Source organism: Patiria miniata, unplaced genomic scaffold (genome assembly GCF_015706575.1).
Source record: "Patiria miniata isolate m_02_andy unplaced genomic scaffold, ASM1570657v1 HiC_scaffold_29, whole genome shotgun sequence".
Lineage (NCBI taxonomy): Eukaryota > Metazoa > Echinodermata > Asteroidea > Valvatida > Asterinidae > Patiria > Patiria miniata.
Genome location: NW_024037068.1, coordinates 16,578,932 through 16,723,110, shown reverse-complemented (window position 1 = coordinate 16,723,110; position 144,179 = coordinate 16,578,932). Strand labels below are relative to the sequence as shown.

General features: G+C 41.0%; 6 protein-coding genes and 1 long non-coding RNA gene across 9 annotated transcripts; 2 read left to right on the top strand and 5 right to left on the bottom strand.

Moving 5' to 3' along the window:
* The first annotated feature begins 19,959 nt into the window (after positions 1-19,959).
* Positions 19,960-21,360, top strand: LOC119735127. Of its 2 annotated transcripts, none has more exons than XM_038208827.1 (2): positions 19,960-20,242; positions 20,722-21,360. In XM_038208827.1, exons 1-2 carry the CDS (start codon positions 20,173-20,175, stop codon positions 21,015-21,017), a joined length of 366 nt encoding a protein of 121 aa, XP_038064755.1. In that variant the 5' UTR covers positions 19,960-20,172; the 3' UTR covers positions 21,018-21,360. The 2 variants fall into 2 exon arrangements, with proteins under 2 accessions (XP_038064755.1, XP_038064754.1); XM_038208826.1 differs by having other exon boundaries at positions 19,960-20,500.
* A 15,712-nt stretch (positions 21,361-37,072) lies between these two features.
* Positions 37,073-44,302, bottom strand: LOC119735218. Its single transcript, XM_038208925.1, has 4 exons — positions 44,299-44,302; positions 42,565-42,612; positions 37,616-37,762; positions 37,073-37,314 (listed from the first exon to the last, which is right to left on the bottom strand). Exons 1-4 carry the CDS (start codon positions 44,300-44,302, stop codon positions 37,073-37,075), a joined length of 441 nt encoding a protein of 146 aa, XP_038064853.1.
* A 3,242-nt stretch (positions 44,303-47,544) lies between these two features.
* LOC119735463 lies at positions 47,545-52,878 on the bottom strand. The gene is made up of 2 exons (XR_005272177.1): positions 52,734-52,878; positions 47,545-49,517 (listed from the first exon to the last, which is right to left on the bottom strand). It is a non-coding gene; the product is annotated as an uncharacterized LOC119735463 (long non-coding RNA).
* A 9,200-nt stretch (positions 52,879-62,078) lies between these two features.
* LOC119736271 lies at positions 62,079-82,340 on the bottom strand. 2 transcript variants are annotated; one of them, XM_038210315.1, is made up of 4 exons: positions 82,188-82,340; positions 73,566-73,613; positions 65,926-66,072; positions 62,079-64,233 (listed from the first exon to the last, which is right to left on the bottom strand). In XM_038210315.1, exons 1-4 carry the CDS (start codon positions 82,189-82,191, stop codon positions 63,944-63,946), a joined length of 489 nt encoding a protein of 162 aa, XP_038066243.1. In that variant the 5' UTR covers positions 82,192-82,340; the 3' UTR covers positions 62,079-63,943. The 2 variants fall into 2 exon arrangements, with proteins under 2 accessions (XP_038066243.1, XP_038066244.1); XM_038210316.1 differs by lacking the exon at positions 82,188-82,340 and adding an exon at positions 78,495-78,591.
* A 6,921-nt stretch (positions 82,341-89,261) lies between these two features.
* On the top strand, positions 89,262-119,979 carry LOC119735700 (GPN-loop GTPase 1-like). Its single transcript, XM_038209556.1, has 13 exons — positions 89,262-89,470; positions 91,293-91,386; positions 93,755-93,899; positions 95,798-95,876; positions 96,533-96,627; positions 97,796-97,841; positions 99,744-99,890; positions 100,809-100,891; positions 101,715-101,754; positions 102,459-102,567; positions 103,895-103,981; positions 105,085-105,200; positions 119,331-119,979. Exons 1-12 carry the CDS (start codon positions 89,309-89,311, stop codon positions 105,186-105,188), a joined length of 1,191 nt encoding a protein of 396 aa, XP_038065484.1. The 5' UTR covers positions 89,262-89,308; the 3' UTR covers positions 105,189-105,200; positions 119,331-119,979.
* Positions 109,272-119,545, bottom strand: LOC119735699. The gene is made up of 11 exons (XM_038209555.1): positions 119,435-119,545; positions 118,440-118,500; positions 117,496-117,599; positions 116,295-116,421; positions 115,562-115,666; positions 114,160-114,246; positions 113,186-113,346; positions 112,146-112,350; positions 111,749-111,880; positions 110,202-110,812; positions 109,272-109,778 (listed from the first exon to the last, which is right to left on the bottom strand). The coding sequence occupies exons 1-11, from the start codon at positions 119,518-119,520 to the stop codon at positions 109,736-109,738; spliced, it is 1,722 nt and encodes a 573-aa protein (XP_038065483.1). The 5' UTR covers positions 119,521-119,545; the 3' UTR covers positions 109,272-109,735.
* Positions 119,980-121,705: 1,726 nt separating the features above from the next.
* Positions 121,706-129,455, bottom strand: LOC119735701 (adhesion G protein-coupled receptor E3-like). Its single transcript, XM_038209557.1, has 10 exons — positions 129,337-129,455; positions 128,457-128,669; positions 127,855-127,923; positions 127,330-127,465; positions 126,278-126,397; positions 124,723-124,795; positions 123,777-123,888; positions 123,625-123,680; positions 122,751-122,862; positions 121,706-122,042 (listed from the first exon to the last, which is right to left on the bottom strand). Exons 1-10 carry the CDS (start codon positions 129,406-129,408, stop codon positions 121,941-121,943), a joined length of 1,065 nt encoding a protein of 354 aa, XP_038065485.1. The 5' UTR covers positions 129,409-129,455; the 3' UTR covers positions 121,706-121,940.
* Between the last annotated feature and the right edge of the window lie 14,724 nt (positions 129,456-144,179).

The window sequence follows — 144,179 nt, the reverse complement described above, 5'->3', positions numbered from 1 at the left end:
ATAAGGAATTAAAAACTTACCATAGTTCATGTGCTATGTATACTGTAAAGATGTTTTAAAACTGAAAGTTTTGGATTTATATATTGGATTGAATCACACTTTGCCTGTTAAACTGGTACATAATGGAATATATAGAGACTGAAAGTAAGTGGTCACACGGAATGAATTTGTTTCACGTTAATTTTCCTAGGGGTTCTGGGAGCGCGCCACCGGGGGTGAACTTTTAGGTACTATTGTTCTTAGGGCAAGAAAACAACTAGGCCCCTATCCCTAAGACTATTGTCACTAAATTGGACGCATGGGGACATTTAGTTAGTTTAAATTTAAGGCCATTGATTGGATCACCTCGGCGCGTGCCCAGCATCATTTCTTTTATTTAAATAAAACAAAACATTCTCGCATATCTGTTATAGTATATGGAAAATCGCTATGCACACACATAGGACCGGAGAGAGAGGACTTGTTACAACTGATAATGTAGTCAGCCATGTGGTTGCGAATGACGAATTCTAAAGGTTACGTAACACTATATTCTGAATGAAACTACATGTACACAGACATGTTCACTTTAGCTGGCGAAATTAATTTCTCCCGTTTGGAAGGTTGTATCTTCATGCAACTTTCAGGGTTTATTTCCTTAATTACGATCCAACTATGTGCTAAAAATCGTTGTGATATGTTCATTACATTTCGTTGAAATTGGAATGATAGGCCTGCCTAGGTGCATTTTTGAAAGTTGTAACACATGGGGTTTGCAATTTCTGTCAATCTTTTCAAGCCTCGCGAGGTTAAACGGGTTCCTATCCATTATGATGTACAGTAAACATTTAGAGATATTCCTCCTTCACGAGTTATTAATTGATAAATATCCCCCCTTTTGCCGGCTTCCATTGGTCGATACCTAGACCAACGCCAAGTCACGCCGACTGACGCTAATGAATGTGCTAATATGCCCTTTGTCATTGTGTTGCCGGGACGACGTCGGTAAATCGTAGCGCCTACGGCACTTTGCTGAACAATGCACGTGGGTTGGTTTGGCAAAAAATCCTCATCGAAATTTTCCTTGGAGATAATTCAAAGTGTAACACTAGCGTTCGCAACAACAGATTAACCTTACATTCGGTATATACTTAGAGGATAGGTGTTCAACTTCTCTTGAAATAACAACTAGGAAAATTCCTAGAAATTGATATAAATACATAGATTTGGGGAAGTTTTCGAACGTTTGCTTCCAGACTTAAAGGTGCAGCTTTACCAGTAACCAGTTTTGGCATCGATGGTGGCGATTGTTTAACTGACATAAAGTTTAGCATTTCTTCTTCCTTTATAATTTAACAATTCAATCATACTGAGCATATTTCAAAGAAACGCAACGTTTAAAAAGCAATGTTTGTTGGGGTTCATGAATTTCACTGCTATGTTACAGCTTCGAAGTACGTAATCGGATTAGCTTTGCTTATCAACCGTCACGCTTTCGTGTATGAAACCAAATGGCTGTAGTAACCAACGGATAACGTATCACCAACCGATAATGTCACATAAATTGACAGATAATTTAATTGCTAACAGATAATGTAACACCAATTGACCGATAGTGTAATAAAATGTACTTCACTATCTCTCAATTGTTGCTACATTATCGGTCCTAGCTGATAATGTAACAAAAATTGACTGATAGTGTAGTAACGTTTAGTCGGTTATTGGTTAGTGACACAATATTGGTCAGTTTGGTGTGACAGTATCGGTTGCTGATACTTTATCCGTTGGTTACTACATCATCGGTTGTAAGTAGGGCTCCGTTTGACAATGAGTTAGTCAGACTAGCTGTGTGCATGTATATATGAATGACATTTGAACACATGGCTGTAAAAAAAGGAAACGGACTCTTGCAAGAATGAGTAGGACAAATCGCCAGAGTCTCCAAGTAAGTAACTTTCAACTGCATTATGTTTCAAATACTGAAAAGCAGTTCTCCTCTCTTTAACCCTATTGATAGTTGCCTGCAGAGACATTTTCAAATTAAGCATGAATCGATCCTCATCACCACACCAACTGCCCGTTTGTGTTAAAAATCCCCTCCCGTATGGCTTGGTCCTCAATTGCATCGGAAAAATTGCCTCTCGCTAGGCGGTCTTTCCCCTCGTCTGCAATCTCCGGATAGGCTAGTGTAGCCAGCTCCCTTATCGCCTGACCAAGTTCCCTTAAGGTCTCTCTCGGGCCTTGTCGCCTACAACGAAGTTCCATCAGATGATTTTCGGACAACTGCCCCGGACCAAATCTCCTTTCTAGTCTGTCTTTCATGTCTTCATACGTCATTTCTTCACCAGCCGGTCCGTTACTCAGCACCTTTACGGCTGTCCCCTGCAGACTGGCAGCTAAGAAAACTTTCGCCTGTTTGTCATCCCATTGGTTAGCAAGTTTGCAAGCCTCAAAGTGGTGCAAAAAATCTCTCCATGAGGTTTTCCCGTTGTATCTATCCGGCACAATATTTGGGCGGCGAATTGTCGTAGTCGTATGGCTCTCATCTTTCCCCTGATTTCCCTCGTGTCTCCCTTCACGCTTCAAATCTTTTCTAACTGAAGGCTTCTCTAATTGGTCGGTCGTTCTTTCTGTTAGCTGCAAGGAAGAACTCCTCTCCATCGCCGAACCAATGTTCATGATGTCTTCACCGCCTACTCCGTCGACATCAATTACTGCGCCCATCGCTGTAGATGATGAAACTGGTGAATTAACTGGCGCCATCATCACCAATGAAGGTACACGACGACCTGTTCTCGGCTTAGGTGTCGGCCTGCTCCTTGGCACTGGTGTAGGTGATGAACTGCTCCCCGTGTCTCCATAGTTCGCCAGCGTCGAGGCCCTTCCGGTATAATCATCATTATACCTCCCTCTCGAAGGTGGTGATTCAAACTCCATCGTCCCTTCCGGTACTCGTGGCCTCTTGACATCTATTTCACCTAACTGCACCCGTAGTTGGTCTAACTCTGAGTGGAGCTGCGTATACAACTTCTCCAACTGCCGTCTCTCTTCAAGGGACCGTTGGCTAATCTCCAACCCCTCAGCCCGTCGCCACTCATCCAGCGATGCCGTCTGTGGTCCTTCCGCCCTCTGCTGCTGCTGCTGTTGTTCCATAACTCGCTAGTGTCTAATGTAGGTCCTATACAGGTGATTTAAATCGTGTGTCCTATGCAGGTGAAATGATTGTGTCATATGCAGGTGTAGTAACATGTGTCCTATGCAGGTGAAGTAAACCCAACGTCTATCCCACTTCTGACACCAATTTGTAGCGGACTTTACCAGGCGGCGTCTGCCGCTGACTAAATAATGGGCTTCGGCCTCCACGACGAGCGGTAACCGCAGAGGCCTGAGGGGCGGACTCGTTTGGGGGAAGTCTACCTCCAGGCGCCTAGGTCTGCACACCACGCACACACGCTCACCACACAAGGGTAGACACGTCAACGATTATGCACCACACCAGGCTTATATACTTGAACTGGTTGATTTATTCAAAGTAATACACAGGTTCCTATATAGGCGCTAATTACAGGGTTGATTCGTACACCAATGACGATTATCTCTTGGGGACTTTACAATTAAGAATCACAAACAATCACCAATCGGGTAACTACAATAGACATCGGGACCGATAAGCCTAAGACGCAGCTACTCACCCCGCAACTAGGGTTCACGGGGTACAGCCTAATCCCACCAATCCAACAGCCAGCGAGCAACGGCAGAGCGTACTTGCTTTCGTCCGCACGGAGCAAGAGCAAGCACGGAAAGACGCCCGCGACGCACGTGCAGCGCGCTTATATACACTGCACGCAGAGCACCAGCGACGCGCACTGCCGCACGGAACGCAGCCCGCGCACCAGCGCTCAGCAGCTACGGAAGCCCAGTGCGCGAAGCAATATTTCGTTACACAGCCGCACCTCAAGGCTGGTCAGTCCCCTTGACCATTCAGCTTAGCAAAACTTTAAAAGAAATATTGCGCCTTAAGTAAGGTGTCCTAAAGTCTCTTAGGTGTTTGTTTAAACAAGAACAATACTGACCTAATTTCAAAAAGTCTTTAAACTTAAGAAAACTACGTAAGGCTTTCTTATACAAAAATAAAAGGCTACAATTCTCTTTCATAAAACTTTAGGTAAAACAACAATAAGACCCTATCCTCAAGAGCCTATACAGGTTAAATTTTAAACCTAAGGTTTTTTACAAAAACTCTTTCATAAAACTTTAGTTAAACAACAATAAGACCTTATCCTTATAAGAGCCTTTACAGGTTTGACTTTAAACCTGAGATCTTTTCTTAGAAACATTGACGCCTAACGCCAAAACGCCTAGAAGGTCGAACTCGGCAACACTAAAAAAGTCCTTCAAGGTGTTAACATCAAACTTAAAAGTTTAAACGTCCCTGTACAGCTATGGTTTTCTGTTCACTGCAACTCCCGCCTGGAAACTGCAGTCGAAGACCCGCTTTGTCTTGTCCTTCGTTACTCTCTCTCCATCCACGTAGACTTCCCGTATGTCAGCCCCTGCCACCCGCTGAACATTGCCGATCATGGCGTCAACTAGGTCGTTGTCCTTGTATGGTGCTCCTGCTTGGTCACCCTCCGTCCTCACCAGCCTGCACAGGTGTCTACTCTGACCAGGTGGTGCGGTGCCCGGCTCTTTCCCCTTGGTCTCCACTTGCTCAGCATAGGGCCGTAAGTAAACAACATCGAATTCTCGAGACGTTTTACCTTTGATTACCTTGTCGTTGCCCTTGTATAGGTAGGTCTCCTTTACCTCCCTCCAGCGGACCATTTGTCCAGGCAGCAGCTTGTTGATCTGGAAGGGTGTGGATGGCATGCGCAGGCCCTCCGTCTCTGTGGCGCCTTCCTCGGGATTTTCTCCCAGACCACGAATCAACCTCATCATGCTTAACGGTTTTCCTCCTGGCCTGACAGGTCGCCATTCTCGCTGTGGGCTCCCGGACCCCTCATTCTCCCACATACTCGGTGATGCAGACACCATTATCTCCGGTACACTCTCATCCTCACCATCCGCTGCAGTTGTAGGTATCTCGACCTCTGTGGCCGCTTGTGGCACGTCTGTGCCCAACAAATCACCTTCTGAGGTGTTTCCTGCTGCTACAGATACCACCACCTGTGTAGGTGACTCAGCTTTCTCCTTTGCTTTCTCAGAGCTGGAGAGCTCCATCGCCTCGTCGTCGGGGCCAAGAGAGATCGTGGAAGGAGCCTTCACCCTGCGCGCCCTTGTGGCCGGTCGCTCCTCCTCAACCTGGCGTTCATTTGGTGCTCTTGACACTGTTGCTGGGGCACTTTCACCTCGAAGGCGCTTCTTTGATGGCTTGTCTCCGGCATCAGTCGCTCGGCTACGCTTTCTCCCGTTATTACCGGCTTCCGGGTGGTCACTGCCCCGTCCAGAAGAGCCTGACTTTGTCTCTGCCTTGCGTCTGGCTTCATTATCCCTCTCGGCTGTGGTAGGGTGGTTCTCGTGAGAGCAGTGGCCTGACTCTTCGATGTTAGAGCGCCTAGCACGCTCTCTGGATTCGTACGTCTCAGCTCTAATCTGGCTTACTTCTCTCTGTGCCGATGGGTGACAGTCGCAATAGTGGGCCCGTAGGTTATCCCGTCTGTTGTTTCTGTGCTCACATTGTCCACACCAATAATATTCTTGCGGGCCATGCTCAACCTTGATGTGTCGCTCCAAACTGCGCTTGTGCAGAAACACATCATGGCAGGTGGGGCACTCCACTGTCGCTGCTTCATCAAGGTCCCTTGGTGTCTTCTTCGGCGGTGAGTTTCTCATGATGATGACTCTGTCGACAAATTACAGAATGAAATTACGGTTAGTCCTCACTGCTATCTTAAACCTTTAGGGTGTCTACTTTTCACAACTCATTCACTCTCTCCTCACACATCCACGCCTCAGAGGAGGTGATTCCCTGGGTTAACCCTACGTAGGTCCCGCCTTCTATGTGTGATGTTACAAGTAACGTTGTGGTTTACGGCGATGCCTAGGTGGATTTCTTCTCCCGGCTACAGGTTCTAGAGTCTCTCTTTGGCTTTCTTCTTGTACTTCTAGGGTTTCTGGTATTTCTTGCCCTGGTTCACTAAGCTCCCTAGCTTCTTCCGCTTCTACTTCCTCATATACAGTCTCTTCTACCGCCTCAGCGTTTTCCACTCCTACTATCTCTGATTCTCCTTCTTGTCTCTGTGGTTGACGAGGTGTTCCATGTGGTTCTGTCCCATCCCAAGGCACGAGTGGGCGACCTTCATAGGGCTTTAGTCGGTCGAAATGAACAACTTTCTTCTTGCCCCGTCGGTTCCTCTGAATTCTGAAAGTGACCTCCGATAGCTTCTTCAGAATAAGGTAAGGTCCCTCCCACCTCCGTTGCAACTTAGGTGACAGGCCTTTTTTCTTACTCGGGTTGTGTAACCAAACAAACTGCCCGGTCCTTAGCGTCGTTGAACTTGTCTTGTGGTCGTAGTATTTCTTCTGCCGCCTTGCACTGTTTTTTAGGTGCTCCCTAGCCTTTTCGTGCGCAAATCGCATTCCTTCCCGTAAGTCGTAAGCATAATCGCTTCTGACATCTCCCTCATCCTTGTCTGAGGAAACCCTAGTGGTCAAGTCTAGAGGCAAGAGCACCTCCCGGCCTAACATTAGCATGTTAGGTGTTTCCCCCGTGGATTCGTGTGGTGTTGCCCGGTAGGCGAACGTTGCAAGTGCCACCTTCTCATCCCAATCGCGTTGACGTCGATGGGGTTCTATCATCACAGCAACCATACTGAGCAAGGTCCGGTTGAAGCGCTCTATCATCCCATCCGATTTTGGGTTGTATGGTGTCGAACGCGTCTTTTTAATCCCCAGAACCTTGCACATCTCTCCAAACACCTGGGATTCAAAGTTCCTTCCCTGGTCTGAATGTAGCTCGACGGGGACTCCGAACCTACACACAAATTCCATAACTAACTTCTGAGCCACAGTCACTGCTCTCTCGTCAGGCACTGGATACGCTTCTATCCATTTGCTAAAGTAGTCGCCAACGACTAACACATATTTGTTGCCACGTTCAGTTTCTGGAAGAGGTCCAAGGATGTCCAGTGCCACACGCTGCATTGGGGCACCAACTACGTACTGTTGCAGTGGGGCTCTTCGACGTTTAGTAGGCGACTTCTTTGAGGCGCAGGTGTCGCACTGCCTGACAAAGGACCTAACATCGGCATTCATCCCAGACCAAAAAAATCTTTGGCGCACCTTTGCCAGTGTTTTCTTCTGACCAAGGTGTCCTCCTGTCAGTCCCCCATGAAGTTCGTCCACTACCTCCTGTCGATGTGGTTTTGGCACAATAACCTGGTATCTTATCTGCCCGCCATCATCCGACTCCCACCTCTTACACAAGAGTCCTTTTCTAATTTCTATCTGGTCCCACCGCAGCCAATACGACTTCACTGAAGGCGAACTTGATGTAATCTCTGACCACTCTGGTCTAGGTGTGGCAGCAGCCTTCGCCCTTAGGATCCAACCAAGTGTTTGATCGTCCTCCTGTTCCCGTCTCCATGATTCGTGTGCTACTGTTGGTTCTATTGTCACAATTCGTACTGTAGGTTCTTCCACGGGTTTCGTCTCGTCTCCTCTTTGGTTCACGTCGCCTGGATAGGTCTTTGCTGTTATATCTCTGTCATCCATACCACACTGTGGACACGGCCGGCGCGAGAGACCATCCGCGTTTCCATGGGAACGTCCTGCCCTGTGAACTATGGTGATATCGTACTCGCTGAGTACCTGTAGCCAACGTTGAGTATCCACCGGAGTGCCCCGTGGTCAGTTCTTATGGTGATTTTCTGTCCGTAAATGTAAGGCCTATACTGCTTCAAAAAGACCACAACTGCCAAAAGCTCTTTGCGTGTAACGCAATAGTTCTTCTCTGGTTTGCTCAGGGCCCTGCTTCCATAGGCAATGACTCTTTCCTGTCCATCCACCAACTGAGAAAGAACAGCACCTATACGTTGCTGGCGTCTGTATCAAGGATGTAATCTTCTTCAGGGTTAGGGTTAGCCAATATAGGTGCCTCTTGGAGCAGTCCCTTGAGCCGTTGAAACGATGTTTCACAATCGTCGTCCCACTTAAACTGCCTTCCTTTCTCCGTCAAGCGATGCAGGGGTCGGGCTTTGTCGGCGAATCCCTTCACGAAACGCCTATAATATGACGCCAATCCTATGAAACTTTGCACCTCGGTTACAGTTGTTGGAGTCGGCCAGTCGCGTACTACCCGTATCTTCTCTGGATTCGTAGCAACGCCCTCGTTTGATACGACATGCCCTAGGTACAACACCTGCTGCTTGAACAACTCACACTTTTTTGGCTTAAGTTTCAGACCCGCGCCTCGAAGGCGTTGAAAGACCACCTCAAGGCGTCTTAGCTCTTCTTCTACAGTCTTGGCAAAGATGATTACGTCATCCAGATACACTAGGAGCATGTCCCATTGGAGGCCCGCCAAAACCCGCTCCATTAACCTCTCAAATGTGGAGGGGGCATTGCAGAGGCCGAATGGCATGACCCGCCAGCAGTACAGACCACCGCGGACCACGAATGCTGATTTCTTCTTGGCCTCGTCGTCTAGCTCTACCTGCCAATACCCTGCAGCGAGATCCAACGTGGAAAACCACTTGGCCCCTGCCAAGGTGTCTAGTGTATCATCGATACGCGGTATTGGGTATGCGTCCTTTATTGTCAATGAGTTCAGGCGGCGATAGTCAATACAGAATCTCTTTGTCCCGTCTTTCTTGTTTACAAGCACGACGTTGGATGCCCATGGACTGTCTGATTGTTCTATCTGTCCACCAGCAAGCAACTTCTGCACTTGACGTGTTATCTCCTCTTGTTCTTTTGGCGAATATCTTCTCGGTTTTTGCTTCACAGGCGCTGCATCGCCCGTTTCAATGTGATGCTTGACACAGTCTGTCCTACCAATGTCCTCATCGCCTCTGGAGAACACATCTTGATTATTCTGCAATAACTTAGCAATGTCGTTGTGGTATTTTTGGTCCACTCCCTGCTTGCATCTGCTAAATAAATCTGCAAGGTGATCAGGAACGTCTTGTGATCCAGCCGCTTGAGAATGTGCGCCTTGTGTCTCCTCTATCTCGTCCACCTCTACAGGCGTAAGGTAGCCAGCCATAGTCCCTCTACGGACTACGCATTCACGCCTACCCGGGTTAAACACACGGATCGGCAGAACACCCTGCTCTGCAGTCACCACTGTCCGTGCCACAAGCATTCCCCTGTCGGAAATATCATTCCGGTCAGCCGGCTCAATTACTCCAATGCCGTTAACCTGCACCTTGCCAGTTACGTGCCCTTGTAAAATTGCTTCGTGTCCAGCAGGCACCCTTGTAGTCCATCCAATGACGATTCTTGCACAAAAAGCTGACCCCATTCCATCACTACACTGCACCCGCTCGCCATTGACGGATAGTTCTAGTGTTCTGAAGTTAAGTGTTCCGCACGTCGGTAGCAAAAAATCCATGCCCAAAATGCCATCCATGGTCGGACAGGCTCCAAATGTTGCATATACAGCGTGTGTAGTCTTTCCTACCTGCACCTCCATCCAGGCGCTGCCCAGTGTCGCTATAACTGAACCATCAGCATTCTTAATGTGCGTTCCATCTGCTTGAAGATGGGGTCTTCGTTCGGGTGAGATTTTATAATACAATGCGGATGATAGGAATGTGTCCGTGGCTCCGGTGTCTATTAGAAGTTTCGCATGCTGCCCCCGTATCACTGCAGGAACATACATGCCTCCCTTTGTGCTCGCCTTTGGCAATATTGTGTTTTTGTCTGCGCGCTCGCCTGTTACTGGTCGTGCGTCTTGTGGTTTTGGCCCTCGTCTCCAGGCAGCTTTCCCTCGGGCCTCTGGGTCGGCTGCAGCCCGTTTCCCGACTTCTTCCCCTCTTCCGCAGTGGCTCTGCAATTTCGTGCGAAGTGCCCGTTTCTACCACACCTGTAGCACACTATGTCCGCCATAAATCGCCGTCTATGATAAGTGTTACTGTCTTCGTCTTGTTTCTCCTTCCGTAGTCCGTCCGTAGATGTTGCCTTGGCAAGCTGGTGTGTCACCCAAGCTCTTGTTGCGACTTGCGCCTCTTGTATGGCCTGAGTTGTTCTCCGGTAAATGTCATCGGCAATCCCCTCCAGCCCATGCTGCAGCGTGTCTGTCTCCCCACCGAGAACTCGAGCGTGTTTCTGTCTATGACCACTCCGTTGTTCCTCTATTTTCAAGAAACTCTCCGTCGCCATGGCCGCTCTGATTGCCTCATCGAGCGTATTTGGCCTCGCCCGAAAAATCCCCTCCCGTATGGCTTGGTCCTCAATTGCATCGGAAAAATGGCCTCTCGCTAGGCGGTCTTTCCCCTCGTCTGCAATCTCCGGATAGGCTAGTGTAGCCAGCTCCCTTATCGCCTGACCAAGTTCCCTTAAGGTCTCTCTCGGGCCTTGTCGCCTACAACGAAGTTCCATCAGATGATTTTCGGACAACTGCCCCGGACCAAATCTCCTTTCTAGTCTGTCTTTCATGTCTTCATACGTCATTTCTTCACCAGCCGGTCCGTTACTCAGCACCTTTACGGCTGTCCTCTGCAGACTGGCAGCTAAGAAAACTTTCGCCTGTTTGTCATCCCATTGGTTAGCAAGTTTGCAAGCCTCAAAGTGGTGCAAAAAATCTCTCCATGAGGTTTTCCCGTTGTATCTATCCGGCACAATATTTGGGCGGCGAATTGTCGTAGTCGTATGGCTCTCATCTTTCCCCTGATTTCCCTCGTGTCTCCCTTCACGCTTCAAATCTTTTCTAACTGAAGGCTTCTCTAATTGGTCGGTCGTTCTTTCTGTTAGCTGCAAGGAAGAACTCCTCTCCATCGACGAACCAATGTTCATGATGTCTTCACCGCCTACTCCGTCGACATCAATTACTGCGCCCATCGCTGTAGATGATGAAACTGGTGAATTAACTGGCGCCATCATCACCAATGAAGGTACACGACGACCTGTTCTCGGCTTAGGTGTCGGCCTGCTCCTTGGCACTGGTGTAGGTGATGAACTGCTCCCCGTGTCTCCATAGTTCGCCAGCGTCGAGGCCCTTCCGGTATAATCATCATTATACCTCCCTCTCGAAGGTGGTGATTCAAACTCCATCGTCCCTTCCGGTACTCGTGGCCTCTTGACATCTATTTCACCTAACTGCACCCGTAGTTGGTCTAACTCTGAGTGGAGCTGCGTATACAACTTCTCCAACTGCCGTCTCTCTTCAAGGGACCGTTGGCTAATCTCCAACCCCTCAGCCCGTCGCCACTCATCCAGCGATGCCGTCTGTGGTCCTTCCGCCCTCTGCTGCTGCTGCTGTTGTTCCATAACTCGCTAGTGTCTAATGTAGGTCCTATACAGGTGATTTAAATCGTGTGTCCTATGCAGGTGAAATGATTGTGTCCTATGCAGGTGTAGTAACATGTGTCCTATGCAGGTGAAGTAAACCCAACGCCTATCCCACTTCTGACACCAATTTGTAGCGGACTTTACCAGGCGGCGTCTGCCGCTGACTAAATAACGGGCTTCGGCCTCCACGACGAGCGGTAACCGCAGAGGCCTGAGGGGCGGACTCGTTTGGGGGAAGTCTACCTCCAGGCGCCTAGGTCTGCACACCACGCACACACGCTCACCACACAAGGGTAGACACGTCAACGATTATGCACCACACCAGGCTTATATACTTGAACTGGTTGATGTATTCAAAGTAATACACAGGTTCCTATATAGGCGCTAATTACAGGGTTGATTCGTACACCAATGACGATTATCTCTTGGGGACTTTATAATTAAGAATCACAAACAATCACCAATCGGGTAACTACAATAGACATCGGGACCGATAAGCCTAAGACGCAGCTACTCACCCCGCAACTAGGGTTCACGGGGTACAGCCTAATCCCACCAATCCAACAGCCAGCGAGCAACGGCAGAGCGTACTTGCTTTCGTCCGCACGGAGCAAGAGCAAGCACGGAAAGACGCCCGCGACGCACGTGCAGCGCGCTTATATACACTGCACGCAGAGCACCAGCGACGCGCACTGCCGCACGGAACGCAGCCCGCGCACCAGCGCTCAGCAGCTACGGAAGCCCAGTGCGCGAAGCAATATTTCGTTACAATATATTGCCAATTAAAATGTCTGGAAATACATGAAAACTTATCTGAAAGAAATCCAATTGATCTCCAAATTACAGGGACAGATAACGCTTTTAAGCACCAACAACTGCACATTGCTAACTTGAGTTCATAACTCACATCTAACAACTGCGCAGTTGTAAAAACCTATCTTGTCGTAAAATATATTTTTCAAAAAAGAGCAGCGACGTGACATGACTTATTATGCAGCATATAGGGAGGTTGTTGGTTACCAACTAAAAAGGCGGCGACGATCATCGTGTTCAAAGGCCGCTGGCATTCACGCTTTGAATGGTCGAGGCTTGCGGTCACAGTGATGTAGCTATAGACATTCCCGAGGGATTGGTATGTTAATGGTCAAAATGTAAGTCGCCCAAGAGTTCTGACTCCTTGGGTCCTTGCTCTATGCTAAAATGAACATGATAGTATCAACATATCCCATAAGCAGCAATATAAATAGAAGGAAAAACCACAATTGTTTGCAATACAAAATCTTTATTGATGGCAATATCTCTCGAAACGTGAATTTGTCAAAGAGACTTGGCTATTACTACCAATGCTAAAGCAAAAGCGGAAAACTCTTTACAAATACCAGCTTAGGGTAAAAGTGACGTCATTTTTTAAAAATGAGATTTCAATTCACAGTTGTTACTGGTCAATCGATGAAAGCTGGCACAGGCTGAGTCGCTAGCACTTGTGCAATATGACTGCCAGAATATGAAAGCGCTATTAAATTTTGGTTCGGGACATACGAAGGAGTCTACCCAAAATAAATACGCCCTCTTGATCGCCATGCCAAAACAAATTGCTGAGCGTCTGAACTTGACTTATGAAGTCCCGAAGGGTATGGGTGACCAAAATCGAAACTGACGCGACACCAATAAACACAAGCCTTGGTGTCCGCTTTATGTTCGTTGTATATAACTCGTTCCATGTCTCAAGAGGGCGCTATGACATCAGTCTACACCAGCGTCCTTGGCTCACTGGGAGCCGGTAAATTACCAGTGGAAAAATATCTGTCACTTTTACTCTGAGCGGAATATTTCTTGCATAGGGTCTTTTCTTAAAACGAAACTGCCAATGTTTATATGGTTGAGCTCTTGGAATTGTCGTCCCCAAGTACATGAATCCAGATTTAACACTGAGTATAGCTATCGACAAATCAGGTCCCCATAAAGAAAGATGTCAGTTTTAAGAACACCGCATATTTGAAATCATTTGATTACTTGTTTCTTTGACATAACTGCATTTCACTCAGACGCATTTATATTATATATTCTTTGATCATTGGTTGAAGAAGACACCTCAGTATCAATACACAAGACAGTTATGCTTGGATAATTAAACTTTTACTTTTTGCTTTTGTATACATTGTACTTGCATAGTTCATGTCACCAATTTTCACACTATATGCTTCTTATACCATGATTCAGTGACTGACTTAATCTAAATACAAAATAAGTCTCGTTTTATTTGACTACCACTAGTAAGATTTCAAAAGCCCTGATTTTTATATTTGGTAATTTTAGAAAAAAATATAAACATGATATGTATTTATTTAACTGATCACAGCAATCAATCATATAAAAATACCTACGAAGCAGTGAATATAATTATGTAGTGTTGGTTTAGCCATGTTGATTTACAGTATATAACAAGTATATGGGATAAAAGTACAAATGCGCGTGTGCATAATACACCGAGCCCCACCCCATGGTTTTCTCACCAATCAGATCCGTGATTTTTGGCGACATGCCTACGCAAAAGTTCGACATGAGTGCACACACGTATGACGCGCGCGGCTAGAACGCGCAGTGTGGCATTGCGGGGAGCACATGTTAACTGACCACGTGTGCAGTGGGCAGGGCTTATAGGCGCCAAGAGTGAGTAGCCAATAAGCCGTTTGCGAGTTAAATTTGAATACAATCTGGATCAATGACTTATTACAATGCTTCGCACGTTTTAACCTTGCATTCTCCCCGACCAAATAGACTGTTACTATATCACGTGATTCGGGGTAAGCCCTATGCTAGCAACCCCCAGCTCCGGCATGGTCTGGTGTCTTTGTGCCATTCTCACCTATTGTGCTGAGCGTCTCTTCCTAACTATGCAAGAGCTTGCCCCAAATCATGTTATTAGCTACAGTGCCATTGGTCTAGAGAAATCAAAGTTAAAATGTGCCAAGCATTTTGAGCAAGTCAGTGTACAAGATGTTTTTCAAATGTAAATCCCAAAGGGTATAGGTTAATAGCAAATGGCTTATTAGCCCATCGCGGTAGAATGGCGTCAACGCAGTTTGTGAAATACATGATATACAAATGTACGTACACAAATTCCATAGAGCTGTCTAAGGGACGTTGCTAACTCACGAACGCCAATAGGTCAATTACACAAGAGAGCGAAAGAGTAAATAGTTTCTGTTATGGTAATTAGCAAGCCAGAGTTACTTTGTAAATCGTGCGCAGTTGATTATTGGTAATTTCTGATGATGAGATATTCAAACAATATTGTATTACCCTACCACCAGCTTCCTTGAAATACTATACACCATTTTGAACACCTTGTTATAACACCTCACCCACATATTCTGTATCTTGATTGGTCGAGAGCTAGTCACATGGCATTCGCTATCTTTGCTGTCTTGCTGTGCACAGCCAAAAGTACATCCATAGCAACCAAATCACTACATCCGAAGCAACCAAAAGTACAAAATCAGCACATTTGGGTGTCCGATAAAAAAAAAAAAAGTCTACCTTTCAGCACTGACACCCAACCTCCGAAAAAAGCAAATCGTAGGGGGGGGGGGGCAGTTTCATGGTCAATGTCAAAATTAGCTAGCACTGTTCGCTTTCAACGGACGTTCAAATAAACAGTCACTCGCGAAAACAGGTTTTTGGTAAAAAACACAAACATCTTGGAAAACGGGCACTTAATGTTCAAGCCGCTAATCATGGTAACTCATAGGTATGGGCTTTTCTCCAGTTGCCGCATTTCTAGGGGGGAGGGGGAGGCGATTCGGGGGTGCGGATTTTTTTTTTATTGGGCCCCCCTCCCACGCCCCTTAGCCACGCCGCTGAATGTATTTAGATTAAATTATTCCGTAATCAAGCAGAATCCGCGGGAGAGGTGTTTATCTCATGGCGTAGTAAAACCAGCCTCCATCGGTGATCAATAGAGAAAAGAATGCACAATGGATCACCTGGAGGGGAGGGGGCGAGTTTTACAACACCACTCCAAAGAGTCAATAATTTTATACTTAGCAGATATCATGTGGGTTTATAGCTATATTTTGTTCCATAATTAAATGGGAATGGTAAAAGTTCACGCGCGGGTAAATGCATAACTGGTGCCAAGATAACACGCGAAACAAGTGCAGTATAATACATACTAAATTGAGTGAAAAGTCTGTAAAAGTAAAGCAGCAGAATAAAGCAGTTTAACTATTCAACAGTAACCTGCTACTCATTCTAAACTAAGCGAGTTTAAGCTAAACATGTCATTTGGCCGTGCGTAGTTCCACATATAGGTGGTCGTACACGTACCAGCCGTCATTTACATCAGCAGCATGTGCATCAAGCCCACGGTGAGGATCAACCAGAGGAACGGCTTGAGAGAGTCTACGCCGTTGCAGCCGTCGCCTGCGCAGAAGCAGAAGTCGCCCGTGACATCTAAATTATAATCATCAGGCAACATGTGGGTGAGCATGCCTTCCCAGTAAGTAGTAGCCTTGGAGCCAGAGAAGCACTGCAGGGGCGGAGCGTCGAAGTTTGCCCGTAGGAAGTTGCAGCCGCGAAGGACGCCACTGTAACTGTAAGTAATTCTGTCTCCTGTAAAGAAAAACAAACCACATTTTACCATTATCTCCTGAAGGAGAATTGAGGGTGTTCAATAGTACTGTGGTCAAAATATGTCACACCAGGTTGTGAGAAATTTTTTTTTTTTACAGCTTATGGGCAATCCTTCTTGTAATTTTCTCACCTATTTTTGTGGTACTGCAATAAAGTTTCTTAACTGCTATGAACGTGGTGCATGTTTCTACAGCCTGTATCCCGGATAAAGCGGAATAAAGCACCCCTATTTGCTAAAACAATAATGGGTTATTATAGTGTTTCTTATTACGATGGAGAAAATTCCCAAGTAGCAAGCCCATATGGGTGGCATATGTGTCCCATCTGGGCCAAGATATGGGTCTCATAAGGGCGGACCCATATGGGCCCCAAAAATATTGCACCCAAGATCCATGTGGGACCCACATGGACCAGCCCAGATAACACATATGGGTTAGGTCTAGGGCCCACCTGTGCAAACATCTGGGTAAAATAATATGGGCAAAAACATCTGGGGTAAAATATGGAAAGCTAATACGGGTTGACCTAATATGGGCTCCATATGTGGTAGACCCATTATGCTCATCGAATGGGATTGATCTGGGGCCCAGGTGGGCCAGCAGTATATGGGCACTATGTGTGTGTGGTCTGTCTTACTAATCCTTATCCTAATTTTGATCCTGAATGTTAATTTATCATATCCCTTCCATGTCTTTCTCAATTCACATCCCCATTATACCCCATCCATCTCCCAAATCACATCACCTTTATTTGCCCCGCTAATACACCCCCTTAATGCTCCATATCACAATCATTCCAAAACTCCTTAATCCCCACCCGTAGTGCAGCCCTTAATCCGCCCAAATCACATCCTCACCCAAAATACCCCATCAGCACCTTCCCCGTAACCACCCCTCCCTATCTTCGCTTGCCCCTTCTACATACACACTTCCTACATATACGCACCATAATTTCCAGTTCCAAAATCACTGTTAGCAATTCTTATGCTCTACCCAAAGCTTTGTTTCACAAGTGGGCATGCTCAGTTACGTTATAAATATTCATGACCTATTTGCACGCCACTCTACAATGCTCGACAAGCTATTTTTCTAAACAACTTTTTTAGCTTATAACTCTTGACCAAAACCCCCATTCCATATGCAATTAATTGAACAACAACTTGGCAGTGTACACGACCTCGTTTGACCTTAACTTCCGGCTCTACCGGATGTGCAAAATTTGATCAATTATATATCTTAAAACTCTTCAACAATATTACCAATTATATTCATACTTTGCAATTCGATGCAACATTCGTAGATCAACATTTGCGTACTGTATATGACCTCCTTTGACATTTACTTCCGGATCGACCGGAAGTTCAAACTTTGATTTAATAGAGGCCATTCCCTCTGCAACAAACCCATCACTGGTGTCCATCATTTCTAATTGGATACACCATTCATATTGGCAAGTGTACCTGACCGATCATTTCACATTAACAACTAGTTCTGCCGGTAGCTCACAGCTAGGTGAATTGAAAGCCATTTCTCTTCAACAGAGACAAACTTATTTCTCTTCTAACTTCACACAAAATCACCAATCGTGTTCGTAATTTGCAATTAGACAGACCATGTATTCTTCAGTATTTTGGTAGAGTAACATACCTACGTTGAAATTAACTTCTCTACCGGAAGCTCAGTTTAAATGTCAATTACAAGTGACCAAAGCATTCCTCTAATAAGTCTTCAACAAAATCATACATGGACCATTCTGCCGACATGGCTTTGCCCAAGTTTTCCCTACAATGTCATGACACCGAAATTGGTCATGCCGTATTCTGCCCACGTGGGTTTTCTTAGGTTTTTCCCATGCCCGCCCGTATTCTACTCACATCAGATTGCCCTGATTTCCCCCATATGACACACATAATTATGGGCCAGGCGGTGTAGGTTCTGCCCACATGGGTTTGCCCACGGTTTTCCCCTTTGATACCCACATTGGCCTGACAGTATTCCGCCAACATGGGTTTGCAAAGCGTTTTCCCTTATGACACCCATATGGGCTTGCCCGGATTCTGCCCACATGGACAGAACCACGTTTTCCCATATGAGAATCATTATGGGCCAGCCAGTATTCCGCCCACATGGGTTTTGTCCGACTTTTCCCCTAATGACACCCATATGGCCCAGCCCGTATTCTGCCCACATAGGTTTGCCCAGTTTTTACCCATAAGGCCCAGGTTTTTCCTTAATGACACCCATATGGGCCAGCTATAGTATTCTGCCCACATGGGCAGGCCCACGTTTTCCCATAATTATGAGAACCATTATGGGCCAGCCAGTATTCCTCCCACATGGGTTTTACCCAGTTTCCTCTCCCCTCCATACGACACCCATATGGGCCAGCCCGTATTCTGCCCAAATTTTTTACCCATGGGCCGGCCGTATTCTGCTGCCCACATGGGTCTGCCCAGTTTTTACCCATTATGAGGGCCATATGGGTTACCCCATTTTTGGCCCATATCGGCTTGCCCAGGTTATTCCCATATGGAAAAGCCCAGGTAGACCCGCACATTGGATAACCCATATGGGTCCCATATGGAATAAATAAAGGTTAGCCCATGCCTTTAATAGATCCAGAAACCTTCCCGTCCAGTTTGAAGCACTGGTCGGCCACGCGTCTAGGGATATCCGGGCAAATCCGAAGTTCGCCAATCTCGCCGTCCTTGCAGACTATATGCGCACACACATGGCACTTGAGAGCAACAGCTGATGATTCAATAAGTGAAAAGAAATGCATTGGGTCAATAGACCATCTGCAAAGAGCGCCCTCACCAGGACAGGTCTTTGCTCCTCGGTGATTCCCATAAGTAGACACTCTGTTCTTACGTTGTTATCTTTGCAAACAAAAAATCGAAACCTGTACTCATTGAGGGCGCTCTGTGCAAGGAGTCGATTCGGCAAGCCGATTAAACATGTATGTTTGAACTCTTGCCTACGCAGCCTTACCGTTAGGAAGGAGAATTTGTAAGGCTTACGTAATACATAATTTTGAATGAAACAAACTCAAATCACCGTTACATACACAGTCATTTTGATGATCGCGAGCAAAATCTTTGGACATCGAATTATCCCGTTTTAAAGAGCGTATTTTCATGCCACTTTGGGAGTGTGTTTCCCTTATAATGATCCAACTATGTGCTAAAAATCGTTCTGATTTGTTTAGTATTTTTCGATCAAAATTTGACAAATAAGCTTGTGTACGTCCATTTTTCAAAGCTGTGTTATGGCTGTGTGGCAGCGCGGTACGACATGGTCGCCACACCCCGTAGGGATCGACACAGCGAGCGGATAGACAGTTGTAGACAGGTTTGCTGAACAAAATAAAACCAACTATCTTTAATTAAAGCAACTCAAGCAATTTGACGACGGATTCGGATACAGCTTCGTGGGCCCGACGGCACGTTGAGGGACACAGACACCGCATGCCAACTCGCATTATGCGAAGCTCATGGCAAATTAACAAAGGACACAAATCTGAATTAACAAAGGACACTAATCTGTCTTTTCAACAGTGTTGTAGGTCTCGAGACCGGTCTCGGTCTCGAGACCGGTCTCGAGACCACTTTTTGCTGGTCTCGGTCTCGGTCTCGGTCTCGGTACCCTGTGGTCTCGGTCTCGGTCTCGGTCTCGGACCACGGCGGTCTCGATATTTTGCTGGTCTCGACATCGAGACCCGCAAATATTTCCCATTGTGTACAATATATTCATTGCACAAATTTATTCGATTAACCGTATTCGTTCGAGATCATTTATCACGATAAACAGATAGCAAATAGTTTTAGAAAACTTGCAGTACGTGGAGACAACCTCGCTTTTGGTTGTGTGAGCTTGCACGCAGCGATCATGTGTGTGCTTGTGCCATCGGCTTCATGCGCGCATCATGAGTTCAATAAAAATTGGGAGCGAGTTCCTAGCTACGACCAAAACACGAACTACTCGTTGTGAATGGTAAACAGGTGCATGGCGCATGGTGCAAACAGGAGCATTCACTACAGTACGAGTTCGCTAGAGTAGCACGATAAAATAAAGTTTTCGCTGTTTTTTTTTTTACAATTTACGCAAGATGTCCAGTAATTCTGCTGTGATAAGATTTGGTTTTAAGGACCATAAAGAGATCATGGACGCCAAAGCAGGTAACAACAAACATTCTGCAGTTTGCATTTTCTGCTCAACCACAAATCGAGTTCAGCATTCACTAGGCATTTAAGTCGTGCCCATAAAGCCAAGTAAGTAACACAAATTAACATTATTTAAATTTTCATTATTATGATTAAGAACACCCCCAATAACAATGCATGACCATGACCAGTGGGTAGACATTGATGTCGTCATTGACACAGATGCATATTCCCTCAGACACACCAGGGAGGAGTTGAAAGAAATGTTGCAAGGTAATTTAAAGTTAAACTAATTTTAACTTGTATGGATTTTGTATTGGCTGTTGAAAATTTAAGTTTGCAATTTCGAGGTTGCTGCACAAAAGAGGTAGTTGCCTGTCTTGTGGCTTTAAAATGCTTCTACAAATGCGTCAGTCTGTCTGCACCATGGGAAACCAAAACTAATATAACTATTACCCTGAATGAATCTTTTAAATTTTAATGTTTTGTATTAGATTTGGTCATCACTGAGGCTGATGCTAACTCTCTTTCTGAAGATGTCACCCCCCATACCCATGGTATTTCAACATCAAGTGAAGAGGAAGAGGAAGTTCCTGCGAAAGTTCCACGCCTCCTCGCCAAATATAGCCGACACAGACACAGAAGTGGGGGGCCTTCACAAGAGGACACAACTAGGCGGCAACTTGTGAAGTATCTTCAGGTGGTCAGCGAATCTCAATCTATCCTGAGTGCTACAGTTTTGGCAGGACATGGCCAAAAAGCTTCCAACCCTGTACAAGCTGGCATGTAAAGTTCTCTCAGTGCCAGCATCATCTGCCCCTGTGGAGAGAATCTTCAGCAGGGGAGGGATCATCATGCGCCCACATCGTGCACGTTTGTCAGCAGAGATGCTGTCCATGTTGATGTTTCTGAAGTGCAATGAAGATATTCTGTGAAAGGGACCTGTACCTATACAAAAAAAAAACTTTTCTGGCACATTCCAGAATCCGACAGAACAAATGGTTGTTAATAACTATTGTATTATCAAGTACAGTATTATTGTGAAACAAGTACACAAAGGATTTAACAGTAATTATCTAACAGCACAAGACATACTCAGTTTGTTTTACATCAATAAAAGACTTTCATTTCAATTACTATGAGTCTAATTTTATTACATGTATGTAATTTACACATGTGGTCTCGATGTCTCGGTCTCGGTCTCGGACCTTCAGGTCTCGGTCTCGGTCTCGGACCTCCAGGTCTCGGTCTCGGTCTCGGTCTCGGTCTCGGACCTCAAGGTCTCGGTCTCGGTCTCGGTCTCGGACTTCCAGGTCTCGACTACAACACTGCTTTTCAACGTTATGTGCGGGGCTGCATACCCGCGGGTAATAGTAGTTCATGTTACTTTTGCGGTCCCTGACCCACATAACTGTCATTTGTCTTGTCATGTATTCGGATTTTCGTCCCAGGTCCCCGCTACCGTCTTACTGTACTTGTTGGTTGTTGTTTTATGCACGTTTTACTCAATTTTGTTTTGTTTTGTTTTTGTGATGGTCGAATAAATAATAATAATAACAACAAATGTGGGCCGGCATGTTGCGCCATAACAGCTGTAACAAAATGGCGTTTGCAACATCTGTCAATCTTTTTTCAAGACTCAAAAATAGTAATAAGGACACTATCCATATTATTACGAGTTATTAATAAATAAACGTCAAACTCTTTGGCAGGCTTCCATTGGTCGATACCGAGCCCAACGCGAAGTCACTCCGAGTCACACTAATAAATATGCTAATATCGCGCACGTCACCGTTACGGCAAACATATCGGCTGTGGTGTGTTAAACGTGCCGTAGACCACATGTAATTTTTTGCTCGGCAAAAAAATCCGAGTCGAAATTTACCTCGGTGACAGTACAAGGTCTACTAGCACAAGCGTTTGGAACACCAGATTAAGGTGAAATTCGGAATATACGTAGATAATATTAGTGTTCAACTACTCATGAAATAACAATTTTTAAGGATTCATAGAAATTGAGATAACAGATACGTATATAGATTTGGGGACCTTTTCGATAAATGTCCGCATAAATGTTCGTCATCTAATTGGTTGTGTGACCGTGCAATGGAACTTCTCTTTATCGTGACAGAGAATTTCTATTTGCATTTTTGTGAGCGTTGGGGGCGACAGATAATACATCACTAGCAATTCCGGCGTCTCCACAGCTTGGTGGTCTGATTGCTAGATCGGCACAAAAACAGCCGGAAAATACCCCCCAAAGTGTGGAAATTCATCAAGTAGCGGAGGGAGGACGTTTTAGAAGTTGGCCTATGACAGTGTTCATTGCCCTTAGAGATCGGGTGACGCAATGTAAAAGCTTTAGTCCCTTTTATTACGGGAGCTTCGTCATCTGGCGATGAGGGTCACACTCGAACCCTAAACATTACATTCTCCACAGAGACCTCGCTTTTTCCTCTGCCTGTGTGGTCGAGTAGGGATCTCGCGGCTGACTTAGGTCGTACGAAGACCTGTGCAGTGTCAAGTATTTTTGCAAGGACTTGCTTTTAATCACATCATCAGCAAGACAGTACGGGAAGGAGATTCTTCCTCATTATCATTCCGAATTTAGACAGCGAGGAGATAGACCCGGTCAGGGCTGTGGACAAGATGGTGGATTTTGCTCGCATAATAATCCAAGTTTATTATGTCTTTATTGTATTTTAGTGAACCAGTTCAACACAACAGTTCATCAGTTCAGTTGTGCGACAAGTTGATATAATGAATAACACAGTTAATGAATATTGAAGATTCCGACGTAGGTTTCTAGGTCTAAGGTGCCAAGGTATTAGAATGTGGAGAATACAGAGAAACTAGGAGGGTAGTCAAAACTTAGCACACTCAAACAAGACAAGCAAATGAAGCAAACAACAAACATAAACAATAACGAAAGAGTACCCGACGATTAGAGGTGGGGTGAGATACGGGAGGAGTCAGGGTGATTTTTTTTTTTGGGGGGGGGGCGGGTAGCCCAGTGCCCATCAGGTGTTTTGAGGGAAGAATCGTTTCCACCCAAATCTCATGAATGTAGAAGACGGAGCCCGAGAAGAACACGTTGATGCGAGTAGTTTACTATCTGGCGGGACGGGGCCTGGCCCTGGGATGGGAAGAATAATCAGGCAGATAAAATTTGATTAAAAGAATCTAGGAAGTCTGTGTTAATCTAGGGGGTTAAAATTGAGGAGAGAATTACTGTTTGAAGCAATTTACACGATTTTTAGGAAATACTTCACTATTCTGAGAATATTATATTATTTTTCATTTGAAAACAATATGGGGTTAACAACTAAAGATGCATATTTCTTTCAAGTTTAAATTCTCATTAGAAAACGTGGGTTTACTAACTAACATGCGCTTTCTTTTTTTTTAAATGACCTCAAATTCATTTATTCGCTCGATATTCGAGATACATCCTTTCAACATGAAAACAGCACCCATTGCGATTGGTGAAAATCCGTGGTTAAAGTGAACTGTTCCCAAATCCCTTGAAAAATAAAAACATTGAATATTATTTGACACCGCCTTCTGCAAGTCCATCATTCATCAGTTCATTTCACTGTGAAAATAAGGAAATACATGAAGCAACAAAACTAAACAAACGAATAAAAAGAACTAAACATACCATTGGAAGCTGCGTAAAGAACCAGCAGAAAAGTCAACAGTTTCCCATCTGCAAGAACAGGAACCACAAAACTGTAAACCACACTAACGATATATTTTTTTTCGGTGAGGAAATGTTAAAACAATTTACATTTTCCTTAAATTCATACACTGATGTCCATCAGAAATCACGTTTTTTTCAGCGTATTGGGACATTGAAGACAAATATTATTTACTTTCTTGATTACCTAATTGTTGTTTGCCTTTGCATTTTACGATACCGGTAAACCCCCCCCCCCCCCAAAGAAAAATATTTTCTGCATCTTCCACGTTTTCCATTTTCTTGAAGTGTTTAAGTTTCAACATTCTGAACATTATTTTTATTTTAAATGCTGTGCTAGACAATTCCTTGTCATCTTGAACAATGTCAACATTTTTGAGAGAGGAAATGTTTTGCCCTGTTTTATGAAATGTTGCAATTCCTTTTCAAAATAATTTAAAAACGAACTGCATAATCGCTAAAAGACTTCAACTGACGATAGCTGAAACACATGGCCAAGCACACTTACATTGTGAAGATAAATAAATAGAATTGAAAGAGTAATAACGCAATTAAGATGGAATATACAACTTAAAACAAAATCGGCTTTTACTTAATGTTTATGAAAAAGAAAAACACCAGAACTTTATTTATTCTCGCCAATTTTCTCTAAGAAAATGGGCTCTTTTCCCAAGCAGCACTCGGATATTAAAAAAAAATCCTATAATACGGAGTGCTGAGTAAAATAAGTAAATGATCAAATTATCAAAAAGCAACAAATTAAATGAAGAAAAACAAACCTGAAAACACACAAAAATTCCATTGAAAAATAGGGCCTACTTTAGTCAAACTGTAGTGAAACAAACCAAGGGCGGATACGGGGGGGGGGCCAAAGGGGGCCATGCCCCCCCCCCCAAAAGAAACCAATTGGTTTTTTTTTGTGACGTCGCAATTAAGGCAGACAATGAGTACACCACCATCTTTTCCTTAAAAAAACATTGGTTTTAGTGGTCAGCAATTACCTCAGATCGCACCACAGAGCATCGAGAATCCAAAAAAAATGTCGGGGCCCTTAAGTGGGCCCGGGCCCCGAACCCCACGCCGTAATTTGTTGACCCACTTTTTGGAGACACAATTTTTTTTTGGGCCCCCCAAAAAAATTGTGTTCTGGATCCGCCCTTGAAACAAACTAGCATGTTTTATCTAAAAAGTCGCACGCTTGCTTCACAATCGTGCAGGGTGAATTCTCGATTAATTTTAAATAATCAAAATAACTCATAAAACTCGTTGGGTCCGGAAGGAGGAAGAACAATGCAATAGATCATGAAAGTGAAAGTTCACGCGGTAAGCTTTCGGAACCCGGAACCATGTGGGCATTTACACTGGGTTGTCCTTTTCCCTTGGTATAGTTTTGACAGAACGTTTTTTCACTGTAGTCACATTGGGCATTTTCGTTCCTAGATTTCATTGTTGGTTCACATTAAATATGTTCACATGGTGTACTTGCGTGAGAACAGAAATGTATAACGGCGCAAATGTTAACCTACCAAGAGCCGATGGGTTGTGGATTAGTCGTGCTGGCTTAAATACAGTTTTCCTATCAAAGGCCGTTTTAGATTTTGTTTGTAAATGCTAATATTCAAAAAAGTTTACATCCTACAAGACATATTAGTCTCCTATTTAACTTTCAATTTCACCCGATAACCGCCACAAATTATTTGTATACATTTTCATCTTCGTACGAATACACCGATTTTCACTAATCCAAATGCTTTTGAGATTTTCGGAAGTGAGAGGTCAGTTTTGAGCACGATATTTCTCCTTCACGTCAGGCGATTTTTCAGTTTCCATAAATTGAGACACTACTTACAATTCAATTTTACAAAGGCCTCTTTCGAGGGTAATTTAGTTAAGAAATCAATGTACCAAAAATTATTGCAATTATTTGAAATTGTGCAGGTACATTTTCCTATTCAAGGGTTCCGGAAGCGCGCCACCAAAGGGGTAAACTTTCAGGTTCTATGGCTGACCAGGTTTCGAAAAACACATATAAATCGGATATTTGGGGAAAGCTGTTGATACAAAGGTGATCCATGTCCACCGCCATAATTTTGTCGAAGCAGTAGGGCAATAACGCCCTTCTCGGTTAAAGGGAATATACAACATTTGCAAACATCGAAAAATAAAACTACCAAGTTTTTGCGAAATACCTAAACAGGATGTTGGTAAATGACAGTCTAAAGCATCCTGTAAAATTATGGCACCTGGTATACTGTCATTTTCAAGAAAAGTGGTATTTTTGTATCAATTTCCAACGCTGATCGGCCGATCAGCGTTGGAAACAACTGGCTTTTTTTTCAAATACTGGCCCCAATTGACCATTGCACTTGTTTGCAATCGATTACAAACCTATGAACGGGTACGAGCCAGCTAGACTGGTTCCCTGACCTTACAATTCCCCAATGTATGTAAACTGCTCTGTTTCTTCTTATATGGAGTCAGGGAACCAGACTACAGGAAAATGATCGTTTTTCTTGGTTTTTATAGCATTTTCGAACCCAAAACCTCCAAAAAGTCAGTGTAACTATATTTGCTTTATAATTCCAACCCCCCAATTCCATCCATTTCTAAAAATTACAGCAAAAGCAAATGATGTATATTCCCTTTAACGTAATGCCTTCTATGGACATATTGTGATGTTGGTAAACAAATATAAAAAAGTTCTTACCCATAATGACGAATGTATGCCAATAAAAGCTCCTGTAAGTATAAACGAATGATCGATTTTCAGAACAGTTTTCTGAAGTCCTCGTCCTTTGCAAAGCCAGCCTGAACACAACTGTGGTACCTTTTGACGGGCGCGCGAAAGCGGTGCTGAGGCGGCTTGTACCAAACACAGGGTTGAAAACCGACGACAGGCAACAACTGCCACTCATGCAAACAGGCAACGCCTCCGCGCATTGCCTGGCCAATCAGAAACCGAGAGTGACAGTCACGCGGACAGGTACGGTCAACTACATATTTGCATTTGAAAAACAAAAGGAATTCGCAATTCATGTAAGTTTACTCGGAAACCATACAAGCCACGCTTGTAAGTCACGTGACGACTAATAACCGGGAAATGTTTTGTTTCTCTGTCAGCTTATACCGCCTCTGAGTATAAAAATAAGCATACCCTTGCATTAAAATGGCATGTGAGCATGATCATATTTTGGTTGGATTGCTTCAGATATATGTATCAGCGTTCAAAAGGTGCAAACCCTCCATAATCGACACCGATATTTGTCCTTAATGGGTCAACAGTAGACCTACCTGATAATGCTATCCGCTTTAAAGAGAACAAAGAAAGCTAAAGTAGGAGAATATAATTATGTTTAAACACGAACATTTTACTTGTGTCCACTTATATACAAATATTGACTGCTTCGAGTGGTGTAGCAAAACTAGCCTCCCTCGGTGATCCACGAAGCATTCTATTTTTCCCGAGGCGAAGCCGAGGGTAAACAGAATGCTCCATTGTTTTAAAACACCTCTCCCACATATTCTGTTTGATTTTCAGCGATAACTGATTAATTAAATCTCAATACATTTGAATGTACTTCAAATTTGAATACGAGAATAGGTGAAAGTTTACTCACACTTTTCCAAAATAATACCCCTTCATGAAATGTTTGAACTCAGCTCTGTAGAGATAGAGCTTGGGAACAATACGCGCAACGCGCCCACCCGACATGCATTCGCACACAATTATCGGTTCTCTCATCACATAGTACTTTGGTTGCTACGGGTATAGTACTTTGGTTGCTACGGGTATAATACTTTTTGCCCTGCACAACAAGATAGCAAAAATAGAGAATGCCATGTGACTTGCTCTTGGCTAATCAAGGTTGCTACGGGTATAATACTTTTTTGCCCTGCACAACAAGATACCAAAAATAGAGAATGCCATGTGACTTGCTCTTGGCCAATCAAGATACAGAATATGTGGGTGAGTTGTTATAAAACAGAAATAAGCCAAGTTTGTTATATGTATATATTGTTGTATAAATGAAAGAAAAACCTAGAAATCGGAAAAGAAGCCAAGTTTGATGTTACATAAAGAATTTAAAAATTCATCGTAGTTCATGTGCTATGTATAGAAGTAAATACATTTTTAAACCGAAAGTTTGAATCACACTTTGCCTGTTAAACTGGTACATAATGGCACATAGAGACTGAAAGTAAGAGGTCACACGGCATGAATATTTTCTCACGTTAATTTTCCTATTCAGGGGTTCTGAGAGCGCGCCACCAGGGTGAACTCAGGTACTACTGTTCTTAGGGCAAGGAAATAACTAGATCCCTATCCCCTAAGGCTATTGCTACGAAATTGGACTCATGACGGTGCTGAGCACTGAAGCAACAGAAGACTGGTCCCCAACCCCATGGGGACCGTTCTTCTAGTCCATTGAATGGATCACCTCTGCGCATGCCCAGCATAATTTCTGTATTTTTTTAACGATGCTCTCATCTCTGTGCCAGGCGCGTCAATCGCTTCTCAAAAGAGTGTGGGGGGGGGGGGGGGCATACCTTGATCAGAACTGATGCGAACGCGAAGCGCAAAGCCCTTAAAGCGTGGGGTTCGGGCCCACTAAAGGGCCCCGAAAAAAATGGATTCTAGATGCTCTGTGGCGTGATCTGAGGCAATTACCACTTTCTTTCATGCTTTAACTACTATTTCTTAGCTTAAAGGGAATATACATCATTTGCTTTTGCTGTAATTTTCAGAAATGGATGGAATTGGGGGGTTGGAAATATATAGCAAATATAGTTACACTGACTTTTTTGAGGTTTTGGGTTCGAAAATGCTATAAAAATCAAGAAAAACAATCATTTTCCTGAAGTCTGGTTCCCTGACTCCATATAAGAAGAAACAGAGCATTTTACATACATTGGGGAATTGTAAGGTCAGGGAACCAGTCTAGCTGGCTCGTACCCGTTCATAGGTTTGTAATCGATTGCAAACAAGTGCGATGGTCAATTGGGGCCAGTATTTGAAAAAAAGCCAGTTTTTTCCAACGCTGATCGGCCGATCAGCGTTGGAAATCGATACAAAAATACCACTTTTCTTGAAAATGACAGTATACCAGGTGCCATGATTTAACAGGATGCTTTACACTGCCATTCACTAACAGTCCAGCAAGGTATTTCAAAATGATTTGGTAGTTTTATTTTTTGATGTTTGCAAATGTTGTATTTTCCCTTTAAAGCTATAGTCCATCATTTGCAGCCATCCGAAAAGTAACTGGCGTAATTACTGTTGAAAAACATACTTGGTTGAAAGATAGTAAGGGAACTAAACTCCCTGTGAAATTATTCTTTCTGGGAAGCTGTCATTTTGAAGTAATCAACGAAAGAAGGCATTTCCAACGGTGATTCTTAAGAAGCACCGTTGGAAAATATAAATTAGTAGTTCGTTTTGTTATTCAGCGCAGCGCGCACAAGTATTGGAACGACGCACACGCGCGCGCGGTTGTTATAATTCGTCGGATCAGTGCGCGACGCCGCGTACAGCTGCAATTCAAAACAATTGAAAAAATGATTCAGTAATTTTTGATTTGAAATTGAGATCTTAGAACGCTGCTTTTCTCGGAATGTACAGCTGAAGCTTAGCTGAAACTTCATCGGGTTAGTTGCTCAGTATCCTTCATTAGATTTTGAACACTTTTGTTGCTTCAAACGAACAAAATGCACTAATTACAAATGATGGACTATAGCTTTAAGGGCCCCGAAAAAAATGATTTGATATCGTCACCGTTTTCACGAAGAGCCACATATCTCCAAAATTACAATTTTTTTCGATTTTGATTTTTTTCGATATTTCGCATTAAAACAATGTACTTAACCATTTTGACATGTTTCTGTAAGCAAAACATCATTAATTTCTAAGTTACATTAATGTTGCAAGGGGCAGAAATCTCGATAACTGCATTTTGCGTTTTCACGAAGAGCCACATACATTTTGGCCCTTTGAACGCGTACAAAACCCATTGCACGGAAATACGTAAAAGTAGGTCAAATGAGATTTGCGTTTTCACGAAGAGCCACATATCTTTGTTACATTTTCAGGCGCGCGCGCGTACTCACGCGCGCCTATGGAAATACACGTTGAACAGAAAGGGCCAATATGTCGGAAACGTGAATTTGCGTTTTCACAAAGAGCCACATATCTTTACTAATTAATTTCCACTAATTAACTGCTTTATTAAGTCTTATTACCGGGTTTATGTAAAACTTCAGCTCACGTAGAATCGTGTGATGGTTTTCTTGCTGCACAAAGTTGTTGCAAAGTAGTATTTCTTGCAGTTTTAAAATATGAGAAACTTCTTTTGTGATTATCTCGAAAACACTTTACTTCAAAATCAACATAATATATATAGTATGTGGCTGTTCGTGAAAACGGTGACGATATGCTCTTAGCAAAAGATAGTAATTTAAACGTAATTTTCGAGGTTTTCTCGGCTAAAGGCATAGGGGGCCCCGAAAATGTTTGGATTCTATACTCTGTGGTGTGATCTGAGGCGATTTCTGACCACTTTAACCAATATTTTCTTAGCAAAAGTTATTAATTTAAACATAATTTTAGAGGTTTTCTCAGCTAAAGGCATAGGGTTCGGGGCCCGCTTTATGAGGGCCCCGAAAAATTTTGGATTCTAAATGCTCTGTGGTGCGATCTGAGGCAATTTCTGACCACTTTAACCAATACTTTCTAAGCAAAAGATACATTGTAGTACATAATAGGGCCGTAAATGAGACACGAGTTCAAAAATCGGTGGGGACATTTGATATTGTGTCCCCCATCCTTCAAAAAGTGGGGGGACATGTCCCCCTGTCCCCCCGGGATTGACGCCCATGCTCTGTGCTAGTCTATGGAATATTCCCTTGCACATAATACAGGACCACAGAGAGAGGGTTCCTTTGGACGATGGGTGATAGTCAGACTAGGTGTTTCCATGTTTATGGATGACACTTGAATACATGGCTATACAAAAACACGGACTCTTGCCAGAACGAGTTGGAAAATCGCAAGAGTCTCCAAGTAGGCAACTTTTAACTGCAATATGTTTCAAATACTGAAAAGCAGTGCCTTCTCTCTTTATTGATAGTTGCCTGCAGAGACATTTTCAAATTCAGCATAAATCGATACTCATCACCGGCACCCAACAAACTGCCGAACCTTGTTGTCATTTTGCAATAGGCCGGCTCTGCGCTCACGGTATTGTTGTTATTTTGTATTCAGGGGGCGGGAATCAGACGTAGGTATGAAGCCCGGGAAGGGACAGGGTGGCATTTTTTTTTTTTTTTTTGGAATTTCCTAATTCGTTCGCACGAATTACTAATTCGTTCGCACGAATTCCCATTTCGTTCGCACGAATTCCCATTTCGTTCGCACGAATTCCAATTTCGTTCGCACGAATTCCCATTTCGTTCGCACGAATTCCTATTTCGTTCGCACGAATTCCTATTTCGTTCGCACTAATTCCTATTTCGTTCGCACGAATTCCTAACTCGTTCGCACGAATTACCAATTCTTGGGAACTAATTACTAATTCGTTCGAACGAATTCCAATTTCGTTCGCACGAATTCCTATTTCGTTCGCACGAATTCCTATTTCGTTCGCACGAATTCCTATTTCGTTCGCACTAATTCCTATTTCGTTCGCACGAATTCCTAACTCGTTCGCACGAATTACTAATTCTTGGGAACTAATTACTAATTCGTTCGAACGAATTGCTAGGCCTAATTCGTTCGAACGAATTAGTACTTCGTGCGAACTAATTAGTAATTCGTGCGAACGAATTAGTAATTCGTGCGAACGATTTAGTAATTCTTGCGAACGAATTAGCAAACTCCAAAAAAAAAATTCACCCTGTCCCTTCCCGGGCTTCATACGTAGGCTAGTCTTGCATATAATGTGTACGCTTTATAAATGCATTTGTTGTGTCAGTGGTGCAAATTAATGAGAACGCATTTTGACTACAGCTAATTAAGTCCCAAAAATTAAATTTATTGCTATGTTTTGTTTGCTGTTGTCTTTTTGAGAGCACTGGTTCATAGCTCAAACACTCCGAGATATAAGCCTAGACCACCTCAGACTCTTCTTTATTTTACTTTAGCTTCAGCTTCCCCGTATATACACTGGCTACACCCGGGGAAGCCACCATATAAAGCTAATCGAACGCTGCGGTGAATGGATTGTTTTTGGGGCGGGACTTTCAAATGTAAACACACCCTAGTATATTGCCACCAAAGAACCTCGCACGAGCTGGGGTAGTTTTGGTTGACACCGGAGCAGACACGATGATCACGTGATGGCTAATCGAACGTTCTCGTCGAACGCACCCATTGGTGGCTGCGGCGGGACTAATATTGTGTATTTGTTGTGGTGTTCACGTTGACGTTAACGTTTAATTTACGTCGGGTGATGTTAATTCAATATTAGGTTTCCCCTTTACCGACGTATAAACACTGTATACTCAATGTGTTACCTCCCGAGTGAAAGGTGGAGAACACAATCACTCGGGATGGACTCTTTTTCTATTTTGCCGACAAAACTGACTAATGGGAGTAGTCCCCCCTGTAGCGACGCCCGTGTTAATAATTCGACTCGACTCCACAGCCGCCCTGGCAGAACAATGCCTGGAGGATTCGTTCTGCAGACAGACAACGGCACCAAGGTGGCCAAATGAGTTTTCCCGAAAGAAGCAGTGGCGTTCGGACGTATTACGCTAGCGTTTGTTAAGCTTCAGCCTTGAACCGAACACCAACCGGCCGTACCACTGATTGTTCCAGTAACGGTTGAAGAACAACCGATCGCTCCGAGAATTGTTGCGCCAGTGTAATGCGCAACGGCCTTTCCAATGGATGCAATACCGGTGTAGCATGAATTTAGGTTTTATCAAATACGGACTCATTGGTGATATTGCGCATGCTCATGCATAGATGATTAGGAGGGGGACCGGTCACCTGAGAGGGTTTAACCAATAAAAGGGAAAAAGAGTCCGATTTTCATAGGAGTCCGATTTTCATATGACACCGGCTGAGGTGCACCGGCCGCTGGTTTGCACCAACGGCAGGAAAGAGTCAGACGGTTTAGGCATTAAACCTGCGATGATGTTGAAAGAAAACGTCGGAAATGTATCTTCAGGTGGGATTGATGTCACATCGGCTGCATGTGTACCGGTACCCAGACCAGAGTTGTCAGTACCCCAGTTCAACAACCATGATGGTCCAAATGTGTTCAGGCGGCACGTTTATATGACGTACTTCATGCAGTGCTTAAGTTGCGTTCCACGTTCCACGTGCTATACTCCTTTCTCAAGTTCATATTTTGTTTTCGAGCAATACACAAGTTACTCACTTCCGACAAAAAACCATCGACCGAAACAAAAATGGGTAAAAGTTTAATTTTTGATTTAAAACGTTATCAGTTTACAATATTGGACCGATTCCGGCCGCCTCACTATCATTATCGATAATGTTTGGACCGGGAGCCAGTCTGCTCGCAAAAGCAAATTATGTTTGTCGCACCCCAAAGAAATAAAATGCTATTTTTCAGAGGGGTGCAGACGTCAAGGGGGGGGCGGGGGGGGGGGGCGGGGTATGGTTTTGCTTAGAATAAAACATACAAGTACAGGTAAAACAAATTTTTTATCAAAAAACATTTCGTTAAAGAGAGCACAGGGAACACCGCTTTATTGTATCAATTCGGGCTATTCACAATGCAGTGCGCCACCAAGAGTTTGCCACGGAGAGTTCATTTTTTCCGATGCACTGTGGGAAATGGTCGACAAATTCGCAGCGCGGGACACTTGAAATTGCTCGATTTTTTCGGTCAGTAGTTTCGTAAGCGTATGCTTCGAGCATCTGTTTGCCCTTTTTATTATCAATATATGGTATTTTTTGTAAGGCGGCAGAATTCCCTAATCTTTAACAAATTAGCTCAAATTGTCTACTAACACTCATTCAAATGGGCCACGTTTCGTCGACCGTAAACTTGAAAAATGAAATCTCCATGTCAAACTCTTGGTGGCGCACTGCATTGTGAATCGTCCGAATTTACAAACTTATACTTATCATAAGCTTCAGTGTGGGTTTCAAACCAGGGGTTGCTAAAATGAACTTGATAGTATCAACATATCCCATAAGCAGCAATATAAATAGAGGGAAAAGCCACAATTGTTTGCAATACAAAATCTTTATTGATGGCAATATCTCTCGAAACGTGAATTTGTCAAAGAGATTTGGCTATTACTACCAATGCTAAGCAAAAGCGGAAAGCTCTTTAAAAATACCAGCTTAGGGTAAAAGTGACGTCATTATTAAAAAAATGAGATTTCAATTCACTGTTGTTACTGGTCAATCGATGAAAGCTGGCACAGGCTGAGTCGCTAGCACTTGTGCAATATGACTGCCAGAATATGAAAGCGCTATTAAATTTTGGTTCGGGACATACGAAGGAGTCTACCCAAAATAAATACGCCCTCTTGATCGCCATGCAAAAAAAAAATTGCTGAGCGTCTGAACTTGACCTATGAAAGAATCCCAAAGAATTATGGGTGATCAAAATATAAACTGACGCGACACCAATAAGCACAAGCCTTGGTGTCCGCTTTATGTTCGTTGTATATAACTCGTTCCATGTCACAAGAGGGCGCTATGACATCAGTCTACACCAGCGTCCTCGGCTCGCTGGGAGCCGGTAAATTACCAGTGGAAAAATATCGGTCACTTTTACTCTGAGCGGAATATTTCTTACATAGGGTCTTTTCTTAAAACGAAACTGCCAATGTTTATATGGTTGAGCTCTTGGAATTGTCGTCCCCAAGTACATGGATCCAGATTTAACACTGAGTATAGCTATCGACAAATCAGGTCCCCTTAACCCTAAAGGGGCCGGGTTATTTTGACCATCTCTCAGCCGGGGGGGGGGGGGGCGGATTCCGCCCCCCCCCCCCCCTAAGATCTCGGCCATCGAGTGACGTAAAATTTTGAAACTCGACACATGCATAGATCAACTCTTTCTAAACGTAACCAAGAAATGTCATGACTATAGGTCAAAGGGTTTTGGAATTATGGCTTATTAATTATTCATATGTACGAATGGCAATTCTGCTCTGTGTACACGACGTAGATGCGAAAATTCAGTTTTCACGGCGCGTGGCAATCCGTGGTCCGATTTTTATGTTTTTGGTATCAAAAGATGCGCAAAGCTCGAGGCTGAAAAGTCATAACAGCTCGGGTCGCGAAAATTTTTTTTAGAGGCTATAACGGAAAATGATGAGGGGGGGGCGGATTCCGCCCCCCCCCGGCCCCTTTAGGGTTAAAGAAAGATGTCAGTTTTTAGAACACCGCATATTTGAAATCATTTGATCAGTTGTTTCTTTGACATAACTGCATTTCACTCACACGCATTTATATAATAAATTATTTGATCATTGGTTGAAGAAGACACAGCAGTATCAATACACAAGACAGTTATGCTTGGATAATTAAACTTTTACTTTTTGCCTTTGAGTACATTGTACTTGCATAGTTCATGTCACCAATTTTCGCACTAGATGCTTCTTATACGATAATTCAGTGACTGACTTAATCTAATTAAAAAATAAGTCTCGTTCTATTTGACTACCACTAGTATGATATCAAAAGCCCTGTTTTTTATATTTGGTAATTTTAGGGAAAAAATATAAACATGATATTTATTTATTTAACTGATCAAAGCAATGAATGATATAAAATACCTATGAAGCAGTGAATATAATTATGTAGTGTAGGTTTCGCCATGTTGATTTACAGTATACAACAAGTATATGGGATAAAGGTACAGATGCGCGTGTGCATAATACACCGAGCCCCGCCCCATGGTTTTCTCACCAATCAGATCCGTGATTTATGTGCGACATGCCTACACAAAAGTTCGACAAGCGCGCACACACGTATGACGTGTGCGGCTAGAACGTGCAGTGTGGCATTGCGGGGAGCACATGTTAACTGACCACGTGTGCAGTGGGTGGGGCTTATAGGCGCCAAGAGTGAGTAGCCAATAAGCCGTTTGCGACTTAAATTTGAATACAATCTGGAACAATGACTTATTACAATGCTTCGCACGTTTTAACCTTGTATTCTCCCCGACCAAAGAGACTGTTACTATATCACGTGATTCGGGGTAAGCCTTACGCTAGCAATCCCCGGCTCCGGCATTGTCTGGTGTCTTTGTGCCATTCTCACCTATTGTGAACAATGCATTGGTGCTAAGCGTCTCTTACTAAACTATGCAAGAGCTTGCCCCGAATCATGTTATTAGCAACAGTGTCATTGGTCTGGAGAAATCAAAGTTAAAATGTGCCAAGCATTTTGAGCAAGTCAGTGTACAAGATTTTTTTCAAATGTAAATCCCAAAGGGTATAGGTTACTAGCAAATGGCTTATTAGCCCATCGCGGTAGAATGGCGTCAACGCAGTTTGTGAAATACATGATATACAAATGTACCTACAAAAAATCCATAGAGTTGTGTAAGGGGCGTGTCTAACTCACAAACGGCGATAGGTCAATTACACAAGAGAGCGAAAGAGTAAATGCTTTTTGTTATGGTAATTAGCAAGCCAGAGTTACTTTTTAAATCGTGTGCACTTGATTATTGGTAATTTCTGATGATGAGATATTCATTCTATATTGTATTACTCTATCACCAGCATCCTTGAAATACTATACACCATTTTGAAAAAACCTTGTTATAACGCCTCACCCACATATTCTGTATCTTGATTGGTCGAGAGCTAGTCACATGGCATTCGCTATCTTTGCTGTCTTGCTGTGCACAGCAAAAAAGTACATCCATAGCAACCAAATCACTACACCTGAAGCAACCAAAAGTACAAAATCAGCACATTTGGGTGTCCGGTAAAAAAAAATAGTCTCTCTTTCAGCACTGACACCCGACCTCCGAAAAAAAGTAAATCGTAGGGAGGGGGGGAATCTGTAAAAGTAAAGCAGCAGAATAAAGCAGTTTAACTATTCAACAGTAACCTGCTACTCATTCTAAACTAAGCGAGTTTAAGCTAAACATGTAATTTGGCCGTGCGTTGTTCCACATATAGGTGGTCGTACACGTACCAGCCGTCATTTACATCAGCAGCATGTGCATCAAGCCCACGGTGAGGATCAACCAGAGGAACGGCTTGAGAGAGTCTACGCCGTTGCAGCCGTCGCTTGCGCAGAAGCAGTAGTCGCCGGTGATTAAGTGTACGTTGGGGAGGTAAGCTTCAGCGTCGGAGCCAGATAAGCACCGGAGGGGCGGGGCGGGGACGCCTTCCTGCCGATGGAAGTAGCAATTGCGTATGACTCCTTTTAAAGAGAATGTGCTTCCTGAAAACAAATGTGTTTAACAATTTACATTATTTTATCTCATAAAGGAAAGTTAAGGGAGCTCTTATGGTCAACAATTAATGTCACGCTAGTTTGTACAAACTTGCTTAGAGACTTGGCAATCCTTCTTGTAATTTTCTCACACTTTTGTTATTTATTGCACTAAATGTACTAAACTGCCATCAACATGTTTCTACTGTCTGTACCCCAAAAATGGCGGTATTACAGCGCCCTGATTTGCTAAGTTATGATGACGTATTACTCTTTCTTTTTACGAAAGAAGGCTATTAAGATGAAAAACCTGGATTAGATGAGGAGTATTCCCCGTCAAATTTCAAGCACCGATTGGCCACCCGGCTAGAGATATTCGGGCAAGTCTGAAGTTCGCCAATCTCGCCGTCAGAACAGACTCCACCCTCAGCACACACGTGGCACTTGAGAGTAACAGCTGAGGATTCAATGGGTTGAAAAGAAATGAATTGAGTCGATAGACCGCCTGCATAGAGCGCCCTCACTATGGACATGTCTTTACTCCTCGGTGAAAGCCACGTGGCGTGTTCCCATGTTGAATGAACACGAAAACGAGTCCATTCTAGGGTTATTGGTGCTGTACCCTTAGGCAAGGCACTTTGACACTCAATGCTTCTCTCCACACCCAGGAAATGGGTACCTGTGAGGGCAGAGATGGTTATTGTGAGATGATTGTTGCTGCCTCGCGCCCAAATGGTAGCATCGACTTGTATACTCCCTAGGGAGCGGAGATGGTATTTGGTATGTTTAATTGGGCCAATGATCTGGGTAATAATGATGCAAATCGCTTTGATCTTAGCTAAAAGCGTTATATATAAGAAACCGTTGTTATTATTATTATTAATATTCTGGCCTAAGTGTGTGTGTGTGTGTGTTTTTTTTTTTTTTTTGAGGGGGGGGGGGGGGGGCTGCACAGAATAAAAACTCAAAAAAAAATCCTTTCGTCCCATGCGCAGGAGGGCGAAGGAAATCAGTAGCGGTCCTTTCCTCACGAGTAAAAAAAATAACTGACTTGTGGGTTCCGTCCACCAAATGTCGGGCCGGATCGCGGTGCTGATTCACGGCGGGCTTCACCTTTGCTGAATCAGCGAGTGATTCAGCCAGATTTGGGGGTTTTGTGTGGGAAGGGATGGGGCTTGTTGGGGGCTTGACATATTGAAATATTCCATTCCATGTCAGTTTGTTAGAAAATGGAGTACTTATCCCGATACTTGGTTGATATGTTAGCATGTCCCTCCCCCTCGTCTATTTTATATATTGTTTTCGGAAACTCTTAATCTTAATCAACCTTTTTTTTTCCTTCAAATTAACACGGAAGCTACAATAGCGTCCTCTATTGCCGCGCCTCCTCAAATTTTTGTACCAAGGAGCACCAAGGAATGGGGAAATTGCACCAAGGCAAATGATAAAGGGCACCAAGGCAAATTATGGAGGACACCAATGTATAATGAGGACACAAAAAAGGCAAAATAGTACCCACCTTGTCTGTACAATACAAGCTTGAAACAAAAAAATTACCCCAAAAAAAACCCCGCGTCGCTGCATCATTTCCGGAAATTCGGTCTGACGAGAGACCGACAATTTTTTTTGGCCTCATGTCCTTGGTTTTTTTTTTTTTACTCAGACTACAGTAATTGAACCAAACCTTTTTAGACTCTGCTGTTGTCTTTTAAAAACACAATTTTAATGTTGTTCTTAATTTGCCATGATTTATCTGCTCTACTGGATAAATTCCTCCACCATACCCCTTTCCCCAGCCCTCTCCTCCGCAGTTGGTTTTGTTGCTTCTCTTCCCATTTTTTGTCTCATACCCCACCCCTTCTTATTGGCCCTGTTTAACCCTCTCTTACTGTACTGCCCGGTTCTCCTATCCACTTCCCTTTCCCTCTGCCCTGCCCATTTGTTTAATCCCATTAACTTCCTAGACCTCCCCCCCCCCTGCGATTTTGGTGTTTTTAATTGTTTTGTGCTTGGTCTGTGTTATGACTGTCATTGTGCAGGGTTGGAGAGGCATGCCCTATTGGCTACTGTATTTTCTTTCACTTTGGGGCTTTTTCTCCTTCGCTGCCCTGCGCTGTCCACGTTATGTCGTTCGTGTGTAGTGTGAATTAGGTTTCGTATTGTTAAAGCCAAATAAAAAAAAAAACATGTTGAGCGTTTTAAAAAATAGGAAAGAGGAGGCCATTTTTTTCCTTCCAGAATGGCCGCCCGACCCGGTTATTTTTTTCAGATGGCCACCCCTTTTTTTTTTTAAATGGCCGCCACTTGGACTCAGGAAATGACTTACCAGCTTCATAATGGGCTAGATGCACCATTTAAGGAGGCCAAAATGATACCACTGTTTAAAAGGTATCATTTTTGGGGTTTATAAATAAGGAGGGGGCATCCAAAAAGGATGCGGGCGGGGACACTAAATAGGTTTTTTTTATTTATATACTTTTATTCCAAAATCCAATTTTGAGTATTTATTATAATTGTGTGTACATATAAATTTGCCGAATAAAATATTATCATTATTATTATGATATAGGTGAACAGCTAGCACGACTGCCGCCAGTGATCACGCGCCCAGATCATGAATATTCATTTCATTTCCTGGTGAAGCTGATTGGACGTCACGCAACCGCACCAAGGGGAAATCTGGTCTCGTTTACCTTATATGGACTCTTACTCTCACAAGTCATGTGACTTGTCAATGTCCAAATAAAACAAGCATTATTATATTGGATTAAGAACATGACATGAAACTTCGCGGGATTGGGGGACGGATAACAAATACAAATACAATTTTGAAGTTCTTTTTTGTACAAACACAACGCTACAGTACAGGTGTAATTTTAATCTCCCCTAAAGCAGCTTGGCGGGGCGGCCCCAAACATGACAAACCTTGATCTTCTTCCTCTATTGCCCTGCTATATTATAGCAAAGATTAACCTCAAGTTGCACATTAAGTGAAATTTTACCAAGCTTTAAACATTCCCGTTTATAAAATTTGAGTTTACTTTTATACCCGCTACCTACGCCTTTCCTGTTTTATTTTGTAGTATACGCAGTGAACCCTTTTTAAATGCTTCCAAAATGAACACATAATGTTCTGACAAACATGTACTTGTATGTGAGTGGAGATAATAACGATTTATCAGACTTTGTCAACTAACAAGAAATTATTAAATGTTCACTCGGGAGTTGCTGAGATGTGTTCAAGTGCACCACGTTAGGGTGATTTTGTGTCATTTTCCGGACGCCGCCTCTTTCTTTTTTACTTCAGCCTTTATTTATTACACTAAAGATATCCACGAGGTTTTAACAGCAAGCGTTGTTAAGGATATATTACCGGTGCCTGACTGAATGAATCTGAAGCTTGTCAACGAGAGGTTTGACAACACCGCATGAAGGAAGTCAGGGGAAATATTCCAATTGCGGCACCAAGCAAGGGACGCCCCCATCCGTGTACATAGGGAACCACAAGATCTACAACGTGTTGCGTTATTGCAATCCATGATGATGTACACTGTACGACAAGATGGGCCATTGCGCGCTGGCTCCATCATTGTGTATGTGCTCAGCACTTCTACGTGCAATGCAATTCAGGAAACAAAATCAGAAAACCAAAAAGGAAGTCCTTTGTTTTTTTCTCAATTTACGAAAAGTACTGCGGTGGAAAAAAAAATATTAATTACAATTGTGATGCGATCAAGCTAAATGAATCATTTGTCGGGATTTTTTTTATTTGGAGATACAGGCCAAATTAGGGCCACTTCATCACATGACTTCATCACATCTCTTGGTGTTCCGACCATAATTTCTAATTAAAGATGGTATCAGCATGTGGTTTTCACATCAGTAATGCTGAGATAGTTCTCTTTCCAAAAGTAAACAATCTCGGGTGGGGAATAAAATACTGGTGATTTTCTAATTTTTTTGTTTGAATTGTCATATTCAGAATCAGCGGGTTTGTTATCCAATAAATAAAAAAATGCTGGCCTTGCGTTCGCAAGGGCCTGTGCAATTCAACCATTAACCCTAAAAGGGCCGGACTATTTTGATCATCCCTCAGCCGCTGGTACCATCTGTCGATGGGGGCGCTGTTCAAAACCAACGGTTATGCACACAAAGGGCCAATATAGGGTGCTTTTCAGGGAGATACATGTGCGAAATTCTCAAAAAGGCACCCAAAACAGGCAGATGCCACAAAAAAAGGGCAACACTTATTTTTTTACAAGGGCACTTGTTCAGAAAAAAAGGGCACTCTTTACAACTTATTGGGGGGGGGGGGGAAGCCCGTTCAAAAAAGGGCATTTGAATTGAAAAAAAAGGTAGTCTTTACAAAATAATGGGGGGGGGGTAGATAACCCCCCTCCCCCCCCCCTGCTTGCTACGCCTATGCAAAGGCTTTTGGAATAATGGCTCATTAAATATTCATATGTACGAATGGTAATTCTGCTCTGTGTTCACGACATAATAAGAGAAAGTTCCGTTTTCACGGCGCGTATATAAAGCGCCGGAAAATGTTGCGCTCCGCGGCAACCCGTGTCTACGCGCCGGAAAATGTTTCGCTCCGCGGCAACCCGTGCTCTGAATTTTATGTTTTTGGTATCAAAAGATGCGCAAGTCCGAACAGCTCGGTTCGCGGAACAAAAATTCTTGAAGCTATCGCGGAGGAGGGGGGGGGGCGGACTCCGGCCCCTTTAGGGTTAATCAGTAGTTCACAGTAGTTTGAAGCAATTTGCCTAATATTTAGGGAATAACGCACTTGCGGAGAATATATATCCTTCCTTCAATATCAAAAACGACTGGGGTTAACAACTAAATATACTTATATCTGTCAAGTAGAAATTTTCTTTAGAAAACTTCACTTTGTACTAAACTACTTCAAACATATTTCTCGATTTTCGAGATACGTCTTTTCACCATTAATACAGCGCTATATTGGCTTGCTGAAATGTCGCGGTTAATAGTGAACTGTTTGAAAATCCCTTTAAAAATCCAAAGATCACGATTAAGAAACTAAATATTAACTTTCAGTTTATAACACCACCCTTTAGGCCATTTACCAGCAGCTGAAATATGTGAAAATAAAAAAAGAGACCTTGGATTTTCAAATCAATTTTTCTTTACAAAATATTTTTGAGATGCACTCTGGTCATACAATATCAGAATAACAACATAGAATAACAACAAAACTAATAACACGATTGAAAACAAATTGAATAAACATACCACTGGATGCTGTGGAAACAACCAACAGAACAATCAACAGTTTCCCCTCTGCAATTAAAAAAAAATATGAAAAGATGTAAATCAACACTATCGAGAAAAAAAGTTGGTGGGTTGATTGATAATATTTACACACTCCATGCTTTTTCCTCCTAATATTCTTAAGTCCAATCACGAAACCCGGCTTTCTTACAGTATGTAGGGACAGGGAAAACAGAGATTATTCACTGTCTTGATAACTTAAGAGTCACAATTACGAGTGTTGATGTCATTTTTTGTTACCCTTTAGATTCCACTACAGCGGCAGTAAAAACTCAGATTTTATTCATAAGATCTAATTTTTGGGGTTCGGGGTGATGTTAATCAAATTAGCTTTTGCCCTTCATCGACGTATAAACACTGTATACTGAGTGTGTTACCTCCCGAGTGAAAGTTGGAAAAAAAATCACTCGGGTGAGTCTCGAACCCACGACCTCCTGCTTTCTAGTGCAAGAAAAAAATCCATCTTATGAATAGTTAATGCGGTACCCGCTGCTATGTACTTCACATTTGAACCAGCCAACCGATCCCGTTAGCTCGGTGGTCGAGTGGTAAGACGTCTGCACTTTCTGAAAACAGGAGGTCGTGGGTTCGAGCCCCACTTGAGATTTTTTTTTCAACTTTCACTCGGGAGGTAACACACTGAATATACAGTGTTTATATGTCGGTGAAGGGCAAAACCTAATTTAACTCAGATTTTGTCACCCTTGGTTTTGAAGAACGATTTTGTTTAATCCGTTTTTCATGTTTAACCTTGCTTTTCGAGCTTTTGTGAGCTTTAATACATGAACAAAAAAAATAGATTAAAAAATTTGCCATAAATTACTTTCTCCTGGCTCGTTGCCCGAGCAGGACTTACAACTTCTGCTTTCCTTTCAAAAAAGGAACTTAGCATTGCTATTAAAACAAGCGTACTGGCTCTGTATAACTTTTGTATAATGGATTTCATTTTTTTCCCCGCCATGTTAATCGTTATATTGCTGTAGCGCCATGAGTAATGCTTCATTAAAGAATGTGCCATTGATAAACTTATACAAAAATGAAAGCAGGAGGTCGTGGGTTCGAGTCCCACCCGAGTGATTTTCCCAACTTTCACTCGGGAGGTTTCACACTGAGTATAGAGCGTTTATTCGTCGACGAAGGGCAACAACTAATAATGATTTACACCACCCCGACGCAAAACCATATATTCTTATTATTATTGCTTATATTTACTAAATTTTTAATAAAACTCATCTTATACGGAAATTTAAAGTAAAATAAATAGATGATAAAACAAAAATAAGGAACGCAATTCAAAAGCGGATGAATACAAAATTAAGTTAAAAAAAAAATCGCCTTTTAAAATAAGGACCTATACTTTTCTTATATTGAAGTGAATTTCAGTATTATTTTACTTTCTGAAACAACGTATACTGACTAAAGAGCCGCACACTGACTTTAAAATCAGGGTGAATGTGGGATAATTTCCGAAAAAAAGGTTCAAAATAATTCATAAAACCTTCTCGTTTGAACGGAAAAAGACCTTGGCAATGGTGCCGAGGCTTCGGGGCAAAAAGTCCTGTAAATCGGACCTTTGCGGACACAATTATCGACCGACATCAACTGCTGGAGAGAGCGATGCTTATATACTCGTTGTTATACTCCCGTCATTATATTGGGTACATCTTAATATGGTTAAGAAACGAATGTACTTACCCATGATGACGAATGGATATCAATGCAAACTCTGGCAAGGATTTATCAATGAGCGATTTGCAGAACACGTTTCTGAACTCCTGTCCTTTGAAATGGCTGAACGCAACTCACCGCTATTTTCGGCCGTAGTATAAAAAGCGAAAAACGGTTGTGCGCATGTGCCACTTTTACGGCCAGGTCAAATAAAATGCATAATTCATGAGTTGTGACCCACGACAGACGGACGATAAAAAACGGGAAGTATTGGAGTATAAGTGATAAGTTTGAGAACATTAACAGTTGAAAAACTAAACTGAGTGCATTTTTCCCTTCTTTTTTTTAATCTGCATGCAGCAGAACTATTGTCTCGGTGCTTTTTTTCTCAAAATGTGATGCTGTCCATTAATGTTGCAATATTTCACTTACCGGGAGTGACTCAAAACACCTCCCACCCAACCCACCCCACCCCCAAACGGCATGTCATGCACATATTGAACAATAAAGGAATTCAGACAATCCCGGTCAATCTCGCAGGGTCCCCCTCCCCCGGTAGTCTATGTAATAATAGTCTGGTTCCCAGACCAAAAGATTCTGACTATTCCTGATGAATCTTAGGTCAGGCAGCCTCCATGGCTAAAGATAAACATGAAGACATTGATGGCCCTTTTTCAAAGCTCGGCTTCGTTTCGATTTCGCTTTATCGCTTTTACCTTTTAATGTTCTGATCAAATTTAAATAAATCACTTGCTTCGTAATATCATACAGTTATGATAATACAGTTTGATGTTTCTGTAAGATAATATTGATTAATGTTGATCTGGAATCTTCAAAATTAGGCACCCAAATAGCACTGTTAGCAGGCGGAGCCGAATGAAGACCGAGTTTTGGAAAATCTCGGTACCGGTCGTCAAATTCAAAATTGTACATGACGCAGCAAAAGTTCGCCCATACGATCAGAGTATATTTGATGCACAAAATCGTCGTTGAATTTCAAGTTTTCTAAATGAAAGCAATGAATATTAATTATCAACTCATTTAAAATAAAATTAATAAGCAATTAGCAGTTAATTAAAACTATATTATATTCGGATATACTCGGGCGCTATCCGATTGTCGACGAAACGACTTCGGCAAACTTCGAAAATTTTCGGAAAAAGAAGAAATTCCTCCCGTTTTAGTCACGTGATGTTACTTGTAATACAATGTATTACCGGAGGCTACCGGACCTAAGATTCATCAGGAATAGTCAGAATCGTTTGGTCTGCGAACCAGACAAATGTAATACAACATCACACCCACGATGAATAGCATTTTTTTACAGGTTGTGTATTACAAAAACATGACATCGAAATTGACCAATCAAAAACTTTCGGAATGAAATGAAGTCACGCATGATTAGATATTTCAGACGTATTAATATTTTTTAAAAACATTTCAAATCGGGTAACTTTCTTTTTGACTCACCCTGTATATGGTCTAAATATGTTTAGTTGACACGGTTATGTGGCGTACGTCATGCTAACAGTTGCTTTCCGAATGCAATTTTAGAGTTTCATCCCTAACATACATTCCTCTCTCAAGTTCCTATTTATTTCTAGAAATGTAAAAGTTGCTCACTTTTGAATGAAACACCGACCGAAACAAATCAGCCAATGTCTAGTTTTTGAATTATAAATGCATCCAGGGGCGGATCCGGGGGAGGCGTGGGGGCGCACGCCCCCTCCTTTTTTCTTCAGAAAAAAAAGTTACACGCGCTATTCTTAATTTCAACTGGACATGCTAAATCTTGAGGGAAAAAGCCTGCATTTCTGACGCATGTGTCATCAAAGTGCACATTCACGACATCGAAGCCATGCCGATGTACGATGTTCCGTACGGCAAGCGGCAGTGCAGTGCAGTGCCATCGCCATTCACTGGTTCCCACCGCGTTCCCAACAGAATCAAAGCTATATGATGTAGGACCGGAACCAGTGACTACAAATACGGGCTACATAATTATATACGTTGCGACGGTTTCGTGCGTTGAATTTGGATCATAGAAAATACCAAACGAACATCGATGGAGAGAGAGAATTTCTTCAAATTAATTCCCATGCAGAATGTGATCTCTCTTTTTCTGTGTATGTATTTTCCATTAAAATAAATGTTTATAACGAGATTGTTCCGCTCGTACGTGATACACCGTGGCGTGTTTCGGCAAACTTTTCGGTCACAGTACGAATGGGTTTTTCTGGGTCCCACACAATACACAGTGCTGTTATCACATCGATAGTACGCCGTGTGCACGACGCGATATACGACCAGTGCTGCGGCCGGCGGCTGACGGTAACTAACACTGTCATTATTTGAGCATAGTGGCGCGGACGACTTAAATTCTCCATTATTTTAAAGAATAACACACCTTAAATATATTTTCATATATTATAAGGCAAGGCAAATTTTTATCAAAAAGTTTTGATGGACATTCTCGATAAGTTTCATGGCGCGAGAGGAATGTGATAGGAATCAGATTTTTGTGTTCTTCCGACTTATTTCTCAACTTGAAACTTACTTTTAAGCCATATACTTTTCCAGTTTAGGAAGTTGTAATGTTGTGAAATGGCTATTCAATATTTGTTTTTAAAAATATTATAAATCTCCTCTGAATTTTGAGGAAACATCTGCCGCAGAGACACCCAGATTTGCTCTAAAATGCACCAGAGAACTTCTAAAGTTCAAAAATTTTCGGGGCCCTTAGGCGGACCCCGAACCCCAAGCAGTGGCTTCGCGAGTTGGTGTGTCACTACAACAAAACCTCCCGCACAGCTTTGCAAAAATTCACGCCCCTCCCCCCTTTTTGTGAAAATCCTGGATCCGCCCCTGGTATCAGTTCGCATTATTGGCTACCAGTAATTCCATTTTCCCGCCTCACAATCAGTATCGATAATATTCGGGCCGGGAGCCAGTCTGCTCGCAAAGCGGTTCTGTTTGTGCCCCCCCCCCCCCTCCAAAAAAAAGGAAACAATATGCCATTTTTTTCAGAAGGTTGCAGACTTCAAAAAAGGGGGAACATTTAGAATTGTTAGAAATAAAACATACAGGTTAAACAAATAATTAATAGGGGAAAAATGGAATTTGTTAAAGGGGGGACAGAAAACACAGCCTTAGTGTATCAATTCACAAACTTATACTAATCATAAACTTCAGTCTTGGTTTTAAACCAGGGGTTGCAAGAATTAACGTGATTTCATCAGCATAACCAGCAATAGAAACACCAGGAAAAGCCACTATTGTTTGCAGTACAAAATCTTTATTGATGGCAACATCTCTCGAAACGTGAATTTGTCAAAGAGAAGCAAAAGCAGAAAACGACTTTATACATTCAGTTTAAGGTAAAAGTGACGTCATTGTTTTTGAAGTGCGATTTTACTTCACTGTTGTTACTGGTCAATCCATGAAAGCTGGCACACCATTTGTGAGATATGGCAACCAGAATATGAGGGCGCAATTTCATTTTGCTTCGGGAAAAAGGTAACCGCGAAAACTAAATTAGTGCCCTCTTGGTCGCCAACCAAAACAAATTGTTCAGAGTCTGAACTTGACTTACGAGAGATACCCGAAAGATTGTGGTTGAGCAAAATCCAAACTCATGCGACAATACTGAACACGAGCCGCTTTATGTTAGACAAAAGTTGGCATTCATCACGGCGTTGTATAACTTTTTAAATGTCTCAAGAGGGCGCTATGACATCAGTCTGTATCAGCACACTCAGCTTGCTGGTAGCCGGTTACCAGTGGAACGTTTCGGTCACTTTTACTCTGAGCGGAATATTTCTTGCAAAGGGTTTTTCCCAACAGGAAACTAAGTAAATACAACATATAGGTTTTGAATCTCAATAAATAAACGCTTGGTTCCTTGTACTCTTAGTGTTGAACTCAGGATGTTTTTCCCCATGTACAAGAATCCAGCCTTGACACTGCGTACCAATCGACAGTTCTGATCTCCATAAAAAGAAAAGTCAGTTTTAAGAAAATTGCAAAATTAAAATCATTTGATCAATTCTTTCTTTGAAGTGGCTGCATTTCTCCCACACGCAGTTACATTATAAACTCGTTGATCAGTGGTTGAGAAAGACACATCATTATTAATGCACAAGACAGATATTGTATGGTTCGTTAATGAAACTTGGAACTTTTGTTTTTGGATAATAGCGTAGTTCAATTCACCAATTTCCGCAATATATTCTTCATACACAATGATTTGACAAAATCAGTCTCGTCTCCTTTAATTTAATTTGTCAACAATGCAATAATGAAGTAAAAAGCCCTGTGGCCTTCACTATTTTGCCATCTTGTTTTGCACGGCCAATCACGGGCAACCAAAGTACTATATCCGTAGCAACCAAAGAACAATGTGCAGATGAATATGGACGTGCACGTTAAGCGTTGCGCGTAGTGTTCCGTGTTATCAGTTGGGCTACAGAGCTGGGTTCAAAATATTTGTGAAGGGTAGTTTAGAAAAGTGCTAGTAAAGTTGCAATTGATGTCGTAGTCAAATAGAAACACAGTTATGTGTATACAGGTAATCGGTTATCGCTTAAAATCAAGCAGAATCTGTGGGAGAGGTGTTATAAAAAAATATTGACGGCATTATCTCGTGATGTAGTAAACTAGCAAACATGATGTAGTAAAACGTGATGTAACAAACACCATTCCAAGCAGTCATTACTTGTTAAATATGCACTTATCATGTGGGTTTAGATGTATTTTGTTTCACAATTAAATTGGAATGGTAAAAGTCTACGCGCGGGAAAATGCATAATTAGTGCCAAGATAACACGCAAACAAGGCTGTAATATCCTACGCTAAAAATGTGAAATATTTGCAGCAGAATAAGTTGCAGCAGAATAAACGTAGTCTAACTATTCAAAAGTAAGTCTACTGCTGATTCTAATCTGAGCGACTTTTTATGTCAAAAACGTACACGCCGGCTAGCATTTACATCAGCAGCAAGTGCATCTGGCCCACGGTGAGGATCAGCCAGAGGAACGGCTTGAGGGAGTCTACGCCGTTACAGCCGTCGCTAGCGCAGAGGCAGAGATCGCCCGTAAAAGAGGTCTCATTAGTCGCCGGAAGTCCAAATATGTAGCGATAGTTCGCAAGAGCGTCGGAGCCTGAGAAACACTGGAGGGGCGGAGCTTCCTGGTTTGCCGGAAGGACGAGGCATTAGCGCAGGACTCCCTCGAAAGAGTATGGGATTCCTGAAAAAGAAGGAAATATTTTTACCAATTTATATTTATCTCCTGAAGGAAAGTTGAGGGTGCCTTATAGTCCGTGGTACGAGGCCTTTGCGGTATGGTTCGCCGAATGTTATAAAACTACACAGACATGTAGATTATGGTGTACCATATCGAAAAAACTTTGTTCCCCGATCCACAATTTGTTTGGGAATGAGAAAATCTGGGATAAAAACGCCGAAAACCCTACATGAGAAAAAAAAACACATAAGAAACAGCGGCCCCATTGACACAGTCAGGAACCTTTTCTCACGCAATGGCTGTCCGACTCCGAGTTCGAGAGGTCTGTTCTCAAGTTGACGCTAGTATTTAATATTGTTCTCGCACTCGACGGCGGGAACTCGACTCACGAACACTGCACTCGGAGCAGGATCTCACACCATGCCCCTATCCGTCGTTGTTCGCAATAATGACGTGTCAAGAACAAGACCCGCTAATTTTGTGAACTCTTATCTCAGGGTAACATGTTTTCAAAATTTAAGTGTGTGGCATCCGCTGGAGCACCTGAACTTCTGAAACATCTTTAAGAAATGTTATTCCTGAAATTAAAAAAAAGTAATACAAATTTGATGCAGTCTCAAAAAAGGAAGCGGGTGGGCAAAAAGTTTGCAAACAAAAAAGTAGGTCCTTCAATTTGATGAGACTTTTGATATGTGATTCAACAATTATCTTACCGGCCTGTACTCGTGCTCATAATCTCGTTTGGTTAGTTGAAAATAAACAAGTAATGCTCATTCGGTACAGATTGAACAAACCTATAGCTAAATACCATTTTTCTTGTGTGGGTAACAACTTTGCAGGTTTAAATTCCCCAACAAAAAGAATAAATAGATGAATAAATGGATTAAATTAGGTTATATAGGTTTTCCCGGCTATTCTAAAACGTTTATCATTCGAATTCACCGTTGTAATATTCATATTTGCCCATCACCGTCAATTTAGTGCACTTTCAACGTTTATTTTCGTCTTTTAAGTGACAACGTAAAATTCAGTTCAAGCAATTTAAAACAACCAGAACACGTTTTCATACCGGAGTATCGATTTCGTCTGGTCTACGCCAAACCTTTTTAGTCAAGAAATTAAATTCGTCTAAATGATTTATAATCAACGAATTCGATTTCTGAATTCTGCCATTCGGCAACAGTTTAGACGAATTTGATCTGTAATGATCTTCAAAGGGAACTTGAAAGAAGTATTATCTGGCAAGCGTTTATTGCGTGTGAACATGTTTTTAACTGTGTCAACAGAGGGCGCTGTTTCTTATGTTTTTCTCATGGAGAATTTTCGGCGTTTTTATCCCAGATTTTTCATTCCCACACAAACTGTGGATCGGGGAACAATGTTTTTCGATATGGTACGTCATAATCTACATGTCTGGAAAGTTTAATAAAATTCGGCGGACCAGATCGTGTTTCTCGAAAAATGAGGCGTTTTTGGCCTCTCGTCCGAAGGACTATTACCATGATCAAATGCCACACCAGTTTGTACAAACGTTTACAGCTTTAATAGGGACTGGGCGATCCTTCTTGTAACTTTCTCACATGAAAATGCATTGTAATAAATATATGCGGGATGAGTACAAAAAAACTGCAATAAATGAAATGGGCTTTTTTTTTCAAACCCGAGTTGAAGATTCGAACTGTTTAACCTTGTGAGGATGACACTTTTGCTAGTAAGGCCAAAAAAAAAAAATATTCGGTCTCTGGTCAGACCAAAGTTCCGGAATTGACGCGGCCACGCGGCTTTTTTTTTTTTGGCTTTTTTTTGGCTTTTTTTTTTCCTTCAAGCTGGAATTGTACATACAAGGTGGGTACTATTTTGCTTTTTTGGTGTCCTCGTGTACATTGGTGTCCTCCATAATTTGCCTTGGTGCTTTCGATCATTTGCCTTGGTGCAATTTCCCATTCCTTGGTGCTCTGTGGAAAAAAAATTGAGGAGGTGCAGAAATAGAGGGCGCTGTTGGAGCTACCGCGGAACATTTTGGAAAAAAAAAATGATCCACGCGCATGGTAAAAATCGACGCGCGCGCTGACCAGAGACCGACTTATTTTTTTTTTTGGCCTAACCCTGTGTCAAATAAAAATCAGTAAATCGTATTTACCGTTTTTAGTGAACCTTTTACTGCGGTACCCGATTTACGTTTTTGTCCGCGAGGAATCAGAATTGTGCCTAAGAGCGGAAAAGGTACAATAAAGACACTACAGGCAGCACGGATTAAAAACAGACTGAATAGGCCAAACAAAATGAGTCTCCGGTTTCTGGTATGCGCGCGCGTCGCCGTAGCCATGCGCGTCGGCAAAATGGAAAAAGGGCTTTTTTTTTTTTTTTAGTGAAAGATGATGTCTCAAAACCGCCAAACTCAATGGTTTGACTGGAATCCTGCTGCTGCACAATTTTAACGTGTTTTTAGATGGGGATATGATCGAGAATAAGCTTTATGTGGCATCTCCGGACTCCCATATATATGCACTAAGTTTAGTCGGGCACCAGTTGCAGTCATCAGCCGACATTTGAAGCCCAAAAAAATTTAGGTAAAAAAAAAGAAGCCGCGTCGCTGCACCACTTTTTGGGCAATTTCCATACCAGAAACCGGCGACTTTTTTTTAGGCCATATTATCTCAGGCCTGATTATTTCTTCTGTTTCACTTCTTTATGTTTATGGTACGTTTAACTGGGCTATACTACAGTCACTGTGTCCCTCGTTTCTCACACAATAATTGTAGCTCTGCCCTCTATTTGGCAACCCTGCAAGGCAATGCATGTCTCAGCTCTAAACCTCATGGACAGAATGACTTTGGGGACATAATGCCCTTATGCAAATTTTGGACGCTTCGTGGACAAAAACGTAAATCGAGTACCGCAGTAACAACGTTCACAAAGACGAACGGTAAATGCAATTAACCTCATTTTTACACACAAGGTTACAAGCGAATGTCATTCTAACCAGGTTTAAAACAGTCAAAACTTCAACTTGGTTTTGTTAAAGGAGAACTCATTATTTTTTGCATTATTGCAGTTTGTTTGTTTGTTTTACTCACCCTGTATTTACTGCAACAAACGAGGTGCTTGTTTTTACTGTCTGTATCCCAGAAATAGCGGCGTGAAAGCGCCTCATTTTGATGAAAATTAATGGCGTATTGGTGTTTCTTATTACGAAGTAAGACAATAAAGATGAGCTACCTTCATGAATGGTTGCGGAGAATTCCCCGTCGAATTTCAAGCACTGTTTGGACACGGGACCATCACGCCCACTCGGGCAAGTCTGAAGTTCGCCAATCTCCGTGCCGTTACAATCTCCATACGCAGCACACACGTGGCATTTGAGAGCAACAGCTGATGATTCAATTGGGTAAAAAGAAATGGATTTAGTCATTAGACCGCCTGCATAGAACGCCCTCACTGTGGCCAGGTCTTTGCTCTTCGGTGGTACCAGTGGGTGTATTGGAAACCCCGGTCCCGTGTTGAAAGACCTCGGGAACCGGGTATCAATTGACGGAAAACAACACGCCAACGGTGTTCACGAACAAGATTTTTACTCGGGAGTAGATTAAGAACGTCACGAGCAAAGATGGCGGGCTTGGGCCCTTACACTGGAACTTACTTTGTTTTTGTTTTTTGTGTGTGCATACAATTGCAAGCACCCCTAATGGCATGATTGGTAATGATAAACAAATAAATGTGCGTATCAGAGTTGGCTTGTCAGCCTAGTCTTTGCGGATTTTTAAAGCGGTTCCCGGTTTTCAATAATGTTCGTATTAATTCAATTAATTGCCCTTTTTCATTCGACGTTTTAATTCGGAGGCTGCTCTCTTGAATTGTCACCCAGCTGCACCTCACATGCATTGGGGCGTAATGGACATTTCTATTAATCAACTCATATAACACAAGCCACACCCCATCCCCCACAAAAACACGCAAATCTGGCTGAATCATGGGCTGATTAAGCAAAGCGAAGCCCGCCGCGATTCAGCACTGCGATCAGGCCCGAAATTTGGTGGACGGATACCCCAAAGCACTAGTCAGTTATTTTTTCCCCACTCGCGTGCAGAAAGGAGCGCTGCTGATTTTCTTTACCCTCGTGCGCATGGGACGAAAGGAATTTTTAAAGTTTTTATCATGTCCCCCCCTAAAAACACACTGAGCCAGAAGTAATACCACTGGCTATTTAAGGCGGTATTAAAGAAAAAAAGCGCCAAAGCCCGGACATTACCAAAATGTACATTTTCAACGGACCGCTTTCCCTTCTGCACGCCAAGCCCATTTATGCCCGCGCGTGCACGATTAGGAGAATTTTTCGTAGAACAGTTGGCACGCTTGCCGCCAGTGATCACGTGCCCAGATCATGAATATTCAATTCAACTTTTGGTGAAGCTGATTGGACGTCACGCAACCGCACCCAGAGGAAATTTGGTCTCGTTTGCCTTATATTGACTCTGACCCTCACAAGTCATGTGATTTGTCAATGTCCTAATAAGGCAAGCATGGATTTATTTATTGGATTACGAACATGACATGAAATTCCGCATGAAATTCATCACAACGCTTTAGTATCCCGCATGTAATTTGAATGTACCCTAAAGCAGCTTGGCGGGACCGCGGGGCGGCCCCAAATGTGGAGAACATTGATCTTCTGCCTCTATTGCCTTGCTATATTATGGCATAGGTTTTAACTCAGATTGCACATTTATTTAATCAATCAGTCAATCAATCAAATCTTTAATTTTTCCCAACACATACATGTACATATAATATAGGTTTTCCCGGCGAATTTCCGAATTTTTCCAATCAGTTTTATTATCAGCCATTCAATTTTGCGTGAGTTTTGCACATGTGGTCTAATTGGTTTTTTTTTTTCGTTTTGGGTACGTTCAATTTCATTTTTAGGCAGCCAAGATTTTGCTCTGAATGTTCGTTTTTATTTTTGGGCATCCTATTTCGTTTTGGTGCATTCAAGACTTAACTTGTAGCAGTCTTAAATTAAGTCTTTGCAACCTTTTGACGGTTGACGCATTCAAATTAGCAAACATCTGTGCGCTTGTAAAGTATAACCATGCTTTTTGTTTCTTATTCGTTTATGGGCAATCCCTTTCATCGTTTGGTCATTTAAATTAGAAAAAAAAAATAATAATCGATACATTTTCCTATTTTTCTCCGAGATTCATTTCCCTCAAAAACTTGATAACTGTAAAACTTACAATGTTACAAATTAACCGATAGGCCCTATAAGGGAAACAATATGTTATTACGAATCAATTAATTGAAGGGACTAAGATAATTTGTTTTTCACTGTTAATCTTTTCTACTTGTTTAAACGTTTGAGCAAGGGGCATCTTAACGTTGACGATTTCTTGACGTGCAAGACATCGGAACACCTATGTTTGGCAATGGATGTACCATCGGGAACATTTCTCTTGAGTTATTTCTTAAATGATTTCTTGCGCATGTCTAATCGAACACTTACTGTATTCACAGGGCCCATGCAAAGTTAGTTTGCTATGCAAACCTTGAAAATACATCTTTGTGTCACATTTAACCATATTTGCAAGTTTCATTTGTTATTTTTGAAGTATGTTTTTGGTGCCTACTCCGTTTTTATGCTGATGCAAAGTTTCATATTCATTAGAATACCTGTGATGGCATTCCGGGCATGATTCATGTTACATGGCTATTTAAGCAAAACAAAGTTGTTAAAATTTTGGATATTTTGCTGTTATAAACTTCTTTTATTTTGGTGATTCTTTGATGTGTCAGTATGCATGGCAGTAAGCCAGTGAGCAACCCTTTCCCACAAATGTTTTCAATTAGCAAATTTAGGATAAATAATTTGAAAGAAAACCCCCAAAACTGAACAGTGTCTTCCTGAAATGTCATGACAGTAACAGGGCGCTCATACGTAGTCCGGAAAAGCATGGAAACTTTTAAATGTTTAACTCTAAAAGGGCCAGGTTATTTTGACCATTCCGCCTCGGTCCCTTAAGGGTAAAAGAAGTGTACTTTTGCAATAAGATTAACTCAGAAATGTTGTCAAATGTGTAGTTTTCTTACATTTCACAGTAGTAAAGAGTTGCACAAAAAGAATTCCTGAGAAAAATTCATTATACGCTAAGGAATACGGACACGTATGAAGTCTTAAAAGATGTTTGACAAAATATGAAATATGTTTGCCCATTAATGAAAACGAATGCGCGATCAACCCTTTACTGCTGGTTTAGACGAAATTGAATGAACAACGCGATACTTTTAATATGAATGCATCTTTGATGGGGACGAGTGAAGCTAAAAGCCTAGATTGCTCGGATAGTGAAATTGAATGATTCTTGATTGTCGAATGCCGATATGCGTGTTCTTTCAATTTCAATCTAAATCGAATGAGCCAGGCGTTAAATTGAATGAAAACTTGGTGAAATTGGCAGGGAAAACCTATATTACTTTTGAATTATTGTGAATGGATGGATGGATATTTGGGAAAAATTTTACCAAGCTTTAAATATTCCCGTTCGTAAATGTTGAGTTTACTTTAATACCAGGTCCCGCTACCTACGCTTTTCAGGTTTTATTTTGACGTACGCAGTGAACCCTTTTGAAATGCGCATAAATAAGAACATAGGCCCAATCTTCCGACAATCATGTACTTGGTTTGTGAGTGGAGATAATAACGATTGTCAACTGACAAGAAATTAGTAAATGTTCACTTTGGAGTTTCTGCGATTTGTTGAAGTGCACCACGTTAAGGCCAAACAAAATAAGTCTCCGGTTTCTGGTATGGAGCTTGCCAAAAAAGTGGTGCGGCGACGCGGCTTTTTTTTTTTTACCTGATTTTTTTGCCTCAAATGTCGGCTGATGACTGCAAATGGTGCCTGACTAGACTTAGTGCAAATACATGGGAGTCCAGAGAAGCCACATAAAGCTTATTCTCGATCATAACCCCATCTAAAAACACGTTAAAATTGTGCAGCAGCAGGATTCCAGTCAAACCAGTGAATTGGCGGTTTTGAGACATCATCTTTCATTGAACAAAAACCTTTTTCATTTTGCCGACGCGCATGTCTACGGTGACGCGCGCGCATACCAGAAACCGGAGACTTTTTTTTTGGCCTAAGGAACACACGGCCGGTTTGTGCCAATTTCCGGACGCTACCGTTTTTGTCTGGTCTTTTTTCCCCTTATTTTTCTGACTTTATTTCATGGCAATACGAGGGTTCAACAGCAAGCGTTGTTAAGGATATAATAATACCAGTATCTGACTGAATGAATTTGGAGCTTGTCAACGAGTGGTTTGGCAACACTGCATGAAGGAAGTCAGGGGGATGAAATAATCGAAGTGCGGAGCCACGCAGGGGCCGCCCCATCCGTGTACATTATGTAGGCCTACTGTGCAACTATAATGTATCACGTGTTGCGGCATTGCAATCCGTGATGATGTAAGTCAAGATGAGCCATTGCCCGCTGGCTCCATCAGGAAATAAGTGCTCAGCACTCCTACAAGCATGCGATTGAGTCGGATACCAGGGATACGTCCACGATATGGGCAGCGCTTTTGAATTCGGGAAACAAAATCAGGAAACAAAACATGACGCCCTCTGTCTTTTTCAATTTACGAAACCACTACGGTGGGGAAAAACCGCAATTTTCTAAAATTGTCACATTCAGACTCTGCGAGTTCGTAGTCCAACAAATTTAAAAAAAAATGCTGGCATTTTGTTCACAAGGCATGCGCAATTCAATCATTAATCAGTATTTCATAGTAGTTTGAAGCAATTTGCTTGATATTTAGAAAATAACGGGCTTTTCTGAGAAAATATATATCCTTTTTCAATATCAAAAAATGGGGTTCAAAACTGAAGATGCATACAGTGAGGGCAAAAAAAGCCACAGTAAAAATAATTCTCACTACTTCTATTTTTTTTACTGGAACCCTTCCTCCTTTTCAGAAAATGAAGACACACGATGGGAGTTTATTTTGATGTGCGTTGGAGACCGATTGAAAAAAGTTTGCCACTCACCACAGAGCAAGGGGAAAGTCTGGAAGGTTGTGAAGAAATGAATATATCACTAAAAACAAAAACTCCCAGGCCTGTTTATCAAGGTGACATGTCACAGAAATCGATATGTGAAACCACCACGATTTACAAAACATTCATTTTGTGGTCTTTTTTATGACCCACCCTGTATATCTGTCAATTACAAATTCTCTTTAAATATTTTCGGTCAACTAAACTGCATTTTTTATACTTAGCTACTTTGCCAATACTTCAAGATTTATTCTTTCACCACGAAAACTGCGCTTTGTTTGGCTTGCTGAAATGTCGCGGTAAATATAGTGAACTGTTTCAAAATCCCTTGAAAAAACCTTAAGATCATGCACGATTAAGAAACTGAACACGAACTTTCAATTGGTAACACCACCCGTTAGGCCACTAACAACCAGTTAAATTATGTGAACATTAAAAAAAAACTTGATTGTTCTAATCAATTTCTCTTCAAACAATACTTCTGCAGATTTGTTTATGCCCCCTCTTGTCATAAAATAACACCAGAATAACAACGAAACTAAACAAACAAATGAAAACAAAATGATTCAACATACCATTGGATGCCGTGGAAACAACCAACAGAACAATCAACAGTTTCCTCTCTGCAATTAAAAAAAAATATGAAAAGATGTAAATCAACACTATCGAGAAAACAAAAGTTGGTGGGTTGATTGAAAATATAGGTTTTCCCAGCCAATTTCTTAAAATGTTTATCCGCTTCTGAAAATCGGTCATTTATTTTCATCTGGATTTGAATGCACGTCTTTAATCCCATTTCAATTCAACGAAAGTTCAATTGTATTCATTGTCCGTGCATTCAGTTTTGAGAAACAGACGGCCAATTGCGTTACCTGTGTATTTATTTACGCAAGCATACCTTTTCGCGCAGAGGTCTGCGAGAACGTGCAATCAAAAGTACGTTTTTCTCATTCAAAATAGCAGATTGCATCACATCACATTAAACTAAAAGTGAAATAGAATGACCAATTCTGGAAATCGCCCTCTGAAAGCGAAAAGGAAGTCTTGTGAACGAATCTGAATGAGCATAAACGAAATGTGCTGCTCAATCACTAATTGATTGAACTGAAATGGAATCGAGTGCTCTGGTAGCAAAAACGAAAGGCGTGTTTCAGAGCGATTCTCAAATTCAGATGAAAATGAATGACCGATTTTCAGAAATGAATGAACATTTTAGGAAATTGGCCGGGAAAGTCTTTAATACACACTCTACATACTTTTTTTCTCCTAATATTCTTAAGTCCAATCACGAAACCCGGCTTTCATACAGCATGTTGCGACAGGGAAAACAGAGATCATTCACTGTCTTGATAACTTTAGAGGCACAAGTACGAGTGTACTGCCAATTTTTGTTAGCCTTTACATTCAACTACAGCGGCAGTAAAAACTCAGATTTTGTCACGAAAGATTTGGAAGAACGATTTTGTTTAATCCGCTGTTCATGTTTTAACCTTGCTTTTTGAACTTTATGAGCTTTATTGATACGTGAACAAAATATAAGATAAAAAAGATTTGCCAGAAATTACTTCCTCCTGTATACGACTTTCGTTTTGGTGATAGTTAAATTTGTTCTTTTTCACCAAGTAAAAAAGAAGGAACTGCAAAAACCTTTATTGACGAACTGAGGGAAGCAGAAACGCTGGCCAAGAAATGATAGAGATATTGGTAAATTAAACTCAACGAAATAATCAAGAACGACTAAATCAGCTTTTGCTCGAAGCTTGTGAAACAGGAAGTAATCAGAACCCTTTGCCTCCCGCATACTTCCCTATACAGTCAGCTCGTTTCCTGAGTAGGACTTCAAACTTCTGCTTTTCTTTCAAAAAAGGAACTGATTTGAGAAAAAAGGTAAGATTTGAGGCTTTGCAGGGTGGAGATACAAGGGGCGGATCCAGGATTTTCCACGAGGGGGAGGTGTGAAATATTTCAAACCTGTAAAGGAAGTTTTCTTGTGACACACCAACACTTTTAAGGGCTCCGAAAAGTGTTGAACTTTAGAAGCTCTCTGTTGCACTTTAAAGCAAATCTGGGGATCTCTGAGGTAGATTTTTCCTCAAAATTCGGAGACGATTTATATATTTAAAAAAAAAAAAATATTGAATAATCATTTTACAAACATTACAACTTCCTAAACTGGAAAAGTATATGGATCAAACGTAAGTTTCAAGTAGAGAAATAAGTCGGAAGAACAGAAAAAAAATCTGATTCCTATCATATTCCTAACGCCCCAGGAAAGTTATTGAGACTGTCCATCAAAACTTTTTGATACAAATTTGTCTAACCTAATATGAAAATAAATTTAAGGACTTATTTAAATAAGCATTTAAGGGCGTGCGCCCCCACGCCCCTGGCCCTGGATCAGCCCCTGAATGAAAGGTTTGTGGAAACACCATGTGCCAATAATTTCTCAACTAAGAGAATGGTTCTGAAAAGAAACAAAGGTATAAACTTGACGTTCCGGTCATTATGCTCTGGCACTCTCCTGAAGACGGTCAAAGCAAACTGACCGGAACGTGAGTTTATACCTCTGGTTCTTTTCAGAACCATTCTCTCAGTTGAGGAATTATTCGAACTTATCTTTGCTATTTACAAAAAGTATACTGCCTCTATATAACTTTTGTTTCATGGATTTTTTCGGCCATTTCAATCGTTACCTTGCTGTAGCGCCCTGAGTAACGCTACATATTAAGGAATATGCTATTTATAAACCATAATATTCTTATTATTATTGTTAATATTAAGTTGAATGTTTAATAAAAACTCATCTCGTACGGAAATTCAAGGTAAACTAAATAGATGATAAAACAAAAGTAAGGAACACAATTCAAAAGCGGAAAAATAAAAATAAAAATAAAAAATGTATTTATTATTTTGTTTTTTTGAAACAACGTACTGACTAAAGAGTGGCACACTGACTTCACAATCAGGGAGAAAGTTCAAAATGATTCTTCAAACTTTTTGTTTCGGACGGAGGAAGACCATGGCAATTGTGCCGAGGCTTCGGGGCAAAAAGTCCAGGAAATGGGATCTTTCCGGACACAGTTATCCACCGACATCAACTGCTGAAGAGAGCGATGCTTATACACTCGTTGTTGTACTCCAGTCATGATAACTTCAGTGGGCACATCTTAATATGGTTCAGAAACAAATGTACTTACCCATGATGACGAATGGATGTCAACGAAAGCTCCGGCCAAGATTTATCAATGAGCGATTTGCAGAACACTTTTCTGAACTCCGTCCTTTGAAAGCTCTGAACACAACTCACCCCTATTTCGGCCGTAGTCATTTAATATAGCTATATGGCCGTGGTATACAAAGTGAAGAACGGTTGTGCGCATGTGCCACTTTTACAGCCAGGTCAAATAAAATGCATAATTCATGAGTTGCCACCCGCCACAGACGGGCGATAAAAAAAACGGGAAGTATTGTGTCCCAAAGTGATGTTTGAGAAAATATTAAAAGTTGGCAAACTAAACTGAATGCAATTTGTTTCCTTTTCTTTTTTAATCTGTATGCAGCAGAACTATTTTCTCTGTGCTATTTTCCTCAAAATCGGATACTGCTTTGCAGTAGATATTGTCCACTTATCGGGACTGACTCAAAACAGCCCCCCCCCCCCAAACGGCATGTCAAGCACATATTGAACTATGAAGGAATTCAGACAATCCCAGCCATCTCGCTGCCCCCCCCCCCTCCCTAGTAGTCTATACACGTCACGCCCATGATGAGCAGCGTTCTTGTACAGGTTGTTGTATTTAAAAAAAAAAACATGACATGGAAATTGACTAATCACAATCTTAGTCAAGATTTCGGAATAAAATGACGTCACACATGCTTAAATATTTCAGACGTAATAATATTAAAAAATATTTTTCAGATTGGGTAACTTTCTTTTTGACTCACCCTGTATGGTCCAAATGTGTTTAGGCGACACGTTTAAATGGCCTACTTCATGCTAACAGTTGCTTTCCACGTGTTATTTTCGATTTTTCATCCCTAAAAATACATTCCTTTCTCAAGTTCATATTTATTTATAGCAATACAAAAGTTGATCACTTTTTGAATGAAACACCGACCGAAATAAATCAGCCGATGTTTAGTTTTTTAATTATTAATGTGTCAGTTCGCATTATTGGCTACCAGACAATAATTCCATTTTATTCGGACCGGGAGCCAGTCCGCTCGCAAGGCGATTCTGTTTGTGCCCCCACCCCAAAGAAAAAAATGCAGGGTTGCAACGAAAAATAGGGTTTGGGGTTTATAGAATGAAACATACATGTTAAACAAATTATTAATAGGAACAAAACGGAATTTGTCAAAGAGAGCACAGGGAACACAGCCTATAGGTGCATCTATTCACTATCTTATACTAATCATAAACTGTAATCTGGGTTATAAACCCAGGGTTGCAAGAATATTAACTTGGTGTCATCAAAATAAGCTGCAATAGAAACACAATGAAAAGCCACAGTTGTTTGCAGTACAACATCTTTATTGATGGCAACATCTCTCGAAACGTGAGTTTGTCAAAGAGAATTGGCTATACTACCAATGCTGAGCAAACGCAGAAAACTCTTTTTCAAATTCGGCTTAGGGTAAAAGTGACGTCTTTTTTTTGGAGTGAGAGTTCAATTCACTGTAGTTACTGGTCAAACCAAGAAAGCTGGCACAGACCGAGTCGCTAACACTTGTGCGATATGGCAGCCAGAAAAAGAGGGCGCTATTAAATCTTGGTTCGGGACACACGAAGGAGTGGTTCGGGACACACGAAGGAGTCTACCCGAACTAAATAGCGCCCTCTTGGTCGCCAGACCAAAACAAATTGCTAAGCGTCTAAACATGACTTATGAAAGAACCCAAAAGGATTGTGGGTGACCAAAATCAAAAAACTGACGCGACACCGACGCGACAAGAGGGCGCTATGAAATCAGACTGCATCAGCGGCCTGAGCTCGCTGGTAGCCGGTAACCAGTGGAACTTTTCGGTCACTTTTACTCCGAGCGGAACAGTTTTTGCAAATGGCCTTTGCTTAAGGCGAAACTGAGCAAAATACAATAAACGTCTAATTATATTTTTTTTTTCAAAAGTCAAACGCCAGATTCTTTGTACTTTTCTAAAAATGTAGTAAGTTACATTATTGCTGACCTCTTCAAATGTTCTTCAAAAGTACAGGAATCCACTCAGCCGTATAAAACGTAGTACTGGTAGGCAAATCAGGTTTTGAAGAAAAAAAACGCAAATCACAATCACTTGATCAATTATTTCTCTGAAGTGGCTACGTATCACCCAAACGCCTTCATATTATAAACTCTTTCATGATTTGTCGAGGAAGACGCCTCATCATTATCAATACACAAAACAGTTATTGAGTGCTCGGATAATTAAGCTTGTATCTTTTGTTTTCAGATACTAGCGTATATAGTCCAGTTAGGAATATTCTTCTTATATCGGATGATTTGACTGACTTCAATCAGAATGTAAAATCAATCTTGCTGAAATTCACACACAAAAGTAATGACGTTTAAAGCTATAAATGTGATACATGTAGTTGGTAAGTTTAGAAATATTTTTCAACACGATATTTATTAAACTGGCCCAATCTGAGCAATCAACGATGCAACAGGTGTTTTCATATTGATTGACAATAATGTAACAAATACATCGCGATAACAAGAAATGCGCGGGTATAATTGTGCATAACTGTGTAAAAAGCAACTGTCAAATAATTCTACATAAGCTAGAGCGAAAGAATCAAATGCAAAAACAATTCAACCTAAAGGTTAAAGACAAAATAGTATTGGTACTTTTTCATGGTGAAATATAACGAAATTGTATTACCCTGTCACTAGTGTAATAATCCTTAAAACTATTTACCATCTTGAACACTTACTACAATGTGGCTACACCCGTGGGAACGGTAAAGTGTGTGCGCAGGTAAATGCATAACTGGTGCCAGGATACATTCTATACAATTTACCGGTCAATATTTTCGGGATCAATTCAATTATCCAGGTCACATTTTCAGGGTCGATTATTACACTTTTCGGGTCAAAAAGTCCTGGAGAATCAACCAGCACAGTGTTATTTTAACCCAGAAAGTGTTGACCTGGCGAAGTGTAAGGTCAAATATGACCCGGATTCCAGGTCAAATGTAATCCGGGACTTAACAGGCTAATAAGGCTGGAATATACAAGTGAAAAGACTACAAAGCAGCAGCAGAAAACACACTGTCTAACTATTCAACACTAAGCCTACTACTTATTTAATCTAGGCAGCTATAAGTTGCAGTGGCCATGTTAGTTCCACTATCTGGGGGTCGCACACACCAGCCGCCATTTATTTCAGCAGCAAGTGCATCAAGCCCACGGCGAGGATCAGCCAGAGGAACGGCTTGAGGGAGCCTACGCCGTTGCAGCCGTCGTCAGCGCAGTAGCACAGGTCGCCCGTGATCGTGATACCCAGCAGGCCATCGCCGATAGAGGTGCCATCAGGCACCAGACCTTCGACTATGTTGCGGAAGTAAGCAGTAGCCTCGGAGCCAGAGAAGCACTGAAGAGGCGGGGCGTCGAAGTTTTCAGGGAGGAGGTTGCAACCGCGAATCACTCCACTGAAAGAGATCTCGGCTCCTGGAGAAAAAATAGAATTATGAAAGCACCTTTTCCACTGTTTATGTTACTTTCTTTCCGGACGGTTGAGGCTGCTGTTACTGTATCATGAGGAACGCTGATTCGTATTGAGCACATTTAAAAGTTTAGAGATTGCTTGCGTAAACTATATTGTATACATGTCAAAATATACTCATTTTTTGCCTGGCATATCTCGAAAAGGTCAATACAAATCAACTGTGCTTTGCGCTAACAAATACTGACAATGATTGCAAATTGGGGTGAAGATAGTAATAATATAGGTTTTCCCGGCCAATTTCCTAAGATGTTCATTCACTTCTGAAAATCGGTCATTCATTTTCGTCTGAATTTGAGGATCGCTCTAAACACGCGTTTCATTTTCGCTACCTGTGCATTCGATTCCATTTCAATCAATATTAAGTGATTGAGCAGCACCTTTCGTTTATGTCCATTCAGATTCGTTTATAAGACTTCTTTTTCGCTTTAGAGGGCGATTTCAAACATTCACTGTTCTATTTCACTTTGAGTTTAATGCCATTGGCACCAGATATAATGAGGGGTTTCTTTTTCATGAACCTTCAATCAAATTAGCTGTACCTGAAATCAATTTAGAAAAGGTATGCTTGCGTAATGAATGCACAAAGTAACGTAATTGGCCGTCTGTTTCTCAAAACCGAATGCACGGACAATGAAAACGATTGAACATTCGTTAAATTAAAATGGGATTAAAGCGTGCATTCAAATTCAGACGAAAATAAATGACCGACGTTGAGAAGTGAATGAGCATTTCAGGAAATTGGCCGGGAAAACCCATACTAAAACATATAAGTTGAAAATGTATTCAGAGCAAAAACGACTTTGTTGAAGACCACGGGGAATGCAACTTTCATTTTTTTATAGTCTGGTTCCCTGACATGACAATTTCCAGACGCCCTGACATCTATATTGGTGGTAAGGCAGTCGCCACCGGCTGCCGGTGTAAGGATAACATTGAATAATGTCGAGCTGGAATCTTCAAAGTTAGGAACCCAAATAGCGAGCGAAGCCGAACTGGAGACGACACCGAGTTCTGGAAGGTTATCGTCGTCAGGTTCAAAACACTACATGCATGCTCGCCCCTCGTACGAGCCGAGTGCAAACTTGATAGGCAAAGTCGTCCTTGAATTTCAAGTTCTTTTAAATGCAAGCAACAACTATTAATAATCCACTCATAGAAGGTAAATACAACATTTTATACCCGAAAATACCCGGGCGCTACCAAAAAGTGCCTATGAAATGTATTCGGCAAACTTTTGATTTAGAAACGGGAGGCGTTTCTCCCGTTTTTGGTCACGTGCCGCGTGGCTGCTAACTCATCTCACATTCGAATGTATTTGTAAGAAATATTCAGAATCTTTTATCTCGGAACTAGACTATCATTACTACAGCAATATGCCATTGTTTCATATCCAATGAGGGCGCGCGCTTCAGGGACGTCATTCTCGGGGTATAACAAAATTGTTTTAACATGACATTTTACAATTATTAGCCCATGTAATATTCAGATTGAATTAAAGTTACTAAACTGCTTCAATAAGTGGGACTTTCTAGTGTTGGTACCCGGAAAATGGCGGTGCTGCATCGCCCTCATTGTTCAAAAGAATGGTCTGTATTATTGTTTCTTGTATTACAACGAAAGACAAGATCAGATACCTGCAATGGACCCGGAAATCCCCCCGTCAAATTTTGCACACTGATTGGCCACGAAGCCAGAGACACTCGGGCAGGTCTGAAGTTCACCAATATCGCCGTCAGTACAGATTCCCCCCTCAGCACACACGTGGCACTTGAGAGCAACAGCTGGAGATTCAATGGGTGAAAAGAAGTGGAGTGAGAGTCCATGGACCGCCTGCATAGAGCGCCCTCACTGTGGGCAGGTCTTTGTTGCTCGGTGACACCCTTAAGTTAATACTTTGTATATTAAATTGTCACTTTTTTTTCTTCTATTTTTTTAACAATCAGGAAGTGAGGGTGCGCTAGCCTGTTTTATATAACCGACATACAGATCCTTGTCATTTGATTGGTGGAACTCACATCACGTGTCATTTGTCATTATATAACCGACATACAGATCCTTGTCATTTGATTGGTGGAACTCACATCACGTGTCATTCGGTATTACTGTCATTCAAGCCGCAACCTCGTCCCCAGGGTGTCGAGCAGTACGCGCCCACCACTAGCTGCTCTCTCACCCTGGTATTTGATCATTTGCATGTGAAAGATGTTTGAACACGTATGCAAATGAGGAATAGTCTGGTGCCTGCCTGTGCGTTATATTTGCGTTTGTTTTTGTATGCGGTGTCTTGGGTAAAAACAGAATCAATTCGTCGCAGCGCGAGCATGGCGTGAGTTGCGAAAACACCATTGTATTTGAATTAGACTGTTACGATCTTATCGGTATCACATTTCATATTGATATGAACAAATTGGAAAGAAAATGAATATTTTCGAGAAGATATGGACAAATGATCGCGAAAACACGTACTCACGTTGTGAATAACAACACCAAGTCACGATATTAATCCATTTCTGGCCAATGGCGGTATCGAATCAGGATACAGGAATAAAGTTTCCTATCCAGGGCTTACTATTGGAAAAGATGTTGGAAATAAAGTAAGCACTGGGGACGAGGTTGTTCAAGCCGGAGCTCAAAAATTAATATCCGCCCATGGGGAATGGGAAATACTATTGAATAGTTAGGATTAGTCTCAGCCTCGACTCCATGGGCGCGTGCGCATTCCTTCACTAACCCCTGGCTGTGATGTACACGTAAAGCCCCTGTCACACCTTTGCGTATCCTAATTCCTTATGAGTTCCTTATCAAAACTTTTCAATACGCAGCCGTACGCTCAATTAACGTCGAAATGTTTTGATCACTTTGACTTATGTGCGACGCACATCTAGTGTACAAGTAACGAATTCAGCGCATCCATTGCGTATGAGATGCGTATGAGTTCCGTATGCAGTGCACAACATTATTTTTCTGGCTGCGAATAGGTCAGTATGCAGTGCGCATGCCGAGCGTATTCCGGACGCACCCGACCAATGCCAACCGCTATGCCTATGCGTTGCATCTGCGCTGCAAGTACGCTATGTATACGTCCAATACAGGCGGCTCATATACTGACGGGGTGCTTCACGAACACATAGCGTACTCGTAACGCACTCGACTGATGCGGGACCGATGCGCTGCGTATTTATAACTTATGACCTGCGTAACAGCGTACACAGCGTAGTTTTGTGCATGCCCAAAACTATCCTGCCTACTGGGCCGTACCATGCGTATATCTGCGTACATAAAACCTACACAAAACGATAGAAATGCATATGAGGTGCGTATTGTGCGTACGACTGCGTATGAACAAAATGTCAATGCGCAACTGATAAGGAATTAGGATACGCAGAAGTGATACAGGGCCCTAAACGATGCTGACTGGCTATTCAGAGCGTACTGCGCGGGCATTTTGAAGATTGCACGCCGGGCGCGCCCATAATGCGCTCGCGTGCTTTGCACGTCACGTCACGCACGAATATTCAAAACTGCGCGATGCCTGTACGATATGGATTATGGCAGCCTAGTTCTTCGCTAAAAAAAACACCCTGTATCTGCGGTTGTAAAGGGCCAAAAGTTGTACGTACCTTTAATACAAATCTTTGCTAAATAACGCAACGTCCAAACCTTATGTTTGAAAGCATTGATTCTTCAAAAACACAACTTTCATGGCGTCGGCGCGTAAAACGGATAAACTGCAGCCTAATTATAATGTGCCATATTTTGACCACTGATCTCTATATAAAGACTGGATAGCTAATAAAGAGCCGCACAATGAATGAATTTGACGCCATATTGGTGAGACCGGTGAGACCGGCTGGTGATCTACAAAGGACAAGTTGCCGGCTTTATAGGCAGCATGATTTCTTTTGTAACGTCAAGGTTCACTTGACTTATATTTTGACCACCCCCACTGACCAAGGTTTACTACAATTTTTCTAACGGCGTGGTTACTTTTTAAAATGCCGCAAATCACTTTTCGGCGTTTTTAAATTAATAATCACTACGGAAATGTATCCCTTTTAGAACATCATAACATCAAAATGCGCGTAAACTGTTGATACAACGCAAGCGTATTTACGCGTAGAACGTTCGTATTATACGCGGCCATCTTCGTGAGACCGGGGGCGAATTGGTCAATATGCAAAGTCTACTGTGCGAATGTTGTATGCATACCCGCTATCCAGTCTTTATATCGAGATCGCGCAAGGCATGATGGGAAACAATTAACATAGCGCAGCAAGATCTCGTACCCATGGGAACGAGGTTGGATCAGTCTTGTTCAATGATGCGGTTTTTTGTGTGCAAATGCATGCTGATGTGCGCGTTCAGCATTGCGCGTAGCGCGTATTGTTCCAAAGAAGAGCCAGCGCTACAGCGTTAGGTTCAAACATTTTCGTGAACGGGTGGTTTGGAAGAGAGAAATACATTTTTTTCACCAATTTTGCATTGAAATAAAAGTTCAAATATATCAATAGACAAGGATCTATATGTCAGTTATATAAAACAAATATTGAGTGGCTTTAAATTGTGAAATGGGAGGAATATTATCGCTCGGTATTAAAATCATAAAATAACCCATGTTATATTTGTTTTACTATACCTCATACATATTCAGCGCCGATTTGTTTGTTTTTTCGTTGCAGTGTGTACCTCAAAAAAAAAAAAACATTTGAAAAAACTTGTCCAGTTCAACACTAGAATCGTATTGCTCAAATTCACTAGTTCAGTTCGTTTACAATACAGTGCAGCTGTAAATACAGTAGTTTGTGTACAACATTCTTTTGTACAGGAGGCATCTCTCTTGTCCTTAAATATTCTCTAGTTCGGCATCATTGAGCTCGGGAAAATAACGCCCTGTACAGCCATCTCCTCGCCTCGTACGTGTGTAGCTCGTTTGGGCGATGTCTGGTTCCCAGACCAAAAGATTCTGACTATTCCTGATGAATCTTAGGTCAGGCAGCCTCGGCTAAAATAAACATGACGACATTGATGGCCCTTTTTCAAAGCTCGGCTTCGTTTCCGATTTCGCTTTATCGCTGTAGCTTTTAATGTTCTGATCAAAATTTTAATATACATCAATTGCTTCGTAATATCATACAGTTATGATAATGCAGTTTGATGTTTCTGTAAGATAACATTGACTAATGTTGATTTGGAATCTTCAAAATTAGGCAGCCGAATAGCACTGTTAGCAGGCGGAGCCGAATGAAGACAGAGTTTTGGAAAATCTCGGTAACGGTCGTCAAATTCAAAATTGTACATGACGCAGCAAAACGTTCGGCCATACGATCCGAGTATTTGATGCACAAAATCGTCGTTGAATGTCAAGTTTTCTAAATGAAAGCAATGAATATTAATTATCAACTAATTCAAAATAAAATTAATAATCAATTAGCAGTTAATTAAACCTATATTATATACTCAGAAATACTCGGGCGCTATCCGATTGTCGACGAAACGATTTCGGCAAACTTCGGAAATTTTCGGAAAAAGGAGGAATTCCTCCCGTTTTAGTCACGTGACGTAAATTGTAATACAATGTATTACCGGAGGCTACCGGACCTAAGATTCATCAGGAATAGTCAGAATCCTTTTGTCTGGGAACCAGACTAGGCGATGTTCGCGCGTGCGTACTACACCCGTGCGACAGTTCCACGATTGCTTTGTAAAGCGCATGCGTAGTAGACTGTCGCACGGGCAACCCGTGCGACAGTCTACTACGCATGCGTATTTACCCTGTGCGTGAATCCTTGCGCGTGCGCTTGGTAAACAGCAAAAATAACATCTGGCACGTACGTGATGGTGAATTGACCAGTGAGATTTTTTGCTCTCGATCATGAATATATATGAGGTATAATAATTGTATATTACTGCCATTCACGCCGGGGCTCAAAAAAATACTATCCGCCCATGGGGAATGGGAAATACTATTGAACAGTTACGACCATTCTTGTTCCATGACGCGGTATTGGTGTGCAAATGCATGCCGGTGTGCGCGTTCAGCGTCGCGCAATACGTTGTGAATAGCCAATCAGCGTCATTTACGTCATCATCACGGCCAGGGGTTAGTGTAAGGAACGCGCACGCACCCATGGAGTCGAGGCTGCCGCACAACGAATGAATTTGACGCCATATTGGTGAGACCGGCTGGTGATCTACAAAGGACAAGTTGCCGTCTTTATAGACAGCATGATTACTTTTGTAACATCGCGTTTCACTTCACTTATATTTTGACCACCACCACCACTGACCGCAGTTTACAGTGTTTCTAACGTCGTGATTTACTTTTCTTAAAGCTATAGTCCATCATTTGCAGCCATCCGAAAAAGTGACTGGCGTATTTTTGTTGAAAACATACTTGGTTGAAAGATAGTAAGTGGACTAAACTCCCTGTGAAATTCATCTTTCTGGCAAACTATCATTTCGAAGTAATCAACGAAAGAAGGCCTTTCCAAAATTTAAATTAGTAGTTCGTTTTGTTATTCGGCGCAGCGCGCGTAAGCATTGGCACTACGCACAGGCGTGCGCGGTTGCTATAATTCGTAGGATCAGTGTGCGACATCGCGTATAGCTGCAATTTAAAACAATTCAAAACATGCTTCAGCAACTTTTGATTTGAAATTGAGATCCTAGAATGCTATTTTTCTCGGAATATACAGCTGAAGCTGAACTGAAACTTCATCAGGTTAGTTATTCAGTATCCTTCCTTAGATTTTGAACACCTGTGTTTCTTCAAACGAACAAATTGCACAAATTACAAATGATGGACTATATCTTTAATGTCGAAGTTCACTTTTTCGGCGTTTTGGAAATATAACCACTACGGAAATGTGTCCTTTTTAGAACATCATAATACGCGTACGTGACCAAACTGCGCGTCAACTCTTGAAAGAGCGCGCGCTGTATATACGCTTAGGTATGGTATAGACCGCTTGAAGACGCGATCGATAATTGACGCGCGAAGGTGCGCAACGCCATGTTATGGGACAAAATGTGCATAGATAGATATACGCTTGTCCCACAACATGGCGTCGCGCGCCTTCGCGCGTCGATTATCGAACGCATCTGCAAGCGGTCTATTAAACGCGGCCATCTCCGTGAGACCGGGGGCGAATTGGTCAATATGCAAAGTCTGCTGTGTGACTGGTGTATGGATATCCGCTATCCAGTCTTTATATAGAGATCAGTGGTTCTCCCACCTCGACATATGGAGGAGTACTTGCAAAGAAAAACTACCCATGTCAGAAAAGAATTGATGACTTGTTCATCATATTCAAAACACAAATCTGAAGGAAAAAGTACTGTTTCAGTATTGATTTCAATTATTTATCTCATTTGTATTTGAATGCTTGTGTGTAACTCTCACTGGGATGAAGAGCCTTTATTGGCATTCCATGGTCAGCTATTCAAATGGGTTCTTTTAGTAAAACGTGCATAACCTCTAATAACATGGATCTATTTCAGAAATTTCTTTTTGAGATTTGTGGAAAAACCTGCTTGTTTAAGATAAACTTTATTGGTGTTTAAAATTTGATTGCTTTTTAAGAAAAAAAAAGCACTAATTTAGGTCACTTATTAGGTGCGCGTGTTTATGGTGTAATCGAGGACACGCGGGTGAATCGAGGACAAAAACCGAATAGAGGACTCCTCGGTTGGAAAACGTGAACAAAACCAATGAGAGTTGTTGCGAACAATTTAAAGTACAAACAAAGCAAACGGGAAGACTTTTTTAACAAGTAAGTTTAATATACAAATATTGAGTGGATCAGCGTGGAATGGGAGGAATATTATTGCAAGGTAAAATCTAGACTTTCCCATTTCACAAAAAAGCCACTCAATATTTGTTTTATATAACTGACATATAGATCCTTCTCATTTGCTATATTTAAACTTTTATTTCAATACAAATTGGTGAAAAAAATATTTCTCTCTTCCAAACCACGAACATTTTTGGAAAAACGAGGCTGCCATAATCCATATCGTGCAGGCATCGCGACTTTTGAATAACATTTTTTTTTTCGTACGTGACGTTACGTGCAAAGCACGCGAGCGCATTATGAGCGCGCCCGGCGTGCAATCTTCGAAATGCGCGCGCAGTACGCTGTGAATAGCCAATCAGCGTCATTTACGTCATCATCACGGCCAGGGGTTAGTGTAAGGAACACGCACGCGCCCATGGAGTCGAGGCTGATAGACATCAGTGAGGAGAACGTCCATGTTTCATTGTATTTCATTGCATTCATCAATTTGTTGAACGGTATGGAGTACCGAAGTGAATTCGTCACGCGCACAAAATGTGTGTAAAAGACATTAGCGCGTGATTTAGAACGTGAACCAACACGCGCGCGTATACGCCATTCGTTTGCACTACACTTACTGACATCACACTTCGGTACTCAATATCAGTGGACAGCTGAATTTTTTTATCTGTGTATTAAAATAGACGTAACTTGGGAAATTACGTGAAATGTTCACAGTTCATACCCAATAACAAGTACTTCAATTTCTATGAAATAGAGCGAGCCGCATATTTTTTGATATTGTTTTTTCTTCTAATTATGACACTTTCTATTTTGACGCACTCTGTAGTGTGATTGTGCAACGGAACTTCTATTAACGTGACAGGAAATTTATATTTTTGTGGTGCGGCCTGGCCTTGGGTTGGGACGAATAATCAAGCAGATAAACCAATCTAGGAAACGTTTGTTAATCCAGGGGGTTAAACTGAAGGAAACCAATACTGTTTGAAGCAATTTGCCTGATATTTTGGAAATACCGCACTATTTGTAGAATAAATATCCTTGTTCATATCAAAACAAGAATTGGGTAAACAACTAAATATACATAGTTCTGTCAAGTATTAATTCTCATTAGAAAAGTTGGGTCTACTGAAAATGCACTTTTTGTTACTAAATTACTTAAAATTCATTCATAAAAATTGACTCGATCTGCGAGATGCATCCTGTCCGTGTGAAAATAGCACATTTGAACTTGCTGAAATTCTGTGATCAAAGTCAACTGTTTCAAAATCCCTTGAAATATGAAAACATTGAAGATTATAACAATGCCTTTCACCAAAGTTAACCATTCATTGCTTCATTTCACTGTGGAAAAAAAAGGAAACTTTGAATTTTGAAATTAGCCCAATTTTCTTTTTTCCAGATACGCCCTCTAGCTTTTTCCTTCATATAACACAATAGCAACAAAACTAAACAAACGAGCAAACACATTAACATACCATTGGAAGCTGCGCAAACGACCAGCAGAAAAGTCAACAGTTTCCCATCTGCAAGAAAGGAAACCAACAAAAAAATTGTTAACCACCCTATCAAATTATTTTCTTTTCTGTGAGATTTTATTTGTTTTTTCTTTAAATTACATTTTACCTTCACCGACACCACGAAGTGACACTCATCTACATACCAGTAAAAACTAGCAATCGGAGAAAACGGCAACTAAAGTTGAACGCCTTCTAAAACAACACTTTGCGTCAAAACGATAGAGTATTTTCAGTTAGGTTTCTCGTTGTGGACACTTGATGAATTGAATTTATTAAATCTGCTGTTTTTCACTCGTTTGTGTATTACATAAACAAGAAATAAGAGAAAAAAAGATGAGTGTTAGTTCGTGAAACCGAAAAGGCTGCGAAACTGTAAATTTTCGTTTTCACGAAGTAACACTCTTCAATGTATTCAACACGAGGAAGGTGCAACTTCGGGTCAGCGGACGCGCGCTCATACAACTTATTACAAGAAGAGTTAGGCCATCAGCCTGGGGGTTTGGTCGGTATCAAATCAGGGCATAAATGATTAAAGTACGCATGCGCAAGGTATACCGCCCCTAAAGTATTAACAAGCATTTTGATGGACATTTCGAATAAAAGGGTGATAACACCTAAAAAGCTGCCACCGCTGCAATGCTATATTTTCCAATGCGGGAGGTATATACCTCGCTAAAAATAGCTATGACGATCATTCCCCTCATTTGATACCAGTTGCCAAAATTTTGAACCGAGGCTGATGGCGTAAGTGTTACTTCGTGAAAAGGTTTGCTCACTTATGAGCAGAGTGTGCGCCATGTATTGCAATGGTAAATGGAACTCGAGTGTTACTTCGTGAAAACGAAAATTGTCACTTTTGCGCAAAAGTTGCCATGGATACTTAGCGTAATTATAAGAATAAAGCTCTTAAAGCTTTGAAACTTCGTGCAATGGTAGGCCTTGATGAATAATGTTTAAAAATAAAAAAAAACTGAAAATAGAAAAAAAATATGGTTTAACACGGTAGAGTGTTACTTCGTGGTGTCGGTGACATTTATATTCAAATATATTGACGTTCATCACGCATCCGCGTTTACAGCACATTGGGACATCGAAGAGATTATTTACTTTCTTGGTTACCTTATCTAAAATATAAAATACTTGCGAGTGAGAATTCTAATGTAATACTCTATCGGACATTTTCATTGTCATGCAGTCGTGCCTCCGGTCTCCAATCCAAACCAGCCTCAACGATGGATCAAGGACTGAGCGACGATGTGGCCACGGCACGCGCCGCCAACGCTACTCAAACATTACAAATCCAATATTTAATTCTTGGAATAAATACTAGGAAACAGGGGGGGGGGATAAGTGCACAGAAACTATATCTTCCAGTTTTGTAAAATATGTCGTTACCGAGTAAGCTGGTCTCGGTCTTTATACCGTTCTAATTCATCATTATTTGGCGGGAACCCGGAACCAGAGTAAATTTTGTGCAAAATATATGGGAGTCCAGAGAAAGCTTATACTCGATCGTAACCCCATCTAAAAACACATTAAAATTGTTCAGCAGCAAGATTCCAGTCAAACCAATGAGTTTGGCGGTCTTTAGACATCATCTTACATTGAAAAAACGAAAAAAAACCCGTTTTTATTTTGCCGACGCGCATGGCTAATACGGCGACGCGCGCGCATACCAGAAACCGGAGACTTTTTTTGGCCTTACATAGACGAGATGCCACCAACGTGCCATGACAGCGCGATCCTAGGTCAGCCAGCGCGTGCTCATGTACAAGGGAATCCCCAAGATGAGAAATAGCTTGCTTGTCAAACCACGTGACGGCTCCGCAGTACATGTGCGCACAAGATTTTTCCAAGCTTAACGTTTGTTCACAACTGTTCTAAGGAATGAAATGCTTTTATAGAAATGATTCACACCTCGTATGCATGTGGAGCTATTTGCAGTGAAAATTTCCGATAATCTTTTGTTTGTTCGAAGCTAGCCGACGATTTAAATGCTACGTCAAAAAGAATACCATTTTCGTGAGAAAAATGCATAGTGGCATAAAGGCAACGTGGACAAGAATGCCGGTGTGGCTGTGTGTTTTAATTCTTGTAATACCGTACTAGTAAAGTATTAAAATTGCTGTAAGTATTTTTCTTTTTCTTAAAGAGTCCAGCATGTCTGTTTCTTTTGTATGTCTTTGAACAGGGTACAAATCTACGGTTGTCGAAAATTAAAAAAAAAAAAGGAAGAATGGCGGCCATCTTGAAAATGAAAAAAATAAAAACAGAAAGCCCCGCTTCCTCCTTTGTTTTTAACCCGGACGTTAGTGTTTTTTTTACAACTTTTTTTTCTCAGTCAGCTCTCGGAAATTGAATTAAACTCATCTTATACGGAATCTAAGTAAAACAAATAGATGATCAAACTTATAAAAAAAAAGCAACAAATCTCATGAAGAAAAACAATCATGAAACCAAAAGAAAAATCCGTTTTAAAATATGGCCTACTTTTACTAAAGCTGTTGTGTCTAAAAAGCCGCACGCTTGCTTCACAGTCATGCAGGGTGAATTCGAGATTAATCTAAAACAAAAAATCAGAATTACTCCTAAAACTTGTAGTGTTTGGAAGACCAATGCTACGAAAAACACTCATGGAAATCGGATATACAGGGAGGCCGAAACAAAATAATGCAACCCTAAAACATTTGCCTTTTAAAAACAAAGGGATCGATGGATTTTTATGGTGATGGATTTTTAAAGATGAGAACTTTCAGTTCTTTTAAATACTGGAAAAAAATCATGTAAATAGCACTTGGGGTTGCTGAGAAAGTGCCAATTATGTAAAAGTAGTCATTTTTCATCCTGCACACAAACAATTAGCACATAAGGCATTTTCACTGTACCGGTACCTATTTGTGCATGCCCTAATCCTTACAAACAACAAGATTATAAATGAATTTGATGGAAATACCTTTTATTTTACACCTGAAGTCCTGAACAGGTATCTCATCCTTTTCAGTGCTATGTTAAACTTTGTGTCAAAATATTAAGGAAGTTGCACAAAATGAAGGATAAATGCAAAGTAGGCTTACAGTAAAATGTTTCACTGTTAACAAAAAAATTGAGAACGCTATTGTCTTGTATCAATATTCCCTAGATAATTGGAGTTGGCACGGCGAAGCAGCTCACTCAAAATATTTGGTAAATGTTTACCTAAATGTCTCAGGTATTTCAACTTTCCCAGCGAGTATTCAATAATGCAGGGTATGGGGATGAAGGGTCGTTGTTGACCAGCAGTTATAAATTTCACCTGGCTTATACTAGTGTATGGATGATTCATGATAGAACTGCGTAATGATGTATAAGACTGGTGAATGCAATGTTTCAGAATGGTGTTCCAGGGAACATGTCCATGTATACCGCCTGATAAATGATGGATAAGCCAGCTACGTCTCCGGTGCAGTTGACGAGGTTCTAGAATAATTATGGCAAACACAACCCGAAACCGAAACCGATCCGACCCGAAACCGACTTCGGGTCGGGTCGGGTCGGGTCTGGTCGGTTTGTCCATTTCAGTTGGGTCTGGTCGGTTTCGGTTTTGCATTTACATTTTCGGGTCGGGTCGGGTCGGTCGGTTTAGCCATTTTTTGAAGAAAAAAACAACAACCGAAATAAACAGTTGAGAAATTCAGGTGATACAATATTAATGACAGTCACTGTGACCGCAGCCCATTGTGTGGTGTGGCCACCGAGTTCACTATTAAAGGGAATGTACAACATTTGCTTTTGCTGCAATTTTCAGAAATAAATGGATTTGGAGAATTAATAAGTTATAGCAAATATTGTTAAACTGACTTGTTTCACTTTTTGGGCTTGGTAGATGCTGGAAAAACCAAGAAAATCAATCATGTTCTTGTAGTCTGGTTCCCTGACCCCACTTAAGATGAAACAGAGAAATGAATAGACTTTGGGGAATTGTAAGGCCAGAGAATCAGTCTGGCAGGCTTGTACCCCTTCACAAGGTGTGTAATCAATTGCAAAGAAAATGCGGAGCAACTGTTCTGAAAACGTCGGAGCGGTTTTTGAAAAAAAAGCCAGTTTTCTCCAACGCTGGTCGGCCGACCAGCGTTGGCAAAATAAAAATTTTAGTGAAAATGTCACCACACCAGGAGACACGCTTTAGACTGTCATTTCCTAACAAACCTGTAAGGTATTTCTTAATAATTTGATCATTTCGTTTTTTGATGTTTGCAAATGTTGTATCTTCCCTCTTCCCTTTAAGTTCCCACAGTATTTATTTCTCAATCTCTAGTCGGATCTGGACTGACAGTGAAATAGATAGATTGTAACAGTTTTCATGATACTGCGTGTGATACCATTCGTTGTTCAATAAGCAGAGTTACTCTCGATCAACCCACTGAATATGACAGAGAGAGATAAAGACTAAGGTTTTGCAAAAAAATCTCGCCACGTGGGAAAGGGTAGGCACAAAAAAGTGACCATTTTAATTGTCCAAGCCAGGTATTATTTTTTTTCGCGTCTTTTTTTTCGGGTCGGGTCGATGTACCTTATTTTTTGTCGGGTCGGGTCGGGTTGGTTCGGCTCGGATTCGGTTTATATCTAATTTCGGGTCGGTTTGGCCTGGTCAACCCAACCCGATGCACATCTTTACTCTAGAAGGATGTTTGGAAACATCATCTGGCATTTATTCAGTTCTACAATGTGTCTAAAGATCAGAGGAAATGCTGGGTCCACCATTAAATGATTCATGTCCACTGACATCATTTGGACAGAGCGGCAGGACTGAATATTCCTCTCGATTAACGTAATGTCTTAAATTGTACATGGTTATTGTGGTATGGTGAGCAAAAAATATAACACATCAAATAAAACAAATGTTCTTACCCATGATGACGAATGGAAACCAATAAAAGCTCCGGCAAGTAAAAATGAAAGAACGATTTTCAGAACAGTACTCCGAATTCCCGTCTTGATTCTTCGCAAGGCCTGAACTCAACTGTGGTTACCTTTCGGCGGGCGCGCGAAAGGCGGCGCAGGCGTGGCTTGTACCCGATGTGACTCACTGGGGGAAAACCCAGGACGTGCAATATCTGCTACTTATGGAAAAAGCAACGGCTGCGTAAATTGCTGACCAATCAGAAACCGAAAGGGAGGTCACGGTCAATCGTTTCGTATACAGATAATTTGCAAATTCAAAAATGTGTAAGGAATTTGACGCTTCACGTGCGTTTACTCAGAAATCAAAGGGCACGCCAGTCACTTGACTTTAGTAAATAAATCATGGGAAAATATTGTGTTTCCCTTGTTATCCGACTGCCGCTCATGGTTATGACAGAGTGATATAAAAAAAATATGCATACGTACCCCGTGCATTAAAATTGACCAAGCCGGGGTATAAAAAAATTCCACTGAATATTCGTTAACATCCTCAAAAGGCGGTATTATACGGCCTGATTTTTCGGGACAAACTGTATGAACCCCCGAAATTCGTTCTCGCATGGTTGTCGCAAGAATAACACACACGTGCCCAGTTTTAAGAACATGGTTGTGTGGACGTTCATATTCTACTTTTAAATAATCTGTCCATTTAATACTATTTCCTTTAAAACGCGTTTTTTTGTTATGTATTCCAGGCCGCAATATCCCTTTAAAGGGAAGATACAACATTTGCAAACATAAAAACCCGAAATTATCAAATATCAAGAAATACCCTAATGAGTTGTAAGGAATGACAGCCTAAAGCATCCCGTAAAATCGTCGCTCCTGACGTACTGACATTTTCAAGAAAAAAAAATTCTAACGCTGGTCGGCCGACCAGCGTTGGAGAAAACTGTTTTTTTTTTCAAACTTTGTTCCTAATTTTTCATATTTATTTATTCCGCATTTTCTTTTAAATTGACACACCTGTGAAGGGGTACAAGCCTGCAATAATGCAGGGTATGGGGATAAAGGGTCGTTGGTGACCAGCAGTTATAGATTTCACCTGGCTTTAATATAGTGTATGGATGATTCATGATAGAACTGCGTAATGATGTATAAGACTGGTGAATGCAATGTTTCAGAATGGTGTTCCAGGGAACATGTCCATGTATACCGCCTGATAAATGATGGATAAGCCAGCTACGTCTCCAGTGCAGTTGACGAGGTTCTAGAATAATGATGGCAAACACGACCCGAAACCGAAACCGATCCGACCGAAACCGACTTCGGGTCGGGTCCGGTCGGGTCGGTTTGTCCATTTCAGTTGGGTCTGGTCGGTTTCAGTTTTGCATTTACATTTTCGGGTCGGGTCGGTCGGTTTTAGCCATCTTTTGAGAAAAAAAAAAAAAACCGAAATAAACAGTTGAGAAATTCAGGTGATACAATATTAATGACAGTCACTGTGACCGCAGCCCATTGTGTGGTTTGGCCACCGAGTTCACTATTAAAGAGGTTGTGGAATGCTCGAAGACATTCCCGTCATTTTTCGGGTATATGTAGCCTAAGGTGTGATGAAATAAAAACGACTATTGTTTCTGTCATGAAATGAGTACAAAAGGTACTTTTGAGAGCTGTTTTTTAGGTCCAGTTTCGACCCGAACGTTCAACTGTGTAAAAGTCGTCGTTGCGGGCAGCAAACAAAACACAGTAAATCGTGACGTAATAAACAGGACTCCCGATGCACAGTAGCATACACGAGTCCTGTTTATTACGTCACGATTTACTGTGTTTTGTTTGCTGCCCGCAACGACGACTTTTACACAGTTGCACGTTCGGGTCGAAACTGGACCTGAAAAACATCTCTCAAAAGTACCTTTTGTACTCATTTCATGACAGAAACAATAGTCGTTTTTATTTCATCACACCTTAGGCTACATACACACGAAAAATGACGGAAATGTCTTAGACAACCTCGTCCCCAGGGTGTCGAGCAGTACGCGCCCACCACTACCTGCTCTCTCACCCTGGTATTGGATCATTTGCATGTGCAAGATTTTTGCACACGTATGCAAATGAGGAACAGTCTGGTGCCTGGATATGCGTTACACATTAGCGTTTGTTTTTGTATGCGGTGTCTGGGGTAAAAACAGTCAATTCGTAGCAGCGCGAGCACGGCGTGAGTTACGAAAACACGAGTTTTTAAGTCAAACTGTTACGATCTTATCGAGACAACATGCAGTATCATATTTCATATTTATATGAGCAAATTGGAAAGGAAATTAGTATTTTCGAGAAGGCGTGGACGAATGATCGCGAAAACACGTACTCTACGTTGTGAATATATAGCACCAAGTACACGATAAAAATCCATTACTAGCCAATTGCGGTATCCAATCAGGATACAGGAAGAAAGTTTCCTATCCAGGGTTTACTATTGGAAACGCGGTTGGAAATAAAGTAAGCACTGGGGACGAGGTTGTGTCTTCGTGCATTCCACAACCTCTTTAAAGGGAATGTACAACATTTGCTTTTGCTGCAATTTTCAGAAATAAATGGATTTGGAGAATTAATAAGTTATAGCAAATATTGTTAAACTGACTTGTTTCACTTTTTGGGCTTGGTAGATGCTGGAAAAACCAAGAAAACCAATCATGTTCTTGTAGTCTGGTTCCCTGACCCCACTTAAGATGAAACAGAGAAATGAATAGACTTTGGGGAATTGTAAGGCCAGAGAATCAGTCTGGCAGGCTTGTACCCCTTCACAAGGTGTGTTATCAATTGCAAAGAAAATGCAGAGCAACTGTTCTGAAAACGTCGGAGCGGTATTTGAAAAAAAAAAAACGGTTTTCTCCAACGCTGGTCGGCCGACCAGCGTTGGCAAAATACAATTTTTTTTGAAAATGTCACCACACCAGGAGACACGCTTTGGACTGTCATTTCCTAACAAACCTGTAAGGTATTTCTTAATAATTTGATCATTTCGTTTTTTGATGTTTGCAAATGTTGTATCTTTCCTTTAAGTTCCCATAGTATTTATTTCTCAATCTCCAGTCGGATCTGGACTGACAGTGAAAAAGATAGATTGTAACAGTTTTCATGATACTGCGTGTGATACCATTCGTTGTTCAATAAGCAGAGTTACTCTCGATCAACCCACTTAATATGACAGAGAGAGATAAAGACTAAGATTTTGCACACAAAAAACTCGCCACGTGGGAAAGGGTAGGCACAAAAAAATGACCACTTTAATTGTCCAAGCCAGGTATTCTTCTTCTTTTTTTCGTTTTTTTTTTTTTTCCGGGTCGGGTCGATTTACCTTAATATTTTTTGTCGGGTCGGGTCGGGTTGGTTCGGTTCGGATTCGGTTTATATCTAATTTCGGGTCAGTTTGGCCTGGTCAACCTGACCCGATGCACATCATTACTCTAGAAGGATGTTTGGAAACATCATCTGGCATTTATTCAGTTCTACAATGTGTCTAAAGATCGGAGGAAATGCTGGGTCCACCATTAAATGATTCATGTCCACCGACATCATTTTGACATAGCAGCAAGACTGAATATTCCTCTCGATTAACGTAATGTCTTAAATTGTACATGATTATTGTGGTATGGTGAGCAAAAAGTATAACACATCAACTAAAACAAATGTTCTTACCCATGATGATGATTCGAAACCAATAAAAGCTCCGGTAAGTTAATGAAAGAACGATTTTCAGAACAGCACTTCTTATTCCCGTCTTGATTCTTGGCAAGGCCTGAACTCAACTGTGGTTACCTTTTGGCGGGCGCGCGAAAGGCGGCGCAGGCGTGGCATGTATCCAGATGTGACTCACTGGGGGAAAAACCCAGGACGTGCAATATCTGCTACTTATGGAAAGAGCAACGGCTGCGTGATTGCTGACCAATCAAAAACCGAAAGGTCACGGTCAATCGTTTTGTATACAGGCAATTTGCATATTCAGAAATGTATAAGGAATTTGACGCTTCACGTACGTTTACTCAGAAATCAAAGGGCACGCCAGTCACTTGACTTTAGTAAATAAATCAATTGGAAAACATTCTTTTTCTTTGTTATCCCACTGCCGCTCATGGTTATGACAGAGTGATATATAAAAAAAAATATGCATACGTACCCAGTGCATTAAAATTGACCAAGCCGGGGGTATAAAAAAAATAGCCAAATAAACCAAATAGCACTGTTAGCAGGCGGAGCCGAATGAAGACCGAGTTTTGTAAAATCTCGGTAACGGTCGTCTATTTCAAAATTGTACATGACGCAGCAAAAAATTCGCCCGTACGATCCGAGTATATTTGATGCACAAAATCGTCGTTGAATTTCAAGTTTTGAAAACAATTAATATTAATTATCAACTCATTTAAAATAAAATTAATAAGAAATTAGCAGTTAAATAAACCTACTCGGAAATACTCGGGCGCTATCCGATTGTCGACGAAACAGCTTTGGCACCTTCGGAAATTTTTGGAAAAAGGAAGAATTCCCCTAGTCGGGTTCCCAGCCCTGACAATTATTCCCGACGCTCACGTCTTAAATTGTAGGTCAGGCCAACCTCGTCCCCAGTGCTTACTTTATTTCCAACCGCGTTTCCAATAGTAAACCCTGGATAGGAAACTTTCTTCCTGTATCCTGATTGGATACTGCAATTGGCTAGAAATGGATTTTTATCGTGTACTTGGTGCTATATTATTCACAACGTGCAGTACGTGTTTTCACGATCATTCGTCCACGCCTTCTCGAAAATACTAATTTCCTTTCCAATTTGCTCATATTAATATGAAATATGATACTGCATGTTGTCTCGATAAGATCGTAACAGTTTGATTTCAAAAATCGTGTTTTCGTAACTCACGCCGTGCTCGCGCTGCTACGAATTGACTCTGTTTGTATACCCCAGACACCGCATACAAAAACAAACGATAATGTGTAACGCATATCCAGGCACCAGACTGTTCCTCATTTGCATACGTGTGCAAAAATCTTGCACATGCAAATGATCCAATACCAGGGTGAGAGAGCAGGTAGTGGTGGGCGCGTACTGCTCGACACCCTGGGGACGAGGTTGAGGTCAGGCAGCCTCCGTGGCTAAAAATAAACATGACGACATTAATAGCCCTTTTTCAAAGCAAGGCTTCGTTTCCGATTTCGCTTTATCACTTGTAGCTTTAGCCTTGACCAAGGCGTTGGGCTTATCGATTCGCCGATAAAAAAAAATCGCCTATAACAAAATCCTTAATCAAATTGGCAAGGCATAATTGCGTGCACATATCGATGCCCGTACGCTGCTAGTGAGAAATTAACTTGTACCATACAGGGCTATGCTTGTACATGTGCGTACGCACGTACATGTACATCACACACGTACTCGTACAACAGCCATGCACACACAGTACTGTACATGTACATGTACATGTACATACTGTACATGCATGAGCTAGTCCGCGTAACCCAACAGGCCACGCGGCGCGTATATCCCCCACACGTACGTACGTACACCCACACGCAGAACATAGTAGGCCTACATTTACTGCCTTATTACACCATGCGTACAGTCCGTACTCGCGTGTTTGTGCTTGCTGGTTGTGTTAGTACCAAACCGTTCGTACGGACAAGGGTCGGTGGTACGGTACACGCACGGACAAGGGTCGGTGGTACACGCACGTAGCCGCGTTGATTGTGGGTGCAGGGCCCGATTATCTCCCTTCGACAAAAAGCCGAGAGACCGCATTGAAACAAGGCTATTGTAGCTTTTAATGGTCTGATCAAATTTTTAAATAAATCACTTGCTTCGTAATATCATACAGTTGTGATAATACAGTTTGATGTTTTTGTAAGATAACATTGACTAATGTTGATCTGGAATCTTCAAAATTAGGGAACCAAATAGCACTGTTAGCAGGCGGAGCCGAATGAAGACCGAGTTTTAGAAAATCTCGGTAAGGAAGGCCAAAACAAAAAAATAAGTCGGTCTCTGGTCAGCGCGCGCGTCGATTTTAATCATGCGCGTCGATCTTTTTTTTTTTTCAAAAATGTTCCGCGGTAGCTCCAACAGCGCCCTCTATTTCCGCACCTCCTCTTTTTGTTTTTACCAAAGAGCACCAAGGAATGGGAAATTGCACCAAGGCAAATGATCGAAAGCACCAAGGCAAATCATGGAGGACACCAAAAGCAAAATAGTACCCACCTTGTCTGTACAATCCGAGCTTGAAGAAAAAAAAAAAAAGCAAAAAAAAAAAAAAAAGCCGCGTGGCCGCGTCAATTCCGGAACTTTGGTCTGACCAGAGACCGAATATTTTTTTTTTTGGCCTAACGGTCGTCAAATTCAAAATTGTGCATGACGCAGCAAAAAGTTCGCCCGTACTATCCGAGTATATTTGATGCTCAAAATCGTCGTTGAATTTTAAGTTTTCAAACAATGAAATTGTTTCAAATTTCAAACAATGAATATTAATTATCAACTCATTTAAAATCAAATTAATAAGCAATTAGCAGTTAATTAAACCTATATTATATGCTCGGAAATACTATCCGATTGGTGACGAAACGACTTCGGCAAACTTCGGAAATTTTCGGAAAAAGGAGGAATTCCTCCCGTTTTAGTCACGTGACGTAAATTGTAATACATTGTATTACCGGAGGCTACCGGACCTAAGATTCATCAGAAACAGGCGGAATCTTTTGGTCTGGGAACCAGACTAGTACAAATTTCCGGATCTAGTATATAAAAGCTCAATTAATAAGCTTTCTTTTAGTGAAGGAATCAGTCAAATAATCATGTACTTTTTCAGTTATGGAATTTTGAACAAAAACTGTTTTAACCTTGACCATTGACCACATTAAGGTACGGGATATTTTAGTAAAAATGAAACGTCGTGTCCTGAAAATGATATCAGGACAATCCCGTAAGTCTCCGGGTAGCTGGAGTAAAAGGTATTCTGAGTAATGCCAGTTATGCACAGAGCCCAGTCTCATGTCTAACGTCTGATACACAACAAGCATGCATATTTATGCGATCCTGCGCCTCAGCCAATCGGAGTCGACTTTACTAAATCGTGACGTCATTTTATTTCCAAATCAGGACTAATGTTTGATTGGTCAATTCGAATGCAGTGTTTTGTAATACAACAGCGGCCGGGCATAGACAAGCTTGGGCGTATCGCGTAACATAATACAGAGCGCGTGACCACAGCCTTTGTTTGATGTGTCTATAGGTGGGTTTTTTATCCATTTTTTATCCATGTCTTAATTGTCAGAGAGAATTTAATATATACATTAAAAAATGGTATCGATATACTGATCTGAAATTTCGACAGGTTTTTTTTTTACTTTGTTTAACCCGCATTGTTTCTTAATGGATAAATAATAATAACAGCGGGTTCTTATAATTATAGCATTTTTGACTAAAATCAAAGCCCTTGACGTCATTAATGGATGACAAAAAATACTTTTTTGGGGGATGTGTCAATTTCCTTTAACGATACCAGAACCACACCGACCCAAAAACAAAACAGTGGACAATCATTCTCTGAAACAGCACATATAGCCCCCGATGTTATCACAATCACAAACTAAACTGTATTGAACAATAGGCGCCCACCACACAATGCTAACCCTCAGTTGCGTTTCTCACCAGTTGGCACCAGATTTTTCTCTCGCTATTGTATTCTTACGGATGTGCGTTTTCAATTCGGTACGTAAATGGCCTTTGGTAATAATAATATAATAATAATACATTGTAATTAGTTCTTATATAGCGCATTACATACGAAATCGCAATGCGCTTTACGAAGAAATTACTACAATACTTATACAAAGCGAAATATATATTACTAGTCATTAAATTACTAGTCATTTGGTACGTTTTGCAAAACAAAAGGGCGACTCACCTTTCGTCGACCCCGCTCTAATAAACCAGCCAGTGCACTCCAACCTCGACCCCAGGGTGTTGAGCAGTACGCGCCAATCACTTCCTGCTCTCTCACCCTGGTATTGGATCATTTGCATGTGTAAGATTTTTGAACACGTATGCAAATGAGGAATAGTCTGGTGCCTGCATGTGCGTTACATTATCGTTCGTTTTTGTATGTGGTGTCTGGGGTAAAAACAGAGTCAATTCGTCGCAGCGCGAGCACAGCGTGAGTTACGAAAACGCGATTTATTTAATTAAACCATTAAACTGTTACGATCTTATTGAGACAACATGCAGTATCACATTTCATATTAATATGAACAAATTGGAAAAGGAAAGGAATGTTTTTGAGAAGGCGTAGACGAATGATCGTGAAAACACGTACTGCACGTTGTGAAAAACAACACCAAGTACACAATAAAAATCCATTACTAGCCAATTGCGATATCTATCGAATCAGGATACAGGAAGAAAGTTTACTGTCCAGGGTTTACTATTGGAAACACGGTTGGAAATAAAGTAAGCACTGGGGACGAGGTTGAGTCTCCGGTTTCTGGTTTGCGCGCGCGTCGCCGTAGCCATGCGCGTCGGCAAAATGAAAACGTTTTTTTTTCAATGAAAGATGATGTCTCAAAACCGCTAAACTCACTGGTTTGACTGGAATCCTGCTGCTGCTGCACAATTTTAACGTGTTTAAGATGGGGGTATGATCGAGAATAAGCTTTATGTGGCCTCTCATTATATTTGCACTAATAGTCGGGCACCATTTGCAGTCATCAGCCGACATTTGAGGCAAAAGAAATCAGGTAAAAAAAAAAAAGCCGCGTCACCGCACCACCTTTTGGACAAGCTCCATAACTTTTCTTGGCCTAATGCTGCTCTGTAAACCAGCCTGAGCCATATTGCGCTCAGCAGGACTGCATTCCGGGCATTCATTGCGAAGTGCGATCATGTAGGCAGAAAAAAAATCGTGAAAAAGTGTGTTCATTCCAATTCCGAAACTGACACTTAGTATCATCAAAGAAGTCTCTAAAAAAGAAACGGTACCGTACCTGTATATAGACCTTTCTTTTTTTTGTAAACATTAGCGCAATTTTGTATGGGCTGCCGTAAGCGCATAAATTAAAGCCGTGGTTGGCAACATATTTTTCCAAAAAAAAGTCCTCATAACGCCATCAACACATAGAGTAAAAAGGCATACTTAGGCCCAAAAAAAAAGTCTCCGGTTTCTGGTATGCGCGCGCGTCGCCGTAGCCATGCGCGTCGGCAAAATGAAAAAGTTTTTTTTTTTCAATACAAGATGATGTCTCAAAACCGCCAAACTCACTGGTTTGACTGGAATCCTGCTGCTGCACAATTTTAACGTGTTTTTAGATGGGGTTATGATCGAGAATAAGCTTTATGTGGCCTCTCTGGACTCCCATATATTTGCACTAAGTTTAGTCGGGCACCATTTGCAGTCATCAGCCGACATTTGAAGCCAAAAAAAAAAAAAAAAAACAAGTAAAAAAAAAAAAAAAAGCCGCGTCGCCGCACCACTTTTGGGGCAAGCTCCATACCAGAAACCGGAGACTTTTTTTTTTTTGGCCTTAGGAATTATTTTGTAGCTTTGTTGAAAATGTTGTATTTTCAAGTATCAAATAATATATTGGTGATCTGTAATAACTCTTCTTCATTTTTGCAGTGTTGGACTTTCCATAGTTTTGCAGGCCGTGGTTGGCAAAAATGCAGTTTGCCAATCAAGCGCAGAAAAGTAGGTGGTGGTGGCACAGATTTTCTGTGTTTATCCAACGAACGTGACATACACCTCAAAGTTGTGCATACTCCCAGAGCGCCTGGAAGTATTTGAAAGAGGACCCGATCCACTTATCCGGAGTCCACTCTTAGCACACATTAAGTTACTTGTGTTGCTGTAAATGTACACGCTCACAACATAACAGTTTTACTTGGGAACAAAAAACGTTCTACTCCTCTTATTATGCATGAACAATACTTGTCATTTCTTTTGGTGTTCATTTGATTAAAAAGTGCCCTTCCAAGTGTTTTTTCCTGACAACGAGGGCGCTGTTGCCGTGATGTCATTAGAAAGATACTGTTCAGTTTAGGGGTTGTCTGTTCAAAATGTGATTCAGCTTCAATTTGCTCATTGAAAACATGTTTTATGGGTCAAGTTATCTATGTATAGTGTAATTTGCTGAAACATCAAATTACCAAAGAAAAAGGAAATGTACAAAGACAACATCTCTTGATAATTCTGGAAACTTCTGTTGCTCAAATAGCTGTAACATGAGGTTTCCGCCTACAACATTATCTCACTTTTAATTGTTCAATATGGAAATTCGCATAAAGCGTAAAAAAGAGTTAGCACCAACATACCCTTTTACAAAAAGCAAAATAGAAATTATAAATAAAGGTAAAATGACACAAATTAAGGTATATTTTCAATCGGATTGCCTTTACAAAAAAAAAACTAAATTAAATGTCCTTTCAGTTAAAGGCAAAATGTGGAGCTCTAACAAACACTTGTAAGAGAGACGGTTGGTCTTGTACCGTGACGTATCGCTGAAACTAAGTGTAGTAGGTAAGTGGATGAGCGGAAGCCCAGGGAACAAGAGTCCTGAGGATGTGTTGTTCAAACATCGGATTCTTTTTTTACTTAGGCTACAATGTTTCACGATCAGGCTATTAATATTTGACTCAATTGGCTGAAGGTGGTGACTTTTATACTAATTTTTAATGTCCGATCTTTTTGTCCGCGGCTGTAGTTTTCAGTTATTTTATTCACCTGGCATTTTTGTTGCCCTGTGTCAAAAGATGCACCAATTACTGGAACGTTGCCTACATTTTAGAAATGGCCCTTATTTTCAAAATGGCGGCGTCCATGGCAGAACGCATGGAGACCACCGGTGAAGGAGAAAGTGCGCGTGAAGTGGGAATGCATAACACAGATACAAAACCACCGTGCTTAATAGTGCTGGGAATGGCAGGGTCTGGAAAGACAACCTTTGTTCAGGTATTTAGCCCGTTTTTTCATTCCCAAATAAGGTGTTTTAATCAACCAATGTCACCAGTCAAAGACGGTCACATCGCAGGCCTCGCCATTGCTGATGGTGTTGTCGTGCCCAGATTCCGGACAGTTCAATCATCACCCACTTCCTTTATTTTCGGTTATTTAAAATCTTCACAATCAGTTGCATTTGATGAAGGAAAGATACCCATATCTGGCCATCACTTGTTAACCTGTGCACAAACCCTATGGTCTGAAAATTTTGTTCAACTGCTATCGTCAATGTAGTCTGAGTAACTTCATGAACTTGGACCCAACTTTTTTTCGCCTTTTTAACATTCAGACATGGGCTGGCGATAGTGGGGTCCAAGCTAATGGTTATATGCCGAGCAACACAATTCTGTCATTGACCAAAAACCCAACATTGCCCAACAAAAACATCAGATTTCACCCTCAAAACGGCCTCCAAATTACCAGATACGCCACCTAAGGTACAAGTAGACATCGACAATTAAGATGGTTGTACTGAAGTTTACTTACGATCCGGATGAAAAGTGAAATTTCCTGTTCAATTCCGAGAGCTCCCCTCGCGATCGTGAACACGTTAAATTTCCGACTCGAGTTTGAATTGCGATGTGGTCTTCATGCCCCAGCGTTCATTCGATGGTCCCCGTAAAAAACCGAAAATCACAAATTAGGGCTTACTACCTTTTACATTATACAAGCAGAAACCTCCGTATGATCATACTCAAAACAATTGCGGGGGGGGGGGGGGGGGGGGGTGCATTACTTCCCGTTTTAGAACCATCGCTGACCACCTGCACGCATTAACGTTATTTTGTGTCAGTTGGACCATTTTCTACAGGGGGGGGGGGGGGGATGGATTAGGCGAAGTAAAAAAAAAAAACATGTTTAGCGTCCCCGCCCGCTTCCTTTTTAGAGGCCGCCTCCTTTTTTTTTTTTTTTTTTTTTTTTTTTAAAGACAAAAATTGATAAATTTTAAAGATCTCTGACGAAAGAAATCGTATTTTTAGACTTTTATACCGTGTATAAAGCTGTGGAAATAGTCAATGAGTCCAAGTGGCGGCCATTTTGAAAAAAGCTGGTAACCATCTTGAAAAATAGCCCGGCCGCGTTGTCATGAAAAATGTGTCGGGCGGCCATTTTGAAAAAAAAAAAAAAAAAAAAAGGGCCTCCTCCTTCCTTTTTGTCAAAGAGGCAGGACGCTAAACATGTTTTTTTTTTTTTTTGCCTTAAATCTCTTTTTAGCATGCAACGGTGACGTCGATGTGGCTGACGTGCATGCATCAAAAAAGATAATCCCCCATTTGTAGAAAATGGTCCAACCTACACAAAATAACGTTATTCCATGCGGTCAGCGACAGTTCGCACAAAGTGTGTGTATGTGGGTGTCAAAAAATTGACGTTCATGTTGAAAAAATATATTACATTTCTTTAAATAAATGTTGATCTGAGGTCCTAAAAAACATTGTACCCAAATTTTAATGAGATTTTGATCAGTCATGGCTACTTTTTGGAGAGATTTTTGCATGAGAAAGTGAAGTTCTGAGTGCGAGTATTATTGCTGGATTTCAATGGCCATAACGTTTACGAGGGCCACAAAAATTAGAGTGCTAGAAGGCACACGGGTGCCATCTACATGTAGTTCTAGAAGTACTGTACATTGTACATGTACATGTCATACTGTACTAATTGCTGCCAGCTACAAGTAATTGAGAGCATGATTGGTTGCAGGATTCACATTTCACCAGTGTTCACTTGAGTCAATTTGAGTCTATTTGGATGTCCATGTGTTTCGTCTCCACAGAGGATCACAGCTCACTTGTATGCAAAGAAGCAGCCACCGTACGTCATCAATTTAGATCCTGCAGTCCATGAAGTAAGCTTTCCTGCAAACATAGGTGAGTAGCAGACTGGGACCTGGAGTGCAGACAAACTAGTCTGAAAATTTTGGATTCTCAAAACTTAAGGTACTGAAAACATGCAATACAAGAAAACAGACTGGCACATGAAACAACCAGTCCAGTTACTCTTCAATACTGCATCAATCAACTGTCAGCTGACTGTGCCAAAAGAAATATCTAAGATGTTGGGTACTAGGCCACTATTTCTACACATTTCTCCATAGTCAGGCACCTGACTGATGACAAAGAATGAAAAGGTCAGTCTTGTCAAACAGTTGGACCATGGATGGACATGTGGAAGTCTAGTCTTTAGCCTCATTTTGAAATCACTTGACTTCCCTCTCAGGTGCAAGCCACTGCCAAATACTTGGTGGATAAATTAATGAGGACCTTTTCTTTGCCCATTGAACATTTTGGAGAAATTTGCGGGCTGAAGAGTGAATAAAGTTGGCCTGATCTTCTTTTGCATCGTTTTGAGCGCTTAAAGGGAATATACATCATTTGCTTTTGCTGTAATTTTCAGAAATGGATGGAATTGGGGGGTTGGAAATATATAGCAAATATAGTTACACTGACTTTTTTGAGGTTTTGGGTTTAAAAATGCTATAAAAACCAAGAAAAACAATCATTTTCCTGTAGTCTGGTTCCCTGACTCCATTTAAGAAGAAACAGAGCAGTTTACATACATTGGGGAATTGTAAGGTCAGGGAACCAGTCTAGCTGGCTTGTACCCGTTCATAGGTGTGTAATCGATTGCAAACAAGTGCGATGGTCAATTGGGGCCAGTATTTGAAAACAAAGCCAGTTGTTTCCAACGCTGGTCGGCCGATCAGCATTGGCAATTGATACAAAAATACCACTTTTCTTGAAAATGACAGTATACCAGGTGCCATGATTTTACAGGATGCTTTACACTGTCATTCACTAACAGTCCAGCAAGGTATTTCAAAATGATTTGGTAGTTTTATTTTTTGATGTTTGCAAATGTTGTAGTTTCCCTTTAACCCTTACTCTCTGAGGGTAGTTTACTGCATGTCAGTTGGTTATGCCAATGCCCTCCAGCTGCAGTTATTTGGCAGATAACAAGTCTTAACAGTGAAGGCTCCAATTGGCAGGAGTTGGAGGCCCTGGAGGGTGCCTGATACTGACCAGCTGGGGGCACTCACTTTGTTATCAGAGGACTCTCATTGTTCTCTGTGGCATGTATTGGAGTGCCTGTCCAGTTACCCTTGAAATGACATGGCAGATATTGGAGGGCCATGCAAAAAACATAGGAGATTTTCTTGAGGCACAATTGGCATGCGTTGGAGGGTCAAGTAGGGTAAGGGTTAAGGTCCTAGTCTGCAGACAAACATGCAAAAACGAAATCAGCCCAACTTTGCTCTCTCTAGATTTGGGGACTCGTACACAGTATTGAGAGTCCCAATTTTTGTGGACTAGGTGAGCAGTATTTATTGATTTGAACTGCCGAGATCAAACACCAAAACTAAATACTTTATTCAGATAAGGCTGAGTAAACAAAAAATATTCTCGTCCGGGCTTTTTGAAAAATTATGGAGGCTCCTGTACCCCCTTTTTTCCCCCCAAGATGACAGATTTTCAAAGATGGCAGATGGCTTCTTTCATTTTCTTGACTGTTTTGTTGATACAAAATTGTGTCCAAAGGAGCCGTCACCATTTTTACATGTAGCTACAATTTTGTTGGAAACAAATAGACAGACTTGCTAAAGTTACTGCAAATGTATGAATTGAAAAACGGGTGGGGATAAGGGAGCAGGCAAGGACGAGAAACCTAAAAAGCACAATGGTAAATTTGTCCATGTATGGTGTCTTGAAAAATGGAGAAAAATTCAAGCATGTTCTGATAAGCTCGCCGCCATCTTTATTTTCAACCGTTGTGTAGGCCTACTAATCGTGAGAAGTCAGGGCTTGGCTGTATTAAACAGGCTAGGTTCATTAATATGCATGAAGATGTCACGCGGCTTGATTCACACATGAGCCAGGGCATACATACAGAGGCCGGACCCAGACCAAAAGATTCTGACTATTTCTCACATCAGAAATAGTCAGACTGAGCTCTTTAGCTTTAGATGTAAACTGCATTTTAGCAAGTGTCATAAACGTGAATCTACAGTAGTTTTCATATTTTTTATTCCCCATACCTGACATTCAAAACCTTTCTTTTTCTTTGTCTGAGAAGTTACAAAGTAATATGTCAAGTTAATTACAAGTAGTCGATTCTATAATCTGGATCCGGTTCCTGACATCAGTGGTCTGGTACCCGGTTCCGATGCACAGCCCTAATGTTAGTATTCGAATGACTATTGCATTTCAAGTTCTCCTGTTATTTTGTTTGTTTCTAAAGATATTCGTGACACAGTCAAGTACAAGGAGGTGATGAAGCAGTACGGACTGGGCCCCAACGGAGGAATCATGACCTCGCTCAATCTGTTTGCCACACGCTTTGACCAAGTCATGGAGTACGTGGAGAAACGTAGCCAAGAAACAAAGTAAGAACACTGTAGGCCAAGCCTGCTTTAGAATCCTCCTTCTCTGGCTGTCAAATTCAACAAAGCCACCCCAGTTGTTACAATCCACCAAGTGACTGTGAGAGCTCCGGCCTGCCTACAGAAAGCTAGCCCTTAGTCAAGTCCCATGCGCTTACCCAGACACGTGACGCACCCCGGATGCTGACACGTAAAAAGAATAGCACGAGCGGCATAGCCGCGAGGGCCTTTACCATCTCGTGGAGAACGCTTATGGTTTTCTTTACATTTGTCTACCGATTTGGTAGACATGCATAATGTATTGTGAATTGACCAATGAAAATGCAGAATTACTAACGTAAATCAGCCGTCGTCTGGCGCCAGACAGGACGCGCGCCATGGCCCGCGTGCTGTTGCTGGTAACCGCAAACCACCATTAGATGATTGGTTTGTATTGCTTGATTTATATTACGTGAATAAGTGATGAGTTCCATGAGATAGTAAAGGCCCTCGCGGCTTGGCCGCTCGTGCTAGTCTTTTTACTTGCCAGCATCTGGTGTGCGTTACGTGTCCAGATGGTCCGGGTATAGGCGCGTGGATTGACTAGCTGTGACTGTTTATCTAACTTGAAACAGCAATGCTTTGACTTTAGCAGATGAATAAGCCAGCTGTACCTAGTTGCTTGTTTTTGTTGGTTAATGGAATTCGACTAGCCAAAGTGCCTACAAGAAATACGATCTGCCTGTTGGTGACTAACCTGTGAATAAGTTAAAAGCAGGGGAAATGTATTGAATTTTTGACTGTCTGCGACTGATATAGTAGTCTGAGGATCAGACATTCACATGTGCAGAGCCATGGTCGAATGTCTCAAATACCAAAATATATGTCAAAACAGTTTTATTAAATTACTAGAGCGCTAACTCCTCATTTTTGCGCGCGGAGACGCTTTGAAGCCGCTCTGGGCGCAGACATTTTGAATTTATGTGCGTGTTTGTAGAACACAATCAAAATAGATGGATTGAATTTTAAAAGTGTTCTCTAAATGCAACGCGCAAGTAGAAGATACGCAAACAACTTAAGCGCCTCATGACGGTTCAAAACATGTCAGGGCAAAAAGCACATGCACAGCGGAGGGACGCACACACGTAGAGCAGAGTGAAACGCTCATTTGCTGATCATGCGTTTCGGTTTTGGGCGTATCGATGACGCACTGGTATGGAATACAAATGCAGATATGCAAATAGCCGTACAAAAGCCGTACAAAATTTCGAGTTTTCCATAGGTTTGTGCACAAACATGGATGCAACCATCAGGCATTACTTTGTACATCGAGTTACCTGTAGCGCTCTAGTAATTTAATATAGCATCTATGGTCAAAACACTCCTACTTACTTTATAACTAGTTGACTTCTTCCCTTTAATATTGGTGGTTGTTGCTGTTGTGTTGAGTGCCATGATATACAATGTAGATGGCATGGCGCTATAGAAATCCCATTTATATACATGTATATCCTAACAAGTAAATTGTGTGCGACACCATGCCAACCAATCGGAGTCGAGTTTCAAAGTGTGACATCATTTCGATTAGAAGTGTGGACTAAGCTGTTGATTGGTCAATTTGGAGGCCATGCTCTTGTACATGTAATACAACAACGGGTCACTGAAGACCGGATATAGAAGGTGCCCGCTGAATGGTCAGAATCTCGAGGTCAAGACGCAGTCTTGTTTAGCATAAATAATCCCCGAATCTGCTCACATATCATAGACCCTTGCTGTGCAAGGTGATAATCCGTATACTACTGATTAGAAGATTTGATGGGATGTCGGGACCCAGTCAGCATTTGAAAATTCTAAAAATGTTGATATATTTGAAACTTAAGTCATTGTTTATTGTTTGTTTTTTTGTTGTTGTTTACTCTCAGGTATGTTATTGTTGACACTCCAGGCCAGATTGAGGTGTTTACATGGTCCGCTTCGGGAGCTATCATCTCAGAAACAATGGTAAGGACACAGGTTGATCATGATCAAGACTAGCTAGACTATGAAAGCTGGCCCCCAAAACTATTAGGTCTGAGGGATCTAGCTTTTCATCTGAGTCAAATTTGTTAGGCCAAGGTGAGGCTTTAAGAAGTCTAATTCACAAAAGTTCACTGTGAGTCAGTAAATCGGGTACAAAGGGACCAGCAAATGGCTGCTCCTCACCTCTGCGAAGCATCCAGAAACAAAGAAAGCCCTTTTTTTGTTCAAAAATAACGGAAAACCAGAGGAATTTTAACTTAAAAGGTACTGGTAGTTGTAAAAAGTCGATCAATAGTCATTTGTGAATGAGGGGAGTGTGTGGCCCAGTGGTTAGGGTTTGTGACTCATGATCAGAGGGTCCGGGGTTCGAATCCAGCCTGCTGGTCATATATTGTGTCCTTGGGCAAGGCACTTCACCCCCACTTGCCCCTCTCCACCCAGGGGTATAAATGGGTACCGGCATTAGCTGGGGAGTAAACCTGCGATGGACTGGCATCCCATCCAGGGGGAGTAGAAATATTCTCAGTCGTTTCATGCCAAGGAAACCGGAGATAAACACCGGCCTGATGAGCCACATTGGCTCGGGACAGACTTTACTTTTTTACTTTCAAAATATTGATTTTGGTTTTGTTGAATAGGCGGCATCCTTTCCAACGGTGATCGTTTACGTGATGGACACGGCACGCAGCGTCAACCCAGTCACCTTTATGTCCAATATGCTGTATGCCTGCAGGTAGGCTGACTTCTGTCCTTACTTGAGGATCTGAATTCACTGAATTTCTGGATTTCCCGAATAAAACGGAAGGTGCATTTTAGAATATTTGTGGATGGTAATCAAGAGTTGAGGATCGTGGCCTAAGATCATTGAGCTTTTAAGCAGAAAGTTTTGCTAAACGTTCTTTTGTGGGCGTAGCAAAAAATTAATCAGCGCTCAACAATTGATCATACAGCTGTCCATTTTTGAATAATTTAGTATTTGATGACGGAAAACTGTGTTGGACCGAATATTCGGATGTTCAAAACTGCCAGCTGCAACTGTGTACTGCACTGGTAAAAAAATGCATGAAGAGTGTGCCCGTAAAAATTTGCTTGTGGTAGTGCTGTAACTTGGGCTTTGACCTGCTAAATTGATGTGATCCATGAACCACTGTCGAACAAAAAGTTACAGTCGACAAAAGCTGCAACTTTATGATAAAATAACTCACAATCATGTGCGTATGTTCATAGTTTTTTTTTATTTCAAATATTCAAACTATCAAAATGCGATTTGGAATATTTTCAATTATTCAGTGTATATTCGGGACCTTTTGCACACTGTGCGCACACGTGCCTGATGGCGTCGCATACACAGTTGTAATTTGCCTGCGAAGATAGCTGCTATGAGAGGGGTCTATTGTTCGCATTGAGAGGGGTCTATTGTTCGCATTGAGAGGGGTCTATTGTTCCCAGTATGCGCAGTGGCCAGGGCCTCTTTTCATGGAAAAAAATGACAGACAGCAGATTTTTACAACTTGTTGTGTAATGAATACAATCAACCAATAAAATAACATCATTGTCGTGTGTGTATGTTCAAAGTTTTATTTTATTTCAAATATTCAAACTAGTAAAATGCGATTTGGAATATTTGGTTGATGATCAAATATTTTCGACTATTCAGTGTATATTCGGGACACACTGCACACTGTGCGCACACGTGCCTGATGGCGTCGCATGCACAGTTGTAATTTGCCTACCAAGATGGCTGCTATGAGAGGGGTCTATTGTTCACAGTATGCGCAGTGGGTAGGGCCTAAAGGATCGCTCTTTTCTCTTTTCTTGGAAAAAAATGAAAGACAGCAGATTTTTACAACTTGTTGCGTAATGAATACAATCAACCAATATATTTTTTTTTCCCCCAACAGCATTCTATACAAGTACAAACTTCCCTTCGTAGTTGTCATGAACAAGGTAATTGTTTAACCCTAAAGGGGCCGGGTTATTTTGACCATCTCTCAGCCGGGGGGGGCGGATTCCGCCCCCACCCTAAGATCTCGGCCATCGAGTGACGACATTTTTTGAAACTCGGCACATGCATAGAGCAACTCTTTCTAAACATACCCAAGAAATTTCATGACTATAGGTCAAAGGGTTTTGGAATTATGGCTAATTAATTATTCATATGTACGAATGGCAATTCTGCTCTGTGTACACGACGTGTATGCGAAAATTCAGTTTTCACAGCGCGTAGCGCCGGAAAATTTTTCGCTACGCGGCAACCCGTGGTCTGATTTTTATGTTTTTGGTATCAAAAGATGCGCAAAGCTCGAGGCTAAAAAGTCATAACAGCTCGGGTCGCGAAAAAAATTTTTTTAGAGGCTATCACGGAAAATGTTGAGGGGGGGGGCGGATTAAGAGACTTTGGATTTCAAATCAGTTATAGACGACTTGTGATAAAATTGACCTATCACTGTTTGTGTGTTAGCCACGCCCCTTAGATGGTTATGTGATGCGATCAAGCTAAATGAGTCGTTTGTCGGAAATTTTTATTGGGAGATACAGGCCAAAATAGGGCCACTTCATCACATCACTTCTTCACATCTCTTAGTGTTCCAACTTCCATAATTTTTTAACTAAAGATGGTATCAGCATACGGTTTTCACAGCAGTAATGCTGAGATTGTGCTCTTTTCAAATCTGTAATAAAAAATAGTTTGACCAGTGTCGACAAATGACTCGTGTAGCTTGATTGCATCACATATGGATTTTTTGTACATTAAGTTTTGTTTGTTGCAGATTTTGTGCATTCCACGTCCATTTGTATATCATGTAATTGGATAATATTTCACAAGCCGCGTTGACGCAATTCTACCTGGATAGGTTAATTGTGATGGACTTTTGATGGATTTGTGATGGACTTATAACAAACTTGCGATGGACTTGTGGTGGAATTGTGATGGACCTGCGACAGACTTGTGATGATTTTTGATGGACTTATGATAGACTTGTGATGACTTGTGATTGACTAAACTACGACTGTGCTTGAGATTGATTAAATTACAATTTTGCAGAAGTCATTGAGCCCTTCCGTTGTTTTTCCTTCTTCGGAAAATTCATCTCAAATTCTCAATACATTCCCAGGATTAGTTACGGAAAAGTCCCCGCGCAATTAATGGGCCATCGTTTGAATCTTTACTCAGTGAACAGTGTTGCTATTATCAGTTCTGAAGGATTCCAGGGGAATTGTTCAGAATTCTTCAAAGCAAATTCCTGATTCAAAATGGGCTCATTGCGGATTAACTTTGCCGTAACTTATTCTCTGTATACACGGCAATTGCACCATAACATGTATGTAGAAACAGTATGTAGAAACAAATTCCACCATTAAGAAGCTCAGTGAATAAACTTAAAAATATGTGATGCGATCAAGCTACATGTACATGAGTCGTTTGTCGACCCTGGTCAATTTTTTTTATTACAGATTTGAAAAGAGCACAATCTCAGCATTACTGCTGTGAAAACCGCATGCTGATACAGTCTTTAGTTAAAAAATTATTGAAGTTGGATGTGATGAAGTGATGTGATGAAGTGGTCTTATTTTGGCCTGTATCTCCCAATTCAAATTCCCTACAAACGACTCATTTAGCTTGATCGCATCACATTTTTCAAATCCCCCTTATACATCCGTCATCTAGTAATGGTCAAGGAGATTACAGACTAGGAGCTTTGGATCATTTCTCTGAATCATTAATTAGATATCATGGTTAATTGACTCAGTCACAGACATAACGCTTCCTTTCATAACACTGAAATTGTCCATATTTGGTAAGATAACTCCATAACTCCATATTGTATTTCTGCCTGTACTGAACAGATCGACATCGTGGACAATGAGTTTGCCCTGGAGTGGATGCACGACTTTGAAGCGTTCCAAGACGCGTTGAATCAGGAGACGTCCTACACATCCAACCTGACCCGATCCATGAGCCTTGTTCTGGATGAGTTCTACCAAAACCTCAGAGTCAGTACTTCTGATATCGGCCCCACAATACTTTTGTTTCGATATATACTGGAAACATTTATTTTGATACTGGGAGAGTGTGGCCTAGTGGTTAGGTTTTGTGACTCGTGATCAGAGGGTCAGCGGTTCGAATCCATATGTGTGTCCTTGGGCAAGCCACTTCACCCCCACTTGCCTCTCTTCACTCAGGAGTATAAATGGGAACTGGCATTAGCTGGGGAGTAACCTGCGATGGGCTGGCATCCTATCCAGGGGGATAGAAATATCCTTGGTCGTTTCACGCCTAGGAAACCAGAGATAAACGCCGGCCTGATGGGCTATATTGAGTCGGGACAGACTTAATACTTACCCACTTTTTCCTGGGGACTTAATTTCATAAGCATCTCAATTTCCAAGAGCTTTGGAATAACATGACCAGCATATTTGTCTGGGACTGGAGCCCTATCTCTTGAAAGCCATTCAAAGGCACCAGTTTAGATGCAAAGAAGAAGCCTCAGTTGATGGGAAAAGCCATCATAGAAAGATGTGTTTTGAGTTTCTATGTGAATGCTGTGATGTTTTCCGTGTCTCTGTGATCTCTTGGATGTTTTGGCCTCTGTATCGATGCCTTGGCACTTTGTTTACTTGGACGCATTTCTATAGGGGTACAAAACTGTCGTCCCCATCAGGCTCCCATAACAAAACGCACATGTAAACAAAGTGTAGCGTCATCAGCACAGAGGCTTATCCCAGAGCCAAAACATGTAAAAAGCTCTTCCACCGTAACTGGCCCAGCAAGCCTGGGGAACTAAAATATACCTGCCAACTGACCTTGGCCAATTGAGCCTGGTCTGAACCAGCAATAGGTTTAGTTCGTAGGTGTACTTTGGTGTTCAGTTCTAGTAATGTTCAGACTTTACTTCTGTCCTCTTTTGCCAGGCTGTGGGTGTCTCTGCAGTGACTGGACAAGGACTGGACGCATTCTTTAAAGCCGTCGATGAGGCAGTTAATGAATATGAAACGTAAGCTTTGTCTGATAACCTTCACAAGTTTCTGTTGTATCGTTATATAGAAGCTTATTTTGCTTTTCCTACCAGTGTTACAGTTGGGGAGCTCGTGATATATTAAAGTCCGTCACAAGTCCAATCACAAGTTAATTCACCAGTCCATCATAAATCTGGTCACTCTTAAATCACAAGTTGATACAAGTCGATCACAAGTCTGGTCATAAGTAAATCACAAGAATTCACAAGCCCTATCACAAGTTGCAGGGAATGAACAAAAACAAAATGATTTCCTAAAGTTGCCACATGTCAAGATAGCATAAGGTAGTCAGGTTGGCATAGCGGTACTTTCCTCGCCTTCCACCGCTGTGACCCGGGTTCGAATCCCGCCTGGGCCAATATGTGGGTTGGGTTTTCAGTCCCTGCCTGATTCCGTGGGTTTTCCTCAGAATATTCTTCTGGGGTTTTCCTCCCACCTCTAAAACTGTAATTTCTTCACATTGTCTTCTCTTTACTGGGCCCCATGGGAGACCAGTAGATTCCACTGAAATGGCTACCCAGTTAGAATAAGAAGTAAATAAAATACATAATACATAGCCTGTGATTGACCTAGGATTGAATGACTTGTGATTTGACATCTGATCTATCAATGGAAATGCTCTTCAATTTCAACAATATAATGTACAGTTCATTTCGTCGGTCGCACCACGAAGGGACGTATCGTGTGCACAAAATCCATAGAGGATTGTCACTTCGTGGTACACCGACGAGTTGTTGCACCAAGCAATTTTCCCCTTAATAAAACAAAAAAAAATAATGCGATAATTGTGGTTTATTTCAGGGAATACAAGCCAGAATATGAAAGGATCAAGAGAGAACAGGTAGACTTTAAACCCTAACCCCCTAGGGCCTTTTTGCTAGGAACCATCCTCAATCCTACAAAATCCTCCAAAATGGTGCACTCATGTTCAAATAAAGGATACCCAGCGCCTCAATCCTTCAAAATCGTCAGACAGTCCTGCCTCTCAAAATGCATTCATCCTCAATCCTCCAAAATCCTCCTCTTCTTCAAACACCATTCATCCTCAATCCTCCAAAATCCTCATCACCCTCAATCCTCCAAAATCCTCATGTGCTAAAACACCATTCACCCTCAATCCTCGAAAATCCTCGTGTGCTAAAACACCATTTATCATCAATCCTCCAAAATTCTCCAAAACCGCCAAGAGGATTTTGGAGGATTAAGGAGGGTTATATAATGTACTTATAAAATGTTTATTTAAATGATACAAGGAACATCATGTATGTATATACATGTATATAGTTTTATGATTAAAAAAAAGGAAATTTGAGCCACTAGTTCTCCTGGTAGCTCTCAAGTCAATCATATGTTTTACATTTTTTGTTTTATCATCTCATCTTGGGCAAGCCACACCACCCCACTTGCCTTTCTCCACCCAGGAGGATAAATGGGAAAACCCGCATTAGCCAGTGATAACACCGGCCTGATGGGCCATATTGGCTCTTGATAAATTTGCCTTACAATGAAAATACCAAGTTCAAGACACGTTTATTTATTTTCTAGATTGAAGCGGAAGAAAAGAAGAAACAAAAGCAGTTGGAGAGATTAAAGAGGGATAAGGGCAAAGGTCAAAGTGTCACGCTGCCTGGGTCACCCGCTGCCATGGCAACAGGTAGGCTTTATAGTTTCATTTCGAAAATTTCCCCCAAAACTTGAGGGGTAAGTACATTGAGGTTCCAAGGAGAGATTGTTTTTTTGAAATGTTTGTCAAAAATCATGTGATATTTCATAATTGTTAAGTCTTACTAAGACAGTTCACATACATTGTATTTCTAAGGAATAAACACAATTACAAACAAATTAAGCAGGCTCATCTCGTTTATATCTCATTGTATTGTATCTTTTTACCTTGGTGGTAGCATTGGAGTAAAACATGTAAATTGGTAGGGGGTCCCTGGCTTTTGATTGTTCTAGCTATTCTATCATCGTGTGTTTTAATTTTAATATCGGTTATTCATAAATACCTACATGTAAGACAGTTTACCCATTCCTATTGGCCAAGAGCCTGCCATGTGGTTTGTTTTAAACCACTGCACACCAGCTGGTTTCAAACACAATTTCTGCGTTCTGTGCCACATCGGGCAGTACGCACCACGCCCCGCCAATTTCCATATAAGGAGATTTTTAGCACTACACCCACGAGGCACATACCATAAACATGGCCAGAGGGGTGTTTCACAAAACATGAGGTAAACTTTTTAACTTGTTTTATGTGCTTGGCCAGTATTAAACAAGTGCAAGACCAAACGATTCAGATGTAGTCCCCTGCCCTATTTGACAACACTACTAAATGAATAAACACCAATGTATAATTCATGTACATGTATTACCATTTCTTGCCCAGTGATTTTATATTTTTTTATTTAAACAATAATGTACAATTTAAGTCCATTTCATTTTTTTTTGCTATAGAAATGTATTTCACGTAAGGCCGAGACTCTATCCTCGTACAGAATGCAGAGGAGGCTTTTTTTTTAAGTTCAAAGTCTAAATACATGTACATGTACTTTTAATATCTACATGTGTATATGTGCTTTATATTTGTTGTTTTTTTAATGTTGTAAATGTCATACAATTCAGTTTCTAACTGCTATATGTCATGTTTTAAAATAAACCATAAACCATAAACAACAAGTATGTTTAAAACCGGCTAGGGTCCTAGCCACGGATCATGACCTTCGCCTCGGGCCATTATCATTATCATTATTATTGACCATGCTGCCGGCTGGTTTTAAGCATACCTGTTTAAAACTGGCCATGCACATATATATTCCCTTATTAAAAGGCCTTCATCATGTACACACATGTATGTAGCCGACCACAAACCATTTTACTTTCGAAACATGTAGCCTTACAAATAAAGGAAAAGATTTCTTGGAAAAAAAAGATCTGTTATATTTCCATTTATTTTGAATAAAGCTTTATAATTTGTCCATTAGATACAGGTGACGCGATGAGGTCACCTGTTGCACTTGGTCTCGGCATCCAAGACGATGACGATGATGAAGATGAAGATGACAAAGATGGTATAATATTGTTATTATCCTCGTCCTTTATATCTATTTGCACACATTCCTCATGTACATGTATTCTAAGGTGCTTTTGGCTTTGTGAAGATTTCTTTGCATTATAAACATGATAAATACACAGTACATGTACATTGTAGATGTGTACTAACATCAGCAGTAGCGTGGCATAGTTGTCTGGAGCATTGAATTCGTGGTCTGGGGGTAATTCTGCAGGTTGTGGTTCGAGTCCAGCCTGGGGTTATGGTGCGTGTGCCCTTGGGCAAGGCACTTTGTCACTCATTGCTTCTCTCCACCAAGGAGTAAATTGGTACCTGTGAGGGCAGAGGTGGTTATTGTGACTGATTTTAGCTGCTTTGCGCCAAAATGGCAGCATCGAGCTGTATACTCCCCAGGGAGCTGAGGTTGTCTTTGGAATGTTTCATTGGCCCAATGTGCAGGGTAATAATGATGTGGTGCCTTGAGCATCAATACTGATGGATACTTGCACTTAATAAATACACATCATTATTAACTCTTTCAGTGCCCGCGAAATTTGAAAAGTTTAACCCTAAATTGCCCAACTTCGAGCGTTTTTTTAATTGTTCAAAATTCTGTAAAAAAAAAAAGGAAATATGTTTTACTCACTAAATTTGTTGTTGTTGCTCTCTGGTATGTCCTTGGTACATTGGAAAGTCAATAGTAGTCAGGCACATAGTGCTACACCCTGAAACACTGTCCTGCACACAGGGGAATTCCGCACTTTTTGCAGAAAATATGATTGTCAGTGATGCGCCCTCTGGCAAGAACTCGAATGAAACAAATAAATACAGGTAGTACCTGAATGAAAATGATATTATTAGAAAGAGTGAGAGCGCCCCTTGTGATAACATGTTTACTCTACCTCGTACATGTACGAGGTTTGGCGATTTTAAGTACGAACATTAGGCCTACCTCGTACATGTACGAGGTTGGCACTTCGAACTAACAAATTTACCTTGTACATGTACGACTTAGGCACTGAAAGAGTTAAAGAGAGAACTTAAAATTTGTTAGGGAGTATGTGGGGGGCATCTTTATTGAGTGTCATCTCAATATTTTGATTTTCGTCTTTGCATGTACAGAAGAGGAAGAGTTAAGAGAGGCGGAGTCATTCCGGAGGTTTCTGCAGAGCCAGGGTGCTCATCAATCCAGCCAACGTGAGGGGGACGGTAAACCAGGAACTTGACACACAGACACTGTGAGTTACATGTAATTCCACTTGCTACCCATGGGTCCCTGTACTGCTCCAAACCGCCCTGCCTGTCTCCTTGCACTGCTTAAATCATGTAAATTGCCTAATTGCTGGGCCAAGGGTGGATATAATTTGGATTTTGTTTGCCTATCCACTCCGTTCACAAGTACCCCCTCACCGGCAAAGCAAGTACAGTTGGGGGTGACCAACCTAAGCCATCTTGCTTGACTGCAATTCATTTACCGCGGCCACTGCGTGTACAGGGGGAGTGTGTGGCCTAGTGGTTAGGGTTCGTGACTCATGATCAGAGGGTCCGGGGTTCGAATCCAGCCGCTGGCCATATATTGTGTCCTTGGGCTAGGCACTTCACCCCCCCCTTGCCCCTCTCCACCCAGGAGTATAAATGGGTACCGGCATTAGCTGAGGAGTAATCCTGCGATGGACTGGCATCCCATTCAGGGGGAGTAGAAATATTCTCAGTCGTTTCATGCCAAGGAATCCGGAGATAAACACCGGCTTGATGAGCCCCATTGGCTCGCGACAGACTTTACTACTTCCTTACTGCGTGTACATAGTACAAATCCCCTGGTGTACGTGCGTCACACACAAGGAACGGTGCGTGTCAACCAGCGAAATGTCCCACCAATGGGACGTCGTTGCTAGGTAAAAGGGGGCCTTTTTTTGTCGGCGCACGGAGCCCATTGCATCCAGTCGCAGTCCCAAGCAGCTGGCGGTAGAGGGCTATGGGTTCCATGCACGAACAAGAAAGGGAAAGAATGTTGCAACCTGACGCCACTTTTATCTTCATATCTCATCTCAATAAAGGTCAGCCATTGCAAAAATGTTGAAAATACATCAATCTGGGACTGAGAAACATTTGCCATTTTGTTAGGAAACACTTTAGACAATTCTCTTGGCTCTCCATAAATTTGTACACAACCGCTGAAGTAGCGTCTGGATACTACATTCTTTCCCAAGAAAGTTTTATTTGACAACTTTTGAGAGCGTCATGGACAGGAGATAACTTGTGTGTACTGGTTCGTGCGCATACATGTACATGTATATACACAGCTAATTTTAGACTGATGGGTCTCCTTTACCCTAGGTCCTTAACCTTCACTTAGACCGATGGGTTTTCCTATACCCTAGGTCCTCCCTCTACTGAGACTGCAACCCTACTGTTCCACTTCAGGGGGCAGTAAGCTTGCTCTAGGATCCCAGCTACTTGGCATCCACACAGGATGCAACTTCACACTTCATCGCTCTCGCTTCTGCTACATTAGTGTAAACCTTCTTAGAGTTGAGGCACTCTCCTGAAGACGGTCAGAGCATACTGACCGGAACGTCGAGTTTATACCTCTGGTTCTTTTTAGAACCATTCTCTTAGTCATTAGTTGAGAAATTATTCGCACATGGTGTTTCCGCAAACCTTTTATTATTTAGTATCTCCACCATGCAAAGCCTCAAATCTTACTCACAACTAATTTTATTCTGACTGTGCACAAGACATGGTTTCTTTGCGCGAGTGGTCTCCCCCAACTCTCTCTTTCTTACCGTTGAGGGGGTACTTGTTTTGGGTAACCCCAATTCGGTGTTCTGGTTCTTTGATATGTTTTTTAACCTTAGATCACATAGACTTCAATTGATGAAATCAGTTCACATGAAAATACATTTTTTTTCTTTTAAATTAACCACGACAAAGGCTTTCCTTGTTTTAATATTTGAATGTTGTTGAGGTTAATATTTTATTTCACACTTAAAAATATAAGAATTTTTTTTTTTTTAATTAATCATAAAAGTGATAATCTGAAATGATTGAAATATTCCTTTAGTAATTTAATGACCGACTGTGCATGGATAGTTAATGACCAAAAGTTTCCTGGTTTTGTAGAAAAAAAGAAGCAAAAGAAAAGGACTCCTTTGTGGAAACAAAAGTCAATTTTTATAAAATTCAACATTTAGTGTATCAAACATTACAGCAACTGTGCAGAGTAAGTAACAGCAAAACATGCAGCTGGTCCAGATTTTGGTCACAAGTTTCTGTACACAAATTTTGCTGAAAGTTTGTAAACAAAGTTGATTCATCCATGTATTTTCAGTTGACGTGCCATTACAAATAGGCAAGACGGACATTTTGAATGAGAAATATGAAATGTAGATTTTTGAAAGAGAAAACGTAGACACTAGTAATTCTTAAAGATGTTAATACAGGGTGGTTAAAAAAAAAGGATACCCACATTTGACAGCAGTTTTCACCTATTTTTAAAAATTATTTTTAACTGTCGATTAGTAGTTATTAAAGTACTGGCCTTTAAGCAAAAGTGACGAAAACAATTCTTGCATTTGCACATTTTTTTAAAGGAGCATGACATTTGATTGTTATGTTATGTTATGCAACAATGAACTTAACGCACAGCTCATTGAGTAGATGATCTTAACAGTGACATGAATAATTGAACAGCTTCAGTAAAAGTTACCAGGGCAAAATATATTTTGGTGGGAAGGTTTTTAATTTTTAGGAACTACGAAAACGTCCAATTTACAAAGAATAACCCGTGGACAAGACTGATTTTTGGTGACCTGTATTCAAATTAGCATAACATCTCTATTTTTGCGACTTTTACTAAGCTTTTTTGACCATGCATGGTTAAAGACCTATACTTTACGACTATGTGAAAAAATATTTAAAATAACTTCATTAAGTTGGTGAAAATTGCTGTCAAAAGAACCACCCTGTACATTAAACGCAGCTCTCTTAAATCCAATATCACTAACCAATTGATATGAAATACTTGTACCATTTGGAAAGGTCACTATGTACAGTATGCATGTTTGTGTTTAACATTAGTAAAAACGTACATGCACAGTGTAGAGCTCTCTTTGATACACAGACATACACGTATAAACACATAGACTGCCAGGTCCCATTCGAAACTGCACGCACATTCAGTGATTTCGCCGTGCCCGACTAAAATCAAAACTATGGGCAAATTCACCTCTCGGTATAGGGATTTTACACACACCCAAACTGTTCCATTAAAAAAATTCTATGGAGTTATTTTTTGATTGTGAAAAAAATCCCTTGTGTACTTAATATGATTTAGGTAGATTAAAAAACAATAACGTGCACAACTTTTTTTCAGTCGGATTGTGAGTAAAAAAGCCTTTTTTAACTCAAAAATTTGTGTTCTGTATGTAAATGTATGTATGTATTAAGTGCGTATCCACATTGAACGCGCGTCGCGCGGTTACGCGCACTGTCAACAAGCGTTTTGCCCATACTTTTTCAAATCATGGTTTTCGCGCACGACTTGCGGTCTATGCATTTATATGTCTGTGATATGGTAGGCCTATATACATGTGTCCGTGTCTTTTGGCTAGAGCTTTGTCTAGGTCTTCCTCATTTACAATTACAGCATGTATCAAGATTACATGTTAACATGCTGACAATAAACATAGCCACAGCCATGACAGCTCTGAATACCATTTCAATGACAGTAATTATAGCCTTACATTTTCTAGCAGTCTAGTGTCTTTGTGAGGCCTATTCGTCTGTGTGTTGTTTTTTTAACTATCATTCAGCAACTACAAGTTCTGCAAGTACAGGTAGTCAATGTGATCAATAACTTTGCATATATGACAAATAAATACTACATAATTTGATGTTTAAAATATATCAATTCTAAATATTTTTACAAGCAAAGTTCAGCCATTTTCAGTCCACTAGTTGTATCTACATGTACATACACTTATCAGTAGGATTACAAATTTTAAATTACTTTTACATTTGTAATACTTTTACATATTTGTAAAAGAAAATTAACTTTACAACTTTAGAAAATTGAAAGACAAAAGGATATACGTGATATTTACATTTTATATAGTTTTCTCAGTTATAATAACGAATTGCATTTGCATTTAAAATAAGCCTTTATTTTCCCTCAATCATCGTTGTCTGGTATCCTGTAACATCAATATATGCTTGCTCTGTAATACATCTCACACACCAGTCCTTTCAAACAAGCATTTGTAAAGTCTCACTATGAGTAAAGCCTTTCTACATGTAAATTGTCCATCTTTGTTTCAAATTCCCAATACAACGAGATAGTGTGACGTCACCTCCTCCCAGGTTAGGTTCACTTCGTTGACAACAGTTCACGTGCATTTCATAACAACAAATTTCACATGCCGGTATGTTTAACACAAACGATCACAGACAGCAATTTTACATCTTACGTTTATAGAACATTTTCACAAATTACTACCCAAAAAAAGGTTCACTGCCTTTCAGCAGATTGTCACCACACAGGTTACAACCACACTGAGTTGTGCTTATTTTTGCCTCAAAGAGGAGAATTAGGCCAATTATGAAACGGATTCACAACAGTCATGAGTGGAAACAGGGTGTTCGCTGGGCCGCTGCAGTGCCAGTGAACTACCGTGGTTGCACTGAGTTGACCTCTGAGTGAAGTCCCGATTATTCCAGCAAATAGGTTTTGAAGTCCACACCAGTGGATGTTGTGGTGTTGTGCAATCCTTTCCTACCACTGCTGCTTATTATACCTCCTCTGTTCTGTTATTGCTCTAGAATCAGACAGAGAAAATGAAAACAACGTAGGTGCATTAATTTTTCTTCACAGACTCTTTTATTTAGACAGTCACTATTTTCGAAAGAATTTGCAGGCAACTTGATTCAGAGAGTATAGTTTGTGCTGAACTTGCATAACTTCAATCCTGTTCAATCATTTGACAATGTCCAACTATCAATTGAATTTATTGGGTTTTGAGCTTCGATTCATCTGATCTATTTGACATGTGTGATTTGTGTTGTCATATTTTTCCATTCAAATGGATATGGGAATATTAGAAAAGTGTAATAACAAAATGGTTTCCAAAGTCCCATCCAAAGGAATGTCCAGGGTCACTACGGGGATCAACTTCTAAGTCTGTACAAGCTTGGTCAAAGTGGAACAGTTGAATGTGTCATTTGGGAGGATATGTCCTTACCTTCTGTTTGTGCTTCTTTCCTCCATGGCTTCTGCTCCTCCTCTTGCTTGACCCGTGACCTTTGACCTTTTTCCCAGAATGCCCTTCTTTGCCCTCATCCCTGTAGGCATCCCTTCTGAGCTTCTGGTGCTAGCCTGTGAATCAATGCTGTCACCTCTCGGAGTGTATCCAGAAGGGCCTGGCCTGCTCTCATTTGCATTACTAGCCCAGTTTCTATGGTGACCATCATGTGGTTCGGGCCCTCTTCCTTGGTAACCAGTGCGTGAACTCTGACCTCTAAAAGGCATCCTAAAGCTGTCCCTTGCTTGATGTTGTCCATCATAGAAGCTGTCTCTATTACTTCCCTCATTGCCATAGTAACCAAGGCTTCTTTGGAAAGCTCCAAGGTCCTGCCTGGTTTCTTCAACTTCGGGGATTGGCCCCCTCCCGAGTGAGGTGGAGGGGGCGGGGCCTGGCAGAGCTCGGTGGGGTTGGACCAGGAAGCCAGCCATCCTTGGGTGAATGTATTGGGGTTGAGCGGGGCCTTGGCTATAATCCATGGAGTAAGGGATCTGGTCCAGTGGCATGGGATGCACCCTCGACCCCCTGATATCCCTCCAGTCCATCTGATACTGATGGAGAAATATAAAAGATGCACAATAGTATACAAATACTGAGTGGCTCAGCGTGGAATGGGAGGAATATTATCGCAAGGTAAAATCTGGACTTTTCCATTTCAGGAGGCAAAGCCGAGTGAACTGAAACAGTCCAGAATTTACCGAGCAATAATATTCCTCCCATTTCACAATTTATAGCCAACTCAATATTTGTTTTATATAACTGACATAGATCCTTGTCATTTGATATATACGAACTTTTATTTCAATACAAAATTGGTGGAAAATGTATTTCTCTCTTCCAAACCACCCTTCACGGAAATGTTTGAACCCAACGCTGCGCTGGAACGCGCACACCAGCATGCATTTGCACACAAATACCGCGTCATGGAACAAGAATGATCCTAACTGTTCAATAGTATTTCCCATTCCCCATGGGCGAATGGGACTTTTGAGCCGCGGCGTGAAAGGTAGCAATAACGAATGTCACCTGATGTGAGTTCCACCAATCAAATGACAAGGATCTGTATGTCGGTTATATAATTAAAACTATTAAACTTGTAAGGATTATCCTTGCCTAAAGCTTGTTTGTCTAAACGTATTTCATTTGGGATATTACATATTGAAGAATGCTGAATCTGAATCAGATATTTTGTGGCTAAATTTGGATGGTTTTCCAAATTTGAGCCCCCATGCTAAGGACAACAGCCTCTTATACAACAACTCCTGTATCAGGCATAGCCTATTAGGAACAAAACTAGCCTGAAAGTCTAGTTTTGTTCCTTGTTATGTGATTACCTAATACATCAATGTGCTTAGCCACTGCCAGTAGAGTGGCTTCCCAAAGCCATTTCCATACCCTTAAACCATAGCCAAAGTTATAGCCATAACCATTTCCATAACCATAAGCCATTTCCAAAAAGTAAAGATGGCAGATATAATATGTCTTACCGGGAATGGCATGCATGACATGTCTACACCGTGACTGCTTCCACTAATGGACGAGACATGACGTTTCTTCTCTCGTTTCTTGTGCTGAGACTCTTCCTCCGTGGACCTCCCCTCTTCTGCCTCTTTGACAATCTGCAAAACAATTCGGATCATTTTGTGCTCAGCTGATTCACATGTAGATTCTTGGCCTAACAAAATTTCTCTGTAGGCACTGCAGCTTCAGGCCCATTCCCTGAATTGAGGTTGGGGGGGGGGGGGGGGGGGGTTGTAAACCGAAACACCCGAAGTGGAACTTTGAATCTCAACATACACAGCGTGATAGCATGTCATGCTTTATGCAAGCTTTGCACTTACATTACAATTTGACGAAGGTATGAAATATAACTGTGAGCGTTACCCTGTGATTGAGAATAACATTCCCATTCCGTCTCCGTGGTGATGCTTCTCTCCTGCTCCTTCTCACCATGTCTGGTGATCTGTCACCACGTCTCACCATCTGGGGTGACCTGTCGCTTAAACTCTCAGGCCCCCCTCTGATCATCCCAAGGTTACTCCATGGTAGCATCCGCTGGTCATACCCAACATTACGATGATCCATCGCCCTATGAAAAGATTACAACATACTTTGTATCGGTGTGTTGTTGTACATTTGTGTAATTGTTTGTACCACTGTTGCACTTGTGGTTTTTGGCCATTCACTGGTATTGATAGTACACTATTTTGACGACTACAGCAAACTATTCAAACTGTTGTAAAGAAACCTTGGTAAGACACATGTACAACGATGTAGGAGATAACTGCACAGCAACTGCGTTAACCTAGCTACACCAATACATGTATTCTAGAGCTGTAATGAGAGTCTTTACAAGACACAAGTCATTACAAGTCGTTCACAAGTCAATCATGAGTCATCACGGATCAATCACAAGTCATAGCAAGTTGATCACAAGTCGATCACAAGTCATCACAAGTCAATCGCAAGTCAATCACAAGTCAAGTCAATCACAAGTCAATCACAAGTCATCACAGGTAATAACAAGTCAATCACAAGTCAATCACAAGTCATCACAGGTAATAACAAGTCAATCACAAGTCAATCACAAATCAATCACAAATTAATCGGACATGTCAGAAGTCAATCACAAGTCAATCACACGTCATCACAGGTAATTACAAGTCAATCACAAGCCAATCACAAGTCATCACAAGATGATCGCAAGTCAATCACAAGTCATCACAAATCAATCACAAGTTATTTTCTTTCATTATTCTTGCCAGAAACACTCACATGTACAAATCTAGACTTTCCCTTCAAACTCTAAAACTGAACAATTCAGCGTCTTCTCTCTTTTGGCAAACCCTCGGTTTCATTACCAGATAGCATTTCAATAAATACAGTAAATTAAACCACTTGAATCAGTGTAGAGATGATCTTACAGGTCGTGAGGAGCACCGTTGCCTCTCCGGTAGGGTCCATACCCCTCCTCGTGTATCGGCTCACCAGCGAGGTCGGTGCAGTTGGTTCCAATGGAGTGGGTGTTGTGTTGTGACAGTGTGGTTGATGTAGAGCCAAGAGAGCGGTCATTCCTACTTGGAGGCTGGGGACCAAAATAAAAAGATGCTACACATTGAGCAGTACACCACAGGATTAGAGTATTGTAACGCCGGTGCTGGGCCGCAGGCAGGGGGCGCCAGCACGGACCTACGGTGCAACCGTAGCGTTGGGACCCCTGCTGCTTGGTCAGGGAGACCCATTGCCGGACTGTGCCGACTCAGTTGTGTGGCATTTTTTGTATAGCGTGTTTTGTTGCGAGTTGCATAAAAAGAGAGCCTCCTGTAAGAAAGTGGCAAGAATAAATGGCATAGAGACCTGAAACCCTGAAGAATAGTGTCTGTGGCTTCCTTCATCTGATGTGTGAGAACCCAGGTTCCGGTCGACGTTACAGTGTTTCTAGCAAGGAAATTGTGACTTGTCATTAAGGCACTGTGCATGTCTTTATGGTAGCAAATGAACATTGCTGCCAATGTAGCTGGTAATGAGATGGTGCAAACAGAACACAAAAGGTTAAGCTCATAAAGTCCATAGAGCAAGTTCGATGAATGGCCATTGGTTGTGTGATTCGTGACGTACATGCAAGTTCCGCCTAAGTACCAATAGCAATGTAGTCGTCGATAGTCAAATGATGGTCAAAATAACCAAGGGGATTTTGGCCACTTGGTTTAAAGGTTCATAACTCTTGTTTAGAGGGTCAGGGGTTCAAATCCAGCTGCTGGCCAAATATTGTATCCTTGGGCAAGCCACTTTACTCCCACCTGCCTCTCTTCACCCAGGAGTATAAATGGGTACATGCATAGTGTGACAAGATCTTACATGTATGTCTTTTGCAGACTGGATTCAACCTACTACCCACCTGTACATGCACCTGTTGTCTTGATTCCCCTGTGTCAGGATTTGTTGAGTTTGTCATCAGGGAATCATCAGATTTCCTCTGTCGAAGCTGGAGAAATAAATAATATAAACATACATGTAAATATAATTGGGCATTTGGGGTCTTTTTTTTTTTTTTGAGAATCCTTCGTGGATTTACAGAGAGAAAGAGAATTGGAGGATTTGGTTTCCTCAATATGTATCTATAAACTCAAATCAAAATCCTGGAATTGACACTGTTTCCTTTGTTTAAAGGGAATGTACAACATTTACTTTTGCTGCAATATTTAGAAATAAATGGATTTGGAGGATTAGTATGTATAGCAAATGTTGATAAAACTGAGTTGTTTCACTTTTTGGGCTTGTAGATGCTGGAAAAACCAAGAAAACCAATCATGTTCTTGTAGTCTGGTTCCCTGACCCCACTTTAGATGAAACGGCGCAATTTATAGTCTTTGGGGAATTTTAAGGTCTGAGAATCAGTTTAGCAGGCTTGTAATCCTTTACAGGTGTGTAATCAATCGCAAACAAAATGTGGAATAACAAAATATGAAAAATTAGGAGCAGCTTTTGAAAAAAAGCCAGTTTTCTCCAACGCTGGTCGGCCGACCAGTGTTGTAAAAACACACGTTTTCTTGAAAATGTCAGTACACCAGGAGCCCTGATTTTACAGGATGCTTTAGACTGTCACTTCCTAACAATCCAGCAAGGTTTTTCGTGGTAATTTGATAATTCCGTTTTTTGATGTTTGCAAATGTTGTACATGTATATTCCCTTTAAGTGTGACTTTGTAGGTTTTGAATGTATTTTTTGGATGTGATTTTGGACACAAGTTGTTTTAAAAAACAGGGGTGTGAAATCTCAGCTTTAAAGCTGATTTCACTTTTTTTGTTCTGGATTTCAGCTTTTTTTACCCTCACTTGCTGTATACAAAAGTACATGTACAGGAGATTTCGAAAGTTCAGCTTTTTTTTACAAATTTTTTAGCTGTTTCCAGCTATTTTTATCAGTGGTCACTCAAGCCCTTGTTTACAGGTAATATACAACATTTGCAAACATCAAAAACAAACCTACCAGACTATTATGAAATATCTTACTTGACTGTAAGTGAATAATAGTCTCCAGCATCCTGTGAAATCATGGCACCTGGTGTGCTGTCATTTCCAAGAAAAGTGGAATTTTGTATCAATTTCCAATGATCATGATAGACAGACGTCAGTCATTGGAAAGAAAAACTGACTGTTTTTTCAAATGCTGTCATGTAAAACAGGGTTGGCTGATTTAAATCACGTTGATTTAAATCGCGATTTATAATAAACAGGGAAAATCTAAGCACTCATGATAAAATGACTTTTTCCTGACCACATGTTGTGTTTGACATATACCTTCATCCTGTTTTGGTTTTTTCGTCGGTTCTTCTTGCGTCCGTGCAAGATAGCTTGTCTCACGTCATGGCTCAACACCAGAAACATCATGAAGAAACACACACCCTGAAAAGTGACGATAACGGTACAGCAAGTGAATAATATTTCAGTTCATGTTAAGATTGTCATTTGAAAAAAAATTAAGTAGTCGTTAAATTCATCCATCTCTTTAATTCTTAAGAAGCTGTCACAAAATATGATTGTACAGTAAATTTCCGATGCACTTCTCCCTATTAATCATTGTTAATCCAAATTGCATCAAAAATCTACCATTTTGGTAAATGCTTAAGATTCGAACTAGACAGCTAAACAGTGGCCTATTGCTACAAGGGCTAAGGGGCGCATGCCCCCATAAACAATTGACCACCCTAGTCCCCCCCCCCCCCCAAGACACCCCACCCCCACTTAGCACAGATGAAATTGGGGGCCCCCACTGTAAGAGCCAGTCTCCCCTTCCCCCTCTTCCTTCCAATCGCGCCCCTAGGATAAGAAACCTGGCTAGGCTGCTGCAGCTAAACCCTCGTGAGCTTTGTGGTTGCCTGGGTTTGAGTTGCACCTGAGAAAACTTGTTAAGTTATGTCAGAAGCTTGCAGAAATCATGTTGTAAAGTGTTACTTCAGACAGCTACGTTGTACATGTACAGTTCTCAGAGAAATAGAAAACTACCCTCCCTGTTAAATACGTTTATATTTACCAGCAGTAGAGCTGAGACTGCAAATGCCTGCTGTAGGAAGTCATCTTGTTGCTGGAAGGCAGCGATTCCGAAGCCCCAGCAGAGACACAGAAGCACCAGAATCAGCACATTAGATCTCAGTCCATCCCTATTACACACACGGAACTGATTTGATTCTCTGTTGTACAATACTATAAAGGAGACAATTATTTCAGATACCCTGCTACAGAAATGTACATGTACACGCATGTACATGTACATGTACATGTACTGTGCCTTTCCACTTTCACAAACAATCACTGCCATTGCTCAAAGGAGTTATCTTATTTAATATCTGGGATGTTGCTGATATAAGATGGGGTGATATAAATCAAATTAGGTTTTTGCCCTTCACCAGCCAACCTTTACCGGCCAGCCGATCCCGTTAGCTCGGTGGTCGAGTGGTAAGACATCTGCACTAGAAAGCAGGAGGTCCTAGGTTCGAGTCCCACCCGAGTGATTTTTTTCCAACTTTCACTCGGAAGGTAACACACTGAGTTTACAGCGTTTGAACGTCGGTGAAGGGCAAAAACATAATTTGATGTTGCTGATAGTTTTTTTCCACACACAGTAGGCCCATTGATTGTACAGTATTATGTGCACAGTTGTGCACAACTTCCCCGGAATATCCATACAGTGAAGTTATCAGTATTGATTACAAACTGATGACATTTTAGATAAATATTTCAGGGAAGCTGTTGAGCATCCTTCAATTAATACGCAATACACTGGGCCTACATGTATTATAAATAAACTTATCCGCAAGTTTTCCAAGATATTTAACGACTCCTGATGTCATCAGCATGTCACCCAATTGCCATCAAGCTTCTGAACATACATGTAGATATCACCTCTGCCATGAGGTTATGTTTTCATCACTGTTGGTTAGTTTGTTTGTTGGTTGGTTGGTTTGTATGTTAACAAGATAACTCAAAAAGTTATGGACAGATTTGCATGAACATTTTTTAAGGGGTGGTCCTTGGAACAAGTGCAAATCCATTAGATTTGGAAGTGATCCAGATCTGGGTCTAGATCCAGGGTACTTTTTTAAGGATTCTTCACCATTTATGCAAGTATTTCTTTTGGGTGTACTGACAATATAGCGGGGAATTGTTCAGCCTTGGCGGAAGTTTGCTCTCTCTGAGCGCTTTCTAGTTGGTCCATGCATGGTCCATGTACTTACATAGCCCTCTGCCTTGTTGCATGGTTGTCGTCCGTACCATTCTGCAGTGTCGTTCCCGTGGGGACATTCTTCCCCGAGATGTAAACTAGAACCAGAACGTTGATCTGTGCAGGAGAGTCATAACTATTAGACTTTTGGTAGTCTAACTATTAGACTTTTGGTAGTCAAGTGTTGCAAATCCCAGAGGGACCAGCTTTCGGTCCTCTTTGTGCCTGAGTAACAGACTCATCACATGTAGATCACTGACTGTCATTTGTGACTTAGCCTGGTTGTTAGTTGTTGAAGAGAGCCAGGCAGTGCTATCATGTAGGATTACCCCCGATAGGCTAATACCGGCCCATTGTGTACACCAGATGCATGAGAAGATTTACAGTGAATAGCCATTCTGAATTAATAGGAATGTTGTGCACTCTGGGATCAGCTTTACTAGACTTGCCTTGTCCTGTTTTGTATTAGATACAGAAAACTATAATTCTCATTGTGTAACTCCTCCAATAGAGTATCCCACAATGATGATTAATCATGTCCTGTTATCAAGTTACATTTTGTTAAAGGTTTCAAACCTAGGCTACTTTGACCTTGCAAACCTTGCCCAATTTTTTTTAATATAGCCTTATCCAGCATCTTGTACACATGTATTAACCTTACTACCCCAAATTTATCAAATTAATTACTCGTGGTTGTACATGATTTTGATTGATACCCAATAACAGAGTCTATTATCACCTTACATTAGGTTTTTGATGTCCTAAAAGTACTATGATATAAAAAAGGCATTATAATTATACCATACAAGGTATTCTTGCAAGGAGGCATGCTAGCAAAAAGGGAGTTTCTACCATTATTTTACTTGGCTTGAAAATTCAAAATAAGTTCAATTGTTCTCCTTAATTTTCCACAGAACACCAATATATGTATCATAAATTATATGTCTGATCACTTACCAGTGCTGGTATTCCTAATGAAGAGATCAGGCCGACCATAACATTGTTGCTAAACCAACACCTTGAAGGAAATAGGGAAACAAAATTGAGATGTTTCATCAAAAGATCAGAATGAAAGAACTTTACTTATAATGATTAACATATTGTCCCTTGGTTATCCATTTGTTTTAAAGGTACATGTAGATTATATCATTTGCAGCTATCCAAAAAGTAACTGACGAAATTATTGTTTAAAAGCATACTGATTTGAAGATAGCAATGACACTAAACTCCCTGCGTGTGTGTGGTGGGGGGGGGGGGGGGGGGGCGAGAAACTCAAGACAAGTTTTAATGGGGGGGGGGGGGCGACAGCCGCCCCCCCCCCATGAAACCTTGTCTTGAGTTTCTAAAAAGAATTATCAGTGATCTACATGACGCCCACCATGAAATGTTTCCAACCCACCCCCCCCCCCCCCCCCCCCCCCCCCCCCCCCCACTGAAAAGTTCCTGGCTACGCCACTGCCAGGATGCCGATTTCGGACGCGATTTCGGACTCTCGGCAACTGTTGAATTGAAATCCAGATCCTAGAATGTGTTTTCCCCCTGGAATACAGCATTCACTGAGCTAAAACTTCATCAGGTTAGTTGTTAAGCAACCAACTTTAGATTTTGAGCTTTTTTGTTGCTTCAAAAAAAAAAAAATCCACGTATGAAAAAGTATATACTCTACCTTTAATGTTTTCTTATAGTCAAGATACATTTTTTTTAATTTTTGAAAGTTCTTTTGTATGACTAAATTTAGTATACTATGTGCCATTTTCCAATCAGTTTTCTTATTGACTGGATGACTGAATTTGTTGGTTATTTGTCTGCCTAATATGTTTTCGTCTTTTCTTTTGTTTTCGTTTATAGCACTATACCAAGTTCTGCAGGACTGACTTGAGATTGTATTGAGCCCGCTGGAAAAAGAACAGCATCTTGCACTTGAGGTTTGCTTCAGTTTTCCAATGACCTACCTTTCTGCTCCACCATATTCTTCAAGCCAGAGGGCCACGCATATACCTACAGGAAGCACAGGTCCACCTGGGAAAAGAACAGCCATTAACTTTAAACAACTCCATCTGGAGGTAAAAAAGCCATCTACAAAAAAAACTGTATAATCCAATGATCACATTTTCTGATCATCAGTTGTTGACTTTTGGTACAATGACCTAGTTGAATGTTTTTGTTTGTTTGTTTACATTTGCTTGTTACTTCCCGTCTTAACAGAAATACTGAAATTACAATACTGAAACTCCATGGTAGTGAGATAACAGGCATGTCACTTTTCCTCGGATCGGCTGATTTCCTCATTTTTTAATTTCACACTTATTCCATTAAAAATGAAAAAAACTGTTTAAAACTTGGAGTAGGCTCTCTTTTTGTTACTTGCCAGTTGCATGCCCAAGTTAAGTGTGGTAAATAGACTTGCTTAGCGCTTCTAACTTGGTTTTAGTGGTACTAGGTCCCCTTTATAGTGTTGGACAAGTTATCAAAGAGTTTGTGGCAACTGTGGATATTCGAGAAAAAAAAACCTGGAACATTGGCACTGCATTTCTGGGTACGATCTGAGACACAAGACAGGTCAAAATGGATGTGATTTGAAACCAGTCAGTAGTTGACCATATACTCACACCAGCCAATAACATGATAGATCCAAAGCTGAAACGCCCTCTGTTCCTGCCGCTCCGAGCTGGCCATGTAACAGACTTGTAGGGCGCCCTCTAGTGACCACACAAACTGTGACGTCAGCAGGTAATGAGTGGCCACTGCTAACATCCTACACACCACCTACAAATGTCAATGAATGTAAAACTCAAATTGAAGTGACCATAGAAGTGCCTTTAAAAAACGTGTGCTCTGTCCACTGTACAAAGCTTCAAATCAGGCAGTTGAGGAGTTTCCCCTTTTTTATCAGTGTGTAAATGTTGAGTTTTGTCAATCGACCTTATTGCGTTTAGGCGGAGTTTGAGGGCAATGGTTTTGTATGCCTGGGTATAGGCATGAGTGAATCTGTTGTGGTTTCATTGTTACTAGATTAAAAATAATAATTAACACCTGAGACATCCGCAACATAAGGTGTATATCCATATACAGTCGACTCTCGTTATAACAGACTTGTTCGGAACCAGCCAAATTGTTTGTTATATCATAATTTTGTATTTAGAGGAACATCAGTCCCATTCATTGTGCACATAAATGCACAGTCGGGACCAAGGCCTTATGTTTGTTATAGCCAGAATTTTGTATTAACAGAGTTTGTACTATCGAGAGTCGACTGTATATCCATGTACCAATTTATGCATTCATAATCTTGATTTCAATATGAGGTTGAACCAAGAAATTAACTTAGTTATTACCCGTAATTCTTTGTAACGGCGCTCTACCAAATGATATACCGCCCACTTTCACGACCCTCTCTCAAATTGTTGATGTTTTTTATGATATATGCCTGGAACGAAGTCTGCTGTTACATTCTCCATTTTTCCTTATGTAAACATTTTGGCTATTTTGTGTAATTTGTTTTATTTTACTTTACTGTTTGAATATACATGTAAACAGGTAAAGAAATCTAAAATTTCTCCTGCAGACGGTCAGAGCATACTGACCGGAACGTCGAGTTTATACCTCTGGTTCTTTTCAGAACCATTCTTTTAGTTGAAACATTATTCGCACATGGTGTTTCCACAAACCTTTCATTATAAAGAAATCTACATGTGTACATCTACAATCTACATGTGTACAGCATGATAATTTTAGCAGTAAGCATCAAAGACGTGATAGGTTCATACAACACATCTGCCATGTATTGAGTATTTGCCATTCGCTTTTATTGTGAAAAAGTTTGGACACGCCCCGGGAGAATAACGATTGCCACGTATCTCATACCTGATTGGTTGTTCTCTCGAGGCCTGCCATGACGACGACAAAACTGAGAATGATTGACAGTGCAAGGGACACGTGCACGGTCAGAGAGACTGTATTCAAATGCCTGTCGAAAGAAAAAAAAAATAATCAAATTATGTTCAATAAAACAAAACTGACTGTGAAGCAGGCATACGTTCTCTGGAATAATTAGCGTTCTACCGACTGGGTCCCTCTAATGTGTCACTTTATTGCTATTGGCACGCCGTTTAAAATGCTCATGTATCTTCATTACATGTACATTGTATATTTGAATCTGCTGAATGAAGATAAAGGTGACTATTAAAAAGTTAAAGTCTCTTTTGTATAGATTTGAGTGAGTTCATTAGCGAGTTTGTTTCTTTTAACAATGGTGCGGTGTGCGAATGCAGATGTTAAACCTTATGATTTGTCCAATGTTATCAAGACACCAACTGCCTTCACTCGTGGGCAAATTCCTCCCAAAATTTGGTCCACTTTTAACCAACAATTGAGTTAATTTCAAACGAATGTTGGGCAAGTAATATTTGCAAACAGTGTTTTAGCCAGCTTTTTAACAGTGTTTCTTAGCTCTATGTCTTACCTTACTGAGAAGAGAATAAGAGCAGACAGTAAGATGATGAAGCAAGACGCAGAGCACATGACGTAGGTCAATAGCAAGAGATGATAGGGCTCGACCGTCTGGTATAAATAAACAAAAAGTCAACGAAATGATAGATCTGCATGCAGAGCGTCATATTCCAATGGTTACTGTGTTCGACTCGTGTGCCGTGGTACGTGGGTTTGAACCCTGACGGAGGTCATGAGCTTGTGTTCTTGGGCAAGACGCTTTACTGCAATTGCCTCTCGATCTCCACTCAGGAGTATAAACGGATACATATGAGGGTCGAGACCAGATTGCGCTGATCTTGAGCTGCTGCAGAAAAAAATTGTCTTATGGCCTGATGAAAATCGGTATTTTTGTGAAACACTTTGAGATTGATTGGTATAAAGCGTAATAGCACCACATTAGTATTAATAATATACCGGCGTGTGATATTCCGGTAAATACCCGAATTATAATGAAAGTATGTATACGAATGTACCATAAATTCAACTCTACAGATTAAAAAAAACCCATTAGGGTGGAACGGTATGGAAGATCGGTACGTGTTAGAAATCATCAAATGCATGGGAGATTTGCCAAACAGTGTTTTCTATTTTGTACAATCATTTCATGATTTCAAATCTGAATAATTATTTAGTGGAAAAAAAAAATCGAAAACCAAAATCAGTTTATAAATATTTTACTCAAACGTATCAGTGTTTTATTACCTTTCTGCATTTCGAAAAAAAAGGTGATTGCAAATTTAAATGATTACACCTGTTTAAGAAACTTGTTTCATTTACCTCCGTAGCACTAAGTAGTGCGAATGACGTCATGTGATTGCAACAGCAATGGACTGATCCATTCCTCTGTTCGTTCATCCAACAGCCGTCTGTAAGCCACTGACTCTCGCCACTGAAAGACAAAGAGGTCATTTTATTTTCTTTGATGTAAACTGCTTCTTTCTTAATTAACGACTTGGTATGACTCGTAACGAAAGAAACATGGTTTCGGCACTTCTCTTCGCAGCAATTGAAACTAACCATAATTTAAAGGGAATGTACAACATTTGTTTTTGTTGCAATTTCTGAAATAAATGGATTCGGAGGATTAATATGTTCTAGCAAATATTGTTAAACTGAATCGCTCCACGTTTTGGGTGGTGCTGAAAAAAACCCCAAGAAAACCAACCATGTTCTTGTAGTCTGGTTCACTGACCCTACTTAAGATGAAACAGAGAAATGTATGGTCTTTGGGAAATTGTAAGGTCAGAGAATCAGTCCAGCAGGCTTGTATACCCTTCACAGGTTTGTAATCAATTGCAAAGAATATGCGGAGTAACTATATATGAAAAATTAGGAGCAGTTCTTGAAAAAAAAAAGTTTTCTCCAACACTGGTCAGCTGACCAGCGTTGGAAAAATACAAGTTTTTTTGAAAATGTCGGCACACCAGGAGCCACGATTTTACAGGATGCTTTGGACTGTCATTCCCCAACAATCCAGTAAGATATTTCGTTATAATTTGATCATTTCGTTTTTTGATGTCTGCAAATGTTGTTTCTTCCCTTTAAGCCTGTGACTTTTGTATTTCTCCTTTCATTGTTTGGAATCATTACGTTTTTTCTTTGCGTTTTACAGTTTATTCATTACTTTATTAAGTCACAATGAAGGCATTACCTTTCGGTTCGGCTCAGGTAGACACAGCTTTCCTCTTTTCCAAAAGTGGGATTTTTCTGGAATGACGAGGATAAATAACAATTGTAACTACAGATACATGCATTTATTTGTTTCATTAGAAAACCTTTTAATAGTTTTTTTGTAGGGTTTACCTTGGTGAAATTGATGCAAAGCGGCACCGACAGTTTCTCAAACGCCTGTCCTGATTGGTGAACTCCTGATGACGTCACCACCGCTGAATTCACTTTCATTGTGCTTCCAGGGCTGCGTTTTACCAAAAAAAGAAAAAAGAAGAAAGTTAATGTACGCGCAAATCATGTACATGTATATATTATTTGTTCATTCCAACGCAGCACATAGACTTGCTTTGTAACAAAGTGCTTTTGTTTGGCCTTGACAAAATATTATTGGCGATTTTGGTACATGTTTTCCTTTGCAAGTTCTCCATTCATCGAGGTGGGAAAACGTCCATGTCTCATTGTATTTAATGGGTATTCATCAGTTCTTAACGGTAAATTATCAGTGGTGGACAGCTGAATTTTGTGATCTTCATATTAAAATAGACATAACTTGGGAATGGAGCATGAAAATCACGTGAAATTTTCACAGTTACTAGTCAATAACTCGGTAATAGATAATATAATATTTATGTACCTGATGACTGCGTGTTTTATGAAATGGAGCGAGCCACGTATTTTTATATGTTTTTTTTTTCTAATTCGGTCGGTCAAATTGTTCCTGCACGTGATTCTATATTTTCTAATCCAAAAGGCACGCTCCAACGCTATTTTCTATGGTTTCATAGTAGCACTTGGCGCGTTTTTGGTTGGGGGGAAAACAGCATTCCACGGTAGAACCGTCATCCCGTTACCTGGAGCGTCGCTAGACCTCTTTTAATTTGGGGGCGGGGACAATAAATTTGTCGAAAGATCATCCGTGCTAAGGTAGACAGGATTTGTTTTCTCGGTCACCCGAATGTTGCCGACATGAGGACAACTTTGCCGACAAAAACGATCAATGGGGTGTGCCTCTCTCCACATGCAGTCCCTTCTAGCGAAACCCGTGCCCTTTACCTTTTTTTTTTTTTGCTGAGCTTACCTTGGTTGCGTAGTGGTTGGCACTGAATCGAGCAAGTCACCAATGGAAGGATACAACACAACTAGTAGAGTGACTGCAAACAAAGACCGACAATATCATTTCAAAACACTTTAGATATATATTTGATTGCGTTGACAACATTGTGTATAATTTTCAACTGATTTTTCCCTACTGTGAACACAAATGTTCATTTGCCGAGAATTTGAAATCCGGAACACTTCAGTATATCCTGGGATGGGACACCACAGATTTTGCCGTACCACAATGTCTTTGCTATACCTGAAGGTGACCCATTGTAGGTAATCACGTCTTTTAATTCCGTGTTAAACCTACTGGGGACTCAAAGACGTGAGTTGATTGCGAGGTGTAGTCGTCGTCACCTCGCATACACACTAATTCGTTTAATGCTTGTCAGTCTTCATCCGCCTTGCAATTGTGTACGTTTCAACCCGTGTAGACCTTATGCGTTGCAGGTGCATCAGAGGGTAGTCTTTGTTATTCTATGTATAGGTTTTCCCGGCCAATTTCCTGAAATGTTCATTCACTTCTGAAAATCGGTCATACATTTTCGTCTGAATTTGAATGCACGTCTTTTAATCCCATTTCAATTCAACGAATGTTCAATCGTATTCATTATCCGTGTATTCAATGAATGCACAAAACCACTGCCGTCTAAATCCGCCTATATTATGCATAAGTCAATTGTGCTCTTCGCGTGGTGGCCCAAGTTCGCAACGGCACCAACCGGTTTGAGGGCGCGAATAAGAAAGAACGGCTTTACTTCGCTTCGAAACTGAACTGACTCTACTTTGAAGGGTCCTTTATAATCAAACAGTTCATATATATTTTTTTATTATTATTATTCTGGTTTTATTAAAAATTTGAAACAGGCAGCCAGAAGGCTGACATTGCACAATCAGTGGATGGAAAGGATAAATTCAAACAATTAAACATACATTAACAAAAAACTTAAGACAATTAAGTACACTTTTAAAGTAACATTAAACACACAAGTGAATGAACTAAAACATTTTGACCCATTATTCAAAAACAAACAATAGCAGACGAACAACCGAAAATGGAAAAACACACAAATAACAGACCATGAGACAGAAACATAAATAACGATGAGCAGAAAACAACCAACAAATAGGCAGAAACAGACAAACAAACGACCGACTGACCAATAGATAGACTGAGATAGACAAGCTGATCGACTGACCGAGACAAACAAGGACACAGCCCGCCTGACAAACAGACACTAGCAGTTATATATACATGTGTAAAAAGGAAAAAAACACATCCAATACTTCATCAAACTTTCAATAAAAAAATCGCAGTATAGATTAATTTCAATGCATGAATTATATCATTGAATTTTCACGTTCATACACCACCCATCCTGTCATCACCCATCCTGTCATCCAGTTCATGTCCTGTTGCCGGTACTTTTCCCACCTGCGCACATTTTGCCAAAATATAACTGGCCGTTTACCCCTTTTCACTGAAATAATTCACGCTTTGAACAAATTGCTTTATTGAGAAGTGCACGAACCTTGTTCATCCGTTACGCCCTGGAAGACCTCAGGCGGTAGTGTGATGGATGCACGGGCCGAGGTCGCCGAGTAGGACAGCCCGCTGAATCCCCCAGGCGTTTCTCGCGATTTCCTGAAAACTGCCAGGCAATTCATCAATTTAAGGGATTATTGTCTTTTGATTGTAATTTATTTATTATCCTTTTGAGTATACATCATTCACTTTATGAAGTGTAATATTCAAAGGATTTTTTTTTTTTTTTTTGGGGGGGGGGGGGATTTGTTAGCCCCAAAAGGTGTTGAGCGTTTTGAGGCAACTATTTTGGGCGTTAAGATAAAGATTTAAGGGGGTGCATATCTATGCTCGCCAATACCTATGTTCCCCAATGTTCCCCGAAATCCTTACCCTAACTCTAACCCTAATCCTAAGGATTTCGGGGAACATCGGTATTGGGGAACATATGTATAGGCGAACATCAGGTAGACCCCGATTTACGGTAGTACCATGTGACAAATCTCTTTTATGAGTTTGTGAGGCTGTGACAAAAACCGGGGAAACTCAACGTTGCAGACAGTATGCTCTGCCCGACGTCAGGAGACTTGCAGAGTGTCTTCAGTCTCCTGACGATGGGCAGAGCATACTGTACGAAACGTTGAGTTCCCCCGGTTCTTTTCGGAACCTCAGCAACTCAAATGGTGCTACCGTAAATCTTTATCTTATTGCTACCTTCACCGTGCAAACCTTCAAATCTTATTTTGGGCTTTACCCTGTGACCTCCATTATGTAATCTCTTCGTAAATTAAAACAAAAGTAATACATCCATTAAAATGGTTAACCCGGTGTATTTATTGTAAGGTGTCTGTAGTTTTGGTTAATAGTGAGGATAGAAAGATGAGATGTTTTGCGCCGTATAATGCCAAACTCTTCTTAAGTATAATAAGTGCAATGCCAGGTTTCATCCCCTATTGATAGGCTTGTCCGCCTGACTAAATAGCATTTACGTCAAAACCAATCATCACAATGTCACATTTGAACATCTTCATCCGTTCGCGGACCATACGGCCGTCGTACCTATATGGTCATATTTGCCTTCGAAGAAGGCTGCCGTGTCCTCATGTGACGTCAGACTCAGTTCGCAGTTTTCTCTTGCGGTCTGCGCAGTGAAGCTCTCAACGGCGTCCATGATGCGCACGGTGTCAGCTTCAACCTTAAATTGGAGAAAATGTATACGATATTAATACAATGAAGTGTGCACGGGAAAAACGATAGATGAAAATGCATGTTGTGATGTAAGCAGTACAACCCAGAATTGCTCTCGTTAAAAACCGTGTTAAACAAGAACCGCATGTTTGAATCTTGTGCAAATATTATTTTGTTAGGATTGCATTTTCAATGTTGGTCACTTTTTCCGATGTTTGTTATATTTTTACAAAACTGTACATGGGAATGGTAACTGTGTTATCGACAAATGATTTATATGGGTCTATCCACTGAAATTAACTTTCCGTCATTTTACGACGTAATATTGATTGACTTCGTTAAAAACAGTTATAAGAATTACTGATCATACATACAGGATTTGTATAATACATGTACCTGTTGATTTCCTGTCCACGTAGCAATGTTGCTTGGATGCAGTATATTGTCAACGGCTTGAAGGAAAGACTGCAGAAGAAATAAGAAATTTTGAATATAAATCATCATTTAAGATAACAATCGAGAAAACGTCGGTTGGTGTAATATAGTATTCTTGACACTTGAGGATAAGAGCGTATACGCTTGCTCCTTTGTGGAAAACACCGCCTCAGTTAGGTACTGCTCTACCAAATAAAAACCAAAGTTTACCAGCCAAACAATTTGGATTGACTTCGATTCGGCACCAATGGTCGACTACTGCTTGTATCGTGACGTTACTGACACATGCGCGCTAATAGCAACCGACGTGCGAACGTCTCCATTCAAACACTAGACAAGTCAAAACTTAATTCAACTGTTCCCTGCTATAACTATGGTGCTCTCGGCTTTATATTGGTAACCAGCGGTACGACAAACCTCGGTGGGCTGGCGCTGAAGAGTTGACTGCACAAGTCGAACTATAAGGTCGGCTAGCGTGGGGTCGAGTGAAGTTGGTCGCGCTATTGGATACTAGTTCTCGCTCGAACTTGCCCTTGATCGGCGGTCCATATACATGTACTTACATTGGCAAAGTTTTCCATATCAGCCTGTCGACACTCCGTGAATTTGTCAGGTAGTGCCGCCACCATCTCCAACAACTCAACCAAGACAGAATACTCATCAGCAGAGTTCGCATTCCCGTCGGTCGTTGAGGGCGCCAACATCTGCGCCAGTTGAAAGGTCGCCTTGATGACGTCACCAGGATCGACACTCGCGAAGTGGGACAGTAAGGTCAACTAGGTGTAACATGGAATCAGACAATTATTTTCATTTATTTCAAAGGAATAATTTCGCATTTGCAGTAGTCTACGATGGTAGAAAGGTACCAGTTAACTCGTGTTCATGTCGAAGCTTATTCAAACGGCGCCCTTAACTGGTCCAAAGTTCCCGAAGCAAATTGTAGCTATTTTTGATAATTCGTCACCGTTTTCACGAAGAGACACATACGTCATAAATTGTCATTTTGTCAATATTTTGCTTTAAAATATTGTACTTAACCATTTTGACATGTTTCTGTAAACAAAACATCGTTAATTTCAAAATTACATTAATGATGGCAGACATCTCGATAATTGCATTTTACGTTTTCACGAAGAAACACATACATTTTGGCCCCTTGAACGCGTACAAAACCTATTGCACGGAAAGGCGTAAAAGTAGGTCAACTAAGACTTTCGTTTTTACGAAGAGACACATCTTTACTAATTAAATTTCGCTAATTAATTACTGTATTATTTCTAATTACTGGGTTCACGTAAAAATATACCTCTTATAGAATCATGTGAATGTCTCCTTACTGCACAAAGTTGTTGCAAAGTAGTATTTTTTGTCTTAAAACGCTTTTTTCTTTCAAATCAAAGTATGTGGCTCTTCGTAAAAACATTGACGAATTGTTGTCTTTACCCTATTGAGTAGTTCCCCTGGCGTTGGTATCTGGCAGTCACTGTAGTCAGGTTGTCTCCACGCTGCAGACATCGTGTCCACTAGAACACAATTGCGTCTCACGGTAGCTGAAGAGATGAAAATACACTTTTGAATGTAGAACTTTATGGCCGCATCCCATTGCACCTCTTGTATATAGAGCCAGCATAGACCGATCCATGAAGCCCCGCCCACTTTACGCACGTGGGCAACCAACACGTGCTCCTACTCACCAATATCACACCGCATGTTCCAGCCGTGCGCGTATTTAAGCGCGTGCACGCCTGTCGGACGTTTGTGCGCGCATGTTGGACACATCGTCACCGTTTTGACGAAGTGACGCATCTGTGCAGACAGATGCAAAACCGAGTTTTGAGAAAATTGCGTTTGGAGTTGGTGGATTTTTCAATTTGCATTTTTGTGTACATTTCTCCCCCAGAATTGAAAAATATAAAACTGAGACAATAGCCCAGGAATTAGATAGCCAAAAACAATTATCTCTGTTCATAAATTCATGTTTAATTAGAAGATATTAATTACTAAAGATATCCGTCACTTCGTCAATACGGCGGAAAATCTACTTCTTCACAAAAAATGAGGCATGTGTTTGAACATAGCGCGTGCGCGTATATAAAATTGATACGTTTTAGAACGCACATGCGTCACTTCGTCAAAAAGGAAATCGTGGAGGCTTCATATTTCTAAATATAGCCCACGTGTAAAATCAATGAGACTAAGTGACACATGGAGATCCGTCACTTCGTCAAAACGAAAAACTTAGTGTGTAGCACTTTCAACACTTTGTGCAATTAGCGTAATTAGCGTAATTAACGAACGATGCAATGTTGTGTCTCGAAATTTGGTAATCATGTAGAGGACATCATGAAATGTTACAATATTCAAAAATCTCAGATTTCAGAAAAATCTCGGTTTTGGAAGGATGTGTCACTTCGTCAAAATAGTGACGACATAAGTCACTGCTGTGATTGGTCAAGGCACATTTGGGCGGGGCTTAGTGGCTCAGTGTACTGGATTTGTAGCACCGATAGTAGGCGTAGCCGTAGCTCTGAACACCTGTTTTTGAGACGACCCTGCATAGGCCATATACTGGAGCATCACACTTCAAACATTAATTTGGTTGGATTTGACTGGGAATACAAAAATTGGCTTTTCACATACACCATGCTCGCAAACTGATGCCCTTTACATGTAGTTCCAACTACACGCTGTAAAAGAAAGTTGGGTAATTAGGCAATATTAGTTATCCAACCTTGGTATGAATTTGCATATTGTTGGTTAATTTGAGTAAACATTTATGGGAAGAATCTGCCCAAGAATGTAGGCCATGGTGTGTTGACGAACATTAGTCTACATACCAACCCATTTGCCCACCTGTTCGTTGTGCAGTTTTTAAATAGAAAGAATCCAGTGTTTAATGGGTCAATATTTAAAAGACATTAATTACTTAGGACGCACCGAAAGGGTTGTCAGGGCAGGCCTGTGCGGCCGCCGTGTTCCGCTCCGTCTCCTCCCACTGCAACCCGTCCAGAATCTCGGCACGGCACATCACCGGAACCGCAGTTGACCCTGACGATCATGAAAAGTTGGAGGAAATTAATGAGCATATTGATCTCTTAAAACACTCACATTGATTGAAATGTTGATTTTTTTTGTCAATGCGACTGGCCACTTGATGCAGCTATTGTTTTAGTGTCAAAAATATAGGCCAGTTTATGGCGATGATACCGGTGTACCGTATTGTATCCGCTTGCAGCACGTAAAACTTTGTTGCAACCTTACCTCTACTGGAATCGATACGCGTCGTCCTGACATAAAAACGTGTATATACAAGCAAATATCCTAGAAATACGATTACCTTCGAATTGTAATGAATTATTTGAAAAACGCCGATCAAAAGAAAGTATTTCTTTCTGGTAGGGTTTTGTAGATTAATTGTGATACCGGAGGTACCTCTTTGACTTAAACTTTAATACTCACCTTTATTAATTTCACATTGCGAATTCTAGGTGGCAGACCTTTTATAAAGAACAATTCTATAACGCCACGTGCATCTACATCCGTGTCGACCATCATTTTCGTGATAAGCATGCAAACGTAACTGTTATTAAGTGCATATTAATGTGCTGTGATATAAAAATGTATACACTGCAAACAGCGGTATATTGTTCAAGTGCACGTGTAAAAAAAACGACATAAAGTGGTTTTTTAAAATTAATTAAGGAAAGAATCAAAATAACATAGAATAACAAATGCAAAAGACAGAGTGTCGTCCTGTTTAACATTTTTTTTTTTAACACCAGCCAATATTCGTGTGTATAATCATGCAAGACTCATGCGGGGATCGACAGACGGTTTCTCTGTTCTACCTATTGTATAATATCTAACTCAAGGTCGTGCGTTTTTACCACTCGTCATGCATTTGCAGTGAACATGCACTTATCGCGTGTGCGGTTCTTTCCTCTAAAACTCCAACTCCTTTCATGCAAATGTGGACCTTGCCGACACAAGACGCATGCTGATTGGTCACAAGATTGAACTCACCCAACGTGGCGCCATGACTCGCCCTTTCCGATTGGTCGGTGGTGGCGGGAGACGTTAATGATGTAGCATCCGTCGTTACGGATTCGTCATCGTGATTGGTTGTTGGGGGGTTGGAGGTTACCTCCGCAGACAGTGACTGCGTTGTTTGTGTTTGGGTGGGGGTTTCGAAATGCAAGCTTGCAGATACAGTGATTGTATTCCTTGTTGCTTTTGTGGTTTTCAAAGTCTGCAAATGTTGCGTTTTTGTCATTTCAAATAATGAAGGAGTACAAACAATGGAGGGAGGTTGCGTTGAACTAAGAATGGGTCCAAAAGAAGACGAAATTGGGTCGATGCGCTTTGGCGACTCTGGTAATTTGGCAGTAGATGATTGGTAAATGTTTGTGATTGTTGACACAAAAGAATAAGCCGAATTGAACTTTGAAAATGAGGAATGAGACGATGTTAGATCAGCGTTATAAGTGTTAGTGGAAAACAGAGGGGTGGGAAAAACAGAGGATGAGAAAAGTTCCCTTCCTGACGAACCATCACTGACAGAAGGAGTCGGGGAATACCCTGAGGGTTTAAGTGAAGACGATACTCCTAGCGGAGCATCGTGGGAGGGTTGGTGAGTGACGTCACTGCTGACTGGAGGAGGGGAAGCTTGAGCAGACAAACCTGGCAGCGGCGTGGGACTGCTGCTTGGCAACGGAACCCACGAGGGGGATGGCGTGGGCTGAGGGAGGCTGGACGAAGCCGCAATGCCTGAAGGAATATAATCCAATATTGATGGCACTGTTCATCAAACTGTACTTGTCTTGCCCAAAGAACTCAGGAAACTGACTGCGGTATTAAGAAACCAGATGTTGCTTGAGGCCTAGATCGCAAGCTCTGTAATTTTAATTACAAAATATTTCAGGACACCTGTTGCGTTGAACTCGTGCCAGAAGTGAACAAAGGAAATATATACAGGCAGTTACAATCGGTTTGAAAGCTATTGCCAAAGCAGTAAACCAGTGGAAATACTGTTTGGACCTTATTAATTAGACAGGGTGGCACAAAACAAAAACCGGAATGGCGTACTTCCGCTACCCAGAGACTCAAACAACCTATGCATGGGGAATTAAATTCATACCAAAATCGCCCGATTCAGTCCAATATTGTTGTAGAGCCTACTTTGTAAAACAAAGTTGTAGTAATTTTGTCCCGATGAATTACTAAACCGCGCCCGCGAATTGGGTTAATTGGATAGAGGGATTAATATTGTAATGTGATAATACTCACATGAAAGATATGCGCTTCGCAAAAAAAAGGCTCTGCAGCAAAAACTACTATAACGAATCGGGAAATCTTGGTATCATCTTTCTTCTATGCCGCTCTTTTTTATGGGCCACCCTGGATAGTCTTGTTTTAAAGTATTTGTTTCTAATTTTATATAGGTTTTCCCGGCCAATTTCCTAAAATGTTCATTCACTTCTGAATATCGGTCATTCATTTTCGTCTGAATTTGAATGCACGTCGTTAATGCCATTTCAATTCAACTAAAGTTCAATCGTTTTCATTGTCCGTGCATTCGGTTTTGAGAAACAGACGGCTAATTACGTTACCTGTGAATTTATTTACGCAAGCATACCTTTCCGCACAGAGTTTTTCTCATTAGCAGATTGCATCACATAACGTTAATCTAAAACTGAAAAAAAGGACCAATGTTTGAAATCGCCCTCTAAAAGCGAAAAGGAAGTCTTGTAAACGAAACTGAATGAGCATGAACGAAATGTGCTGCTCAATCACTAATTGATTGAACTGAAATGGAATCGAATGCTCCGGCAGCGAAAATGAAACGCGTGTTCAGTGCGATTCTCAAATTCAGACGAAAACGAATGACCGATTTGCAGAAGTGAATGCACATTTTAGGAAATTGGCCGGAAAAACCTATACTATCAACACAGCATATATATATAATGTAACCATTTTGTGGTCATGTTTACTCGAGGTCTACAGTTAGTTACAGCGGGGAGATGACTCCACTAGCTTAGTCGGATATCTACTGCTCGTGCTGGCTCTTTCCAGTATCGCTTAGGCTAATATGCTCATACTTCAGTTGTGTCCGGCTGGAAGGTCGGTGTCTTGCCTGAGAGAATCGACTAAGGTTAGTTTTGCTCTTCTTCTTGATACACGCCCATGTAGCGGTTCCTGACGTAACTACATTCAACCAAAAAAGAAAGTGCCCCCTAATACTTTTTTTACTAACACAAAAGCTACTGCGCACATCTTGCTCAAATTACGACTAATCAGTTTAGAATTTCCTTAGCAATGCAGCCATACTCTATATTTTGCCCAAAACAGTGATAAGGTGTACACAATTATGCAATTCATAAAAAAAATGCTTCCGACAAAAGTTGCACTTTTGCATTACTTGCAAGGTGAGTATGAACCACAACTTGCACGTATACAAAAGTGTAACTGTTTTCAGCATCATTTGTCATAAATTGCATAATTTCATACACATTATGACTAATTTTGGCCAAATAAAGAGTTTGGCTGGATTGCTAAGGAATGTCTGTACTAATTAGTTGTTATTTGAGAGAGAGATTCTTAGTAGTTTGTGAGTTTATTGGAAGGGGGGGGGCTTTCTTTTTTGGTTGAGTGCAGAGTGTCTTGAATGTTAATGTGTCCCGCTAGCCGAGGTCGTCCGTCACGAAGCTTTTTAGACACTGTAGGTAGTTGACCATATAGCTCCTCGACAACTTTGCAGGTACATGGGATTTAGAAGTGCCTTTGCCTCACTAAGCTTTTCAAGATGGTTTAGTGGAAGAAATCATTTTAGGAGCTTATGGTCTTACTTGAATATAACTGGATAGCTGACGTCACATACAGCACTGCTGATGAGATCATTTGGATTTCCATGATAGAGCTCGTCTCTGGAGGGCGCCGTAGGGATGGTGATGGTGACGGTGAAGGTGTTGGTTCCTCTTCTTGTGGATCTTGTGGGGGTATAAATTCAACGATATTTGTTCTTGTAATTTGAATTTTTCCTGGCAAAGTATTAACAGTTTTTCTTGTAACCTTTAATTAACTTTATATGTTACCCATCAACTCGGAGGTCAATTGAAGACAACGTTTTGATATAAATGAACTCTTGTGTTATTTCAAAACGGCGTTAAACACTATCTAAAAAACATTCCGAACATGGGGCTTGTAGCTATATAAGTGTCCTTTTTGTGGGGGTTTTCCCCTCATTGTCTGTTTGCATTTCACGTGCGTACTACCTAGGCCCTATTTTTTCTTCAAATGTACCTATATTTGGATATTTCGTTCACATTATGGGTATTACTAATGGGGAACTGTACCAGTGTTATTTCATTTTATCAATGGGTATTATACAGCGGCGTAGCCTTGGGGTAGGGAGGAGTGTGGCGGGGGACTCACGCCCCCATAAAAAAAAATCACCCGCCCCCTCTTGAATTATGGTAGTTCTTTTTCACAAATTACCTTTTTTTTTACGAGTGACACTTTAACGTCGCGCAAACTTCTTGAATATTGTTTGGAGACTCAGAGCGCCACATATTGTCCGATAGTGTCCGCTTTGAAGGGCGCCCCAAAGAAAGATGGTGCATCCCCCCCCCCCGCCACTTTTTTTTTTATTTTACGGAGGCCGGATGACCGGTGGAAGAAAAAACTGTCTACCATTCAGCACGGGTAAACTCTAGCCCCCACTGCTCCCCCAATCGGCCCCTATGGTGAGAATGATGGCTAAGCCGCTGGTATTATGGCTATACATAATGTATCTTAAATGGGTTTTCGTTTCGCAATCGAGTATTACCTTCGGTACTCGCGGGGTACTTTAGTTTTCAATTATTGATTTGTATTTGCGATTGTGATTACCTATGGGTTCTTCACAAATGTATCCTTGTTGCTTCACACACTGCTCGTCTCTGAAGATGCCTGAGATCTTTTCGTTTCCAGCCAGCAAATCAACACAACATTCGCTATCTGGAAAGAAAATGACAGGTGCCGTTGGGAACGATAGTAGAAGTATACATTGGGCACTCTGCATACACTGTACACTCTGCATTCAAACCAAATAGAACAGGAAATTGCAGTATTGGAGACTATGTTTTTGAAATAAATCAAATTAGGTTTTGCCCTTCACCGACGTTTTTTAAACACTGTATACTCAGTGTGTTACCTCCCGAGTGAATGTTGAAGAAATCACTCGGGTGGGACTCGAACCCACGACCTTCTGCTTTCTAGTGCAGATGTCTTACCACTCGACCACCGAGCTAACGGGATCGGTTGGCCGGTTCGAATCTGATGTACATAGCAGCAGGTACCGCATAAACTATTATAAGATGGAATTTTTGAAATATTATAAGATGGAATTTTTGATATATTTTACCCACTGTGAAATAAAAAAAATTAAAAATTAAAAATAATAATAATCATCATAATAATAATAAAATTGGCTGCTGAAGAAGGGGACCTCTTCATCCAAAAAATGAACTGTTTATTTCCAAAACGCGACATCCTCTGCACGGTTATGAACGTTTAACGACTCATAAACACAGTACAACAGCTGTCTGCAAACTTCATTGTTTCGTTTTATTTTCTTCTTAAATTGTGTTATCTATATAATAACAGCCGTTGAAACTGACTTTGGGCAGCCAGGAGAGGGCGGGATTCAAAAAGGTAAGGATTCTTGGCATTTCCTTCTTTCAATTTATCAGTTGTTGTTTTTTCGTTACAAAATTGATAATTAATTATTGTTTTGTTGTTCTTGGTAATCTATGTCTTTTGGTGACTGCTCTCCGAGTTAAGCACACTTACTTGGTCTGATATGGTCTTGGTCTGCAATATACCCCAGACTAATTTACCTAAACCAAGTTTTAAACTGATTGACATAAGACGAGTTTGATCTCTGAATGCTGTCATTCGGCATTATCCGAGACGAATCAATCTGTATTGGCAAATATTATTGACCAAGTAGTTAAATAGGTGGACCAAACTTTGAAAGTGAGTGATAAATACACTTTGAAATTAAATGATAAATAAACTTTGAAATTGAATGATAAATGACTAACTAAAAGCACGTGAAGTTCTTCTCGGACGGATTTGATTATTAGAATTGGTGAATTGGAATGAAAATGGTTTACAATAGCCGGGGAACCCAATATTTAGACTAGCAGCAAGCAACCCATTTAAAGTTGATTGACTTTTCCATATATAGACTAGCAGCAAGCAATCGTATTTAAAATTGACTGACTTTTCCATAAAAACTGTACAAAATGTTAACTATTGGTATTAAGTAAAGTAACGGTGAAAATGTGTCCTACCCAAAAACCCTCTGACCATGGTTCAGAGAGGTGACCTTTTTATTGACGCTTTCTATTTCTATCAATCATAATCAAATCACAAGGTCTGACTTACTAAAGAAGTTATCTGGCTGACCACTCTCCCAGTGCTTTAGCTCGTCACTGAGTGGCACGCTGTCGATCCAAGTGAAGTTGTGATGGACGCTGGAGCAGGTTCGATGGAGGCCGAGCCAGAGGTTTGCGGTGCCATTAAATTTATCAAAGCTCACGATGTCGTTGATAAAGCTGATGGGAAGAAATTTAAATGTTGTGGTTGTTATCTTCGGGAAAAAAGTGGCATGCCCTGGCTTGGATTGCGTTGTTCTGGGATGATTTTGATTTTAACCAAATGTCCCAACAACTTCTATCGTGGAACTCGTGTGGAGTCCCTAATTTAGGGCGGGACCTGGTGTTTCTATGGTTCCAATTTCCGACCGACCCTCTTTTGGGCTTCCGACCCAAGAATACCAAAAAAAATACCGCCGGCCCTTAAATTAATACAAATTCGGACCATCGGGCTCTCTGTTATTTGAAAAGCTATGGAAAATAATACCAGAGTTTTAGGTGACTGCTCTATGTTCCGACACCACTATGTTCCGACACCCCTATGTCCCGACAACTCAACATATGTTCCGCCACCCCTATGTTCCGACACCACTATGTTCCGACACCCCTATGTCCCTACAACTCAACCTATGTTCCGACACCCCTATGTTCAGACAACCTGCATATGCGATTGCGTTACTCCCGGTGAGGTTTAGGGTTAGGGTTAGGGTTAGGGTTAGGGATAGGGATAGGGATAGGGATAAGAATATGTGCAGTAGGAACATAGGGTGTCGGAACATAGGGGTGTCAGAACATAGGGATGTCGGAACATAGGTTGAGTTGTCGGAACATAGGTGTGGCGGAACATTGGAGTGTCGGAATAGGTGTAACCGAGTTTTAGGCGAAGCACCTCAGATAGCTACCAGTAAAACACCACTTGCCATCATTTAATTTAGCCATCTGTGCGGGTGCAACTGCATTTTAATCTTTTTCAGATTTTTTTAAAAATAGTTTTGCCAACTGACCAACCCTACTTTAGATGCATGAACTTATGATAACTATAAGAACTAAAAAGGGACGCCCTTATCCAGTGATAATTATAAAGTATAGTGTTTACTATTCAAGGCAATTGTCAGTATCAAACCCTTGGACATTAATATCAAAACACAATATTCCAGAGAATACAATGTGAACAGATATTAAAGCAATGTAAAATAAGTAAACAACACAATATAGGTTTTCCCGGCTATTTTAAAACATTTGCAATTCAAATTCACCAAATCTAACTTTCAGTTGTGTCCGAGAAAAAAATTCACACGCTCTTACTAAAACCAATTTAGTCATTTTCTACTCAAGTTCAAAGTGTGGTCACCCTCTTTACAGTCACCGCATCGAGAGTATTCGTCATTACAGATAAAATGTTTCTAAGCCGTTGCGGAATGAGATCAAATTTGTCTTTTATCCATCAATATAATACTTGCATAAAGTAAATCACTCTGCTGTGTTCTTACGCATAGGCCTATTCTTTGTCCCAAAACACAATTTGGCACATTTGCTCGCATGATTTTTTTTCGGACAAAAGCAGAGTACTGAACTGAGAGAGGAGTTACCAAGAAGTAAAGATTACCAAGATCAACAATAAAACGTTGTTTTTTTTAAATACACAAAATAAAAGAAAAGCAAGAGCCACGGAAAACTCATAAATCCCCGTGTAATATGCCTAAAATATTAAATGTAACATATTTTAAGAATAAAACAATCAAAAGAAATTAAACATTGATGTAGAAAAAAAGCAAATATTTATTCCAATTTGAGGCCTAGATGCCTCTGAAGATACCGCCATGAAGTGTGACGGAATTGAACAACATTATCTTTAAATTGTGAGGCATGGCGTAAGACGAATTTGATTTCCGAACGATTCGGCGTAGACGAGACGACGAAATGGAATACTCCGTGTCAAAAACGTGTGCTAATTGTTTGAATGTGTTTGGACTAATTTGAAATTGTCTGGAAAAAGACGAAAGTAAACATTGTAAGTGCACTAAATCGATGTTGCTGAAGGAATTTGAATATAAGAATTGGTGAATTCGAACGAAAAGTGTTTTAAAATAGCTCCGGAAAACCTACAGTAAAGTTACGTTAATGTGTAAGTTAAATAGTACTACTTAAATTAGAAAGGCTCATCTTTTCCGAATCCTTCACTCACCTCTGCTCTTCTGTGCTGTTCAGCACCAGCAGGTCCCCACTAGGCCGCTGTTGGCAGACCTTCCGTGCGTCCTGCCACGACAGCTTCGGGTTCCGCACAAGACTATAACAGTGCTGGCTGTGCTCGACCCAGCCCTCCGGACACTGGGGAGGGGCGGGGGTAGACCCCGAAGGCGAGGTTGTGACCTCTCGGTGCGTGGTTGTCTCCGACGCTGTGGTTTCGGAGGCTGGTGGCAATGTTTTGGCATCTATCGCGGCTGTTATGGGTTCTGTGGTGGTTGTTATGGGATCTGTTGTCGTTTGTATGGGATCTGATGTTGCTGTTATGGAATCTGTGGCTGTTATGAGATCTGTAACTATGATATCCGTGGTAAGCTGTGAGTCGGTTGCGGCTGCCTGTGAGTGCGATGCTAACGATGTGGTATCAGTTGCATCCACACTTGGTCCTGTTTGAGAGGAAAAAATGCGTTGAAATATGCATACCTCGTTTATTTAGCCACGCTATTTACTTTTAAGAGCGTTTCACTCGCCAAAAATAAGACAATATCATTTTGTTTAAAGGCAGGGTCCTTCAATTATATGCGTACAAATCAGATTCCCTCAACGATAACGTGTATATAACATGTTAAAAATGGTTACAGCCCGATAGTTCGAAGGTTCGATAATCCGAAGGTTCTTTAGTCCGAAGGTCCAGTAGTCCGAAGGCTCGATAGTCCGAATAGACGATAGGGTGTGGTAGTCCGAATCGACGGGTTCAATAGCCCGAATAGATGATAACGTTCGATAGTTCAAATTGACAACAAGGTTCGATAGTCCGAATTGATAATAAGGTCCGATAGTCTGAATGGACAATACGGTTCGTCAGTACGTCTGAGACTCCGGACTATCCCACCTTACTGTTGATTCGGACTATCGGGCCGTATTTGCATCACATGTTCGGATTAACGAACCTTATTTCATTTTCGGACTAACGAACCTCCTATTATGTGAAATGTGTGCATTCGGACTATCGAACCTTTGGACTAAAGAACATTCGGACGGTCGAGCCTTCGGACCATCGGGCGGACACCGTCAAAATGAGACGGAAATGCTCAGCGCTTTAAAAGAAGACAACAAAATAAGGATTATCGCCATCAATAATCAGATATTCTTGATAATCCATGATGCAGACGTTATAATATTTTCTAAAATTACTTTTTCTTGCGAGGTAGCTGGTGGGGGGGGGGGGGCCTTTGATTTCTGAAGCTCCTTTATTTGATTTCGCTGATTTTAGATCTTATTGATTTGAAAACCCAAGCGGATCCAGGAGCCGACTTTTAAAGGGCCCATGCAATGTTATCATTTTAATTCAATTCTTAAAAATGCACCTTTGTTCCCATTAAACCTTGTTTTCAATTTTCGTTTTGCCATTTTCAAAGGAATTTTGGTGCCTTGTTGTTTTTTATGCTAATGCGAATTTTCATATTCATGATCAAAAGTGTGATAAAACATCAATGTTAGAGCTATTTCAGCACCAAAAGTTGCTAGAGTTTTGGATATTGTGCTGTCAAAAATTCTCATTTCTTTGGTGATTTGTTCTTGTGTCAGTACATGCTGTAAGCCAATGAGCAAACGTTTCTCACAAATGTTTTCAATGAGTACATTTTGGGGTTCATAATTTGAACAAAACAAAAACTTAAATGAACTGTGATGTCTCTTCCTGAAATGAGATCACAACAAACAGCGCCCTCAGTTGTCCGGAAAAGCATGCAATTTGTTACCTGGTAATGTTAACAGAAGTGCATTTTTCAATAAAATTAACCAAGAAGGAATGTCAACTAATTTTTATACATTTAAGAGGAGTAGGCCTACAAAGTTGCAAAAAATGTGTTCCTGAGAAAACACATCTCATGAACCCTTTAAACATTAATACATTGTACCTTGAATTATGTTGACGCTTGTCGGTGTTTCTTCTAATGTTTGTATGTTAGCCTCTGACTACACCAATACATTTGGCACTTTTAAAATTGGAGATTTCCGATTTTATCGGGCATATAAAACAAATTTCACTCTATATGTGACATGGGAATGTGTGAACTACGAGCACCATGCCAATCCGACAAGCTCAAAGTATTCCTATTATTATTCATCATTTCGCTGCCATCGCAGATGGTCGAAGTGAACAATCTGCGGTCATTCTCGCCACGGCATCCGCTGGTGCTATTTTTGGAAGGGAACCGAAGCAAGCATTCTATTATATCATCACTTCTGAATTAATTGACCCGATGACATAACGAACTGATTTCTTCTTGTGTAAGTTCAAAAATGTAAATTTACCAAAATATAAAGGATATCAATGATAACAGCGTAAAGCTTTTAAAAAGCTATGTACGTGTATAAAGAGAGGGATCCCAATAATGGAATACGAATTTCAAAAATAACGTGCTATATACTTTATGCTGACAAATTAAGACAAAATAAATTGTACCCGTATTTTTTTTACACAAACACACAATACATACTCACAACAGAGATTTACCACTTGGTGCTACAGCAAACAATTTGACTTATTACCTTTTTACCGGGCAAATCTTCAAATCTCATAAAAAAATCTTTCCAATGCGAGTTTTTGTGTGCATTATTGTTTAATTGAACAAGGAACTAGGTTGAATAATCACAATATCATTAGGGCCAAAAAAGTCTCTGGTTTCTGGTATGGAGCTGGCAAAAAGTGGTGTGGCGACGCGGGATTTTTTTTACCTTTTTTTATTTTTTTTTGCTTCAAATGTCGGCTGATGACTGCAAATGGTGCCCGACTAAACTTAGTGCAAATATATGGGAGTCCAAAGAGGCCACATAAAGCTTATTCTCAATCATAACCCATCTAAAAACACGTTAAAATTGTGCAGCAGAAGGATTCCAGTCAAACCAGTGAGTTTGGCGGCTTTGAGACATCATCTTTTATTGAAAAAAAAAAAGTTTTCATTTTGCCGACGCGCATGGCTCCGGCGACGCGCGCGCATACCAGAAACTGGAGACTAAAAGAAACACATTTTGTGTAAAAGAGCGACAGTCAAGCATGAAAAAGTAAAAAAAAATTCACATTGTTTTCCTATAATCCACATCCTTGGTGCGAGTTTTTTTAAATACCGGTTGGCCCTACATTCAAAATGCAATAGTTGTTCGTCATACATTTTAGTTTTTGTTTTTTGGTTCCTTAATTTTTTTGGTTAATTATCTTTTGTTCACATTCAAATGTCAATAGTTAAAATGAAATACCGCAGCCTTCATGGATATTTTTTTCCCAATAATAGGAAAGCCCTCTTTCAACATGTCGGGGAACATGATTTGTTTTAGTAAAAAAAAAGAAAAAAAGTGATATTTAGTCATCGCGAGTGATTTGTTTTTACTGAGAATGGAAATAAGCCTTTCTAAATCCGCCCAGAATCGCATCGAGCACATAAAAAATTGCGTTGGGTATCACGTCTTTTTTAGTCTCATCGTATACCGACAATTCAACTGTCAATCTCAGAAATTAAATGCTGCTTCTTACTACATTCGGTATAACTCCAAACGTGCTTCCAGACTATTACATTTTGAATATGTCATGATGAATTAATATCACGGTTTTACCTATGAGATGATATCCATTGGATAATACAGTGAAGGATTTATGTTCGTTTCTACGATGCCTGGCTTAATACCCAACGGTTTATCCCTTGTGAAAACACGTGTCGTGAACATTATGTCATACAGGGTGAGTCAAAAAGAAAGTGACGGAATTAGAAACAAAACAAAAATATACTTTTTTTAATATGTGGCGCGCTCCAGTTCATAAAAATAGCATAGGGATAAAGTACATGTTATGGACTCGTACACTGACAATTTGTCTTCTCCATACCCAAGGTATGTCTTTTGTAATGAAAAGATCACCAAATTCAGAGTCCACCACTGACCATTTACCGTTCTATGAACTGATCAAAACCAATAAAACAATGAAGAATTGGACGTTTTCCACTCTCCGTGAATGAACGAAAACTTCCAAATGAAAACAGACAAAAATCGCCATCAATATTTCAGGGGGTGGGGGAAATATGAATTGTTCCTCGTATTCAGAACACAAAATCTTACAGTAAAAATAATGTTTCAGTCTTGACTGAAATAATTAAAATCCCATTTGTATTTGAATGCCTGTGTGTAAATCTCATGTAAATATGTAAATCTCACTCGGCTCAATAGCTTCCAATGGCATTCCATGGACAGCTATATATATGAAAATTGCTTATCTCAGTAAAACATGCATAACTTTTGATAGCAAGGATCAATTTCAGTAATTCTGGTTTTTTTTAGATGATTGGAAGAAAATGCTCCTTAAAGACATAATTCATTAGTGTATCAAATTTGATTGCTTTTTAAGTTACATAAATCATAAATCCAGGCCACTTTCTTTTTTAATCACCCTGTAAATTTGGATTAAACCGAACAGAATGAGTCATAACCTCCAAAGCTATTTTTGAGTAATGGGCATTTTTAAACCATCCTTGCAGGAAGCAACAAAACAGAAAACAAACTCACCCACTATAACACCCACATTATTAAGACTGTCAACTGATTTATAAATCAAAGTGAAGAGGTCTTTCCTTGCCATGTGAAGAAGCAGTAACTTATACAACGATAAAACTAATTTCGTGGTACTCAGTTTCA

Coding starts and splice junctions, on each gene's coding strand:
- LOC119735127 (XM_038208826.1), top strand. CDS start 20,401: ATGCATGACCATGACCAGTGGGTAGACATTGATGTCGTCATTGACACA. Junction 20,501..20,721: donor GTTGAAAGAAATGTTGCAAG/GTAATTTAAAGT, acceptor GTTTTGTATTAG/ATTTGGTCATCACTGAGGCT.
- LOC119735218 (XM_038208925.1), bottom strand. Junction 37,763..42,564: donor TGTTTCCACAGCATCCAGTG/GTATGTTTATTC, acceptor TTGAATCCTCAG/CTGTTACTCTCAAGTGCCAC. Junction 37,315..37,615: donor ATACTCCTCATCTAATCCAG/GTTTTTCATCTT, acceptor ATTTGTTTTCAG/GAAGCACATTCTCTTTAAAA.
- LOC119736271 (XM_038210315.1), bottom strand. Junction 66,073..73,565: donor CGTTTGCGCAGCTTCCAATG/GTATGTTAATGT, acceptor TTGAATCTCCAG/CTGTTGCTCTCAAGTGCCAC. Junction 64,234..65,925: donor GATTTCCGGGTCCATTGCAG/GTATCTGATCTT, acceptor TTTTTTCTCCAG/GAGCCGAGATCTCTTTCAGT.
- LOC119735700 (XM_038209556.1), top strand. CDS start 89,309: ATGGCCCTTATTTTCAAAATGGCGGCGTCCATGGCAGAACGCATGGAG. Junction 91,387..93,754: donor AAGCTTTCCTGCAAACATAG/GTGAGTAGCAGA, acceptor TTGTTTCTAAAG/ATATTCGTGACACAGTCAAG. Junction 96,628..97,795: donor AATATGCTGTATGCCTGCAG/GTAGGCTGACTT, acceptor TTCCCCCAACAG/CATTCTATACAAGTACAAAC.
- LOC119735699 (XM_038209555.1), bottom strand. CDS start 119,520: ATGGCTGTTCTTTTCCCAGGTGGACCTGTGCTTCCTGTAGGTATATGC. Junction 113,347..114,159: donor GACAACAGGTGCATGTACAG/GTGGGTAGTAGG, acceptor TTTGGTCCCCAG/CCTCCAAGTAGGAATGACCG. Junction 112,351..113,185: donor AACGGTGCTCCTCACGACCT/GTAAGATCATCT, acceptor ATCTTTTCATAG/GGCGATGGATCATCGTAATG.
- LOC119735701 (XM_038209557.1), bottom strand. CDS start 129,408: ATGTCTGCAGCGTGGAGACAACCTGACTACAGTGACTGCCAGATACCA. Junction 128,670..129,336: donor CAGGGGAACTACTCAATAGG/GTAAAGACAACA, acceptor TGTTACACCTAG/TTGACCTTACTGTCCCACTT. Junction 127,466..127,854: donor CGTGGACAGGAAATCAACAG/GTACATGTATTA, acceptor CTCCAATTTAAG/GTTGAAGCTGACACCGTGCG.